General features: G+C 44.0%; 2 protein-coding genes across 2 annotated transcripts; one reads left to right on the top strand and one right to left on the bottom strand.

The window, feature by feature from the left end:
* Positions 1 to 16,904: 16,904 nt before the first annotated feature.
* LOC310786203 (deoxynucleotidyltransferase terminal-interacting protein 2-like) lies at positions 16,905 to 72,535 on the top strand (the record flags this gene model as incomplete). Its single annotated transcript, XM_083647374.1, has 6 exons — positions 16,905 to 17,031; positions 24,751 to 24,830; positions 64,653 to 64,748; positions 65,878 to 66,042; positions 69,709 to 69,818; positions 72,436 to 72,535. 6 exons carry the CDS (start codon positions 16,905 to 16,907, stop codon positions 72,533 to 72,535), a joined length of 678 nt encoding a protein of 225 aa, XP_083503500.1.
* Positions 72,536 to 122,237: 49,702 nt separating this feature from the next.
* On the bottom strand, positions 122,238 to 130,382 carry LOC310786526 (putative hydroxypyruvate isomerase). The gene is made up of 8 exons (XM_083647744.1): positions 130,094 to 130,382; positions 128,791 to 128,902; positions 127,919 to 128,033; positions 125,593 to 125,671; positions 125,021 to 125,070; positions 124,858 to 124,927; positions 123,664 to 123,798; positions 122,238 to 122,466 (listed from the first exon to the last, which is right to left on the bottom strand). The coding sequence occupies exons 1-8, from the start codon at positions 130,290 to 130,292 to the stop codon at positions 122,414 to 122,416; spliced, it is 813 nt and encodes a 270-aa protein (XP_083503870.1). The 5' UTR covers positions 130,293 to 130,382; the 3' UTR covers positions 122,238 to 122,413.
* Positions 130,383 to 137,719: the final 7,337 nt, after the last annotated feature.

Here is a 137,719-nt window from a genome sequence, read left to right as displayed (position 1 = left end):
CTGTGATGCCGCGTGACAGTACCTCTCCAAGCCGGGTCAGTCCAAAAGGTGGCGTGCCCACATGCCATTAAGCAGGCCACTTCAATTCTCTATACTGTCTTTCAAGTGCTAACCCTGTTTCAAAGCTGCACTTTGGATTATTTCCACTGTGCTCGTCTACTGTGGCAGCAAAAGAGAGAGAGAGCGAGAGACAGAGAGAGAAAGATCCACTCTTCCGTCCGCTTTCAGCTTTATTACAGATCGGCCAAATCTGATTCGGATCGGATCTCGGAGACGGCAAGAGACACAGAAACTGCAGAAGGATTAGCCAATGTTTATGGCCTAATAAATGGAATTAGACACTCTGGTGAAGATGGATACACTCTCCGTGGGGGGAGAAAAAGGGGAGAAAACGAGCGACTTCCCCAACAAGCAATTAGCAATAATCTTCCTTTCTACGGCGAGATCTGATTATAGCATCCATCACGTTAAAGCAAAGGGCTCTGACAAAGCAGAGCTTGTTAAAGCGAGAAGAGGCTTAACTCTGCTGGATTGTTATTCAGTAGGTGTAGATACAGCCACCTGCGCCTGAGCAATGGAGCAAATGCATCCCCATTATTCAATTAGGGGGAGCAAAGTTATGGTTTCTCTACCCCAATTTTTGTATATTTATTTATTTATTCATTTATTTATTTATTTATAAACTCATCATCATACAGTCCCCACAATCAGGTGACTATAAACAGCAGCCTCGATCATCGTGGATTATATTTATGCTGAATTGACAAATAGATCTGTGTTTCTAGAGTTATGTGTTTTTACGGACACGCAATGAATTGTTATATGGCATATTTCTTAAAGGGAGTTTGGCATAGTTTTTTCCCTGGAGCGCAATGCTTTAGTTTAATTCAAACTGCTAATATGTAGCCTATATTTTTTAACGTTTTTGTCACCACTACAGAAACACTAACTGCTAAAATCGAAGGTTGTCTGATGTTGACTGCTGTTAGATATAATAATGTGTGTTTGTATTGACTGGCTGATCAGGCTAATTATCAGCTAATTGTATTCAGTTTCTAACAGCAGTATGCAGTAAATGGCTGCCCTTTGTCTGCATGTTTTTTTTAACTACTTTCCTAATTAAACATGACTAGTGGACCCGTGGGAGTTAGACCCCCCTGGAAGTTAGACCCCCCTCGTCTGGAACACAGTGATCTCCAAAGCCTCCGGGACATATTCAGATTAATCATAAATCACTGATGATATCACTTATGTATAGAATAGAGAACCGCAGGAATGAGTCCGGAAGTGTACCTCCGGATTCGTCAGCAAAAAAGTGAATGGGGTTTTAATGGGGATTTCACTTAAATGCAATAAAATAAGGCGATACCAGTCACATAGCCTATGTGGAAATTCTGGTATGATTCCCTTTTATAGTTTTTGTTTTTGCTGTTATGTGTTTTCATGTGTCCTTTTTTTAATTGTGTACGTGTCATCTATGGACTATGCGTCTGTCAATAAAGCTTCATTGATTAGGTAATTAGGGCAATTAATCAGCCCTAATTACATAATAAAAAAATCTGGGTCAGTTAGGTCACCCGCAGAGCTGCTCTTTACACTTCCTGAAGGGTTCAGCCCGATCACACGTAAAACGGCATAGCTATGGCCGAACACAATTCTGCTTAGACACACTTTGCATTCGTATTATAAGATGTGCTTGTGGTTAGATGACTAGTACAGGTAGCTGTTTCTTGACTTGATCCAAGCGGTTAGCTGGTGTAGAAAATGCAGGAAATGTGTTTAAAATGTGTGTTCATGAAAGTGTCCCTGTGTGTTTCAAAGCCCCCAAAGTAGCACTGTGAGGCGCCGTGGTGAAGTAGGCCGGCTGCTGAACTGAACGCCTATCATCAGCTTTGACAAATAGGCTTAACTACAGACCTCATTTACCAACAACAGGGTGGTCAGCAAGACAAATATCAGTGGGGAAAGGGACAAAGAAATGAGGACAGGGGTGAAAAATGGTACGTCTCAACCTAGCTAATCTGTGGAGGCGCTGAACAAACTGCCTGTACAGTAGCTTTGCTTTGAGCCATAATAATAATAATAATAATAATAATAATTAGGGATGGGATATATAATATGTATCGTGGGGCAGAAAAACGAATGGTGACATTAGCTACATTTTATTCACAAGCTTGAAGCTTGAAGCTTACACAGAAGTAATCTTTTATTGTAATGCCTTGCTCTAGATAAAGGGTAGAATAATTGTGTGACTGTGATTATTTTCAATGTTTATTATAAAACAATATTATTCTGGTCTAATTTCCATTACTGTGGTATCGGCCGCCAAATGCAAACGCCTGCATGGGCATCTCGCATGACAGGCAATTACAACGCTGTACATTTAAACGTAGGCTACACTGCTCAGTGCTCAAGCACTCATAGCTCTCTCCTTTGCGCAACCTTCTCACTTGTTTAGCCTACGCGCTTTTCAGATCTGCTAGGATTTCAGATTTTTCTTTCAGATTTGGCTACTTTACGTTAGTTTGTTGTTCCTCTCTCTCGCTCGATCCTCTCTCTCCACGCGTCCTCCAGTCTGAGTCCATGCGGACTCCAAACTATAAACCGAACTAGCCTACTACTCATCCGTGGTGGTGTCCACAGCAGACGGTGTAACGTAACGTAACGTTACACCGCCACTTGTGGGTATTATACCTAGGAGGGGCACGCGCTTATTCAGCTCACGCACGTCACGGGATTGACCTATACGAGAATCGTCTCATCATTTTGCGCACAGAATGGCTCCAACGAGACTGGCCTTGGAAGATCAAGGTAACATCTAGCCCACACATCATTATGTAGACATTCAATTCCATCCCTATTATAATTGCAATCAGGTTTAAACGGATATTTTAAAATACACCATTTTTACGCATCATTGGCAGAGTAGCTGCACACTCATCAATATGCAGATTATACCTAAAGGAAAATGAAAATGCACACTCGCACACACTCTTGTCTGATTTGTTGACATTATTATGAGCCAATATCTGAGCAGCATAGCCTTGATGTCAACAGAAGATCAAACCAACTTCTGCTTTCTGAATTCCCATGGAATGATGGGAGTTATTGAAGTTATATCTGTTTCTGCTTTTGCAGTTAAGTTTGATTTGTTTTTGATTTCTAAGGTAAATTCTCACAATATTCCATCACTCATTGGGCATATTAGTCGGGATATGAAAATGCTATGAAAATGCACCTGCTGGTATTTCAAACTTTGCCTATGCCTACTATTCATTATTATACTGTCATTATTTCAAACAATTGCTATGCAAAGATGATGGACATTAATTAGAACATTTCTGTAGTTACTAGCTAGTATAATAGCTTCCTGTAGTTAATACCTAATACAGTTATAGAAGAACAGAAATGTGAATGTTTGTCTTTTGGCTCACTGAGTTGCACACTTTACCCAACAACCACAATTGTAACAAAACCGCTTCACACAGAAACACCGACCCACAGCTAAACAACCTTTCATATGTACGTCACTTTGGATGAAAGCGTCTGCCAAATGACAAATTGTAATTGTAATTTACGACTTCATATTGGACCTTATACGATCAAATGTCTTGGCTTGGCTTGCATCACTCTCTCATCACAGAGTCAATGAAATGAATTATTCTTCCTAAATCTGACCAGCAGAGCCTGTCAATTCAGAAATAGGTTCTGTTCCAAGGGCATGATTATTTAATGGTGAAATTAAGAGAAATTCTGCACTCCTGAAAAAGAGCAGAGTCCATTTGGCTTTATTAGACCCATTCAGATGGCTCACATATTCATCTTGCACACACACACACACACACACACACACACACACACACACACACACACACACACACACACACACACACACACACACACACACACACACGTACGCAGTACGTACGCACGGACACACACACACACACACACACACACACACACACACACACACACACACACACACAGGCACACACACACCCCTTAGCCAGAGCGCTGCTGGATTGACTCATATCTCACAGTTTGTTTATGTCGATACATCCATTACCCAGATAAAACTGTATTGACTGCATTGGTCCTTTGACATTAAGGAGTTGAGACCTGAATGTTTGAGGAATCAGATGTGAGAAGAATGCATGATGATTATTCCTTTTGTCAGCAGCACAGAGACAAGCAGCAGAGCCACAGGCCTTCCAGTGGTCCATCGCTCTCACAGGAGAGACCAATTCCCAGCTTCAAACCTTCAAAAGCCAGTTAGAAAGAGTGAAAAAATCAATTCTGCTCCTGCTGAACATTGAGAGAAGAAACCTCAAACCAGTGTCTGGCATCCCTACACCTGCAGACAAACAAAGCCAAACAGAGAACTTGCTCATCTAGCACTGTCTTTAGAACATGAGCAAAAGCTCCAACTGCGTACTTGTGTTTTCCATTGCTCACAGATAGTGGTCCAAGCACACAGTCAGAGCTGTTAGTCAAGAAGACCACCTTAGTCCATTTCAAGACCTGGCGATGATGACGAGTTTGAGTCCAGACATGGTCCAAGGCTGAGACCAAAGCACATTGAGTCCAGAATAGGCAATTAACTCTCTACTTGTCTTTCCAAATGTAAAAAGAATCCTTCAAGATATTTCTTAAGGATCGACAGCGATGATGAAGCGATGCAGGAGCTCTGAACTAAACTCTTCAACACCCAACTAATGCTCACAGCCTCATCGGGGCCGTCCCGATCATATCAAACATGTTTGATATTTAGGACTGGAAAAAATCTGCGCGAATACATCATCCTGCTGCACGAGACTCCCGTCATTATCGTTAATTGACGTGCTTCATTAGTCGCTTTAGATAACTAACGTTATATTTTTCCCCCACTTCCATTCACTGAGCCTCCCCTGAAACTGTCTGGTGCCCCTGTGGGGAGGCCCGCCTCCAACTTTGAAAACCTGTGGTTTAGACAATGTACTGACAAAGAAGCTCAAACCACGTTTGTGCCAATTACTACTGTATCCATGTAGCCATCAAGATGCCCTTCAGCATCATTTCTCTGTGGAGATATCATATTGAGCCATGGTGCTCTCTGGAGACCAGCCAGTGCAAAGAAACATCTCTTCACAACATCTAATACAGTGATTCTCAACTTGCGGCCCCAGATAGGGTGCAGAGTGGCCCCCCGGCCATTTTCTAATTCACAATGAAAACTAATGTTAAATAAAGTTTGACTGAGCTCCAGCTAAATTGTCAAATACTGCCGTCTGCTCGCCACGCAGCAACTTATGCACTAAATTAACTAACTATTCTGAGTGCACAAAATTGTCAGACTGAACTCCGGCTGACACCCCCAAAAACCTCACAATCCGCTACAGAAGAATGTATATTAATCTGTGTTTATTAACTGGCCCCTGACCTCCTGTCATTTTACAAAAATGGCCCCCGGGCAAAGCAAGTTGAGTATCGCTGATCTAATATGAGCTGGAGCCCCATGGTGCTCTCTGAAGACCAGCCAGTGCAAAGGAAGATCTCTTCACATCCCTCTTCTTTAAGATCTCTCTTCTTCCTCTCTTAACCATCTACTTGACTCCTCATTGGCCTGTGAAGGGTCATAGCAACCTCCTTTATTCAGTGTATATCCCCCCCATCACCATGATTACATATTGGATTTACTCGTTTGAAGGGAAAAGGCGTCGTTACAGGCGCTGAATTGGAATAAAAGGGTCGCTGAACTGCAGAATCTATAGATATTGGTGACATAGTCATTCATAAGCAATCCCATCAGCTTATTATGTCAAATTGAATAAAATGGGTTGATAGACTGCATTCATCCCCCTCCCTCCCCCCGTGATTATGTATTGTATTTCTCAGAAATCATTTCATTTGAACACTATTCATGTAGTCGTACAGCACCGACTACTAACTGCTACTACAACGTCTGCTACCTGTATTTAAAGGTGTCTTCCACTAACACCCTAATTACTTCTACTTGTGTTACTCATACTTTAAGATATTCATACTTTATTTGCAAAATATTTTGCCATGTAAATGAATGGCGGACGGGGAATAGTGATATCTGGTGGTCAAACGGTGACTAACGTAATAAATGCAACATATTAACCTTTCAAATAGTAGTACAGTAGTAGCAAGTTTCAGTAGTAGTAATGGTACATTATTATTACTACTATTATTATTATTATTGTATTATTATTATTATTATACCTCTGCCTTTGTGCCCTCTTTATGTCTAATAATCCTTCAGACAGTGCTGTTTATTGAACCTGAGTTGTCTGATTTTTTCTTTTGATGAAAATCCTTTTAATATCAGAATTCAATTTATCACAAAAGTGTGACAATATGACATGTTGTGGATTGTGGGACAGAAAACTGAACTGTGGAATTGGCTACAATTTATTCTGTTGTAGTAATCATAAATAATCACAATATTATTTGCACTTAATGACATTTCTAAATCGTTGTTTACAAGCCAATGCCATCGCGAGAAAGATTTGTGAAACAAAATTCTGCACATTGAAGCTGTATTTATTACATGGTATGGTGCTTGTATTGAATCGTGTACCTCATATTGCATATTAAATCGTATCATTAGATAAGCATCATCCTATTCCTAACCATTTAAAATCAGGTCTACTGTATATCATGTAAAGAGGTTGAGATACTCCATCTAGCCATCCAGCTTAAAAAGCCCACTGGCTGACAAAACAGTTATGAGACGTTTTAGAGTGGACCAGCTCCCAGCCATCTGCAGCTGGCTGACCGGCCGGATATAAAACTATAACAATAAAACTATACTGTCATCAGCCCAGGCTCCCAGGAGACCTGCGTTAAATCCCACATAAAACTAAAAAGGACAGAGAGAGAAAGAGAGAGAGAGAGAGAGAGACAGAGAGAGAGAGAGAGAGAGAGAGACAGAGAGAGAGAGAGAGAGAGAGAAAGAGAGAGAGAGAGAGAGAGAGAGAGAGAGAGAGAGAGACAGAGAGTGAGAAAGAGACAGACACAGAGAGGGACAGAGAGAGGGAGAGAGAGAGAGAGAGAGAGAGACAGACAGAGACAGACAGAGACAGAGAGTGGGAAAGCGACAGACACAGAGAGGGACAGAGGGAGAGAGAGAGAGACAGAGAGAGGGAGAGAGAGATGGTCATGCCAATAAAGCCTTTTTGAATTGAATTGAATTGAATTGCATTGACTTGAGAGAGACAGACAGACAGACACAGAGAGGGAGAGACACACACACAGGCAGGAGGTTGGAAGGTGAGGGTGAGAGACAGACAGACAGGCAGACAGACAGACAGACAGGCAGGCAGACAGACAAGACAGGCAGGCAGGCAGACAGACAGACAGACAGACAGACAGGCAGACAGGCAGACAGACAGACAGACAGACAGACAGACAGAGAGACAGACAGACAGGCAGACAGACAGACAGAGAGGCAGACAGACAGACAGACAGACAGACAGACAGACAGACAGACAGACAGACAGGCAGGCAGACAGACAGACAGACAGGTGGGAGGGTGGAAGGTAGGGCTGTCAACGGTTCCAAAAAATTCTAAATGTGTACACGGGACCTTCTGCCAGCATCTAACGGTTTAACCGTTGTTGGGTTTTTTACCGCATTTGCACTATATAACCACTAGAGGGCACTGTAGCCATTCAAATACCTCCCAAACACATAGATTCATAGTTGGTACCAGGTAGATCATGGATTCATGTAGTTTTAACGACTGCGCCGAACGCTAGTTTTTAACGGCGACTACACCTTTTCTCTGCCTGAGGAAACGTACCCTCGATGGTAAGGAAGCAGCATTAGGATACAGCAGCACTTGGATACAAGTGGCTAACGTTAGCGCCATCCGTTTACAACAGTGATTTTTGCTACAACGTTAGCAAGTAAATTACATTGCATAACAGCTACATGACCATCTTCAGCGAATCACAGCTGCTGGGTGATCTGACGCCATATATTGTCCTTCATTTCATTGTTGAGGTAGGCTAGTCCTCGCGGTGTTTGTCATACAAAATTGGATGTTGAGAAACCAAATTGATGAGCCGGGGGTTCCCCCATTTTAGCAGCAAGCTACGCAAGCTCATGGAGGTATGACACCTGTAAAGTTAACAAAGGATTTCATTGGTCAAACATATTTTTCCCGTGTGTGAACACTTTAGTGTAACGTTAAAGTTATCATCTGTAGCTTACAGGCAGCAGTATCATCTCTAACCCTTTTTGATGAGAAATGAATGATCGCGAGTCCAAAACACAGTAAAATCATTCTAAACACTTGATTTAAAATGAAAAAAAAAAAAAAGACGTGTAATCGGTTATTGATTTTTCTAAATGGATATGATTTAGTATCCGGTTATCCGTGTACACGGTGACACCCCTAGTGGAAGGTGAGGGCGAGGGAGAGACAGACAGACAGACAGACAGACAGACAGACAGACAGACAGAGAGAGAGACAGGTGGGAGGGTGGAAGGTGAGGGTGAGAGACTATCACAGAAGTCATTAGACTGCCAACAGGCCTAAAGGGCACAGAGGACAGTGACTGGCTGGTTATTTATGACTCCTTCTCTCAGTTTTAATAGGAAAACAATTAGCTAATTGCAACAGATTAGTCTTGCCAGAGGTTCACAGGGCTTCACATTCAACCATTAGCAGCTTTAACAGGGGCATCTCTCAGGCTGCGTTCACACTGCAGCTCAAAGTGTTCCCTCTCCCTCACATGTGACACAGCAGGATGTTATAATCGGTGTGAATGGCAAACAGTGGCGTGGGAACTGGAAGTCACATATTTTTCAATTCCCATCTGGACCACATGGAGATGTGCCTGCTACAAAGCCCCACTCGGAGGCATGAGACCTGCTTGTGACTAGTGTCGCAGTGCCTGCCAGACGTAGATGATATCTACGTCTGGAACACAACTCTGAAAAGCGGTTCAACGCCCGCCCTGAAAAGGATGCGTGATATCTGAATTGACCAACTGGGTACCTCGTGGTCGGTGCATTCGGAATGTGTGCATCAGCTAAATCGACCCCCGGGTGAACTGCAACAACTGCAACAAACGTCCAAAAGGACGTCCTTGAGCGCATCTACGCCGTGGACGTGGCACACTTTCTGTAACGCAGTCGTTCAATTATCTGGCCCCACTCATTCTTCCTGCAAGACAGCCTATTGGTCGCTCCTGGTACTGCAAGACTAGTCTCTCTTCACGGTGCTTCGCCTGCAGCCTCTGCTAGGAGCCGCCGGAAGTCTCTTGTGATTCAGAGACTTGTGATTCAGACCCTCCTTCGCTGGGAGCTAGCTGACGTCGACGGTGGGTCTGAGCACGTGAGACTAGCTTGTGACTTGGATTTGAACCCTCATATTTTAATTTGTCCCCGTTGCCATGAGAAAAAGTAAATAAAAATATCATGTCATTCACGTGAGTCAATTGTTTAATTTTGTTGTGGTTAGCTAACTTGGCTTAGTACTGTAGCATTAGGAACGGGACGAAATGCTTATCCCACAACACGTTTCGATATGTAGTTCACAATTCAATACAACTACAACAACATGATGTAAATAAAATTGTTGGAAGATGGTGGGCACTTTAAATGCGGTCACCCGGGGGACATCACACTGTTGTCGTTTTTTCTTATAGAAATAATTATGAGAGGGGTGCCCCGTTTTTCACTTGAGCACCTGCCCCCCGAAATGTCTGTGCACAGCACGCCACTGAAAAAGACCAGTGTGGGAGAATTTCACCCAAAAAGTCAACAGTATTCATTGTCAACATTGTAATAGAATGTTGAACCACAATGACAGCTAATGCAGGAAGTTTGGTTCGTTAAGATGTTTGTGTAGGCCTAACGACAGGTGTAAAACCCGCATTTTGTACTTTCTCTTTTGTATGTCAAAACCTGTTTTTATATCATGATTCATTGATTCATTGATCTTTAACACGACCAAATTATCGATTAAGGAAATTGATTCAAATTTGCATCCCTAGAACCGGGCCTATGATGCTCAGGCAAGACTGGTTAACAGACTTTGATATAATTTGGTTCCAACTTCATGGACGCAAATGAGGAACTGGGCTGCCCTGGAATCAAATTATCTCTAACTTGAGCAGGTCAGAGGCAGGTCAGGGTACTGCAGCCAGGTCAGAGGCAGGTCAGGGTACAGCCACGGTACAGTCTGTGCTTTAAGAATGAGCGCTCCACAAATCACATCAAGCCCTGTTCTCTGGGGTTGTTCACAGCTTTCACAGAGAAGCTGGAGCAACCCGAACCTGAACAGTATTGGAAAGTAGGGATGGGCGATCATCCTTATTTTCATATCGTCCAATCGTGGTTATTAGAGATTGGCGATAGATGATCAAATCACCATAATCTGGCCGTCATTTTAATTGTTATTATTATTATTTTTGATAAAGAGACCTATTCCTATTTAATTCCATTAATAATTTGGAGAGAAAACACAATCGATCATAATATATTATTGAATGCAGCCTGTAGAAGAACAAACGGGGAGATTATGCACTTATAAGAGAAAAGATTAAAGACCATGCATTCTGAAGCCGCCTCGTGCTGAAACTCTGCATGCCTTTTTTGCTACTGTCTCCTTTCCATGTTCCTTTTGGATGATTTAACACCGGCCGTAAGGTAACGTAACTGTTACACTGTTGCACTCTTCATAGAAAGTAACAACATGGAGGCTGGAGTAAAGTGTGAACGAGATCGCCATGAGATTTATTCTCAGCAGAGAGAACCAGAGGCAGTGTCAAGAACACGGCAAATAACACAACCATAAGACGGAAAATAACACAACCGTTAACCTTCAAAATTAAAGCACGCAGTGCAAAATCAACTTCAATCACTCATAGCCTTAACTATGAGGAACCTCCATGAAATAGCTTACACGTCAAAAAGAGTGAAACTAGTCTAAAGCTCAAAATGTACATTAAGGTTAACGTTGCATTTAATTTTGAAAGCCCGCTGCGGCGGAAGACATACTTTTACATTCTGGCTGACTTGACGGTGATCGTTGAAACTGGACACTAGTATAGAGCAGCAGAGAGGACCCAAGAGAGCAGAGGAGTGCTGTAACTTTAAAGTACAGCTTTTCCCCCCTCACTCGTGCTGCCTGAGCTCTGGGCGGACATGCTCCTCCAGAAACATCTCGAAGTGTACAGTAGGGCGCAGCTTATAGAGGTTATTTCTATAACATCTTATGCTAGTAAATGAGTTCAAATCGCCTTAAATATCACTGTGGAAAAGCCAATTGGCGACTTCAATTGGCTTTTGACTTCAATCGTCAATATCCGATTTTACATCAATATACGATTTTACATCAATATACGATTTTAAATTAATATACGATTTTACGTCAATATACGATTTTACGTCAATATACGATTTTACATCAATATACGATTTTACGTCAATATACGATTTTACGTCAATATACGATTTTACGTCAATATACGATTTTACGATTACGATTACGTATATCGATATTGTGATATACGATTTGATCGCAAATCGGCCCACCCCTATTGGAAAGCCAGCTCTTGGACGTGCACAGTCAGAGGCAATAGACAACAGAATGAGAGCCGGAAAGCAAAAATGTATCTGGCAACCTTCCAATCACAAGTTGGCTACTCTAGTCAGTCATTAAGCTATTTACCAGCCCCTATTCCCAAACACTGAGGGGGGGAGATGAGGCTGGGATGTTGGGAGCCGGCAGATAGAGAACGGCTGTGTGGAGCGATGTTATAAAATAATGTCATTAAGAATACAATACCCTCCCTATCTCATTAAAAATCGTTCTACAGTTGGCTTTCTTTGGCCCGATCTCACCAACTCTCCAACCTGGAAGAGGACCAAGACCTGCATTTTCAGCTCATTGCCACCCGAGTTTGAATGCCATTGTCCTCCTCACACTGCCTCTCAGCCTGGATGCCTGTAGTTCATGACAACATGTTGGTATTCTGATCAGCCGTATGAAACGGGCCTGCGATCCATTCTGGACACCAGGCCGACTATCCAATAATATGTGCAATTAAAACAAACAGCAGCAGGGATGAGAAGTTTGGATTCAAACTCTAATCCACTGCAGGTTACTAATGACCGGCTAAAATTGTATTAATTAATTATGCATGGATTATACCAACTCAGAAATATAATCCGACTGTTTTTCAATTACTAGTCGATTCCGAGGCTCCCCCGCTGTGCGGCCTTGCCCGCAGCTCGGCTGCTGTGTGGCCTCGCCTGCCCTATTGGCACGCGCACAATGTCTCCCTCTCTCTCCCCCTCTCTCTCTCTCCCCACTCTCTCTCCCTCTCCTCTTTCTCCCTCCCTCTCCTCCTCTCCGTCTCCTCTCCTCTCCTCTCCTCTCCTCTCACTCCCTCTCCTCCTCTCCTCTCCTCTCCTCTCCTCTCCTCTCCTCTCACTCCCTCTCCTCTCCTCTCACTCCCTCCCTCTCCTCTCCTCTCCTCTCCCTCTCCTCTCCTCTCACTCCCTCCCTCTCCTCTCCTCTCCTCTCCCTCTCCTCTCCTCTCCTCTCCTCTCACTCCCTCTCCTCCTCTCCTCTCCTCTCCTCTCCTCTCCTCTCCTCTCACTCCCTCCCTCTCCTCTCCTCTCCTCTCCTCTCCTCTCCTCCCCTCCCTCTCCTCCTCTCCCTCTCCTCTCTCTCCCTCCCGATTTTCATCCAACAGCTCTCACGTGCAGATATTATTATTTAGCATAGCGTTAGCGGAGTTGCCTGCTCTCTGAGCTCATCAATGAGAGCTGTGTATCTGTGACTGCTGCTACTTCATAACTTAGAAACAAATTAAACGTCTTGAATTCACTTGAACACTTGTAACGCTACTTGCACTTGTTTGAGAATTAGGAAAGAAGTGCAGGAAGTTTCATGTTTACAACACGGCGTCTATCAGGTCCGCAGACTGCAGCTCACCGTCTAATGTGTGCTGCCTGGCCGCTGGGTGCGTTTGTTTGTGCTCACGGCGCGTGCCAGTGTGAGTTCCCCATGCTAAAAACAGTGTTGTTTGGCCCGAAGGACCCCGTCCAGCCAGAAAACTAGAGACTGTCTCCCAAAGCTACACCTCACGCTAGTCGGCTGTGCACACGGAGAGGGGAGAGGAGGAAAGAATTCCATCGTCCATTGCCCCAACCCTAGTCGGCAAAGAAATTCTAATAATAATTAGATCAGAATTCCACATGATCCACGTGATTCTTAACTGATCAATTAGCAATTTTTCGATAATTGGGGGACTTGCCCTGCGTTATAAATTCCAAATCTGTGGGAATTCCCGAAAATATGCGCGATACCCGCCGAATTTTAGGCCCATGGTTCAGTCTATTTTCTGGCCTCATTCAAATGAATGAGAAGTAAAAATCCAAATGCTACAAAGTACAAACTCATCCAGCATCTGATCTTGGTGTAGTTTATATTTTGGTTTTCATGGCGGTCAAGTGCCAAATAACCCCCATGTTAATACTAAGTGGAATATTGCTTTAACACTGGCAATTTTGCTGTGTGTTGATCTTTTTTTTCTTGGTTCTCCTCCAATGCCATTACATGTAATGCATGACTCCCCAGCCCTGCCCAGCCCTGCCCTGCGCTGCAGTGTGGAGGGGAGGGGAGCAGCAGATTGCCGGGGCCCGGGGCTGTGCCAGGCTCAGCGGGTCACATCCCTTCAGAGCCCAGGCCGGCCTGACGTCCAGCCTGCAGCGCTGCCTCCTGCCACCGGGGACGTCACGCTCCCAGAGACACGCCGCCAGCACCCCGCGGCCCTCCAGGCCTGATTCAGCTCACAGCTGACTGGATGAGCACATCGTGTCCCGGGACATATGGCCATGATTCATGTCTGTAACAGGGCTCACTCCTGTGCTGGCCTCAGAGGAGAGAGGAGGAGAGAGGAGGAACCAGGCGACCAGAAGTGTGAGTTCCGGGGCCATATCTTACGCCCAGTGCAAAATCTTTGCAACTTTCTAGCACTCAAAATCTCACTTTTTGTTATTTTAATTACGACTGGGTCATTGAAACACGTCCTTTGATGTGCGGTACTGACCCAGCGGTAATTTAAAGACAGAAAGTGAGATTTTGAATGCTCCGTTATCTTTACAACCATCCAAAGTACCAAGCAGGCCTGCGCAATCCAGATCTTCGTCAAAACTTGTCATTTTCAGCGTGCAGATTGCTGGCTTGCTAGTTAGCATTGTTGTTATTGTTTCACAGTGGCGGCATTTGAGAGCGGTAACACGCAGGGAGCGGGTAGGAATTTCCCTTCCGCTCCGATTGAAATGGTCAGAGCCAATGACAGAGCTTACACCCGCAGCCTGCTTCAGTTGAGTCAGACTACTTTACGTCTATTGTGAAATGCAAATTCGACTAAACTTCACCACACCCATATTGATTTTCCCCTCTCTGGTAGAAACCATAAGAAAGATAGAAATTGTCTCTAAGCATTAAAGACCTTGAAGTTACATGGATATACCTCAATTTCCTGCTGCAGCTCCTTATATTAAAAGCTTTCTGCTGACAGCGCTTTTATTGTGAAGAACGTATAGGAAGTTAAATGTGTTTATCACTCTGAGTTAGCGTAGCTTGATTAGCGGTGCTATTCTTCAATGCTATAGTATTCGCAACAACATTTGGGATATTTTTTCCAGCGAATTCAGAATCAGAATCAGAATCACTTTTATTGCCACAGTATGCAAGTTACATACGAGGAATTTGTCTTCGTGTCTGTATGCAGCGTAGCGGTTACATCAATATACAGGGATAAGAAGTAGGAAGATAACTAACGGCAATCGCAAGGTTGCAAGTGCAATCAAATCGAATCAAATCGAGTCAATATATACAATATGTACATGAGTGGTGAAGTGTTCTGTGGATGATAAATATGAATTTACGTTGGATTTACATGAGATTTACAGACTGAGATAGTTATAAACACTGCAGAAAGGTTAGCAGAGTAGAGAGTACAAGCAGAAACAGTAGAATAAGGCTGATGTCTGAACATACAGGGAGGTAAGTAGCTATTATTATTAGTTTATTATTAGTGCCCTGTAATTACAACTTGTGGCAGCAGAGAGCGCTGTTGCTGCTGCACAGCAGCTTTCTACACATTGGGGCATTAAGCACAGACTCAGAATGCGATGGTGGTTACTGGTTACCAAAATTATTTGGATTCTATTCTACACTAATGACAAATCTGGCCAAGGATTTCTAGCACAGTGGCTTGAGTTTCTTGTCCCGGTAAAGATTTCAGTGAGGACCAGTCAAATCCAAGGGAGCAAAGTGAATGGTCTCCCCAGGTTAGAACAAGATGGTCTGAGGAGGTCAGAGCAGCAGCACCCACGCTGACATCACACATTCACAGAGGAGAGGATACAGATGATTCTATTGGCTTTTGGATTCTTATTTTTATCCTGCAGCATTGCATCACCCAGTGACAGGCAACAGGCAACAACATGGGCACTTCAATGATTGGTGGAATAGACTAGTGATGGAACAAAATAATACCCATCAAACAATATGATTGGCTACGTGATATGGGGTTCACAATTTCATACAACCACAATACGAGGAAACAGATAAATGAAGATGTCTGACTGCAGAATTACGTTGATTTCTGAGCCACAAATCGTTCTGGCGATGGCATTGGCTTGTTAGATTGTAAACAACAATTTGAAAATGTCATTTATGAAGCACAAATAATATAATTGGGAAGCCTGTGAAATTGCGTTGTTCAAGCGTCATTAAGCGTCATTTAAGTGATTAGTACAGCAGAATAAAATGGAGCTAATATCGTGATTCATTTTCCGGCTCCACCACAGTCACGTTTTTGTAGTGCGATATATTGAAATTCGGCATAATCGTCCCATCTTTAGTTAACACCGAAACCCGTAGGGGAACACATGTTAACTGGCTGCATATACTAGCAGCCAAACGGATGAGAACAATTCGAACATATGGCTGTGAATAAATTGTTCTCATTGACTTCATATATCTGAGACACTGAACTCCGTTAGGTGAAAGGCCTTCCATTTGAACTTCCCAAGACACACCTCCTGATCAAAGGTTTCTTTAGATTATCAACGCCAGACTCAAATGATGGCTGTGCATATCAATTTCTAATGACTCCTCTCAAACCGCTTTCTCCTGCCCGCTAAGATGTCATAGCTGGGGGGGATGGAAGTGCAGTGCATCATGGGGGAGGTTCAGGACACAGCAGCTAGAATGGCAATAATAAATGCATTGCCAAGCACACATTTCAGAGCCAAAAAATGTCTGCTTCCTGCTGTCTGCCCTCTTCCCTCAACAGAAACATAATTTGAACAGAGGCATTAGTAATCAATAAAAGCCACATAGAAAAAGAGCTTGACACACGTCTCGTATCCAGATTGTGGCAATCAAATGTATAATATAATATTAATATTGTAGTGTGTATATAGCCTATGTGATGTTGCCAATAGGCTACAACTTATAAATAGACTTACATGCATGTACTAGCAGCCAAACAGATGCAGCCCTTGTTGGTAGGGGTGGAACTCCATACAAGCCCTGTGGGCTTCGTTCCCTCCTTGCACTGTTTTAGTGTGTGCTAAATAAATAAAACTCAACTAAAACTAAAAGTAAAACATGGCTATTTTTGTTCCACCCCCGATGTTATGTTGAGTGTTTGGTGAGAAAAGGAAAAGAGCCGTTCAAGAGCGGCACACTGCAGCATCAGTCCCGCCAGCCCATCGCTGGACTCGCTTTGACGTCAAAGTAAAGCAGACATCCCTAGTCCAGTCCTTTTTTAAATCTAACCATGGTGCAACAAGTACTTCAGCCGAGGCCAGCAAGACAGTAGAAAAGCGTATATTCCTCCTCGAGGAGAAACAGCATGGCTTATGGCTCGCCATACGCCAGCAAGACAAAAGAGGCAGAATGGCAGGAGAAGTTCACATGGTTAAGATGTGAGAAGGTGGGCGGAAAAGACAACATGTTCTGCACCATCTGTGAGAAGGCAGGTAGGAGAAACGGCTTCACCGAAGGCTCTATCAATTTGAAAGCACCGAGTCCAACCACACATCAGCTGTTCATTTAAGAGCCTACATTTGTTGGATGATTAGATCATAGCGTTTGTGTGTGTGTGTGTGTGTGTGTGTGTGTGTGTGTGTGTGTGTGTGTGTGTGTGTGTGTGTGTGTGTGTGTGTGTGTGTGTGTGTGTGTGTGTGTGCGTGTGTGTGTGTGTGTTTGCTGTTTTAAATGGTGGCTATATTATACAGGGCTCCAGACTAACTTTTTGTTGCCTTCTTTGTCATGTTGTACACATATTTGGCAAATTATTAAATTATACGCTTAAAGTCGAACTGAACCTGTTCGTCACGTGCATAATGAGTCCGTTTCAGACTGAAAACATAGTTTGTCTAATATGACAGGTTGAGAGGCGGGTCATAGTATCATGTCGATGATTTTATTTGACAATTCTGGGGACTGGATTGGGCTTTGGCCAATCCTGGCGTGTTCCGCCTCCAAATCGAGCGCGATTCAGTGTGTTGTGGCGCTCCCCTCGGGAAGAGCCTTTTGACGAGAGGAGTGGAGCTCAGCGAGCCGTAGGCAGCCAGCTGCCTTCGTGTTGCCGAGCGGAGAGTGCAGCACGTCGGCCTGGAATCTCCGAAGTGCGCGCCATTATCGCTGCTATAACGATACGATATCGCTGGAATGCGCGTTTTAACGAGCCAGTTACATTTATTTGCATTCTTAGAGATTATAGTTTTTGTTTTTTATCCATGTTTCTAACAATTGGCCAAGTTAGTAGTTAGTTTATGGGATAGGAATTCTGCCAGATGACAGGCACTAAGCGCCATTTTCGACTTCATTTGGAAGAGAAAATGATCCAGAAATGAAGATTTGATTGACAGCTGCATGTCGTGATATGATTGGTTGAAATGGGGTAGAAATTTGATAGTACTGGCCGGGTGACGTCAGCAAACTGTAAATTACTGTTATCAATGAAATCTTGAAAAACGAACTTTTGATGTGAAAAAGTGTGAAAAACTAAAGAAATTACATTGTTGTGATTTGTTTTGCATACATTATTAAATAGGTGCACTGCATACACAGGTATTTGAACCAAAAGAAAAGAAAAGTCATTCTTGGGTTCAGCTCGACTTTAAAGATTTTCATGTCAATAAATATCTGTTAAAGTCACTATCACCAACTGAGTTAACAAAGTGAGGATTGAGCCTATGGCCCACTGATGCCTTTGCATTGTAAGTATTGCAGCATTTATGAACTGGGTGTCTGTGATGTGATTATCACCTTACATTATGCTCCTAAATTGAAAAAGTTAGGAGCACATTTAAGGACACAATGATTAATCTAGCGTTCTCATGATGCACTATGAATTTCTTACCAGAATGACTCAATGCAGCTCATTGGCTATTGTCATTGAATTATCACTAACCATTTATTTAGACATCAGTTGTAGTTTGCCTAACATTATGTAATGGTGGTCATGATTGTAAACGTTCACGTTACTGTGTGATTAGTGTAGTGACATATCCCACAGTGTGCTGTGAAATTACAGTCTCACTGTGCACTGGAGACAGTGAAAAACCGTAGCAGATAGCTGCTCTTAGATGGTCTAACATTAACAGACACTTAGTCATATTGTCAACAACACATTTTAGCGATCTTGAATTACATGTTGGGTAACGTTAGTAATTCCAGAATTTGCTTGATCGTTAGCTAGCATTCCGCTAGCGATGCTAACATTAGACGCTAACATAAGACGCTATGTCACGCTAAGATGTCATTGTCATGCCAGCCAACCTAACGTTAGTCAGAACTCGTCTGCTGAAGCCGCGTACAAAACCACCATTTGACACATTTTAATTCCATCTGTTTGTGACTCCGATTCCGGTACGAGTGAGTCTGGCCGGCCGGTCACACCAGTAATGGATGGCTGACTGCAGACCGCTGCAGACTGTCCTGTGTTGTACTAGCGATAAGGACGATACGACTTCCAGTCGGATTTTCAAAGTAAAACGATTGTGCCCAAGTCTAAAGCACTCAGAAGCAATTGTATTTTATTTTTGTATTTCCCCTGTCTTTCTATGTGAGAGATTTAGATTGCCAGCGCTGCACGCTGTCGTGGCACAAGAGCAGGGTGAGAGAGAGAGGGGGAGAGAGAGAGAGAGAGAGAGAGAAAGACTCTACAAGACGCTATAAATTCCAAGGTGCACGAGTGCGTGTTATGAAAACATTTATATGCACTGGCAGATTTTAAGGTGGGAAATGGAGCCCTGTTATAGTTCAAAACGGGCTTGTAAATTCAAACCCGAACGTAATTAATTAATTAAAGCAGGACTAAACCCTAAAAAACACTTTTTTTCAGCTTTTAACCAATATATATGGCTTTTGAGGTGGTATGTGAAGGATTCTGGTCAAAATCTCCACATTTGAGACCAATCTGTTACAACTTTACAAACTCCTATCATTTCAGCAGCATAAGGGTCTATCTATGGGTTCAAACCTGCTTTTTTTGTGCCCTTAAATGAATGGCCGATTTAGTACATCGTGACGTCACAGTGGTATTTGCAGTAACACTGTTTCCATACGGATCACCAGCGTTAGTTTGTTGTTTATAACGTCCGTGGCTATATTTATCACGTTCTCTATCTATCTATCTCTGATACACTGAAAATACTGGGAGGCGGGCCATAGCGTCTCTGTCGATGATTTGATTTGACAGTTCTGGGCACTGGCGTTGGCGTTGGCCAATCATGGCGTGTTCCACGCCAACAAAATTAATTTAAAATTAAGATTTTGTTTGCTAAAAATAAGTTATGTATTTAGGAAATGATTACATCCATCTTTTTTCAATACATTTTGACTGGCTGGTAAATATTCTATATGGCCAGAATTTTGGAATGTTACCGGCTGCATTGGCCATCCAGAAAATAGTCCAGCGGAATCCCTGCTCATGGCAATCTAGTTTCTCTTTCCGCTGCCAAAATGTGGATTGGCACATCATCTCCACTTCCTTCCTTTAAAAGTGACAGTAGATTCCTCGTCCTGCTTCCATAGTTTGGATTTCACACTGAAGCTGCACTTTGGAAATGGCCTGTAAATGGCCTGCATTTATATAGCGCTTTTATCCAAAGCGCTTTACAGTCAGTAGGTACATTCACCCACTTTGTCATTTCCTGTGTGGAGAAGGTAACCCACACACCAGTGACCGTACTTACTCCACACCAGTGACCGTACTTACTCCACACCAGTGACCGTACTTACTCCACACCAGTGACCGTACTTACTCCACACCAGTGACCGTACTTACTCCACACCAGTGACCGTACTTACTCCACACCAGTGACCGTACTTACTCCACACCAGTGACCGTACTTACTCCACACCAGTGACCGTACTTACTCTACACCAGTGACCGTACTTACTCCACACCAGTGACCGTACTTACTCCACACCAGTGACCGTACTTACTCTACACCAGTGACCGTACTTACTCCACACCAGTGACCGTACTTACTCTACACCAGTGACCGTACTTACTCCACACCAGTGACCGTACTTACTCTACACCAGTGACCGTACTTACTCCACACCAGTGACCGTACTTACTCTACACCAGTGACCGTACTTACTCTACACCAGTGACCGTACTTACTCTACACCAGTGACCGTACTTACTCCACACCAGTGACCGTACTTACTCTACACCAGTGACCGTACTTACTCTACACCAGTGACCGTACTTACTCCACACCAGTGACCGTACTTACTCTACACCAGTGACCGTACTTACTCCACACCAGTGACCGTACTTACTCTACACCAGTGACCGTACTTACTCTACACCAGTGACCGTACTTACTCTACACCAGTGACCGTACTTACTCTACACCAGTGACCGTACTTACTCCACACCAGTGACCGTACTTACTCCACACCAGTGACCGTACTTACTCCACACCAGTGACCGTACTTACTCCACACCAGTGACCGTACTTACTCCACACCAGTGACCGTACTTACTCCACACCAGTGACCGTACTTACTCCACACCAGTGACCGTACTTACTCCACACCAGTGACCGTACACACCACAATTTATTTCAAGTAGAGATGGGATATCGGGATCGGGATATCGGTATAGAGCTCAACAGTCACATGACGTTCTGTGACGTCTCCTGGTCCGGAAGAGAATTCCCCATGCATTTTCTCCATAGAGACATTTCAAAAAACCCTTATATAACGAGTTATAAGGCTGGATCCAAGCCAACCAGCCACAAAAAATAAAAAGCGTGAAGAAAATCTTTTTTTTTTTTTTTTTGAAGGAATGAGGTGCTCTCCTTTGTTGTAGCCAGACATAATTGAGGCTGATAAGACGGGGGTAGGTTTACACAAAAACCTTGAATCTGTGAGAGGAAGTGCTTCAGTGTGAGGGCACAAAGTGGCATCTAAAACCCTGTGGTTACACAGAGGCCACAGGGACACACACACAATGATTGGTGGCACGCAATCCATTCAATTGAGCTAAAGACGTGTCGACCAAAGATGTCCCCTGAGGGCGGCCTGGACTATTCACAACAACGTCATCGTCCAACCCTCCAGCCATCAGCCAGCCCTCAGAAATGTGATCGCTTCATTTGATTTGATAACAATTGTGGGGTGAATGGGGTTGGGGTATGCAGAAAAAAAAAGAAAAAAAAAAGAAAAAAAAATTGAACTCCAGTCTATCTGAACTACTTGCTTATGCGTTGAACTAACATAACACTAGTATATATATATATATATATATATATATATATATATATATATATATATATACAGCACATGCTAGGGGACAGGAAGTCATGCACACTGCCACCACAGCACATGCTAGGGGACAGGAAGTCATGCACACTGCCACCACAGCACATGCTAGGGGACAGGAAGTCATGTACACTGCCACAGCACATGCTAGGGGACAGGAAGTCATGCTCTTGAGAATATGAAATCACTAGTGTCCTCTAGAGAGAGAGTGGCGTCAGCGGAGGACCAAAATGCGAGACTCATTAGCCAATGAACAGCCAGGAATGGGTCTCGCGCTACTTTTGCATGCGAAAATAAAGCTGATAATGTACAATTTGATTCAAGGGGGGGGAAACCCTTTAAGAGTACAAGACAAACTGTCTATTTTGCTGCAACTCGACAGTGCTGCTTAATCCAGGACCTTACTTCCTGGAACTCTTGAGAGTAAAAAAACTGGTCCATTGGAGTGAATGGAGATGTCGGGACTCTTCATCTACATGGCTCTGGAAATGACTATCTCAAATCAAACCAAACAGTGGGGCTTTCGTTCATGATAAACTGTTTGCCTGCTCCGGTCCTCTGTAGGAATGCTAATGAAAAGAGTTGTCGACGTTTTCGCTGAACTTTGAAACGTTTTAACGCGGAGCGCCTAAAACCTACAGAGAGTTATTAGTGAGCTTCTGATTCACGCCAGCAGAGCTAAACGTTAATTAACAACAAATCTGTACAGAGAGGAACAGACTAATTAGCATTCAGCGCTTACAACATAAAGATCCGCCGAGCAAGCAGTCTGTGATAACCCGCTTGTGTGGAAATATTAGCCTTTGAAAAACTGCAGTGTTTTGACTGATATGAAAATATAACTGACAACATCTCAAAATGTGTTTGAAGGCTCGGATGGCTGCTAATGTACCAGCAATGTCATAACATTGACTAATGCCTGCTCCCTTCCTTCTTTGCTGTGTAGGTTATCTAGTAAAGTGGAATGCCTGCTCCCTTCCCTCTTTGCTGTGTAGGTTATCTAGTAAAGTGGTTCTCAATGTGGGGTCCCCAACCCCAACAGCTCCAGTGGAGCTGCTGCTCAGTGGCCAGCAGATCAGACTGTGGTTGTACTGGTCAGCTTCCAGGTGTGAATGTGTGTGTGTGAATGTGAACAGGGCGCTCCTGAAAAAGAGAGCATTGCTCTCAGTGAGACTCCACCTGTATAAATAAATAGAAAAATCCATTTCAAGTTTAAGTGCCACCAACAATGCTATAGCATAATGCTATAGTATAGGGCTAACAGAGAGGGAACAATGAAAGGAGTGAAAGTTGAGTCCATTGAATGTAAGGGCACGGCTGTGTACTGACGCTTGCTTAGTGTAATGAGCCCACTAATCTAGGTCTGCTTTAATGATGCCACCATGATTTAACCTACATTAAATATAGCCTTTTTTTTCCTCTCTCACACACAATGACACTCTGGTTTGCATGATGATGCATAAGGTGGAAACAAATGAATGGAAACATGTTGCATGATATTTCTACGGGACATAGTTCATGAGAAAGAATAAAATAATGTCCTTCAAAGAGCTTAGTTGCAAGTTGACTTAAAGCTACTATATAAATGTGAGGGCATTGAGAAAAGTGCAGAATGTCGAGAAGAGTCAGAAACCTCAAAAATATTGCCCAAAAGTTGGATTATTTTAGAATGAAGAAGTTAATTAAAAAGTATAATAATTTCAAAATGGGTCAAATCAGTCTGTCAGGCGAATTAAAATGCATCTCTAATTCTGTGATCAACATTGCTGGGCAAACATGTCACTTATAGAGCTACGAATGTTGAACAATTAAACATGAATCTGTTTTTCTCACTTTAGTCAGATAGATAGTGTTGCTGCCTCGAAATGACACATTGAATAATGACAACTGACTAAATATGTAATTTATATGAACTAATGAGCTAAGTGGAGAGGAACAGGGTCTGGTCTGGTCTGGAATGGACTAATGGGAATGAGGATGAGGATGCAAACAGACATGGATTGGATTTGATGATGGGCTATAACAATGTTGTCTGTTTGTCTTTCTTAGAAGAAAATGGGTGATAAAAGTTTATAGATAGTTCAGCATTTTCTGCACGTTGCTCCTGTTTATCACCAGGTCAGACTAATGTAGAGCCAGACATCGCCTTTGTAGAATCAATGATCACTGATTTCAGATAAGATAACTGTACTTCCATTCTTTGTGCTTTTAAAACGTTGTTTGTTTATTATTTAAAAAAAAGTTTGGGGGGGGGGGGGGGGGGGGGTCAATCGAAAAACAATCCAAAAATCTATTCCCCCCCTCCCAAATTGTACTTGGCCAATTCCCCCTGCTGTCCCGGTCTTTGCTCCACAACCTCTGCCAATCTGGGGAGAGTTGTAGACTAGCACATGCTTCCTCCAATACATGTGCTGTCGCCAGCAGCTTCTTTACACCTGACAGCGAGGAGTTTCACTGGCAGGACACACCACGTGGGAGGATCATGCTATTCCCCCCAGTTCTCCTCCCCCCACGAAAAGGTGCCCCGACCGACCATAGGCATAGGCACTAGTGCAGTGACCAAGACAAATACCCTTAATCTGGCTTCCCACCCGCAGACACGACCAATTGTGCCTGTATTGTCCGACCAAGCCGTAACACGTGGGCTCGAACCTGCGACCCTCGTGCTGCTAGGGCGGAGAATCTACCACTGCACTACCCGGACGCACCATAATGTAATTTTCTTACTTGGCATGAAATCAAGGGAAACACATTTTTAGGGGGAACACATTCCCAAGTAATGGGGGGGGGGGGTGATGGGTAGCAGCACGGACGTCGCCAAAACCGGGATCTGGTGGATTACCACATTGAGACTGAAAGGAGGGGGAGCTCCGAGCTACTTCTGTTCTTTTGTGCTGCGATGTATTCAGGGTCCCTCCGTCAGGGCGGGAGCTGTCAGTTTGCAGGGAGAAGGAGGACAAGTTTCAGCGCGGGGGTGTCGGAGCTCGATGTGAGCGTGGTATCAGCCACAGACAGGCTCACAGCAACTGTTGTCTTCCTTTAAGACCGTTCACAAAGGATTCTCCTCTGTTAACACACACGGTCCCGCCTGGCTCTGGCTCTTACCCTTCACTTTCTACCACCGACATCAGACATAAACAACTTGGTGTTTTCTGTTCTGCACTAGCTGCATTCCAAAGCCGAGGAGCCTTGAACACAGTGAGCCACTACAGTACATACTACATGCTAATCGCTTTAACTGTAACACAGTGTGTAGCCTTGTCCTGATCATTCACATTATTGTTGGCATGCAGAGAGAGTCTGGGAGCGAGTCAAGGTCACCGTCTCAACACTGGAACCTATTCATCTGTAACATCCAGCACAGGAACAGGAAGGTATCATTACGAGAGGAGATACAGGAAGAGAGGAGATACATGTAGAGAGGAGAGACAGGTAGAGAGGTGAGACAGGTAGAGAGGAGATACAGGTAGAGAGGAGAGACAGGTAGAGAGGAGATACAGGAAGAGAGGAGATACAGGTAGAGAGGTGAGACAGGTAGAGAGGAGATACAGCTAGAGAGGAGATACGTGTAGAGAGGTGAGACAGGTAGAGAGGAGATACATGTAGAGAGGTGAGACAGGTAGAGAGGTGAGACAGGTAGAGAGTAGATACAGGAAGAGAGGAGATACAGGTAGAGAGGAGATACATGTAGAGAGTAGATACAGGAAGAGAGGAGATACAGGTAGAGAGGAGATACATGTAGAGAGGAGATACAGGTAGAGAGGAGATACATGTAGAGAGGAGATACAGGTAGAGAGGAGATACAGGTAGAGAGGTGAGACAGGTAGAGAGGTGAGACAGGTAGAGAGGAGATACAGGTAGAGAGGAGATACATGTAGAGAGGTGAGACAGGTAGAGAGGAGATACAGCTAGAGAGGAGATACATGTAGAGAGGTGAGAGAGAGGTGAGACAGCTAGAGAGGAGATACAGGTAGAGAGGAGATACAGGTAGAGAGGAGATACATGTAGAGAGGTGAGACAGGTAGAGAGGAGATACAGCTAGAGAGGAGATACATGTAGAGAGGTGAGACAGGTAGAGAGGAGATACATGTAGAGAGGTGAGACAGGTAGAGAGGTGAGACAGCTAGAGAGGAGATACAGGTAGAGAGGAGATACATGTAGAGAGGAGATACATGTAGAGAGGAGATACAGGTAGAGAGGAGATACAGGTAGAGAGGTGAGACAGGTAGAGAGGAGATACAGGTAGAGAGGAGATACATGTAGAGAGGTGAGACAGGTAGAGAGTAGATACATGTAGAGAGGTGAGACAGCTAGAGAGGAGATACAGGTAGAGAGGAGATACATGTAGAGAGGAGATACATGTAGAGAGGAGATACAGGTAGAGAGGAGATACAGGTAGAGAGGTGAGACAGGTAGAGAGGAGATACAGGTAGAGAGGAGATACATGTAGAGAGGTGAGACAGGTAGAGAGGTGATACATGTAGAGAGGAGATACAGGTAGAGAGTAGATACATGTAGAGAGGTGAGACAGCTAGAGAGGAGATACAGGTAGAGAGGAGATACATGTAGAGAGGTGAGACAGCTAGAGAGGAGATACAGGTAGAGAGGAGATACAGGTAGAGAGGAGATACAGGAAGAGAGGAGATACAGGTAGAGAGGAGATACATGTAGAGAGGAGATACAGGTAGAGAGGAGATACAGGTAGAGAGGAGATACAGGTAGAGAGGAGATACAGGTAGAGAGGAGATACAGGTAGAGAGGTGAGACAGGTAGAGAGGAGATACAGGTAGAGAGGAGATACAGGTAGAGAGGAGATACATGTAGAGAGGTGAGACAGGTAGAGAGGAGATACAGGTAGAGAGGAGATACAGGTAGAGAGGAGATACAGGTAGAGAGGTGAGACATGTAGAGAGGAGATACAGGTAGAGAGGAGATACAGGTAGAGAGGTGAGACAGGTAGAGAGGAGATACAGGTAGAGAGGAGATACATGTAGAGAGGTGAGACAGGTAGAGAGGAGATACAGGTAGAGAGGAGATACAGGTAGAGAGGAGATACATGTAGAGAGGTGAGACAGGTAGAGAGGAGATACATGTAGAGAGGTGAGACAGGTAGAGAGGAGATACAGGTAGAGAGGAGATACAGGTAGAGAGGAGATACATGTAGAGAGGAGATACAGGTAGAGAGGAGATACAGGTAGAGAGGTGAGACAGGTAGAGAGGAGATACAGGTAGAGAGGAGATACATGTAGAGAGGTGAGACAGGTAGAGAGGAGATACATGTAGAGAGGTGAGACAGCTAGAGAGGAGATACAGGTAGAGAGGAGATACATGTAGAGAGGAGATACATGTAGAGAGGAGATACAGGTAGAGAGGAGATACAGGTAGAGAGGTGAGACAGGTAGAGAGGAGATACAGGTAGAGAGGAGATACATGTAGAGAGGTGAGACAGGTAGAGAGGTGATACATGTAGAGAGGAGATACAGGTAGAGAGTAGATACATGTAGAGAGGTGAGACAGCTAGAGAGGAGATACAGGTAGAGAGGAGATACATGTAGAGAGGTGAGACAGGTAGAGAGGAGATACATGTAGAGAGGTGAGACAGGTAGAGAGGTGATACATGTAGAGAGGAGATACAGGTAGAGAGTAGATACATGTAGAGAGGTGAGACAGCTAGAGAGGAGATACAGGTAGAGAGGAGATACATGTAGAGAGGTGAGACAGCTAGAGAGGAGATACATGTAGAGAGGAGATACAGGTAGAGAGGAGATACAGGAAGAGAGGAGATACAGGTAGAGAGGAGATACAGGTAGAGAGGAGATACAGGTAGAGAGGTGAGACAGGTAGAGAGGAGATACAGGTAGAGACTAGAGCAGTGTTTCCCAAATTATGGGTCGGGACCCAATTTGGGTCGCGGACCCGTGGGGGGTGGGTCGCCAACTGGTCGTCATGGCAACTCATTACTGTATGTACATCAAATGTGTCTTTTGGATCGCAAGATGAAAAAGTTTGGGAACCCCTGCTCTAGAGAGGTGCTGCTGTTTATAGAGAGCCAAAGTGAACGTCACTTCCTGCTTCAGCATGCGTACTAGGCTTGGGTCGTATTAAGGTATTAAGGTATACCGGGGTATTTAGAAATCACGATGGTATGATACCAATGCTGTCAATACCGTATACCGGGGTATGAAGTCAGGAAGGTATGAAGGAAGGTATGAAAAGATAGATACCGCCCAAGCCTAATGCGCACCAGAGATTTTCATCTGCCATTTATTTTCCCATAATGCTTATAAAAATAGTTGTACTTGTTCAAATCAAACGGTTCATATATATATACTGTATATATATATATATATATACAGTGTATATATATATATATATATATATATATATATATATATATATATATATATATATATGCTATAATTAGAAACAGGACCACAGAACATTTCACTCCTCTGGTCAGTCGGGGCGCCTGTTCGGAGGGAGCGTAACTGGGGGGAATAGCGTGATCCTCCTACGCGCTATGTGCTGCCGCCTGCTGGTGAAACTCCTCACTGACAGGTGAAAAGACGCGCCGCCGCTGCCGCCGGCTAGCGACTGCACATCGGAGGAAGCATGTTCTAGATCATCGGCAGAGGAGCAATGATCAGGACAGCAGAGGGAATTGGCAATGGTGTAGGTGGGGGAAATAATGAAGGCCTCATGTGTCAGTAAACACTTCGTTTCCCTGTCTAATGTGGAGTAAACGCTTCACTCCATCACTGACTCCACCCCCACCCCCCACCCCTCCCACCACCACCCCACCCCCCTGCTGGGAAGTGAAACAGAAATGTGATCTTGTCCGGCAGACTGTGCAGCGGCCAATCAATGCAGAGGGAATTGATTACAGTCTCTGGCTGGTCCCTAACGAGCAGTGAGGGAGGCTACGACGAGGAGAGACGGGGCTTGAATTCAGACTTCACCCTGCCGGCCCCAGCCTGCTGTCTGTGGCCACTTCCTGTCGCTCCTCCTCCAGACTGAGCTTCATCGATGTCATTGATCCACTGGTGCTGCTGTGAAAGGCTGGAAAGGGCCCTGATCACTTCTCTGACAGACGCACAAACGCCTCTGTGCTGCTGCCTCGTCACACAGACTCGTGTTGTGACGAGTCTCTGTGCTGCTGCCTCGTCACACAGACTCGTGTTGTGACGAGTCTCTGTGCTGCTGCCTCGTCACACAGACTCGTGTTGTGACGAGTCGGGCTGTGAAGCTTTGATTGAAACACAGGCAGAGAGTTGATGATGGATGTAACAAGGGCTAGACCTACAGTGGGGATGGGACGATGTATCCAAATGAAATGTATAGGTACATAGAGAGGCAAAGTGACCGCCTACTTCCTGCTTCAACACTGTACCAGAGATTTTCACCCGCCATTTATTTTCCCATAGACACTTCGTAAAATGCTTATAAAAAGAGTTTTACTGGTTCAAACCAAACGGTTCAGCTAACGCTATAATCGGGAGAGACCATAGAACATTTCACTCGGAACGAAAACTTCAAAAAACAACATCGAAAAAATATTTTCTTCAAACCCACATTTTTTTAACGTTTTGTTATGCAAAACGTTTAAAAAATGTTATGCGATCTCTCCTGTTTCTAAATATATCTGTACCATATATGAGAAGAACACCTTGCCTCTTTCTAGATGTACTTGTGTACTTGTGTCTTGTGTTTTAGCTCAGGGATATATACTGTATATATGTGGACGCCGGGCTGGACAAAAAGGAGAGATAAGGGTCCGGGAGCAGAACGGCCATTCATCCTTGTCAGCGGTGCATTAAAACACAGCTTCCTCCTGGCAGCTCACAAACAACATGGCGGTGTCATAAATTCACTGGCTCTTTTTGGTTTCTTTATCTTTCCGAATTTATTGCTGAAATAAACTTGAACTGTGGCCATGAAAATGCTTATATCCGTGCCGGTAACATGGCTAACTATTTGTTGCATCGTCGCTCGTAAATCAGGCGGCGAGAGCGAGCCTGTCTGGGGCCCCAGCCTTTTCAGATCCATTTACCACTGATAATGCCTGCTGTTCCAGGGGCCCCCGGGGGCCCGACGCCAGCTACCGTCGCTGATACACACAGAGCCTCCCAGCGCCGGATGTGGGCGAGAGTTCCGTGTGTTATCCAGAAGCCAGTGAGCTGTGAGACGCACAGGTGGAGCTGTCACGAGGCGCGCCGCAAAACAAGACGTCAACCGCAGCAGTGCCTTTTCTCAGCGAACACGCACTCCCATTCCACTGTGCTGCTGCCTCAGCCTAGTGTCCTCTAGAGCAGAGGTTCTCAAATGTTTTTTCAGCCAAGGACCCCTTATAAGATAGAAAATATACCGGGGACCCCCTCATTCTGATTTGTGATTTTGGGCTCAGCTTGTTTCCACGGTAACGTGCTTGACAGTTAAATTGATAGGTTTGTCAGATTAGAATGTAATCCATGAACCATTTTAGATTTAAAGCATAACATATTTTTGTTGAACTATGAAGCTTTTGCACACACATGAAGCTTTTTTTTTTCCCCTGAAAGCTTTTTCGCGGACCCCCCTGGCAAAGTGCCATGGACCCCTGGGGGTCCCCGGACCCCCATTTGAGAACCACTGCTCTGGAGAGAGAGTGGCGTCAGTGGAGGACCAAAATGCGTGACTCATTAGCCAATGAACAGCCAGGAAGGGGTCTCGCGCTACTTTTGAATGCTAAAATAAAGCTGATAATGTACAATATGATTCAAAAAAACTTTCAGAGTACAACACAAACTGTCCATTTTGCTGCAACTCGACAGTGCTGCTTAATCCAGGACCTTACTTCCTGGAACTCTTGAGAGTAAAAAACTGGTCCATTGGAGTGAATGGAGATGTCGCGACTCTTCTATATACACGGCTCTGCCTCAGCCTATCCTGTTCTACTGTATGACGGACCTTTACAAAATGCAGGAGAGCCATAAGACTGGGCCGAGGAGGAATTCATTTGAAAATGAGATTTCCACCATTCTTTGCTCAAGGCCACATAAATTTTGTGGGATTATGAGGCATCCTAAACCCACTATAAGGCATCATAAACACATTATGATGCATCATAAAGCCATTATATGATGCATCACAAGTGCATACAGTATCAGGCAAATATGAGCCCATATAAGGCATCACAAGCCATATAAGGCAACAGGGGCCATAATTCATCATAAGACTATTGTCAGCCATCGTAAACTCATTATCAGCATCAAACGACCATTTATAACCGCTTCCAAATTGTCCAATTACTCGGAATCATATGCCTCTGAGGTCAATTCTTTTTATTGATGGTGGCATGTTTTTTCTGATAGTTGCACATGCAACTGATCATAATGATACCGATAATAGAGTATTTCATTCGGGTTTTTTTCTACTTCGCTCATTCATTCATTCATTACTTCATTTTCTAATTCATTCATTAAACTCCGTACATTGTGCTCGTCGTAGCTGCAGCGGCAGTGGGCCAATCACGCGTCGCATTAAAAAAAGTCTGTCACCCTCACCCATACTCACATGCAAGTATCCCCCAGATCTCACAAGCAGGAAGCCATTGAATGCACAATTCCCACTGTGATAAACACAAGTATAAATAAAAAAGTAAAAAAAAACACATAAATATAAGAAACAAGATAAAACATTTAGATGTAGTGTAATCTTTTGCAATTACAGATCTTATCCAGGCGCCTACAAGTGTATCACCATAAAGGGAGAGGAAAAGAAGTAAAATATTCATGCCCTGCTGTATTTATCTTGATGAACTTTCCTCTGGTGTTTTCGGAGCTAATAGCTGCCGGCGGCCATGTTTGCTTGTCAGACGCATTTGTTTTGCAGCAGCTCCTCCTGAGCGTTAGGGAGGACACAGCTACAGCAGTGGGTCTGTTTTGGTGCTTGGACTTGCTCCCTGATTTGGAGCATGAGGTGGGGCCAGATGGCCAAGTGCAAATCACTGGCAAGTAAATATGCAAAGGACACTCAGGAAAACATTTTGGAACAGCGACAGCGCTTCCTGCTCGGGCTAAATCGTCTCAATGAGATCTAATGGGGAAACGGGATGCATTAAAGTGAAGGCCCCGTTCAGAAAGGCAAAAGCGAAACGGCACTGATGCACAACAGGCACAGGCAGTAAAGTGCTTCCATCACAGTTGACTTTGCACAGAGGCCGTCTGAGAAGAAAGGAGCTCGCTCCACGGCAGACAGACAGATGCATGGTGTTGTTGAGATCAAGCGCACGTCTGGAGTGTTGAAGCAAATCAGGTGAAGGAGCACCGTGGTGAAATGAAGCAGAAAATAGCACTTTGTAACAGCGTGGCAGAGTGAACTCCTGTCACTCCAGGCACAGTGCTGAGGAGGATTTAGCGTTCTTGTGGCTTGGAAACACAACTTTCAACGGCTCCCTGCGGTTACCAGAATGGAGGGGGGGGGGGGGGGGGGGATAAAAGATCAAAAATCTAAAGTACAGCTAGGCGAAATGCCAATCATTTCAAAATGAGAGGATGAAGAGTGATGTAGAGTTGGCCTGTTTTCTGTTGGACAGATACAGTAGATAGCTGCCGGTTAGCTTAGCTATCAGCTTTTCTACTGCAGTGAAGCTATGCTAACGGTAGCTGCCAGCTCACAACACACATTAGCTCTGACCAGGACTCCAGTTGTTAGGTAGCCTATTTAACACATCAGCAGAACACACATTAGCTTTGACCAGGACTCCAGTTGTTAGATAGCCTATTTAACACATCAGCAGAGCACACATTAGCTCTGGCCAGAACACCAGCTGTTAGATAGCCTATTTAACACATCAGCAGAACACACATTCCCTCTGACCAGAACTCCAGTTGTTAGATAGCCTATTTAACACATCAGCAGAACACACATTAGCTCTGGCCAGAACACCAGTTGTTAGATAGCCTATTTAACACATCAGCAGAACACACATTAGCTCTGACCAGAACTCCAGTTGTTAGATAGCCTATTTAACACATCAGCAGAACACACATTAGCTCTGGCCAGAACACCAGTTGTTAGATAGCCTATTTAACACATCAGCAGAACACACATTAGCTCTGGCCAGAACTCCAGTTGTTAGCCTATTTAACACATCAGCAAAACACACATTAGCTCTGACCAGAACCTGTTCTGTATCCTGACAATAACTACAAAATAAACGAACGGAAACGATACTGAAGTTCAGTATGTTGTCTTTACTGATTGTTCTTCCTCATTACATCAGTAATACACAGGCTTCATCTGCTTCTCATAACGTAATGGTTTCTTCTTCGCTGGTACAAGCATTCTTCTTCTACAGAAATAGTAGGCATTCTGGCGTTAACTTGAGCAATACTGCTGCCTAGTGGCCGCTTTTAGATACGTTTCCAAATCAGTGCATAAATCAACATGCATTTGTAAATATTGCATTTGCAAATATTGTAAACAAACATACACTATGTTTTAAGCTTAAACAAGCCTACATAAACAAATACAACAACCCCAGCATGCGAGCTTTCAAACTATGTCAGGTTAATTTCAATTCAAACTAGAAAAGGAAAGAAAGAAAAAATTAAATTGCAGCGAGTGGTACAAAGTGAAATACCTCTGCATTTTCCTGTGCAGGCAAATATTTCAGATGAAATGAAATATTGGCAATGTTGCTTTTGGGTATTTTGCCAAAATGTTTTGTATGTGGATGGATTATTAATTTGCCGTATGCCCAAGTTCACAATACACACACACACACACACACCCACACACACACACACACACACACACACACGGAAATACAATACATCATCTTAGTCGCGTGCGCTGATCAGAGTTGTGATTGAAGGGTTGGGTTGTCAGTTGGGTGTCTGATTTCAAAGTGGGCCCCGGCATTCTTAAAGTCGAGCTGAACCCAAAAATGACTTTTCTTTTCTTTTAGTTCAAACACCTGGGTATTCAGTGCACCTATGTATGCCAAAGAAATCACAAAAATCTAATTTCTTTAGTTTTTCACACTTTTTCACATCAAAAGTTAATTTTTCAAGATCAACAGTAATCTACAGTTTGGTGACGTCACCTAGTACTATCAAATTCCTACCCCATTTCAACCAATCATATCACGACATGGCAGCTGTCAATCAAATCTTCATTTCAGGATAATTTTCTATTCCAAATGAAGGGGAAAATGGCGCCTAGTGCCTGTCATCTGGCAGAATTTCTAGCCGATAAACTAACTACTAACTTGAGCAATTATGCAAACTAAATCAAACGGTAATGTCTAAGAATGCAAATAAATGTAACTGGCTCGTTAAAGCTTGCATTCCAGGAATATTATTTACTGCAATAGCGATAATGGCGCGCGCCTCAGAGAGCCAGGAGGTTGTCAGGGGTCGCACCTCGGAGATTCCAGGCCGACAGGCTACACTCTCCGCTCCGGCAGCTGGCTGCCTGCGGCTCGCTGAGCTCCACTCAGCCACTAACCTCGCGTCAGCAGGCTCTTTCCGAGGAGAGTGCCACAACACGCTGAATCCCACTCGATTTGGAGGCGGAACACGCCAGGATTGGCCAAAGCCCAATCCAGTCCCCAGAATTGTCAAATAAAATCATCGACAAGCTACTGTGACCCGCCTCTCAACCTGTCATCTCAGACAAGTTATGTTTTCAGTCTGAAACGGACTCTGACGCACGCGACGAACGGGTTCAGTTCGACTTTAAGTTTGGGAACCCCTGCAGTAAAAAAAAAAAGCTTGGTTTTGAGTTAGTATGCAGTCAGGGTTGTCCTGAACTCAAATATATCAATCAGCCATTGTCAGGATTTTTTTTTCTTCTTCTTAACTTGGGCCTTTGGGGGGGTGGCTAAAACCTCTTTGGGGGGGCGCCAAACATTTCTCTATGCAGGGGAAACCCTGGAGTTATGCTAATGAGATCATTAATTAACTTAATTAATGCATTCATTAGCGAATGGGAGAAAATATACTTGTCTTCACATAGCACATGGGTGGCATTATTAAACTCTGTGTCCTAAAGCGTTATGGGGTTGTAGTCGTTTCAAGAAAGTGTTTCTTCATTAATATGCAAATGTATGCATCAAGGCAATCAAAATCTAATCAGATACAGAGAGAACCTGTGGTGGAAGTAGGAAGTTGCTATCATGTATTGTTCTGACATCATGTCCCACATACCATGCATACCATGATGGAGAATATGGGTATTGCTTCCGGCCTTCAAAATGACAAATCCGTTGAAGCGTAACACAGTGTGTAGCCTTCGCTGATGATTAGGGAAGGTTTTTACATTTATTGTTGGCATGCAGAGAGAGTGTGGGGGCGAGTCAAGGTCACAGTTTGAACGCTGGCACCGATCCATCCGTAACATCCAACGGCGTGGACAGGAACAGGAAACGATAATTAAGAGAGGGGGATACAGGTAGAGACGAGGTGCTGCCGCTTATTCCCACGCGACACTGACAAGAGTACAAGGTGGAGGAAACAATTACAGCCTCATTCTGTCAGTAAACAATTAATTTCCCTGTCTAATGTAGGAGTAATAGCACAATATATTATCCATCAGCAACTTGCAGTCCAAAATGTAATTGTTATCGGTGCCGGCCGTCAGAAACTCATATAATATGGGTGGCCACACAAAGAACTGTAAATGACTGAAGTCACACTGGCATCAGCCACGTCCCAGGCAGCCATCAGCCTTTTGCACTGATGTCTCTTCTTAATGGATTCTCTGCAGGAACCAGCAGGCTTACAAGCCAGCGGTCCATCCATGAGACAAGGAGGACGACCAAAGACAACGATGAGACGTCTAAATATGTACATACATACTACACAGAGGGGGGGGATTCGACTGTATCAATGTAGCATGTCATCCTTTTAACAGACCTGGAGTCGCCTCGCAACTGGCGATTGGAATGACTTGAAACATTTTCATGCAAAAACCAGTGCTACTGTTCCAAGGCTGTTCCAACTGCCATATAATGTTACATAACACCACATTATTACATTAACCAGCATTATTTATTTTGTATGCATGTTTTACAATATAAATAACATTGACAAAAAATGATGTCATAATCCGGGTTATCACTTTTTTATCCTTATGATATATTAGTCAATATTGCTATTACATCATCACTTACAAATGTTATACCCCTTATAAACTAATAACCACTGTTCAATGTAATAATGTTATTTTACATTATTCATTATTACCTTAACAGGTTTAGAACATTTTCCAGCAATTTATGGACATTTTATTACATTTTGACAAATGATTACATTATAATGCATGATGCAGTTATGCAATTATTGCTGCCTGCTATAAATGTCTGTCACAAATTATAGGATTCTTATAAAAATCCCATTACCTTTACTTCCCGTTTCCCTTGCCTATAACACCATGGTCATGTCCCAGCGGGGCTGATTCATTTTGAAGAATCTGAATTTGTGACAGCTCCAGATTATACACGAATTTCATGCTGGATAGTTTCACTAACAACACTCAAGTTTGCTATGAGCTTCACTGCCTTTCTTTGTTCTGGTCCACTTTTCATTATATAGGCCTACACTACATCTCCAATACGTCAAAAAATATGGGAGTACAACCCAATAAAATGTCAGCATTCAGCATTGTACGTTTCTAGAATCCACGGAAATGTAAAATATGAACATTTCTGAATGAAAATATGTTGCATATCACATCTACAATCTCAACTGCTCATCACGCCGAGGGTCCTACAGCACAGACACCGGCTCTTCCTGGTTACTTGTAGCCCTGCTTAGTCAAGTAACCGCCTCCCTTGCCCCCGGCACAGTACTTCCTGCTTCGCCCCTGCCTCGGAGGAGCCACCGCTACAGTACTTCCTGCTTTGCCCCTGCCTCGGAGGAGCCACCACTACAGTACTTCCTGCTTTGTCCCTGCCTCGGAGGAGCCACCGCTACAGTACTTCCTGCTTTGCCCCTGCCTCGGAGGAGCCACCACTACAGTACTTCCTGCTTTGTCCCTGCCTCGGAGGAGCCACCACTACAGTACTTCCTGCTTTGTCCCTGCCTCGGAGGAGCCACCACTACAGTACTTCCTGCTTTGCCCCTGCCTCGGAGGAGCCACCTCTACAGTACTTCCTGCTTTGTCCCTGCCTCGGAGGAGCCACCTCTACAGTACTTCCTGCTTTGCCCCTGCCTTGGAGGAGCCACCTCTACAGTACTTCCTGCTTTGCCCCTGCCTCGGAGGAGCCACCGCTACAGTACTTCCTGCTTCACCCCCGTCTCGGAGGAGCCACCACTACAGTACTTCCTGCTTCACCCCTGCCTCGGAGGAGCCACCACTACAGTACTTCCTGCTTCATCCCTGCCTCGGAGGAGCCACCACTACAGTACTTCCTGCTTCACCCCCGCCTCGGAGGAGCCACCACTACAGTACTTCCTGCTTCACCCCTGCCTCGGAGGAGCCACCACTACAGTACTTCCTGCTTTGCCCCTGCCTCGGAGGAGCCACCACTACAGTACTTCCTGCTTCACCCCTGCCTCGGAGGAGCCACCACTACAGTACTTCCTGCTTTGCCCCTGCCTCGGAGGAGCCACCACTACAGTACTTCCTGCTTCACCCCCGCCTCGGAGGAGCCACCGCTACAGTACTTCCTGCTTCACCCCTGCCTCGGAGGAGCCACCCCTACAGTACTTCCTGCTTCACCCCTGCCTCGGAGGAGCCACCACTACAGTACTTCCTGCTTCACCCCTGCCTCGGAGGAGCCACCACTACAGTACTTCCTGCTTTGCCCCTGCCTCGGAGGAGCCACCACTACAGTACTTCCTGCTTTGCCCCTGCCTCGGAGGAGCCACCACTACAGTACTTCCTGCTTCGCCCCCGCCTCGGAGGAGCCACCACTACAGTACTTCCTGCTTCACCCCTGCCTCGGAGGAGCCACCACTACAGTACTTCCTCCTTCACCCCTGCCTCGGAGGAGCCACCACTACAGTACTTCCTGCTTCACCCCTGCCTCGGAGGAGCCACCGCTACAGTACTTCCTGCTTCACCCCCGCCTCGGAGGAGCCACCACTACAGTACTTCCTGCTTCACCCCTGCCTCGGAGGAGCCACCACTACAGTACTTCCTGCTTCACCCCCGCCTCGGAGGAGCCACCACTACAGTACTTCCTGCTTCACCCCTGCCTCGGAGGAGCCACCACTACAGTACTTCCTCCTTCACCCCCGCCTCGGAGGAGCCACCCCTACAGTACTTCCTGCTTCATCCCTGCCTCGGAGGAGCCACCCCTACAGTACTTCCTGCTTCACCCCTGCCTCGGAGGAGCCACCCCTACAGTACTTCCTGCTTCACCCCTGCCTCGGAGGAGCCACCACTACAGTACTTCCTGCTTCACCCCTGCCTCGGAGGAGCCACCACTACAGTACTTCCTGCTTCACCCCTGCCTCGGAGGAGCCACCGCTACAGTACTTCCTGCTTCATCCCTGCCTCGGAGGAGCCACCACTACAGTACTTCCTGCTTCACCCCCGCCTCGGAGGAGCCACCGCTACAGTACTTCCTGCTTTGCCCCTGCCTCGGAGGAGCCACCACTACAGTACTTCCTGCTTTGCCCCTGCCTCGGAGGAGCCACCACTACAGTACTTCCTGCTTCGCCCCTGCCTCGGAGGAGCCACCCCCCCCGACACACACACACACACACACACACACACACACACACACACACACACACACACACACACACACACACACACACACACACACACACACACACACACACGACCAAACACATGATCTCCTGGGCGAGATAATAATGAAAGTTTGAAAGGGTAAATCTAACCACCAGAAATGTTATCATGGTTTATCATTAAACGGCTAATTGTTTCACCTCTATTCTCAAGAGCATATCCATGATGCATCTGTGTTGGCCAAATATCCATTATTATAGAAGTTATTCACAAGGGGCACTTTTTCTACCAAACAACCATTGTTTTCCAGAAAAAGCCTCAGCTGACGGCACAGAGCAGGAGGAAGTGCCTTGCTCAACGGCACCTTGTCGTCAAGAGAGGAGCTGAGCACGTTACTTATTCATTCCCTCTAGACAGATTCACACAGCCACTCTGTGGATGTAAACCCACAACCTTCTAGTTAAAAGCCCTCTGCCCATATCCTCTTCCCATAGGTCCCATATGGTGTAAAACGGGAATACCCTGGCCTCTTTGATTATAAAGGAGTTGGATGCGCTATCTAAACATCGTTAAACGCTCAAATCCAACGAAATACACACTATCTGAATAAACGCTGAATGTGATGCGTGTGTTATATGTTGTATGTGGGTTATATGTACTGTATGTATTTATGTATTTATGTGAGGCCTGCAAAGCAAAGAAACACATTTCCCTTGCGGGACAATAAAGTACTGTATGATGTTGTTGTTGTATGATCCAATATAACTTTATGGCCTCACAAAGTTTCGCTCATTATATTTTTTGCAAGAAATAATAGACTAATAAAGTCTGGTTGAAAATAGGTATATATATACAGCATGCCAAAAGAAGCTTGTCAAAAAGATGGCAGCCCTTCCTACCCATACATTTTCATGCTTGTTCATCCCTGAAATTACACACAATTTATCAAGGTGGAAAGAACAGGTGAATATCTGTCAGAGAGGCAGAGGGAAGCAGCACACATGAGACAAGTATCCAGGGCCTGACATGGAAACAGCCTACATGAGACAAGTATCCAGGGCCTGACATGGAAACAGCCTACATGAGACAAGTATCCAGGGCCTGACATGGAAACAGCCCACATGAGACAAGTATCCAGGGCCTGACATGGAAACAGCCTACATGAGACAAGTAGCCAGGGCCTGACATGGAAACAGCCACATGAGACAAGTATCCAGGGCCTGACATGGAAGCAGCACACATGAGACAAGTATCCAGGGCCTGACATGGAAACAGCCTACATGAGACAAGTATCCAGGGCCTGACATGGAAACAGCCACATGAGACAAGTATCCAGGGCCTGACATGGAAACAGCCACATGAGACAAGTATCCAGGACCTGACATGGAAACAGCACACATGAGACAAGTATCCAGGGCCTGACATGGAAGCAGCACACATGAGACAAGTATCCAGGGCCTGACATGGAAACAGCCTACATGAGACAAGTATCCAGGGCCTGACATGGAAACAGCCCACATGAGACAAGTATCCAGGGCCTGACATGGAAACAGCCTACATGAGACAAGTAGCCAGGGCCTGACATGGAAACAGCCACATGAGACAAGTATCCAGGGCCTGACATGGAAGCAGCACACATGAGACAAGTATCCAGGGCCTGACATGGAAGCAGCCACATGAGACAAGTATCCAGGGCCTGACATGGAAACAGCCTACATGAGACAAGTATCCAGGGCCTGACATGGAAACAGTGATCTGGACAATAAGCAGAGGGCTGCAGTAGTTCCTCCACAGTCAGTCAGCTGCCTGCAGTCCTATAGCACACTCACTCATGGTTGTGCAACGAGACGGGGAAAGGGTGAGGATGTTTGAATTAGGGCTCAACCAGTGCTATTGGATTTTTGGGGTCTGATTAGGGGTGTCGAAATGTATCGTTTTTAAGATGGAATCATGGAATCGCATCGAATCGTTGACAGATCAATCGTTGATGTTTAAAATGTATGTTGATATTCAGATTTTAAAACACTTTCTAAATAAAAAAAAAGGGGAGTTGATATTTATATGACTGCTTGTATTAATTGAGGAAAAAGTAGCCATGTGCAGTAATAATATAGAAAATTGAGGATGTGATACTTGGAGCTGCGATACTTGGAGCTGTATCGAGATGCATCGTGATGCAACGTGGAATCGAATCCAATCGTTGACAGATGATCGTAATCAAATCGAATCATGAGGCCAGTGAAGATTCACAGGCCTAGAGGTCTAATAGGATGACTGACTGTCTTTGTTTATATATTTTTTAGGGCTGTCAAACGATAAATTTTCTTAATCGCGATTAATCTTTAATCACATCTTTGTATCGCATGTTTAAAATGCCATTATTTTGCATTTCAAAGCATTTTTTATTAGATATTAATAATTCTTACCAGTGTGTCATGATTGGGAATCAAATGAATGCAAATAAATGTACTTCGTGATCTTGAATTTTAGATTTATTTTCAATTCAATAGAAGTGCAATGTAGACAGGAGGTAACAATGTCTACAAAATATATCTGGAAATCACAAAAAGTGTGGACCAAAGTAGCTCAAAAGGCAATAGTATACACACAAATAGTGTGGACCAAAGCAGCTCAAAAGGCAATAGTATACAAATACAATAGTAATAGTATACAAAATATATCTTGAATAGAAAATAAATGCACAATTGTAAACAGTGCAGCACACGCTCCAGAACCGATACTTCCGGCGGCGGCGCTGTGGAGCAGTCGAAACCGAAAATGACACAGCCGAAGAAGGCTGTGTCTGAGCTAAAAACTTTGGCACTTCCATGTGAATAATGGCTCGGTATTGGAAACTGTGTATATTGATAACGTGTATATCGCGTGAAGCCATTGGAGCCGACCTCCCAGTGGTTAGAGGACCCGCGCATCCGAGACTCTGAAGGAAGAATGAGTGATGAGTCTCGCGCTAGCTAGCTGGCCGCTAGCTGCTCTGGTATGCTTCGCTTTTAGGTGATAGCTCAAACTCTATGTTCTTCGGTGATATTTTAATTCCGTTTTACACATGGTGCAAACTACTGTTGACTTGTCCACTGTGCCATTTGGGAGTTTTTTTAAGTAAAACGAGCCATTTAGAAGCGTATTGCTGTCTTTCTCTTCCATGGCTGCACAGACAGGAGACAGGAAACGGCTGCGACCAGCTTGACTACAAGTACGGGTGCGACGAAGGGACAAAATAGCGGCATGCGATTAACGCGATAAAAAAAATAGTTATGGTCGCATCACGATTAACGCGTTAACGCTGACAGCCCTAATTTTTAAATATAATTTGATACCTCCTTGGTACATCGACACCATGATATTTATCTGGTATATTGTATGCAGACATTTGGTAATTTTCCCTGTCAATTTCCCATATTTCATTTTTTACAATTAGACCATAGCTACAGAGAGAGCGGGAGAGCGGTGAGCCAGTGAGTGAGTGAGTGAGCGAGCGAGAGAGAGAGAGAGAGGGGGGGGGGAGAGAGAGAGAGAAACGGGTGAGTGAGCGATGCCTCCAGGCCTCGCGAACGGAGAGGAGAAATTCAACAGTTCAAAAGTAGCTCAATTCTGTGAGAAAACCACAGACCTGGCAACCCACCGAGCTGCACAGAGCTGCACAGAGTGGTGCGAGGTTTTCTTGTTTATTCAAAGTTTATTCATATTGAATATTGAACGTGTAGTGAGTCCAAATTGCAACAAATCTGAAACTGCACCTCCTCAGGTCCCCAGCAACACACCCACCAAGTGTAACTGTAAGTCAATTGGACGAATGGTTCTCGACGTTATTTGTGGAAGGGGGGGGGGGGGGTGTAAATGGACATCATGATGGTCCGATGTAGAAAAGGCTCAGAGGTCAAAGATGGTCGATGGTCCATCGTACCGACCATACGCACAACGGTACCGTGCACGGCAACATCCCACACCAAAGGCACGTGACAAAGCGGCACAGTGGCCAGTGGGAGCGAGAGCGTGTTGTAGTAACAGTGTGGATATAACAGATAGTGTAGATGCATGTAACAGTGGGTATGTCTGGCAGAGTCGCATTGAGTGCAGCAGTGTGCGTGTGTGTGTGTGTGTGTGTGTGTGTGCGTGCGCGTGTGCGTGTGTGATGAGTCTCAGCACGCAGCTTCATTAGGATGACCAGCACAGCAGCACACACTCCTTCCATCATACACTCACAGAGCTGGCATTCAGCTGATGCCCTTATCAAGACGCACCAACAAGCTCCCTCTACATCCTCTCTCTCTCTCTCTGACTATACCTCTATCTCTCTCTCTCTGTTTCTGACTACCTCTCTCTATCTCTCTCTGTTTGTGACTACCTCTCTCTATCCTTCTTCCCTCCCTCTCCTCTCTCCATCTGTAGTTTACTCTCTCTCTCTCTCTGTTTCTGACTACCTCTCTCTATCCTTCCCTCCCTCTCCTCTCTCCATCAGTAGTTTACTCTCTCCTCTCTCTCTCTCATTAACTAGAGTAGAGGTCTGTCAAATCCACAGGTGAACTGACAGCCAATTATCACTGTTTCAGAGAATTCCATGCACTCGTGCCATCTTTCTGTTTCAGAGAAATCCTTGCACTCGCCATCGTCGTCTTACTCTCTCTTATTCACTCCGAGGTATTTGGATTTGGACAGCCGGAGCAGGAACAGGACAGCTCTCCTGGCCGTTCTTGTTTTAGAAAAAGTACTAAAAAAAGAAAACACTGGAGAGTAAACCTACTGTAGTGAAAGGAAACGTCAAGCCATAACTGGCAAATGATCCCAAGCATGTTCCATAGAAACAGACTGCCAAAAGCATAAATCAGCAGAGAATTTGGGTGAATCTGGCTGAGCTCAAAGCCTATACTGAAATCGTTTGAAATAGTAGATAGATAGATAGATAGATAGATAGATAGATAGGTAGATAGATAGAAATATGCATGCATTATAACTCTATATTATCATTGTTATTGTTGAGTAATTGTTATGACTATTATTGTTGTTGTTATTAATATTATTATCATCATCATTATTATTAGGCTATTATTATTGTATTATTATTATTATTATTATTATTATTATTATTAGGCTATTATTATTATCATCATCATCATCATCATCACCACCACCACCAGCATCAGCATCATCATCGTATTGTCGTTTGTTGTTGTTACTAATGTGACATATCTTGCAAGAAAGTCTACCTTTTGACAGCTGTGGGAATGAAATCACAAAGGCAAGTCGCACAATTTTCTCAAAAGGTCAAACGCAAAAATGCATCAAACCAGTGATGATCAATCATCAAACCGCGGCCACGACATGACGGGACCAGTCCACAGCAGAGAGTAGCTTTGGACCATGATGATATCATCTGTCCCCACCTACACTGTCCGCGGAGAGTCAACAGGACAGACAGAGAGCTCTGTCGGTTCAAACCAAGCAAGGCAAACAAATAAATAAGATATACACAATAGACACAAATAATAAAATTAACGATGTATTTTTTCGCTCAAAAAATTGCACTTTGTTTCATCCTGAGATGACTTGACTGGTCATGTCTCGACATGCAGCGGCACAGTGTGGGTTAGCCGCGATACGTTCCCTTATCTCGTGTGGGCAAACACCTACGCCAAACTCCATTCAAACAATCGGGTCATTCACTATCGCCCCGGCTATCGGCAAAGCTAGGCTATATACCTTTAACATATGTGAACCAAGAAGTGTATTGAGTCACTCTGATCCACTCTTCAAATCGGCATGTATATATTCCACGACGCAGCACACATTTTAATAAAATTCCAACTTTTACAACTGAACCAGCTTGTTACTATAGAATATCTTCCTCCACCAAATACACGTCGGAGGGCGGTAACGAGCCGCGTGAACCAATTGTAAAAGTTGAAATGTCATTGAAACAAACGCTGCTTGATGGATTATAATGTATGCCGAATTGAACAATGGATCCCATCGATTCAGAAACGCTATTCTGCGAGGTATGTCAGTTTGCCGATAAACAAGGTTACATTGACGAAGACGGGACGCGAGGTTATAACGTTAGTATCAAGTCGAATATGGAGGAGAAAAAATGTACTTGTTGGAATATTGAACAATCCTCCAGTCATCAAGTAGTTTTCTGTCACACAGTGTAGGCTGATCCAGAGTCAGTGACACGAGAGGCTGCAGCCAGGACGGTCATCTTATGTGCACAAATGTCACTCATCATCATGCAGCATAAAACACCCTTAGCATCTCTGTCACTTTACACGGTGTGTGCCACTTCACCGTGCAGAAAACCAACAATAAAACGGCAAAACTCACCATTTTCTAGTGTTTGCTGAACGTTGGCATTTGGAGAAGATATTCACAAGAACAGCGCGAGGTCTCCAGGTTAGACTTCAGAAAAGAGTCACCCAATTCCTTCAGTCCTGCAACAACACTGGCTCAAATGGTTTGTAAAAAAAAAAAAAGGGTCCGTTAAAGAGTTTCAGTCGGCTGTAATCCTCTGGTCGCCTGCTCGCACTTGTCTCAGCGGCAGTAGGCTTAAATGTTCCCGGTAAGACGGCAGTAGGCTGCCCGCCACAGTCTCCCTCCTGTCCGTGTGGGCTCCGCTCTGAGAGCCCAGCATCTCTCCTACACACAGCCCACACTCTCGGGATGCAGTCGGGTGTGTTCGGCTGTGTCCGGAAAACACCTAGCCCGCGTTCGTCCTTTCTAACCCTCGTGTGTTTTTTGTTTGTTTGGTTGTTTTAAAGACCTACAGTTGGCCTATTATTGATAATAATAAACATTTGGCTGCCGTCCCGACTAAAGGTCGTCGGTTTGAATCCCCCCTACCTGGACTGGCTGGCTGGGAAAATGTGGGCGGGGAAAAGTTATCAAGCTCTTTCCTCACAAGCTCTTCCTTTCAGTTATAGGTGCATATTGCTCTAGTGCAGATTAGTAGGCAGTAGCACATTGAAAAACTGTGTTGTGGTCAGCTGTGTTAGAATGTGCGGAACTAGGCTACAGTTATACACTGAATGTGCACAATGTATGGGTAGCCTAGCTACTCTACCCATAAATTGTTTGTCTGGGGGGAGGCCCACAGTCTCACACTTTGAAAACCCCTGCTGCAGAGTAACAAGAAGACATTTATTTATTATACACTTATGAACACATCAAACCCACAAAGCATGTTGGGCTTATAGCAATCTTAATGTTGTCCTCATCAAATATGAATCATAGTGGAATTTAATCTGATGGGGAGAAATAATACAAAGGATTGTATTCACTGTGGGCGGCTCGCCTCTTACTGAACCTCAATCTCACCTGTGTGTGTACGTACGTGCGCACGCACGCGTGCATACATTGTGTGTGTGTGTGTCTGTGTGCGTGTGCGTGCGTGTGTATCTGCGTGTGTGTGTGTGTGTGTGTGTGTGTGTGTGTGCGCGTGTGCATGTCTTTTCCGAATTAGAAAAATGTTGCTTCCAAGACACATAACACGTCTCTGACCTAGTTAGACGAGGTCATGTTTGTGACACAGAGGAGTGCTAATAACCCTCATGTACTCTGGTCGGGTGGAATGATCTCAAGCTTGCATCTTTTTCTGTAGCAAAGCAGAGCTATTTTTAAAGCGGGGCTATTTTGGGTTCCGCTGGTTTTGAAGTATCAAAATGGCATTCTTTTTTTTATCCTTTATTCATTCAGCTCAGCTTCATATCTCTTTTGCAGAGGAGGCCTGGCCAGGGCATTATTACGGCATGTTCACACCCTACGCCGAAGCAACGCTCAACCTAAGCTCAACCTACGCCTTGCTCAAGGTGCGCTCAAACGATCGTTCAGGATTCAGTCCTATTTTCCAAGCGTGAAGCGTGAAGCTGCCAGGCATGAAGTCAATGGAAGTTGTGTTGTTCAAGGCGCACCGAGCGAGGCGCTGATGAAAAGAGAGTGCTTCTGGTGTGACCGGTTAAGCGTGAGCTCAACTTCAGCGTGAGCTCAACTTCAGTTCTACTCATAGACTGTACATACATTGTATGCTACTATGCTTGCAAGCGTAGGTGTTTATTTTCCGCAGTTTCACGTTGTCCGTCTCCAAGACAAAAGCAATCTAATCTTAGCAGTGCTTCTGTCAGTATCGTTACAAGACAAAACCAATCTAATCTGAGCAGCCAGTGCTTCAAAGTCCATCAAACATACAGTAGGCGGAAACAGCTTTTTAGTGTGGTGATCAAGGTTTAAGCATGGATCAAAGAAACCTCTTAGATTCAAAGAACTTCTGATTGTGAAAGAGACACTGGGTCTGTACCAAGGTCCTCCTAGTGTAACATCACTGATTCATTGCTGTGTTCTTTTCCCCCCAGTTTGATGCAGAGATGGTAATTGTCTCACACACACTGTTGAATGCACACATGCACACATGCACACCTTGTTCGTCACATGACGAACAAGGTCTGCGAGGTCCCCTTTAGAAAAACTTCTTTTAGCCAGAAGACCTTATCCTTTACGGGAAGCACCCTCTGGAATAGTCTGCCTCCCTCTATTAGAGAGTGCCCTAGTCTCGCCACTTTCAAAGGCCAGTTGAAATTATGGCTCAGATCAAAACAACAATGTGACCACACTTAACATCTGTCATGTTTCGCTGCATGCTCTGTGTGTTTTATTCATTTTAGGTTTTACTAACCTTTTGTACTATTCATTTTTTGGTTCTATTAATTGTGTGTGTTTTAATCATTTTTGGTTTGACTAATCTTCCGTATTATTAATCTTTTCTGTACTATTAATCTTTTTTCTCCTTCATGATTACATCAACCTGCCATGGGACTACAGGTGGAAACTAGCCCTTGGGCTATAACCTGACATGTTTACTGTACGGCTGTACTGTTCATTAACGTGTAATGTCCCACTCTTTAAATAAATGAATCTGAACATGACAGCCGTGATAGCTCTCATTCAGAGTGTAGGAAAGCTTCAATCATTTTAGCTGTGACCAGCAGCTCTGCAATCTGGGAACCCAGAGTCTATTGTTATGTGAGAAATAGACTCTGGGACAGCCCTACCGTTTTCCCCAGCTTCCTGTACAGCGTTACCTCTCCTGCCACCGTCACTTCCTTTTCCGTGTCCTTGCTCCACTGTTTACAGTCTAGTCAAGTCAAGTCAAGTTTATTTGTATAGCCCTAATTCACAAGCATGTCCCAGAGGGCTTCACAGAGAATATGTCTAGCTAATTGTAGCTGACACAACAGTAGCAAATTACAGAATAAAGATAACACATTGAACAATTGCTAGAGAAATATAGAAAATATAGAAATATAGGATAGAGCAGAAATAAATAATTGCACCGTGACTTTACAGTGATTTCCCACTGTTGTTGTAAGACGAGTTGACCTCTTCTATGCAGTGTGTTTATGCGTTAACGTTATTAGCGAATAGACGAAACGGACGCGGAAAAGGAAAGCGGAAGTGACGGAAAAGCCACCGTCACTTCCTTTCCCGCGTCCGTTCCGGCTATTTGCTAATAACGTTGACGAATAAAGACACTGCAGTTCACCACCGTTTGGCAGTCACAGTTTTTGCCCTATAGAGAGGCAAAGTGACCGCCTACTTCCTGCTTCAGCACTGTACCCGAGATTTTCATCCGCCATTTATTTTCCCATCCACATTTCGTAAAATGCGTATAAAAAAACGGCAAACTGTTGCACTAGAAGTTATAAATCAGAAAGACTACATACACTGTCGCCTAAGTGACGTCACTTTCTCTACCGGCAAAGCTGAAGACCGGCGACATGCCACGAGCTTCCACGAGCTATGTAGTTTTAATACGAAACTAACCCCTATACGTTTCAGTTTGATGACAAACTGTGACTTTCTTGACATGCAAAGTTATGTTTTAAATTGACAAAATTTGCGTTGGCACCCCGTGGCACAATTCAAACGGGATCAAAAAGTAACCATATTCTCCGTCCATCGAAATTCATATTTTTCGCAGCGCTGGTACAGGGAGAAAGCAGGAAGTGAAGTTTCACTTTGGCTCTCTATAGGAGGCTCTGTGTGTGTGTGTGTGTGTGTGTGTGTGTGTGTGTGTGTGTGTGTGTGTGTGTGTGGTGTGTGTGTGTGTCTGTGTGTGTGTGTGTGTGTGTGTGTGGGTGTGTGTGTGTGTGATATACACCATAAGAGTAAGAGCAACCAATCATTGGTTTAGTTTCTCTCTTAATTGCTCTTTTCAGTGTTTTCCTCCTATCAAGTTCTTTATTTTATCTCTTTCTCTCTCTCTCTCTCTCTCTCTCTCCCCAGTCTCTCTCTTTCTCGCTCCCCAGTCTCTCTCTCTCCCCCAGCCTCTCTCTCTCTCTCTCTCTCTTCTCTCTCTCTCTCTCTCTCTCTCTCTCTCTCTCTCTCTCTCTCTCTCTCTCTCTCTCTCTCTCTCTCTCTCTCTCTCTCTCTCTCTCTCTCTCTCTCTCTCTCTCTCTCTCTCTCATACAGTAACATAGTATCAAGCAGACTGCTGACATTCTGGCTCCTGCTGTGGGCTAATTGGCCCGCGGGAGACAGAGACGGTGTAGAAATGAGCTTCACAGGGAAATTGGAACATGGAATTAACGAGCACCGCTAACGTTAATGAGAGAGGGGAAAAAACTCCACGGCACATAGCCTATCTGGTGTTCCCGCCGCCTGTTGCAGTTATGAATTTCGATCAGTTTGAGCTCTGCTAATTAGCAGAAAGGTAGGCGTTAACAATGTATAAGCTTGCTCTTTTTTTTTGGCCATTAGAGAGAATTAGATATTATAGTTCCCTTTTTGTAATTATGCTAGAGTTAAACAGTAACTAAATTTACCAAGTACATTTGGCAAAGCCGATAACTTTTGCAATCAATTTTATTCACTGAATAACAACATTACTGGTGAGATTGTTGGATGTTGTTTTAGAGCTTTAGAGGAATAAACTGTAAAACAATTCCAACTTTATCCTATAAATTCTGTGTAAGTAAATAGAAGTTGTAACTTCAAGGCCATCACCCCCCCCCCCCCCCCCCAATTAAGATAATGAGGACAATCTTTGAGATCTATCCATGCATTGCTACTTTGTTGGAGTTATTAAAGTAATTATCGGCAACATTCTAATGTAAATAAATATAAATGTTGTTATTCTCTCTTGCCAATTGCCTTTCCCTTTAAGATAATGCAGGATCACAGATGGCCCTTCACAGTAAGTCCTTGAAATTCAAAGTTGTGAAATGAGAATATTGTTTTAGCCTTTTAGGATCCCCCCCCACTTTCTTCCGTAACAAGATTCATGATTATGAATCGAGGGAAGATAGCTGCAAAAGGATCTGCCAGATCAGTTCGATTTAGATTCATATTTTTTCATATTTGTGTAGTTGTGATACCGGTTTCATTCCTTTCAGTTTCTCATAAAACAATTCATGCACCATGGAAAAATACATTCACTACAGTCAACAACTATAGCCTCAGACGAGTCAGACCAAAACAACAACCAAGAGGAACTTAGGCTCTTCATATGAATGTATAGAAGCTGAAAGGGGCGTGTTCCTCCTCCTCACATGGGGTCGAGGAAACCAGAGAAGCAGCTGCGCTTGTCGCCATGCAGATCAGTGAATGACATCATCAATGCACACACGCACACACACACACACACACACACACACACACACACACACACACACACACACACACACACACACACAGAGAGAGCTCATGTTAGGAGGTCTTGCATGCCTGCAGTCAGGACAGCAGCTCCATTCCTGCACAGGTTGCAGGTTGACAGTATGATTCTGACTTTACCGAAGATTTGAAAGATGTCAAATTGTGAAAGCAATGTGGTCATAGACACTGTAGTGTTGTAGACCACATCGGCTTTTCTCAATGAAGTCTTCCATCATGATGGCATTGTTGTGATCAGCATTCAGGAATCCTACAACTCTATTAAAACTCTTATGCAACCTCATCCCTGCATCCAGACTGTGAAGTGAAGCACCCACAGAGGTGTCCCTCAGATGCCTGCTTCTCTATCTGCAACCTCTTCACTGCTCCCAGACTGTGAAGTCTCCCTCAGGCGCCTGCTTCCCTAAAGGGAGCTGTAGGAGCCAAACCGTTAATCTAACACCGCTGTGAATATTCCCTTTGACAACTAGTAATATATTTAACTTATTAAAAAATTCAGGTTGGCAGTTGATTAGGTGCTTACAAGAGACTAACTGTGGTTCTCAAAGTGAGGGCTAGGAACCCTCAGGGGTCCTAGAGGAGGTTTCCCCAGAAAATGTATGAATTGTGTTCAATTTAAACGAAGTTATCGGAGTAAGAGAATGTACAGATATGCAAGTAATTATTCTGATGACGAATAGCCAGGTTATTTCCCCACTTAGTTACAGTATTCTCCAGTAGTAAACACTGTTTACTCCAGATTGGGTTAACGGGGGTATCACAGATTGGGTTAACAAGGAAGGGGGGGGGGGGGGTATCACAGATTGGGTTAACGAGGAAGGGGGGGGGGGGTATCACAGATTGGGTTAACGAGGAAGGGGGGGGTATCACAGATTGGGTTAACAAGGAAGGGGGGGGGGTATCACAGATTGGGTTAACAAGGAAGGGGGGGGGTATCACAGATTGGGTTAACAAGGAAGGGGGGGGGGTATCACAGATTGGGTTAACAAGGAAGGGGGGGGGTATCACAGATTGGGTTAACAAGGAAGGGGGGGGGGTATCACAGATTGGGTTAACGAGGGGGGGTGTATCACAGATTGGGTTAACAAGGAAGGGGGGGCTTATCACAGATTGGGTTAACGAGGGGGGGGGTATCACAGATTGGGTTAACAAGGAAGGGGGGGGGTATCACAGATTGGGTTAACGAGGGGGGGGGTATCACAGATTGGGTTAACGAGGGGGGGGGTATCACAGATTGGGTTAACGAGGGGGGGTATCACAGATTGGGTTAACGAGGGGGGGGTGTATCACAGATTTGGTTAACGAGGGGGGGGGTGTATCACAGATTTGGTTAACGAGGGGGGGGGTATCACAGATTGGGTTAACGAGGGGGGGGGGTATCACAGATTGGGTTAACGAGGGGGGGGTATCACAGATTTGGTTAACGAGGGGGGGGTGTATCACAGATTTGGTTAACGAGGGGGGGGGGTGTATCACAGATTGGGTTAACGAGGGGGGGGGGGGTGTATCACAGATTGGGTTAACGAGGGGGGGGGGGTGTATCACAGATTGGGTTAACGAGGGGGGGGGGGTGTATCACAGATTGGGTTAACGAGGGGGGGTATCACAGATTTGGTTAACGAGGGGGGGGTGTATCACAGATTTGGTTAACGAGGGGGGGGGGGGGTGTATCACAGATTGGGTTAACGAGGGGGGGTATCACAGATTGGGTTAACGAGGGCTGCCACAAGGCCATATACCCCCTGCTACATACCCCCTGGTGGCACAGACCTGCACTATGTGAACAAAACTCAAGCAGAAGTTGCCTTTTCACATAAACCCGTCATATGTGACTCTTTCTTTTTTTTAATTGCGGTCATAACCAGTGCCGTTTGCATTCTGGCCTTCATCCGAGCTTCTAATTCACTTCTAACCGTTGGCAGCCATTATTATGCATATTTCACAGCACATTTGTGTGCCCTCTTCCTGTAACAAATTTGAAGCGGTGCTATAATCATAATTGGCTCTGTGCCCTCATTATTCCCTTCCTTTTCAGTCAGCGTTTTCTCTGGACTCTAACTTTCTAATGTCAGCTTCTTCCTCTCTGTATCAGTGCACAGAGGGGGCCTTCTCGTCCCCCCCCCCCCCCGCACAGAGGGGGCCTTCTCGTCCCCGTCCCCCCCGTCATGCTGGAGTAGACAGCACCAAATGAGAGAGACCGAGCTGGTTAATTTTTAATTACTTGAATGCAAAGCTATGTTCTGCTGGGCAGTGCCCTAATGGCTCACAGATAACATATCCCCTTGCAGACTCTGGAGGAGCGGTGAGGAGGTGGGCTGCTCTCCAGTGGGTACAGTATCACCAGACTCTATTTCACTGGAAATAGTCATTTGGAGGCCACTGTCCTCCGTATCGACCGCACGCCTCTTACTTCTAGCCTGGAAATGCTTACCGCAGGCAGCTTGGGAATCATACACATTATATCCACTCTCACCCATGGCCCCATGGCAGCTGTTTTTTTTTTGCCAATTTCTCTGCACATGAGAGGATTTTGAAAGGTGCTGCATGCAACATTTTAAAAATAAGTAAATCCGTACATATGATACATTTTAAGCTATTAGTCAAATTAACCGTAAACAAACAAGACCATCGTCAAGAAGCCTAGTGGTGTTAACATTGCATTAAAAGATAACTTTGGGGCTTTTCAACCAGCTCTGCATCTATCCGAAATCCGAAATCGGGATATAGTGTGGAAACCTTCTTACAATTCACCTGTTATTTTCAAACCAAGATGGCCGTGTGGTGATATAACAGAACCAATCAGCTGCTATTTTCAAACCAAGATGGCCGTGTGGTGATGTAACAGAACCAATCAGCTGTTATTTTCATACCAAGATGGCCGTGTGGTGATGTAACAGAACCAATCAGCTGTTATTTTCATACCAAGATGGCCATGTGGTAAGGTGACCAGATTTCTCAAATGAAAATCGGGGACATTTTGTGGTCTGCTAGGGGGGGGCAGAAAATTGTGTACATTTGACAGTAAAATGCATCAATCTGGTGCACTTTGAGAGCAAAAGTAAGAGGATAGATCTATGAAGAACTTTGTGATTTTTAAAACAATTGAAAAAGAAGACAACAATGGTTGCTAGTTATCTGGAACATTTTACCACAAATTAGACGGCCTAGGTAATTCATGGGAAATACTGGTGTGTATTGTGTAGAGTGGCAGGAACATAGAGAGGGACAACTTCTCTCTTTGACTTCACCAACTGTCTGGTGGATAATTTATTTACACAAAACAAAAACATTAGCCTACAGTAGTGATTTATTACCTCAGTAAACACTTTCCTTGAGTTTAGGGTGTCGCTCACCAGTTTCAAGTATTCAATGGCCACATGACCATATTAACTGCTAATTTAATATTAAATGCTGACAAATTTAAAAAAATAATGTTAATACTAAAAGGCAATTTTAATCATTAAAATTGTAATCTAGAGATAAATATGACCATAATTGTGTTAAATTAAACCAGGATATATCAAAGTTTTGATGGCTGAAGACCAATTTAGGGAACAGTAGGCTAATGACTAGATAATAATGATCCATCGCCAATCATGTTAAAAATTTACATTTTTTTCAATGGAGTTTGGTGTACATACAAACGTTACTGACTTCTCTGCAAAAACGTTTTGAGTTATTACTGCACTTAGCCTACTTACCAGGTAGTTGTACTTTTAATTATTCAAAACAACTGGGATGGATAACCCGCTGAATGGGGTCCGGTAAACAAGGACGGTAGCAAAAGCAGCAAGCAGACGCCACCTCTCGTTCGCCACCTCTGGGGCTTCAGTTGCGGGCGGCTGGGTCCTGGGAAAACCACGGCATGGGCAGAGGGAGAACATCTACTCTGTGATCTACTCTGTCACACACAGGCAGCACTTTGCACAATGTGCACAGGCTTTTGTGGTGCCGCAAATGCTCTGTTATCGAGTTTCTTGCCAGTATTATTATTTGACTTTGTGGGCAAAATCGGGGACATTTTCGGGGACAGCTCCAGCCGGGGACAGAGCACCGAAATTGGGGACTGTCCCCGAAAATCGGGGACGTCTGGTCACCCTACCGTGTGGTGATGTAGTGTGAAAAACGTCTTACAATCACCTGCTATTTTCAAACTAAGATGGCCATGTGGTGATGTATATAGTGTGGAAAACTTCTTACAATCACCTGTTATTTTCAAACCAAGATGGCTGTGTGGTGATGTAACAAAACCAATCACCTGCTATTTTCAAAACCAAGGTGGCGGTGTGGTGATGTACTGTATATAGTGTGAAAAACCTTTAACAATCACCTGTTATTTTCAAAACCAAGATGGCCGTGTGGTGATGTAACACAACCGGAGTGAGATAGAGGCTACCAATCGCCTCTACCAGGGGCTTATTTGTTTACAGTAATTATACCAACTGTATTACAATTAGCTCGACGATGATATCAGACTTCAAAACCTTCATTCTCGGTACACATGGAGTCAACTACGAGTCTCACAATTAATTCGAGGAGAAAACGAAGCAGCAATTAAAACTGACTGCTGCTTCCACAGGAAGGAACCTCTTGGCCCTGCACGATGCATTATTACAGTACAGGATATTCAAATGTTAGCTTGTATTTAAATAGACTGCCTGGCTGCATGCGCTCCGGGCACCACAGGGGGCTCTGGGACCACTTTATATCCCCCAAGTTGATGCATTAAATTACTTTCCTACATGCTAATTTAGCCCACTGGAAGATTCTCTGTAGAGGTAAAGGCAAAATGTATGGAAATCAATAAATTGATGAAAGAGGGCAAATCAAAACAAGTAAAGCAGTGCAATGGTTCTGAGAACTGGGTTTTGTAGAAGCAGAGTAAACCCTTTTAAATGGTCTATTAAAATACTAAGATATGTGACATCATGTGATATGTGATCTGACACAATTCACGTTCTCACATCAAATAAGCCAGTTAAATCAGAATGTGGGCATCTGCACACAACTAAAAGTAGTAGTCAGAAATGCATTTTAGTCATTTTTGTTCAGTTTAGTTGGTTTCAACCATAAGGATGTATTTACAGTACCATAGTATTGTCTTGGAAAGCTTTAAATTACATTGCTCACTGCCAAAGAGATATTATTTGACACATTGAAGTTCCACAGTGGTCAAGTGGGAGATCTGTAATTCATGCAGTCATGCTGATTTGACACTCAAGTCGTGAAACAATAACTAGCTGTACGACCTTTCATAGAACATCTCTCGTCATGATCTCGAGAGCGTCTAGGCTTGATTTGGTCACTACTTTACTGCAAATAACAATCTCTCCATGTACATTTGGCAGCATGATTTTGGGGGAACGTAAATACCCTCAAAGTAGAGCAGGCTATCTAAATTTGACCCACATAATAAATGTGTTATTTCACATCTAACGTAATAAGGACATACTGTAGAGACAAAACATTATGTAGTACAGTCACTAGTCGTGTTTCCATTACCCACAGAAATGCGCAAAATCTAAATATCGCAATAGAAAGTGGGTAATGGAAACACAACTACTGATTGCAACATTACTTTTTTGTGGGGAACGGGTTCAGACCAGAGGAAAAACCGGGGGAAAATTCACAAATTTGTGCGATGAGATTACAAAGTCAAGTTCAAATGTGTAAGAGAATCCTGGGTGGCGTGAATGAAGCGAAATGACGTGGCGCGAACGATACGAAATTTGCCCCATTTGCTCATTCGCTCGAGTTGAAATATTTCAACTTTGGAGAATAATTCCTGCTTGAGCTTACTTAAGCAGGAAGTTACTTGAGCAAGCTCAAACTTGAGCAAGTACTGTAACGTGTTTTTTGCCCCCGGTCTGAATGTACAGTTAGTGTGCAATTTTCGCCTTGGTGTGACTGTGAACCCTGAACGCACTATAAATGTGCGTTCACATCAAGGCGAAATGTGCAAATTCTCATTACGAGATTAGATAAGTCAATGCAAACACGTGAACAGATGCTGTTTCGCCCCGGACGGCGCAAATGATGCTCAATTTCACAGCGTGAATGATGCGATATTTGCCTCATTCGCCCAAGTTTAAAATTGTCAACTTTGGCTAATTATTTTTTGCGCTCAAACGTTTTTTTTTCTGCTTTGGTGTGAACGCATCGCTACAGTTAATCTACTGTTGCACACAAAACTGTCAACAGTTTGGAAACTCCCCATTTTTCTTCATTTTGACTATTTTCCCAATTTTAGACTAACAGTTAAAGACATCAAAACTATGAAATACCCAGATGGAATTATGCAGTAACCAACATTACATTTTAGATTCTTCAAAGTAGCCGCCGTTTGCCTTGATGGGAATGCAAAGGCTTCAGAAAGAAATTCATACATACACACAGGCTTTGACTTCACTATTTATATTTGTCTGAGAAACTAATTTCACGCATTTAAGCAGAAGCCTTCATCCAGACTCATAGTTAAAGCACTGGCAGAGCGTATTATTCTCACAAACTGGCAGCAGTGTCATGTCAAATGAAGTGTCACTGCTTGACTTGACTGCCAGACACCACTGACAAATATGATGCTGAAAGTGTTATGTCACTCGGCCATTAACGTGTGACAGGCAATAGAGTATCTGCTGGAAATGGAGTGTCCAATCAGCCCATGGTTAAGGCGTTTCCTCCGGTTCCTCTATAAAAGGACCCCTGGCTTCACAGAAACAGCTTCCTGGCGGGGGCGGTGCTAAGTTACAAGGCAGGAAGGGAGCTTCAGCAGCAACAGGTGCCTCCTCAGGTGTTTGCCATACTACAGTCCAGTATGGAAAGCCAACTGCTGCTAACCAACTACAAGAATTTAAAGCTCTACAAGTGGACACAAAAAGTAGGAAAATAAATCCCAGATTGAAAATAACTGGAATGATCCGTTCCACACGACAAACCACAAAAAAAGTGTCTGTAGGCTACAGTTTGTTTGATTGCTATTTGCTACAATAACCCTTTCATGTTGGAGGATAGTAATCTTCCTTTGATTTGTGTCCACAAATGAATGCATGCTCATTCACAACATCTTATGAGACTGTTATGTTGAGAATCAAAATAATGAAGCTGTGTGGGCGTCCGGATAGTGCACCGGTAGATTCCCTGGATACCAACGGGTCGCAGGTTCGAGCCCCCGTGTTACCTCTAGCTTGGTCGGGCGTCCATACAGGCACAATTGGCCGTGTCTGCGGGTTGGAAGTCGGATTTGTATGTGTCCTGTTCACTGCACTAGCGGCTCCTCTGGTCGGTCGGGGCACCTGTTCGGGGGGGGGGGCAGGGGGAACTGAGAGGAATAGCGTTATCCCCCCACGTGATACGTCCTGCCGGCGGGCAGGTCGTTCACAAACGAGAACCACTTTTATGACTTTTGAAGCGTAAATACGGGGAGGGTATTGTTTGTGTTTGCTAAAAAGCAAAACTTGTATTGTAATATATTGCATATCGTTGACATTGAAAAACATGGTAAAAATATTGTTTAAAAAAAAGTCATAAAGTGGTCCTCATGTGTGAAGATTATGTTGCTGAACACAAACTTTGCTGTTTCATAAACTGTTATTCACCACAGACCTGATCTCATGCATTTAACCTAAATCGCCATACAAAAATCCCATTGCCTTTTACACGTAAGAGCCGGAAGTGCTAGCGTCCAGGTCTTCCCCGATGGATGACTCGTCGACAGGGGAGGTGTGTCTATGGAGATTAGATGCAAATATGATGCCATTCCCATCCAATCAAGGCCATATGCTGGCACAAATTAACATCATGGTAGCAGGTGCACTAAATGTCACCTGTCGGTGTTAATTTGAGTTGTTGTTTTTACTTGTTATGTTGAGAGCACAGAGCTTTTCAATATTTAATTTTTAAAAATTTCAGAACATCAAAAACAAAAACAAACTCAGTCCTGGAAAAAGAAAAAACAATGCACATACTGTATATATCTGGGTGAGTTATCCGTCGCCCCTAACCTCGTCCAAGTGGGCCAGAAACGTTGAGTTGAAAATTTGTTTAGCGAGTTGGTCCTCAGGGACCTGAGTCTCTCCATGCGCACAACCGAAACCATGTCCATCAGCCACAGTTGAAAAGGAGGAGGGGAGGGAGACTTCCACTTCTTCAGAATAAGTATCTTGGCAACAGTTGTCCCCCGTGTCAGAGACTTGCACAGCCGTAGAGAGGAGCAGAGAGGATTCAGAGCAGCCGAAGATGGCAAGTTCCACCTCCGGTTGAATTGTTATTTTATAGGCCTTAGGGGACATTCACACCAAAAGCGTTTTTTTTTCAGTCAGAACGCTATGAAAATCATGTTGAGAGCGCTTCCATTGTGCACAAAACACAGCGCACGGAGCATTTTTTTTGTGCTCCGTTTGTTTTCCCCTGTAGTCGCGTGCAGTACAGATCAGAACACAACGACCACATGGACGGTAGCCAGCTAGTTTTGTCTGTTTGATGTTGTTCACTGTCAACACGAAAGCCAGATTATTGCCAATTCTGGCAGCAGCGAGGTTGAAAATCCCTCAGGAGGAGAGAAGGTAGGATGAGTGAAAAAGACGAGCAGAGCGCTTTTCCTCTAAAGTTAAACTTTTTTCAGCTTTAAAACGCCCACAGCGCTCCTCCAAAAACAACAGACGCCCCCAGCGCTGAAACGCCAGGTGCGTTCATTAAAAGAGGAGCACGTCTAGCGCGTCCTTACATAGAGAATGAATTGCAGAAAGATGCTGGCAGCTCCAAAAATGCTTTTGGCCTGAATGTCCCCTTAGAGTACCAATCAAATGTCTTGGCCCACAATCTGGATAGTGAAGGGCAAAACCAGAAAGCATGGGACAGTGTACCTATCACATAGCGGTGAGACAGAAGGGTAGATCTTGTGCAATCTACACTTGGAATAATGTAAACGGTGAGTGACTTTAAATTGGATCAGCTGGTGTCTGCTGTTAATTGAGCAAAGTTGGACCACAGACTGTTCCACCTGTATTCAACTTATGTAGCCCCGCCCACTTCACCCAGTTGTGTTACAACTTCCTGTTCAAAATGCCGTCTGTTTTACCTGGTCAAACCTAGTCTGACTCACTGGCTGCAATTTCACATTGAGGAGCAGATGATTCTAGAGAGGCTGATAACACAATGAACACAATCTAAGTACTGTACTGTCACAGGAAGTGTCAACACAATAGGAAGTATTGGCTGACCCCCGTGTTAGAACATAAGGTGAATAATACCCAGAAAAAGGAGGGTTCCAGACAGCTTCTTTGGTTCAGACATTGAATCTATATACAGCCATAACAACCCTTGATAAAATAATCAATATCTCTGCATGCATTGCTATAGGGTTCTCTTCAGCACCATATCAATGTCATCATTTTAACATGGTGCAATCGGGAACCTTTCTTAAAGGCTTCTTCACAGTGGAACCGAATTAATGTGAGTCCTCGCGAGTCCAGAGAGGTAGCGACTAGCGAGTAAGTTGGTTCAACTCACTCCTCAGTATAAAGGCCCCGTTAATCAGCTCCATCAAGGGAACTATAGCTCTCTTGGCGTAGCGGTTAGCGTGTGCGCTTTGGCGAATCCCGCTCCACCCCTGGGCAAGCCCTTAACATGGGTTACAACAGCACCATAAAGGGTTCTGCTATTATGGTACAAGCCTAAGGAGGCATTGTCTCATGCTGTAAAGATGCTGTAAAGATGCTTTTATTTTAAGAGTGCAGTATGGATATTAAAAAAAAATATCTTTGTTGTTTGAGAGTTACCAATACTATAGGGATATATACTCTTATGTTGTGGTCAAGTTGCCACCCCTCCTGTTGTACTGAATACCTAAAACAAGCCAACAGATGGTGTCCCCCAGGATGCAGCCTCTGAGGGGATGTACGCTGGGAAAAGCAGCTAATATTAGACATATTCTAGCATTTCTCAAGGTACCTCCACTGACAGATGGCATGAAGGCTTTGACTCCCTCACAGCACAACGCGACTGAGGTCTGACCACACAGCACATCTCATGCTGGAGATCTACCACTGAAATATCCTCTGCAGCTGCATCTGTTTCTATTTTGTACTGCAGGTAAAGGTCATCAAAACGGCTCATGGTGACTCACTGCTGAGCCCTATCAAAATGCCAGCAGTCAGGTTTTAAGAGTATCTTGTGCGGATTTTGACTGTTATACTTGGGGGGGGGGGGGTGCACCAGCCAGGTCTGCAGGGGGGTACAATAATTACAACAATTAGTCTCTGAATAATAAAATAATAATACCAATAATACTTGATTATTTATTTTTATTTCACCTTTATTTCACCAGGTAGTCACTTGAGATCAATGATCTCTTTTTTGAGCAAAAGACCTGGTCAAAATGGCAGCATTTAAAATAAACAGCAAGACACAAGCACAGACAAAGAACGTAAAAGGCAACGTGGCACGAGGGAATCCATTTGAGCTGGAGCAATTAAGACCAAGCGGGGTTTAGGATTTAGGATATTATTATTGTTGGTATTATTAATCAGAGAGTAATTATCATTCATTAAGTATAAGAATGGGAATATATGAAATATTAGAATATGAGTAGAATTACAGAACATTAATTCTCCGACTGACTGACTGACAAACACAAACAAACCCATCCTCTTCTCTTCTGAGTTTAATGAGAAAAGCCGGTTGTAGTTGTTTTTACTTGTTTTCTCCATGACTATAGGCACACTTTTAAAACCTCTGAATAACATTGAAAACATTTGGAAGCAACAAATATGTATTTAAAAGACAGTGTATTTGTGTTTTGCGTTGCATGGTAGTAAAGGCAGAGCTGAGAGTAAAGAGGATTCAGGCCTGGAGACAGGGGGAGACACGTATTCTCACGTTGAAATATTGTATTTTGTCATTATATACGGCAGAATGTCACAAGCAAGATCATTGCGTATACCAATAAATTGGAATGAGACATGAAGCATGACTGAACGTGCTTTTCCCAATATGTTTTGGAGTAATGACATTTTCATATTATGCTGAAAGGTCAGCCTGTTTTACTAGCTCGTTGCCGCCTGCCTCCAAAGGGTACGCTAGTGCTGAACAGGAAAAGAAGCTGTCAAAATCCATATTTAATTTATCTTGATCTCTTTTATTATTAACAGCAACTTGTTTGAGGCTTCTCTGGATTTAAGGGAGAGTCAATTTAAAAAATAATGTTATTCCCATGGTTTAGAACAGATACATCGATATTTGTTAAGCTGTCAGCTGTCTCAAAACCAGACAGCTGATGGGCGTCCAGGTAGTGCAGCAGTAGATTGCCTGCCTACCAACACGAAGGTCGCAGGTTCGAGTCCCCGTGTTACCTCTGGCATGGTCGGGCATCCATACAGGCACAATTGGCTGTGTCTGCGGGTGGGAAGCCGGATTAAGTGTCCTGATCTCTGCATGCACCAGTGCCTCCTCTGGTCGGTCAGCGCAGTTGCTCGGGAGAGGCGAACTGGGGGGGAATAGCGTGATCCTTCCACGTGCTACGTCCTACCCATAGACATAAATAATATGGACGTAGCTATCCCATTACATTTATTGCACTTGGCGGAGTTCAAACATTGGCCATCACCATCTTGATTTTTTGTCAGCAGAGTGGGAGGGAATGGGTTGAGACCTTCCGCACCTCACGTGAGATGGGAGTTTCCCAGAGCCGCAGCTCCGCCTGCTACTGGTCCATGATCAGCAAGCTGCGTGATCACTGGACAGGTGATCTGTCAATCACCCGCTTTTCTATCATCTATTTTACTCCAAACAGGTGAGTTATATAAAAATTCACCCCCCCCTACAGTTGTTATGAAAAGGTGAAATTTGCTATATAGACAAACACTGTGTTTTGCCCCTAACTAGATGTTTAATCCTGTTACAAAGTCGGGCATTTTAACATGGGGAGATCTGCCTATACTGCCCCCAAGCCCAAGTGGCCATTCGAGGGATTACAGCTTAAACAAAGACTTCCGCACCTCCCTGGGAAAGGGGGTGGGCTTGCCCACTGGTCCTACCGGTGAAACTCCTCGCTGTCAGGTGGCACATGTTTCGGAGGAAGCATGTGCTAGTCTACAACTCTCCCCAGTCCACAGATCGGTAGAGGGGGTGGAGCAACGCCCGGGACAGCAGAGTGAAGTACAATTGGGGAGAAAAACGTGTAGAAAAAATAAATAAATGAATAAATAAATGAATAATAACAACAACAATAATAATAATAATAATACCACCTGAGTTTAATCTCAACATGCCTGCCATTAATATCCATTGTGTGTTGAGGAAAAGTCAGACAGCAACTTGTATTGAAAGCTACCTAATTGTTTACTGTGGTCCTGTGAAGGCCACCCAGAGAGCGCAGCATCCATCTGTTCACGCCTGGTCACTGGAGCATGCTGAGTTAATCTCATTGGAAATGCAGCTGTTAGCAGCATGCTGTACATATCTCACCACTACAGTGTCACTGTCATCTCTATGGGGTCACCAGAAGCAGGGAAACTAGTTTAATTCCCCTTTGAATCGTGTCGTGTGTGGTGTCTTTTGTTTTGAATAATAATGGCTGTTTCTCCAAAGCCAAAGTGCAGTGTTGGAGTTAATGATACTGCGCACCTCGTGGGCCAGTGCTGCTGACCCCGGAGGTATTAGAATAAGAAAGGGAGGGGATAGAGGAAATAGGGAACTCGCTGCAGATATGCCACCAAATTGCTTCACAAAGCAACATGAGTGGACGAGGGGTTGTGCTTTGTTGACAATGCGACTTTTCAGATTTCACCACTGTGCAATAGCCTACAAAAAACAGCTGATGGATTCAAGATGATTTTGTCCAGAAGCCAGCATAAAGTAAACAGCTTCATGAGAGGTGGCTGCAAAATGTACCCCCCCCCCCCCCCCCCCTAAAGCGTTGGATGTCAAGGCCAGTTTATCAGTATACAGCTCTGCAAACAACAAATGTGTTATCATCAGAATCTGGAACTGTAGTGTAGCAAGGTGACCCTGCCTTCACGTAAGGCCAACTGCTGCCAAGACTTCCCAGGAAGTTATTTGTCATCTGTGCCCCACCAGCACAGAGTTACACGAGTCAGTTAATCAGTTCCCCAACATTTTGGCACAGAGTTACAGGAGTCAGTTAATCAGTTCCTCAACATTTTGGCATGGTACTCACAGAAACACAGATCGCTGTGGAACATGCATCTTGCTGTCAGCGCTCCAGACTTCCTGATGTTCCTCTACAGAGCTGTCATCCTCCTCTCCCTCTGTGGCCAACCCTGTGATATAGGAGGAGTCATCCTCTTCTCCCTCTGTGGTCAACATGGTGGTCAACCCTGTGATAGGAGGAGTCGGCGGTAATGCAACACTTGGGATGCCAAGCGCCATTAAACACAGAAGAAGAAGAAGAAGAAGAAGAAGAAGAAGAAGAAGAAGAAGAAGAAGAAGAAGAAGAAAGCTGTAATTGAATTTTTGAATGATACAAGATTATACAATAGGATCTAGCAAATAGCTATGTAGTGTTAATCAGTGTTGGGCAAGTTACTTTCAAAATGTAATATACTACATATTACTAGTTACTTTCATTTGAAAGTACCGGTAATGTTACTTTGGAACATTACTTTCTGTGTAGAGTAACTCATTACTTATTACCCTACTTTTGCATTACTTTTACCAAAACAACAGCAGCAGCAGAATGACATTGCTGCCCCGGAACCATCCCGAAAAATAATTTCAACGGCCTTGAAGTCAGTGTAAACAATCCAAAATTCTAAATGTTATTATTTTCCTTTGTTATTGTCATCTATAGTGGTTATTTGCATAAAAACATTTGATTAGGAAATGATTGTATCTTTTTTTAAATTATGTGCTTTGATTTAATCAAATGTAACTCAATTTGTAACTTGAGTTACTTGACAAAGTAATATATCACTTTTGTAATGAGTTACCCTCAACACTGGTGTTAATGTATAGGGATTTGTTTAGGAAGATTATTTCCAATTCTGTAAATCATTTCTGCCTACTCCGGTACAGTAGGTGGCGGTATGCACCTTCAAAGTCAACAATTGCAAATCCGCCATTAAACAAGAAGAAGAAGAAGAAGACGACGACCATGACGACGACCACGAAACATCTCAATGCCACGAAACACCAGCGTCAATGCAAAGCATGGATGCAAAGGCGCTGTTGAAGGTGATTTGTGAATGATGCAGAATGAGAATGAGTCGTGAATTTTAGAGTTTATGCAAGGATGGGTACATTCAGTAACGCTAGATGGTGTCATTCGTGCGTTTTCTTTTTTCTCAAATCCTTTTTCATTGCTCTTTATCTCGGGAAACGCTAGCTGTTAGTTGTGTGGTGTTGTGTGTGTGTGTGTGTGTGTGTGTGTGTGTGTGTGTGTGTGTGTGTGTGTGTGTGTGTGTGTGTGTGTTGATGCGTTTCTGCCTGCCCACAGGTGATGAAGAAGAGTGTGATCGGTCCAGACTTTGAAAAGAAGCAGGCAGCGCCTCCATACAGTGAATCCAAACAAGCCTTCAACCGGAAACACCAAGTAAGTTGGATGCTAGCGTCACCGACGCCAAACCCAACCACTTTTTTTTTTACAATATTCTATCAAAATTCTGTTTCAACTGCTGCTACAAATGATCACGTGCTGTTTCCACCCGGTTTAATGGCTGAAACCACAAGTCAAACTTATTATCTTTCTGGAAACATCTTGTTTGAATCATTCACTATAGCCGTTTCCTTACCAGAGTCTGGAAAATGACGTTATTGCTGTCAACGTCAATGCTGCTAGCATAGTTTTGCGGTAGCCTGGACTAGTTTAGCAGGGCCTTTCTTTCTTCTTCTGTGGTACCGTCGCCCAAGCTGCTTCTTCTTCTTCCGGTTTTTATGGCGGTTGGCATCCTGAAATGTTGCATTACCGCCACCTACTGGATTGCTAAATCTACATAGCGCAAATTACAACTACCGGTATGTCAACAAAAAGTATAAATGTCCACCCAAAATGCTCCCATTCACCATATTTTCCATACCATTGGACATTGTGGACAAATAGGACACACCTCTTTACTGTGCTTTAGAGTTACTGCATCACATTTTATGGAAGCTATTGAAATAAAACACAAATGTTCCATAAAAAATATTAATATAAAATACAAGAATACAAGAACACTAAAATCCAATACCACATATATTACGTTACGTCATCAGCTACTACAGAAGATAAATTGCTATTATGTTACATTACGTGTTATCCACAGAAGATTACTGTAACAATAGACCCTTCTCACGGGGGCCTTTTTTTTTTTCAAACTTCCATGATTGGAATTTGGAAACCCTCATTAGTGTTTTGCTTGCACCTGTGTTTATTCTTTTAGACACAAAATGGCCCCCGTGAAAAGGGTCTATTAATTTCATTGCACACAACAAAATCCCATTACTTTTCCAACACTTTCAAGGATTCTGTTAATTACATGACTTTTCCAGGCCTGCAAAATGAGATTTTGAAATGCTACTTGTTCAGATACTACCAAAAATATGACTGTTACTCATGAATGCACTCGCTGCAAAAATCTGCTACAGTTCATAGTCCTGTTGTTTAGTCCTATTCTGTGCTTGTGAGGCTCAGCGACATGCTTCTACAACGCTTTCTTATCAGTCATCCATGTCTTCCTCAGGCTGAGAAGAAGAAAACCACAGGAGACGGCTGGTTTAACATGAAGGCTCCTGAGCTGACTCCTGAGCTGAGAGGAGACCTCAAAGTCCTGAAAATGAGAGGCGCCATGGATTCCAAGAGGTTCTACAAGAAGAATGACAGAGGTGGATTTCCTAAGTACTTTCAGGTCAGTAACTATTAAAATATGCACTTTTTCCTTGCACATATTGTGAGGGTTTGCAATTGTGATAAATCATTGCATTTCAGTGGATAAAACTCATATCAGTTTGCAATAATCACAGGGATTTTGCTTTTAAACGATCAACACCATACTATATAAAAAAAAAAACTCTCGTAACGGGACAAGCCCCGTCTTTTATTGTCACACGAACACCACAACACATGCATGCGGCCACAACACACTCATGCTGACGGTGACCGGTGAAAAGTGTCCTCTGCATTTAACCCATCCAGGCATGTTCTTTCCTCCGGGGGGCAGGCAAGGAGCAGTGGTCGCTTTCTCGTACAGCGCCCGGGGACCAACTTCGGGTGTTGTCGTCACTGGTCGGATGACGATGACGATCTGATCTTCTGCATGTTTTTAGTGGGGGGGGTTATATACGGAGGAACCCCCTGGGGGAGCACGGGGAGAACATGCAAACTCCACACAGAGAGAAAGGCCCTTACGACGAGATACCCCACCTGGGCAGTAGGCACTGAAGATATGGGGGGGAACACAACCACAGCGCTCACAGTGTCCCAGGCGAGAATCGAACTCAGGACCTTCTGACTGTGAGGCGACAGCTCTACCACTGAGCCACCGTGCCCCGCGCTGGTCCGATTTCGGCAAATCGGACCACGCCTCCATCCTACTTGTACCCAGGTACAAACAAAAACTAAAAAGACAACCCCCAGCATTCCGAACCGCCCACTGCTGGTCAGACCAATCAGACGACATCCTGAGGGACTGCTTTGACCAAGTGGTGTGGGAGGAGTTCAAAGCTGCAGGAGACCTGGGCGAGTATGCAGATACGGTGTCATGCTTCATAAAGAAGTGCACCGACGACATAGTCCCCACAAAAAAAGTCAAAATAATGCCGAACCAAAAGCCTTGGGTCAACAGCGACGTCAGGGCTGCCCTTCACGCCAGGACCACCGCCTTCAGCTCTGGCACAACTGACCAATACAAGCAGGCACAATATGCCCTCCGGACCGCTATAAAAATAGCACGTAGAGATTATGGAAGGCAGCTGGAGTCAAAACTGGACACTAACAACCCCAGACACCTGTGGAGAGGGCTCCATGCTGCCACAGACTTCAAAGAGGTGAAACGACAGAACCCCAGCACGTCACCCACCCTACCGGACGAACTCAACGCGTTCTACGCTAGGTTCGACCCCTCTGCCAGAGCGCCTCCCCTCCTCCCCCCCCCCTCTCCCACCCCTCTCCCCCTCTCCTCCCCCCCATCACCCCCCCCTCCCTCCTCCCCCCCACCACCCCTCCCCTCCCCACCCCCCCTCCTCTCCTCCCCCCCCACCTCTCCCCCCCCATCACCCCTCTCCTCCCCTCCTCCCCCCCCTGCCACCTCTCCCCCCCCATCACCTCTCCCCCTCGCCGCCCCCCCACCACCCCTCCTCCTCTCCCCCCCCCAATCACCTCCCCTCCCCCCTTCCTCCCCCCCACCCCCCTTCCTCCCCCCCACCCCCCGATCACCTCCCCTCCCCCCTTCCTCCCCCCCACCCCTCAGCACCCGCACCCCCCCCCATTCCCACCTAACCACCAACCCCACCCACCCTCCACCCCCCACAGACCACCCCCTCACCATCACTGAGGATGAAGTGTGCCGGTCGTTCCTGCGTATCAACCCACGCAAGGCGGCCGGCCCGGACGGCATCCCTGGGCGGGTCCTCAAGGCCTGCGCCCACCAGCTGGCAGCCGTGTACACAGACATCTTCAACCAGTCCCTCTCCCTCCGACGAGTTCCCTCCTGCTTCAAGGCAGCAACAATCATCCCCATTCCCAAACAGAAAAAAGTGACCAGCCTCAATGACTGGCGCCCTATAGCCCTCACACCAATAGCCAGCAAGTGCCTTGAAAAGCTGGTCATATCAAAGATCCGTCCCACACTCCCCCCGGACCACGACCCGCTGCAGTTTGCATACCGCCCCAACAGGAGCACAGCGGATGCAGTGGCACACGTGCTCCACACCGCCCTGTCCCACCTGGAGGGGAAGGACACCTATGTGAGAATGCTGTTCGTGGACTACAGCTCAGCATTCAACACCATAGTACCCTCCAGGCTGGTAAGCAAACTCAGGGACCTGGGACTAAACACAGCGATGTGCGACTGGATCCTGGACTTCCTGACAGACCGCCGCCAGGTGGTGAGGGTGGGCAACCTCACCTCCTCCCCGCTGACCATCAGCATAGGAGCACCCCAGGGGTGCGTCTCCAGCCCCTTCTGGTACGACCTCTACACCCACGACTGCGTGGCGACTCAAACTTCAAACACCATCGTGAAGTTTGCAGACGACACAGCAGTCGTGGGGCTGATCTCGGGGGGCGACGAGACGGCCTACAGAGAGGAGGTGAGGGTCCTGGAACAATGGTGCCAGGACAACCACCTCTCTCTGAACGTCTCCAAGACCAAGGAGATCATTGTGGACTACAGGAGAGGGGGGGGCACACACCCCCCAATCACCATCAACGGCACAGTGGTGGAAAGGGTGGACAGCTTCAAGTACCTGGGAGTCAACATCCACCAGGACCTGACCTGGGCCGGCCACACCGCCACTGTTGTCAAAAAGGCCCAACAGCGAATACACGGACTCAGGCGCCTGAAGAAGTTTGGGCTAAGGAAAGAAATCCTCAGGGACTTCTACAGAGGCACCATTGAAAGCCTGCTGACTGGCTGCTTCACCGCCTGGTACGGGAACTGTACCACCATGGACCGCAGGGCGCTACGGAGGGTGAGGCGCGCGGCCCAGCACGTAACAGGAGACGAGTTGCCAGAACTGCACGAACTGTATAACCAGCGGTGCCTCAGGAGGTCCCTGAAGATCATCAAAGACACAAACCATCCCCACAACAGCCTGTTCTCCCGGCTACCCTCAGGGAGGAGATACAGGGTTCCAAAAACACGCACAAATCGCTTGAGGAACAGTTTCTTCCCGCAGGCCACGAGACTCCTAAATATGCACAAATAGTGCAGTAGTCGTACCGCAGTACCGTACTGCAGCTGCTACTATTACGGATGCCTAACGTTTAATTGTAAATTTAAGTGTATGTTTAATAAGGTGCCTAACGTTTAATTGTAAATTTAAGTGTATGTTTAATAAGGTACATGCTATTTGCACATGTATGTATAAAACGTCGAATTTGGAATGTCTGAACACGTCTAACGTATGCACATGACATGTGCACCTATGTGCAATGAATATGCCACTGTCGTATAAGCCACCGACTTGTCTTATTGCTTATAAGATGCCTATTTCTTATTGCCTTATTGCCGTCTTATTGCTTATTGATGCCTATTTCTTATTGCCTATTACTTATTGCTGTTGCCTATTTGTACTATGTCGTAAACGGAGTCCACTGCACAAGAATTTCACACGTGGTACTTGTACCATGGAGTGACAATAAAAATCTTGAATCTTGAATCTTGAATCTTGAATCTAACCATATATATATATATATATATAACCATATATATATATAACCATACATATTGCAGTTAATTTTGTTTTTGGTGTGTGTGTGTGTGTGTGTGTGTGTGTGTGTGTGCGACTGCGCGTGTGTGTGTGTGTGTGTGTGTGTGTGTGTGTGTGTGTGTGTGTGTGTGTGTGTGTTATAGGTTGGTACAGTGTTGGACAACCCAGCCGACTTCCATCATTCCCGTATTCCCAAGAAGGAGAGGAAGAGAACCATGGTTGAGGAGCTGCTGGCTGACGCCGATTTCAGGCAGTACGTTACCTGCCTCCTCTAGAGTTACATACACCAACACACTGCATGTTACCTGCCTCCTCTAGAGTTACATACACCAACACACTGCATGTTACCTGCCTCCTCTAGAGTAACATACACCAACACACTGCATGTTACCTGCCTCCTCTAGAGTTACATACACCAACACACTGCATGTTACCTGCCTCCTCTAGAGTTACATACACCAACACACTGCATGTTACCTGCCTCCTCTAGAGTTACATACACCAACACACTGCATGTTACCTGCCTCCTCTAGAGTTACATACACCAACACACTGCATGTTACCTGCCTCCTCTAGAGTTACATACACCAACACACTGCATGTTACCTGCCTCCTCTAGAGTTACATACACCAACACACTGCATGTTACCTGCCTCCTCTAGAGTTACATACACCAACACACTGCATGTTACCTGCCTCCTCTAGAGTTACATACACCAACACACTGCATGTTACCTGCCTCCTCTAGAGTTACATACACCAACACACTGCATGTTACCTGCCTCCTCTAGAGTAACATACACCAACACACTGCATGTTACCTGCCTCCTCTAGAGTTACATACACCAACACACTGCATGTTACCTGCCTCCTCTAGAGTTACATACACCAACACACTGCATGTTACCTGCCTCCTCTAGAGTTACATACACCAACACACTTTTTTTTATAGAGTATTCCCTAAAGAAAGAACTAGGCCAGCACACTAGAATGTGCTTTTACCGTTTAATGGTCATCTGGTACAGACAGCAGAACAACAAACGCATTTCAGCTTAAAGCCTTCCTCAGCGTTCTTGATGTTATTCCTTGGCCCTGCACCTAAGTTGGTCTTTAGTCTTGAGTCTGCTCGCTGCTCGCTATTGTTGACTTAGAGTATTCCCTCAACATGATTCATTACTAAAAGCACTCAGGGATTTTCCTTGCTCAAAATGAGGCGGAGGTGGTACTAAAAATCCCGATATGGGATTTTTGAGACCGATGCCGATTTTAGTGGGGAAAAATAAAGAATATATCTATTTATTTATGATTTTACCCCCCAGTTTCTCCCCAATTGTACTTGGCCTGCCCCCGGTCGCTGCTCCACCCCCTCTGCCGATCTGTGGAGAGCCGCAGACTAGCACCATGCTTCCTCCGACACATGCGCAGTTGCCAGCCGCTTCTTTTCACCTGACAGCAGGAAGCTTCACCGGCAGCACGTAGCACGTGGGAGGATCATGCTATTCCCACCAGTTCCCTTCCGCCCTGAACAGGCGCCCCGACCGACCAGAGGAAGCGCTAGTGCCGTGACCAGGACACATACCCTCAACCCGGCACACAGCCAATCGTGCCTGTATGGACGCCCGACCAAGCCGGAGGTAACACAGGGGCGCGAACCTGCGACCCTCGTCTTGGTAGGCAGGGAATCTACCGCTACACTACCCGGACGCCCATTAAAGAATATTCAACATTAAACTGTCGACACATCGGGGTAATGCCACAATTATAAATGACAGAAATCCACCGAGTGCGCTTGTTAGAAAATAGTTTTATGCACGAGAACACCTGTCAGAGTTTTGTCAAGAGCTGGGGGAGGTGGCCACCTCATAATCTGTATGCAGGAGAAACCCTGGCACTGTTGTAAAAGCTTCAAAATGCTGAGTAACAAAACAAACATGAAGTGTAAGGTATAATAAAGGGAAGTTGTATATTATACAGGTTCACTATATTAAAGGAGATTTGAAAAAAAAAGGCTTTTGCAAAACCTTAAAGCAGCGGTTCCCAACCTTTTCGACTCTTCTCGTCCCTGGCACCCCAATGGTGGAACGAGCTTCCACCTTCGGTCAGGACGGCTGAATCACTGCCGATCTTTCGGAAAAGACTAAAGACTCACCTTTTCAGGCTCCATCTGGGCCCTTCTTGATCTAACTTCGTTCTCTCTCTTTCTTTATAAAAAAAAAAAAACCTAACCTAAACTTGTACCACTGTTCCTTCAGAAGTTGTAGTTGTCATAGACTGTGCTCCATAGTTGATTGCTCTATTGCTGACAAAAAATGTGTTATTGTAAGTCGCTTTGGATAAAAGCGTCTGCCAAATGACGTAATGTAACGTAATGTTTCCAGCTCAGGGCCCACCTCCAACCCCATAAAAAATATGGAGGCCAAATAACGTGTTGTCAGAGCACAATTTATTTTCCACAGTCAGTAACACAGCATCTGAAACATGTTGCAGCATTTTCCATCAGAGAACCCTAACCCTCTATAACCTAGTCTGTGGTCAAAAGTCAAACTCGATAAATGCCCTTCAAACCACATCAGACACATCAGATACTGTTGCTCTGTGATCTCCATAGAGACGTTGGCCCTTGGGGGAAATCCGGGTATAAAATCCACTTTTTGGAGAATATACCCAGATTTCTCACGCACGCACGCGAGTGCACACACACACACACACACACACATAGAAAATGATTATTTTGGCGGCCCACTTGCAATACCTCCATGGGCCACCAGAGGGCCGCAGCCCACATGTTGTGAATCGCTGCCTTAAAGGAACCACACATTTCAATTGAATAACAAATACAGTTTGTTTCTTTCTATCCCTTCACTTACCAGCAACAACAAAAAGAGATACCAGCAGATGATGACAGACAGAGCAGCACAGGGAGCAGCTGGCAAGAGCAACAAGACAAAGAATCACTTCCATAAGAAGTAATGGTAAGACTGGGGCGTGATGGAAAACTGCTTTGGAGAACGTTTTCAGAGATACTTCAACAAAGGTTGAGCTCATCCAAGACCTTTCAAATGAGGAGATGGACTTTATGTTGAGACAATTTGATGATGGATGAAGAGAAGTTTACAATATAAAACAGATTAGAGGAAGTTGTTTCAATAAGCATGAAAAGTAATTGAAAATGTATGTTGCTTTGTACATTTATCATTAAATATGGTGTCCAAGGCTAGATTGACTTTTTTAATCAAATCGTATTTTGGTCAAATGTTTGTTGCAGCGTCACCAATCGAAAGATCTTTTTAGACGAGCACCATTTATTTGGTTCTGTTACCTCCGGCTTGGTCGGAGGTCCATACAGGCACAATGGGCCGTGTCTGCAGGAGGGCAAGCCGGTGCGGTACGAGTCCTGGTTGCTGCGCCAGTGACTCCTCTGGTTGGTCAGGGGGGGTCTGCTTTGGGTGGGAGGGGAACTGGGGGGGGAATAGCGTGACCCCCCCACGCACTATGTCCTGCCGTTGATCAGATTAAATCTGGGTGGAGAAAGTGGAAAAGCAGCGCTTGCTCCACCCTCATTATCTTGTAGAAAGAATCCGAATTTTTTAAAGATTATACGGAGGCGATCTCTGCTCTGGTCACCAGACATCCAATGAGCTGCTGAATTTAATATGTGAAAAAGGGGCAGAAACAGAAGTCTCTGTTACCTATGCGTACATGGTATGTGTTAAGTGTGTGTGTGTGTGTGTGTGTGTGTGTTCAAGTTCAAGTATATTTATTGTCATTGTTAAATTGCTCCAACAACGAGATATAGACAAGCATCTCCCTGAGACGTACAGTGAAACACCAAGGTAAAGTGCATCGGCCCAAATAATAAATTCATACAATAAATAAATACATGATATAAAGGCATCAGAGTTAGTGACTGTTGTTCAGTGGTGCATGTAAACAGTGAGTCCAGAATGTTGTACAGAGTTCGTGAGCAATGAGTGTGAGACAGTCAGAGTTGGTCAGAGTTCATTGTTCGGGGGTGGGGGGGGGGGGGTTGTGTTGTGTTTCGAGGGGTAGTGTTCAGCAGGCTGACAGCTTGTGGGAAAAAGCTGTTAAGCATCCTGGAGGTTTTAGAGCGGATGGACCTGTATCTCCTACCTGAGGGCAGGAGGACGAACAGGTGATGAGCCGGGTGAGATGAGTCCTTGATGATGCTGTGGGCGTGGTGCAGGCAGCGGGAGGAGTAGAGGGAGTGGATGTCCGGGAGCGAAGTCCCAATGATTTTGCCCGCCGTTTTGATGACACGCTGCAGAGCGTGCTGGTCTGCTTTGGTGCAGCTGGAGAACCACACTGACAGACAGTATGTCAGCACGCTCTCAACGGCACATAGATAGAAGTTCACTAGGAGCCTCTGTGGGAGATTTTCACGCTTAAGTTTCCTTAGGTAGAAGAGGCGTTGCTGTGCTTTGCCAATCATGGCCGCTGTGTTGGCGCTCCAAGACAGCTCCTTTGTGATGGTCAGACCAAGGAATTTGAAAGACGTGACGATCTCCACTGCCTCCCCGTTGATGAACAGGGGGGAGTGGTTGTGGTGGCTTGACTTGTGAAAGTCTATAATTACTTCCTTGGTCTTTTTGGTATTGTGGTTGTGTGTGTGTGTGTGTGTGTGTGTGTGTGTGTGTGTGTGTGTGTGTGTGTGTGTGTGTGTGTGTGTGTGTGTGTGTGTGTGTGTGTGTGTGTGTGCGTGTGCGTGCATGTGTGTAAGTGTGTAAGAGAGAGGGGCTGGAGGGAGGGGAGTCTGACAGGGCTGTGCTTCTGGTGATGTGGCTTTACCCAGTATCTCCCCTCCATCGGCTCCTCCAGGAATACTGGTTTTCATGGGCCAGAAAAATAAATCTGTCGAAGCTCCGATTTGAATTACGCACCCGTCCCCCCATCTCCTCCCCCCATCTGATGGCTCCTCTCCTCTGCACCACTCAGGAGAGTACAGGATACTCAACTGGCAAGAGAGAGCACTGATGACACACAATCTGATGCACACACGCGCGCACACACACACACACACACACACACACACACACACACACACACACACACACACACACACACTTTCTTACTCTTTTTCTCTCACTGTCTCCCTCACACACACATGCCAAAAACAAAACTAGCTACTGCGTTACCAGCAAACAGAGGTAGGAGGTAGGATATTCACCTTCTGCTGCCCCGCCCACTTGACCCATTTGTGTTACGACTTCTGTTCAAAACGCCGGTTGTTTTACTTTGGTCAAACCAGAGATCGTCTCTGGTCAAAGCTAGTGACTCACTGTGGGGATAAGGTCTGCCACAGGAAGTGTCAACACAATCGCTTCTGATTGTGTTGACACTTGACTTCCTGTCTCTCAAGTCAGACTGTCTCTTCTACATAAGGTGAAGAGCACATGATCATCAGGGTCATGCCATACTGTACGGACAGTTCACCCCACAATCAAAAATAGATCTTTTTCCTCTTCCCTGTAGTGCTATTTATCCATCTAGAATCTAGATTGTGTTGGTGTGAGTCACCGAGTGTTGGAGATATCAGCGGTAGAGATGTCTGCCTTCAATGTCTGTTACTCAAGAGAATCCACAGACCTTGTTGTGAGCACTTTCATAGGGACTATTTGCTTTCGACCGAACTATACAGCTTCGACAGGCTGCAACGCTCACTGGAAGCTAGAGCACGGGTCGTCAAGCAGTTTGACTGCCGTGCGCGTTGCAAAACGCTGTGAAAACTCCCGATAGGACGTCATAGTGTGATACGGTGTAGCGACAGGTGTATGAGTAGTCTCGCTGGACAGCCTCCCCTCCCTTCCGTGAGAGGAGTCTGGCTGCACGGAAACAGGCTGCTGGTATAAGCCCTCCCCTGCTCTACTCTGCTGTCCCATTGGAGCGACTGTTTCAGTCGCTGCCGGATGTCCGCTCCCGGCTTATTACAAGCTCTGTCATTGGCTTAATCAGAGCGGCTTCCGCTCCCTCCTCCCTGTGTGTCGCTAAATGCCCCCCGCCGCCGCAGTGAAAACAACAACGCTAACTGGTAGGGATGTCACGATACACTCAGTTCACGATACGATACGGTACGATATTTTAACAATATTTTTTTGCGATCGCTTTGTAAGTTGAGGGGGCATCCTCCACGATAATTTGAGTAATTTCACCATTTTCATCCTCCGTGTCTGTAACGGCCCTCGTCTGTTCAAACAAAGCAATGTAAAGGAGAGCGAGCATGCAATCAGATGCAGATCAGTGCCACCATGTTCAGCTTCTTTTTCTCACGATATGAGATTTCATCTCAACGATACATATTGTCACGTTTTGATATCGCGATATATTGTGGGACGATATATTGTGACATCCCTACTAACTGGCTAGCAAGCTAACGGCAGAAACCTACACGCTAGCTCGTTGCTCCACGCTGAAAACGGCAAGTTGGATTGTTGGAAACTACTCCAAGGGCACTGCCGCTGCACCGTGGAGAGAAAAGAAAAGTACTCTTAATCGGAACTATATTTAAGTGTAGCATAGTGTGGAGAATAAGCCCTCGTCTTACCACAAAGACAAGCCTCCATACACGAGTGGCGGCTAATAAAGCAGAGGTGTTTGTATGAGCGTCTAAAGCCCTGGATTGTGCTGTGGACTTGAAGAATTTGACCTTTTTATCCCTGTCATCCTGCCAGTGGAAAACAAAGAGAGAGATTTGACGTCTGGCTGCTTAAGGGCCCCTGAGGGCCCACAGCTACACATCAAAATGTGAGAGCTTTGCCCGCAATTTCTCCGGGTTTTTCCCAACAGCTCAGCTACCTAGATGTGATCCACACTGCAGACGCCTGTCCAACCTGAGAGGCAATAAATAACAAATATGCATTCTGGCTGTGTCTAGCTCGTTGTCTTCAGAAATCCAACCAAACACTGTGGAGTGAAGTCAGTGGGCTAGCTTGTTGCTTCCTTTTGTGAAGCCAATGCGGACGTAACTTAAACCTGCAATCTTTCCGATTGCCTGCAGGGGGTAAATCCACTGGCTGCAAAAGAAGTCCGATTACATGGGACTGGATTGGAAAAAAAACATTGATGAGAAACGGTCCTGTAACACTTGAATCATGATCATTGAACGTTTGTATGATTCAAATTTTTAATGTCTATCATCTCTGATAACATCAGTAGCTTGTGAGCTGATCTAAAGCTGTTGGCCATTTTGCTCACGTTAATCCCACGTGTGTGTGTGTGTGTGTGTTTGTGTTTGTTGAATGCATTTGCAATTGCTCAACTGTGATGTCACTCGATCAACTGTGATACACTGGAGAGGGGCTTTAAATGTCACTTGAGGGCATGTCACAGCAGTCTCAGTAATGTGCTTAATCCTTCAGCCTCAGTATGTGTGTATAGGACTCATTTTCTACTGCTGTGCTCATGGCTCAGACCCCATAAGCCCACCCAACCTGAATACACACACACACACACACACACAAAAACTGTGTGTGTGTGTGTGTGTGTGTGTGTGTGTGTGTGTGTGTGTGTGTGTGTGTGTGTGTGTGTGTGTGTGTGTGTGTGTGTGTGTGTGTGTGTGTGTGTGTGTGTGTGTGTGTGCGCGCGCGTGCGTGCGTGTGTCCAAGATACTGTTATATTCATCTCGCCTGTCTATATAACAGCAGGTCTATTTACAGGATACTGCATGTATAGCACAGGAGTGGGTCTTTTATGGCTCAGAATATTCCTGCATCATGAAACCTTTATGAATGAATACATTTTTGAACCCGCTTTACAATTCAAAACTGCCACGCAATGTGTTTGAGCACAATAATAGCAATCAATCAATCACTTTCATTATTATTTATCTAAATTCAGCTGTAATAAATCAAATGTAGACTATTAAATTTGAAGGGTTCTATATCAGACAATATTATCCTGAATTAATACATAGACCCCCCAACTTATTATGTGTAGCCTACGTATATATTTACTTTTTATTTACTCTATTGTTCAGAGCACTGCAATACATGGGCCTTTGGCACCGCTTTATTGATTGACAACACAACGATTTGCTGTTGTTCATACTAAACTAGCCAATGTCCACGAAGCTCCACACAACACAATGGTCTCTAAGCAACAGAGGCCTCGTGTTCTAAAGCAGCAGCATATCAATAATTGAAAGCTGTGGAATGTCAACATGATGTCAAAGGTAAAAAATGATGTAGCATGTTAACATCATTAAATCATTACCAGGCTAATTACCATAAACAAACAAGGCCATTGCTGAGAAGATTGGCAGCGTCTACCTCATCTGCATTGTATTCGACATTCTGGGCCAACTGGGCAGATTTGGGGGGAGACGAGTGGGAAATGAGACAGGCGTGTATTAGTGCAGCTGCACCTTGGCATCTTTTTGGTAACTTGATTGTCATCAGTTACAAAAACAAGGATCCAAGACCAATTGTGACCTTCAAGAGGAAAAATCAACCTTAGTTGTGATTTTAATCATAAAAACCATATATATCATCATATATATAATCCACGGAGATGTTACTGTAAGTGAATAAAATGTCAATTCTGGTTGTGAGTCGGCCTGAAATCCCGCTGTCTTCCTCCGTTAAAACTGCATGTTTTTGAATGGAGTTTGGTTACAGATTGGCAAAAGCGGTTTCCATTTTTATCACCCTACTTTTCCGCCACCGTCAAGCGTGAAAACCTTTTTGCAATATTTGGAGGTTTTATTGAATTTTCTGGTGTGTCCACTAAGGATTTGAATGTACAATTTTACATTTCGCATTAAAAACAGGTGGATGGGAACCCAGCTACAGCCAATACAATAGATGCCATACAATGCATTTCCGGCCCGTTTCTAAATGCATACAGCTGAATGGTCCATCAGTATTCATGAGTTGTGTGCTCATCATTTGAGAAACAACTCAAACAGAACTGCACTGGGCATTGGCAGGTTTGGAGGTTCCATTCCTTATGTAGATTACGAGGCAGGGCATGGCACACTGATACTGTCTGGATTGGCCAACAATACTCATGTTATGTATGCACTGACAGTACTATACTGTCTGGACTGGCCAAACATAGTCATGTATGCACTGACAGTACTCTGAAGACATTTTGGACCAAAACCTCAACTACAGTAAGCAACATATTCTGTGCTTTATTTACTGGCATTCTGGCAACCCTGCCCTCCATGTGGTCCATATGCTCTGTATATAACACAATCCAGCATGTCGCCTGACTCGTCATTACAGCCAGTTTCTCTCCAGATGTATTTCTCTGTAGAATGAGAGGAAGAGGCTGCCCCCTGAATGCTAATACACAGAGGAGAGGAGGAGAGGAGAGGGAGGCTGAGATGACGGAACGAGAGAGAGATGAGGAAAAAGGGGGGGAAATCTCAAATAGGAAATTATACGACAACACACTCTGTTATATAGATATATATATAATATATATATGTATATATATTTTATATATATATATATACAGTATATATTCTCCCCAATTGTACTTCTGTTGCTCCACCCCCTCTCTAGACTAGCACATGCTTCCTCAGATACATGTGCAGTAGGGGTGGGAATCACCAGATGCCCCACGATACAATATTATCATGATACTTAAGTCACGATACGATAGTATTGCGATATTGCAGTATGCTAGTATTGCGATATATTATTGAGTATTGCGATATTGCATTATATTGTGATTTATTACCTTTTTCCAACTGCAAATGAGGTCCCCAAAGGATTTTTTTTGTCAACATCTGTTTTATCTAATGAAATAAAGTTTCCAGTCTGTTCATCTCACTTCAATCATTTTTATTGCAGCAAAATATGATTGTCAAGCTGACAGACTGACCAACACTGTCATAAAAACCTGTCATAAATGTTGCGTGCACTTGACATTTTGTATAATAAAATATCATCATACTTGGCATTCGATATGATACGATATATTGCCCACAAAATATCACGATACTATGCTCTATCGATTCCCCCCACCCCCACCCCTAATGTGCAGTCGCTTACTTTCACCTAGTCTCACAGTTGCCAGCCGTGATAGATATCTACGTCTGGTGCACAACTCAGGACCACCCCCTAAGCCCCAAACAAAATGTGTGACAGACACAACGCAGACGCAACTGGTGGCTGGTATCTACATCTACTACATCATCTACAACGATGCACCAATGCAAGCAGAGAGCCGCACTCCCGCCGCATGGTAGTATTGGAGCCAGGGGATTTCCTCGCTGGCATAAGATGTTGGGTCTGACCATGTGAGACTACTTTTCCACCTGACAGCGAGGAGTTTCAGTGACAGGACGTAGCACGTGGGAGGATCACACTAAAGGGTTTCGTGAACCGGATATCAATTTAGGTTGAATCACCGCTTTATATATCAACTGATGATAGAGAGTAGAAAAACTCGAGATTTTCTTTACTCTAGAGAAGGACTGACACTACGGAGAAGTTGATGGACATTGCTTATTAAGACAAAAATATGCTACACTACAATTCATATTCCCTTTTGGTGATGAGCCTACGGATGCCCCCTGAGAAAAACGTCTCTGGTGGTGCACTGTTGCTCTGTTTCAAACCCTTGTCTAACAGCATCTACTGAACCACAGACAAATCTGGAGTGTTTAATTGGGTGCTGGCTGCCCTCCTGTCCCAATGGGCCAATCCTGGCAACCAATCCTCAATCCTGTCCTGGTCTCCAGTCAGCTTTAACAGCTGGCTGCTCAAATACATCTGAACATTCTGCTCTTTTTGCAATCAGTGAAAACACAGACCACAAATTCTCTCCCTACTTGCCCAACCAGCATGCAATCTAATTTCCCTTAAGGGCAACGCAGATCTTGTACTTTGCACTTAAGGGGGCATTATGTATTCTCTGGCTTCTTATAAACCTCTGTTGGTGACCAGTAGGAATTGCAACATCAACCACCAGTATCTGGCACAGCTTACGATGGCCTGTGATTGACACAACTAATGAAGTCACATTTAAAGTCGAGCTGAGACGCTATTTCATATGAGGTTATATCATGGCCAGGAAGCTACACACAACCCCACAACTTTGACCGTATCCCCCTAAAGTGACCGACACAGGCTGTCTGAACTGAGCTGGGACGTGCTGCTAAAACGGACTGGATTGCACCGTAACATTCTGTGCCACTGGACATGGACTGGACATGGACTGCACTTTAACATACATATCCTTTCAAAAAAATGAGAATATCATGGAAATACCATGGATGACCGTGGGCTTCAGCGGATTGTCAAGCAAAGACGATTCAAAAATTTTGGTGGAGATTCAGAGGGAGTGGACTGAGGCTGGAGTCGGTCATAACTGAGAAGTAACTGCTGATTTTCTTCACACTATTCTAATTTCTTGAAATACTGTTTTGGGGGTTTTCTGGAGCTGTAGGCCAAAATTATGAAAAATGAAATAAATAAAGGCTATACATATTTCACTTTAATAATCTATGAAAGTTTCACTTTTTGAAAGGAATTGTGGAAAAAACTAACTTTCCATGATATTCTAATTTTTTGGAAAGGATCTGTACTGTGCTGCTATGCTACCGTAGTTCAGATGGCTGCACACAGCATAGCGTTATGTGACATCACTGTAGTTCAGATGTGACATCACTGTAGTTCAGATGGCTGGACAGCATAGTGTTATGTGACATCATTATGTGACACAACACAAGTAGAAAATGTACACTTCGTCACTGGGGTGCATTACCCTCTTTCTCCAGTTCATTAGAGAGGCTCATCTCTGTCAAATCATCGCAGGTTGACCTCTCAGTTTTCTGCTCTTAATTTGAGTGGTATTGCCCTTTACGTATGTAGAAATGTCAGCATTTAATAAGGCACTGAATACCCAGTCTCTACCGTACGTCTTCTCTCCTTGAAGGCCTGGCCCTCATTAAGATTAGAAGCCAAACCAGCCTTGTGAGAAATGCGAGTCATTTTGGAGGTAGGCTACCAAAGTTTAAGATTTTATGATCATTATAATCAAATATGAGTTTCAAATATCTTTTCAAAGCTTTGAGCACGGCGGGTTGGATGGATGTTTGCCCAAAGTCAGTCTCAACAAGATCCAGCTGCTCTTCTCTGCTGGAAAGTTCTACTAGTCCTGTCAACCATCAAGACCTCAGTGGCTCCTGCTCAGATAGCCAACTGCTGCAACGACCAACTGTTTGCATGAAGCCACACTGCCGCTAAACGCGTGATTAAATTGCTTCATTGCAGCATCTTATAGTCATCTGGCTTCAGGCCTTATGTCCCAGATTGGCAGAGAGGCAAGGGGAGTGTCCAAGGAGGGATATGGGTGACACCATATTGGGGCATGAACTTGAGTTGTGCGTCATAATCACATTTAATTTCTAATAATAATAATAATGATATTATCATAATCACATTACGTTCGTTTACCAAGGCCCTTAACCCCAACCGCTCCAGTGGGAGCTGCAATAATTCCTTGTAAAGGCAATGTAGTTGGCAGATAAAGATAGTGTGATTTTGATTCAGGGTGTTTTTTTCTTTTTCTTTTCATATGGACCGTTGCTGAGTGCATTGTGTACTGTAGGCCGTACAGCAGCAAGACATGCTGCTTGGTTCCTGGGCCGGTGTCCAGTCTTCAGGGAGGACTCAAGTGTCCACATCACAAGCAGAGCCTGGTGACACTTTAAATGGGCCCGAGAGACAGCGAGGTGTCAGACTCCTCCGCCGTCTTCCAATCTGCCCTGTACTTAGTGTTGGAAAATGGAGCATGGCATTTATGTTCAGGCTGGACCCAATGCTCAAATATCACATTGCTGCAGTCCTAAAACGGATGATTCCACAGACTTTTTGACACTAAATGCCTCCTTTTTTTCATTTGAGCAACACATGAAGATCTCTCCACACATAGCATTACATTACATTAGTAGGAATTCTTCCGTAATATAAAGTGCTATTTGCTCCTCTGGGTCAGATTCAGATTTTCAGCCAGAGGGTCATAGGTCATCTCTTCCAAACAAAAGAACTGCCACTGAACGGCTGTTTTCCCTCGATCATTTCCTTTTTCACTCATTTTCATTTTGTGTGTTTAGCACATTTTGTGGCCCTCGTGCCACTTTCACATCATGTGTTGGATTTACCTCAAATTCAAGCTGCTGACTGGGAATTTTCTTTGATGTCAGCCTTTTAGGGGTAATTAAATCAATCAATCAACCATTCAATCAATCAATATCAATCAACTTTATTTCAGACACAAGTGGGTCCATAAAGAGACATACGGTACAGTAGACAATACAGGAAACATTTAGATGTGCATTAGAAACACACACGCTCTTGGCACAACAATGCGACGTTGAGGAGAAATATAAATTAAAAGATAATACAAACTTTGGCGCCGGTGTTTCCAGAAGCATGATGTATACCTCATATCACTCTTAGTTATGTCAGCAAGAGCCATTATAATCTGATTGCTAGACACTGTCAGTCTGCCCATAAATTTAAAGTCACACTACTATAATCAATCCTACTTCTGATTTGATTTTAAATTCATACATAAAAAAGATTTTTTGGATCTGGACGTCCCGACCAGTTAAACGCATGAACGCTTTTGATATGATATGGGTGATTTGACACCCATATATCACTCATATATCACCCATATATGAAGACCGGGGGAAAGCTATACAATGTAAGCATCAAGTTCTTTGAGTGAAAATTGCCAATGTGTTGGCGGTATATCATTAGTGCTAATGGTGTGGGAAGCCTCACTCCACACAGCCACCATGACAAAGCCATCAGTCACAAATGATGCTTATTACAGGAGCGGCATGGATCTGATCCCAGCTAAGACAGAGAAAATGGAATAATTGAGTGCAGTGGCCCAAAAAATTAGCAGGCTTTTAATGCATACGAAAGAAGCGGGGATGGACTGCACTTCCTGCCCATAAATGAAATGGGTTGAGCCATTAGCAGTCAGAAGTTTAGAAGGTTTGGGGAAATTAATTACGCTAAGATTGGACCTTACAAAATTAACTCCACCGTGATTCTGCAAAGAACAAAATAATGCAACATTCCTGCTTCTGCACTGATGAGTCGTAGTAACACTGTAACTACACTGAATGTACAAAATATAATAGAGACGCATACTTTTTGTGAAGTCTAGTGATGAGGTGAATCCAGGTTCAAGCCGTGATCCCCTATTGATTTTTAAGCGGTGGTGCAGCCGCTTCGATGACATGTGTCTGTTTGTATCATGAGATGTACGTTTGTAGCACGAAGGCGCGGGGCTATAGGGAAAATAATAATAATAATACATAAGTTTTATATAGCGCTTTTCTGGGCAACTCAAAGACGCTTTACAATACATAGAAAAGTAATACAGTAAACAGAACTAAATAACAAGAACGAAAACAAATACAAATCAATAGATTGCAGAGATGGAATGGTGGTTAGTGGTAGAAGTCAGATATTGTAGGCTGTTTTGAAGAGGTGGGATTTGAGTTGGGTTTTGAAGGAGGTGAGTGAGGAAAAGGGGCCATAGCTAGCGAAAGGAAGGTCGTAGAGAATCAGGACTCGAGGGATAGGTAGGGGGAGTGGCTAGGGTGAAGTGGGTGATGGCAGGGGGGGGGGGGGGGGGGGGGGTTAAGGAAGGGGGTGGGGCTAGGGGAAAGGGGCCGTCGCTATATGGATAGGAAAGTCGTAGAGAGTCAGGATTCTAGGGGTGGTATAGTGGGAGTGGCTAGGGGGATGTAGGTGGTGGGAGGGGGGCGTGGGGGATTCGAGGGGTAGGTAGGGGGACTGGCTAGAGAGGGGGGCAAGAAAGGGGGTGTAGCTAGGGAAAGGGGGCCTAGCTATAGGGGATAGGAAGGTCAAAGAGGTCACCATTTTTGTACAGGTAAACAACACATCAGAAAATATGATATTTGAGCTTTTCCACAAAGCTTCTAGTACTGTACATGTTCTCAGATGACTGCTGCTAAACCTGCACCGCTTACCTGGGTTGGATCTTTATGCCTCCGCGGGCGATAGCCAGGCCGGAGGCATTATGGTTTCGGGTTGTATGGACGTACGTCCGTCCGTCCGCCCGAAGTTCATTAACACGTTATCTCAGGAACACCTTGACGGAATTTCGTCACATTTGGCTCAAACGTCCACTTGGACTCAAGGATGAACTGATTAGATTTTGGTGGTCAAAGGTCAAGGTCACTGTGACCTCATGAACGCCATTTTCAAGCTCATGAAGGTGATATCTCAGGAACTGCTTTTGCTTAATGAAAAATCAAACTGCTGATTTTCCCTCCCTATGGCTGATGACTAGAGCAGGGGTAATCTGCAGTGTAAGTGCAACATTTTTTAATTAGTTTTATTGGGGCTAGAATAGATTATGGAGAAGTGTGCGTCTGTCCATCTGTCTCCATTTATTTTGGAAATGCATGACTGACAGTACTGTGTTGTGGTTTACAAATGTGTCACCCTCTAGTGGTCATACAATCACTTAGTGCGGCTTTAAACCTGGTGTGGATTGTTTTTGGGGGGTATAGAGATGAATGTCTCATGGCGTCCACTGAAACCTGGCAGACGGATACAGACATGGACTGGACTCTCTACATTGACTCTGAACGCTTCAGGGATCTCCGACTGGGACAGTGAAGTGATTGGAAAATCTGCCTGACTATGTTTAAGCACAGATGGCGCAGATTCGTCTTTGCAATGAACTCCTTTCTGTATGAGTAAGGGCCCTCCGTCTCCTAAGGGCGCTTCTGAAATGTGTTTGTCGCCGTTGTTTACGTTCACCCCAAAAGCTGAGGCCAAAACTGTTGCTGCCAACACAATGTCAATGTGATTCAGGAGCAGCAATCTGTCTCTCCCAATGCTCTGAACATTATAATGGATCATTTTAATCGCTGTACTTTTGAAAAAAGTACTTGAACAGCTTTTAGCAGTATGTCACTTGCCCTACGTCACCATAAATATAGACACAGGACTTTAGTTCCATTACTGGGAACTTGGAATCTCACAGAAGCAGGCTGGCAACTGCACATGTATCGGAGGAAGCATGTGTGTGTCTGGCTCTGCCCGGATCGGCAGAGGGTGGGGCAGCGACCGGGGCAGCAGGGGGAAATTGGCCGAGCACAATTGGGGAGAAAATGGGGGGCAAATCAGGAAAAAAAAAAAAAAAAAAAGTGTGTGTGTGTGTGCGTGAGAGAGAGAGAGAGAGAGAGAGACACACACATGGTGCTTCAGATGCAGGTCTGGATTTATGACAGTTCTCTGCCATTGCAGGGATACTTTGACTGCAGGTGTTGTGGTAAATGTAGAAAAACGGTAACTGTAAATCTCCCAGACCAGGAAATGTGGATAAAAAAGCGAGCCCTGCCCGATGACATGAGCCGACCGTGGTGCCGGCGAGTCGAACCGCAGGTCCCCACAGGGGACCAACGCTCTGACTGTATTGATGAACAGTCTGGTACAGTGTGTAGCTGTATGCATCCTTGGTGCTTCCTAGTAAAAATTATTATATAGTTTCAGATGATAATTTTTCTCATTTGATTTGGCACATTTCTCCAAACTAAGATTCATGCTCTCAAAACAATGAACGCAGCCAAACTATACAGACGTTCACTTTCAAAGTATTTTTATTCCAAGATATTATCCTTCTTACAAAAAAATAAATAAAAATACAAAATACAACTATGTCATATATAGTGATTAGATCATATATTAAGCTATATCCACATCGGGACACACAGATGGTAGAAGTATTGATTGTGGACAGAATAAATCATAATTTGTTGTCTATAATGAAATCTGATCCAACCAGATCATAAAAGGGCCTCCAAGTGCATTCTTTGCAGGATGATACAATGATATCAACTGAAACAGATTGTATAAAACCTGTCTTTATTTTTTAAATTGCATTCTAGCTCGGTAATTTCATCAGAGTGCTTTGGAGGATAGATCACACTTGATCAGCTGGAGCATCCTCTATGTGTCTGTCTCTGGTTTCACTGAGGTGAGGAGGAGGCGGCCTCTGGCCTGCATCAAGCCAACATTAAGCCTGTCATTTCATTACATGTTGCGGAGGTGGAAGAGAATTGATATTGACCAACTAATGGCTGGAATATGGACAAGACTAATGGCTGGAATATGGACAAGACTAATGGCTGGAATATGGACAAGCAGTTCACATCATTTGACTCCCTTTCTCTGTCCTGTATACTGTAAACTACGAGCACTGACTGTTCAGCTTGAGCTCTTTCTCTATTAAGTTCGATTCTGCCAATACAATGTTGTCTCTAGGCGTTACTACTGTGTGTGGATACATGATTAGAAAGCTGTACTGCTAATGTATCAAGTCAGCTCAATACAACCTCCAGTCAAGTTTCAATGGAGAACACAGTCCAGTATGAACAAGGGCAACTTTGGACCAGGACCACATGTGTCATCTAGCAACCAGGCGACCTCATGCAACTCAAGCCCATTCGAGGAAACTACATCTTTCAACAGCCCAAGTTTGGCACTGATGACATCATCGCTGATGACATCACTGATGACATCATCACCATTTCAACAGCCCAAGTTTGGCACTGATGACATCACAGATGACATCATCACTCATGACATCATCGCCGTTATCCATTCCTGACTGAATTAATGAATGCCTGACTCACCCCAAAATGCCTTCTCTTGACCACGTGCTGTGCAGGCTGTGCACGTGGTAAAACTATCTCACTCCTATAATAAGGCGGCCCGGTCCACATCACTGGTGACATCACAATTGCTCAAGTGACATCAATGGTGATACATTATGGGCCCTTCAATTGAGTATGAGTCCTATGACACTCGCTAACAGTGTGTTGGAATACAACTTCACAATGAGACAGTAGGTATTCTGTGTGTTATGGAACGCATCTGTACCAGCGCCCATAACGATGTCACAACAACTGAGGTTAACCTCAGTGTTGTGGATGCAGTGCATGGAGAGCTGTGTGTGCATGTTGGTGAACGCACTGTCTGCCTGCCTTGACTAGAATAGATGTCTGAACATTGCCTCTGTGTGAAGAAGGAATGGAAAGATTCTACTGCGCTCTCATAGGCTGCGACGTGACGTCATTATATAGCCTTTGTCTCAGCACCCCCAACTCTAAATGAGTTCCCGCCTCCCTGCCTATGGGGTCTCTGCAGCATTGCCCCCTGGAGGAGATTTTGTGGGAAAACGGCTTGTAAAAATACTCTTCTGTGGGGACATTTGAGATGTTCTGCTGCTTAACACACTGTGGGATTATTTAAATCAATTTCATGAATGTCAAATGTGTAACGTGTTAATGGTTTTGTAATTCAACGTAGCGTTCTGATTAACCACATTTATAGTTTCAAGTGCTTGACATTGGCAAGTAGTCTTTCCATTAACAATATAACAACAAAAAGGTCAGCTAATCAGTGAAAACCTCAACAGCAACCTGATTTTCCCCCTAACTGTTTTTTAAGCTCAAAAACCTATTATCGGCTTGTGAAAAGTGCTATCAAAATAAGCGCTAAATTGAATTGAAGAAAAACTAGGATAATTCTCTCTCTCTCTCTCTCAACAGAAAATACCCTGCGCTACACTCTGCAGTTCGTCTTGTATTCAGTCCCTCCCACACTGCCAACCTGCTGCAAATCTGTTGCATTTGACAGGAGGAAAGCATCAAGAAGAGGTAGGGGCCATTTTCCAATTTCAGTCCCCTTTTAGAATTAAACTCTTCTCGTTATTATGCATAATTGTGTTATCACTTTCTCACTCAAGTAGGAAAAAATATGGAACAAATGACAAAAGTCAGTTTTGATTCATTAAAGAACTCTTGCTCTTCTTCCTCATTGTGTGGCAATTGAGTTGAATTGTGTTTGAAATGTCTTCTGGTGCGTTCTTCACATGCAGGCGAGAAGCTCCAGCGCCTCAGACAGCATCGCATTCACAAGTTATTTGGTCGGAAAATCAAACATGGACATTCTGAAAGGATGATTTGGCTTCTCTTGCTTTAAAAGAGTTTGGACATTTCGTTCCAAGTAGAAAATTCATTTTTCTGATTCATCTGATAGTTCATGAATGCATTCCTCTCTGTCGAACTCAGGAATGCTTTCCACAGAAAATACATCGAAAATTGTCTTACAAACTCAGTTCAAACGTCGATGACTTGTAAACCCCGGGCACAATTTCAGTCGGATGGAGTCCAATGTAGACAGGATCAGTATCCCTGTTAGTGATGCTGAGGCAGGCACTAACTATGACATGCAGGGCAGGAAGGGCAGAGTAGTCGGGTGTTCAGATATACAGGAAGTCCATTTCGGCCCATTCAAATACAAGGGAGGAATTTCTTTAGTCTAGTGGCACAGAGGCTGTCAAGCTACCAAGAGAAAAGCCCAAACATATGGCTGCTTAGAGCACACAAGCATGATTTGGCACCCAATTCAATCAGCCAAGCAGCAGAAAAGATATCTCCTCCGTGTGTTACGTCCGGTCCTTGCTAATGCCTTTGGCTTATTGTGGGAGGCCTTCCGTTTTTCTGACAGTTATTAAAAATCTGCTCACGCTGTATTTCCAAGATGGAAGATTCAGATGTGCTTCACAACAGCAGAGTTTTACAGCATTGCAGTATCTGGAGATAGGCGTCATGTCAAGGTGCACAAGTTGCTCTGTAGCTTTCACTATGGCAATGGAGGTAATCATTATTAGCTTATCAGAATGGTGTAGTAGGTAGGTGGTGAAAGACTGCAGGGAGACCATTATGGTATGTGTCATTCCTCGAAATGTATGTCTTTTGGACACAGTGATGTCTATTCTAAGTATCTATTTTCTTTTCTTTTTAATTTATATATTTTTTATTTGTCTTTGCATTTTCATGCACAATCAAGACTCATGACAAAAAGCAACAACAGCGACAACTACCGGTACATGATGTGCAACAACAACACTCACTGCAAGAACAACACACACAACAACGACAACAACAATTACAGGATACACAACAATGACACCACACAAACAACTGTAACAATGACAACAACGATAACGTCGAGGAGGGGAGGGAGCAATGCTCCTTTTCAATTGGGGTGCAGACATGTCCCATGTCAGCACTGGTACAGATGATTCTCAAGATACATAGATACGTACACAGACAGACAGATGGCTAACCTGGGTAGATGTTGTAGGAAGAACTTAGGTTGGTAGGAAGCGTGTAGGGTGTGCGGGCATACTGTGAGCTCTGAGTACTCATTACTGTATACAGTACAGGGAAGAAGTATCTCTGTACTTGTAGGTCTAGGAAGGATCTTATAGTATCCCAGTCAGAGTATCTATTTTCTACCTTTTTAGCATTCCATCAGACATGTTTGACTTGCACAAACACACAAACATATTGGTGTGTCGCTCCTTTTCTCCATTGTTTTCTCCACTGCTCTGTGGCCACGAGCCTCGCCTTGATATTCAAAACAAGCTCACTGCTGGCCACGACCATATAGGATACACCCACAGCAAAAGTGGGACGCCCCAAAATGTGTCCCCCACATCATCGAAACAGCAATTTCAGGCAGACAGGGCTTTAGGCATGAACACACAGACTGATAATGTGTAATATATCCTACAGTATTTGTTTTGTATTATTCCGATGTGGGGGGAAGGTTGCATATAATGCAGCTTTAAATTGGATAGGAAATTGAAGTTGTATAGAGATTTTTCTTTCTCCATAAACCAGGTGAGATTGTCCTGAGATTAAATGTGAAGCAAGGCATTGCTGAAAGAGCAACTGTATAACCGTATAGATACAGTAAGAGTTTAGGTACTCTAGATTCTGGGTTTAAACTCATGACAATAGGGTTATGGTTCCAAATTCCAATCATGGAATTTGGAAACTCTCATTAGTGTTCTGGTTGCACCTGTGTTGGTCCTGCCTTTTGGACACAAAATGGCCACCGTGAAAGGGGTCTATAGTCAGATCAGCCAACCTTTTGTTCATTTTCCTGTACATTATCCAAGAAAAGAGAAATAACTTAAAATATTGTTTAAAACTATCTTGAATAGCTTACAGCAACTGTGCCAGTCAAAACAGCACCATCTGCTAAATTAGTGATTAGCCAAATGCATATCTCTTAGTCTTGTTGTCAGATTTGTATCTGGATTGCATCTAAAAGAAGACATATTAATTTTGTTCCATCTTCCCAAATCCACTCACTGCTGACGGAGCTCCTCTCTGTGCACCTTTCATTCTGCTCTTGGTTCTTATCATTTCATTGCAGCTGTTTTGAAACCTTGGCATTTGCTGTTCTGAACCCCTGCTGTCGACAGCTCGCTCCTCTGAAAAAGTGAAGGGAAGTTATGTTTCTGGTTTCTGGTTTTGATTTTGATCTTTGTGTCAAAATGAGTGTCTTAACCTATCCTCCGTATATAGCACGAGACAACAGAAACACATGTCGGTGACTTCACCTGCATCGTGTTACATGTTGAAACACAAAATAACTGCTCACAGACAGAGTTACGGGGGACAGAAAGAAAGTTGGCTGTTTAGCATCGCTGCCAAAGGTGAAAACCAAGCTACTGTATATCCTGCACAGGTACGGCAGACATGTTTGTGAAAAGGGCCGATTAGCCTAAATTATGCTAACAAAATTGGATGCTAGCGGTGGGGTGCAGCCATCGCAAATTCAGCAATTACTCAGCCCTAATGACCTAAAATCCGGCTCCGTTGGCTTTTTACACTTCCTGAAAGATTTGGCGCGATCGTACTCATTCACTCACTCACTCACTCACTCGCTCACAGACTTGGCATTCTTATTGTAGTTCTGCTACCCGTTGGAGCACACAATCACTGGCCATTCATATTAGAATATTATATTATACTACTGTATTAGATATTATATTATTATATAAATATATTATTTAGTCAGGCCTCGCTCACAGAGTTGGCATGGAGCCTCTCCTCTCTCTTCCCAGAGAGGGTTTTCATAGTCCACTTCCCTGGGTGATTAAAACTCTGCTCAGTTGTGCTTCTCCTCTCAGGTGTCTCCCATCAGTAGTCCATCAGTAGCTAACGAATGGAGCTCTCCATGGTGCTGAACCTGCAATGACTTTAGTCGGCCCTAATGACCTAATTCAAAAATCCGGCTCTGTGAGGTCACCCGCAGGCTTGCTCTTTACACTTCCTGAAAGATTCAGCTCGATCGCACATAAACTGGCATAGCTGTGGCCAACACACACACACACACACACACACACACACACACACGCACACACACACACACACACACACACACACACACACACAAACACACACAAATATATGCATTGTGTCATTGACCCTTCTGTAGAAGATTCTATCCAAGTCTATTTATGTAATTGAGGGGACCTCATTTAAAAAGGTGACCGTTCATAGTTCACCCTGTATGTTCGTGTATCAATCGACAGTCGTTCCCTCCACAGTTCCATATTAAGCCACTGGGGAACACAGAAAACAATAACAGCCACTTTAATCAACTAGACGTGTCTAATGGAGTGGGAACAGGGAACATGGCTTTGGTACAAAAATGAAGAAAAAGGATAGTCTGTAGGTTGGCTTTCAGAGGAGAATTGGAAGCAACCATGGGCATCACGGTTCATCTGGTCTGCTGGGATCGTTTCCTCCTACTCTACCCTGCTGTCACTGAAGGGCTTTTCAAAACTACAATCTGTGGACCAAGAAGAAGCAAGAGCAGGCCGGTAATGTCTTTTTGAAACTACGTTTGAAAGTCACCATTCATTCACTTCAGTTGTTTAGGAGAATGCTGTAACTCTGTTCCCCTGGAAAACTCCATGCATGTTTTGTTGACTAAAACACTTCAGAATCAGAATCAGAATCAGGATCACTTGTATTGCCACAGTATGCAAGTTACATACGAGGAATTTGTCTTAGTGTCTGTATGCAGCGTAGCGGTTACATCAATATACAGGGATAAGAAGTAGGAAGATAACTAAAGACAATCACAAAGTTGCAAGTGCAATCAAATCGAGTAAATATATACAATATGTACATGAGTGGTGAAGTGTTCTGTGGATGATAAATAATGAATTTACGTTGGATTTACATGAGATTTACAGACGGAGTTAAATAAGAGTTTACATTGAATGTACATGAAATTCACAGGCTAAGTTAAATAGGCATTAAATGTGCAGGGAATTTACATGAATTTACAGTCCCAGTTAGACAGGCATTAAATTAGATATGAGTTCCAGTTTTATAGGGGGGGAGTTCAGTTGAGTTTAGGAGGAGGTAGTGAGTTTGTGTGTGTGTGTGTGTGTGTGTGTGTGTGGGGGGGGGGGGCGGAAGGGGTTTCCGGGCCTTGTTGGTGAGGCTGATGGCGGTTGGGAAGAAGCTGGTCACCCAACCTTCCACCAGTATGGGGATCAGTAGATATTGATTTTTCATTCTTGGGTGAACTCATCCTTTAACAAGTGTAAGAGCAAATGAACATCTCAAGTTTATGTTGAACCATTTACCAAACTGGTGTTTTTACAGATTTAAAGTCATGCGGTGTTGAACGTTTATTTTGAGGATTCTAAACACGTTTAAAAGTAATGTGCAGCATTTGCAGTGTACAGGATGCTGCATCTCTGCCGTGGAGACATTTGGGCCGAGTTTCCTACTTGCAATTCCACTGCATTCTTCCGAGTAGGAAATTCCAACTTTCTGACATCGTCTTGAACGTAGCGTAACGCCAGCTTCTGCCTCCAGGGGCTGTGTCTCTCTCAGATCCATCACAGTGGTGGAGCTATTTAAGCAGCCATAGAGGAGGAATGAAAGAATGCCTTGAAGTTCAGAGTGCAGGAGGTAGCCGACACTACGAGCTCTGGATCACACCCAGAGGACCATCTGAGAATGTGCCGAGTGTGTCCAGATGAAATGCCTGGGCCTCTGTTGGAGCTGTGAGATCGGATGCCCATGTACAGCCCAGAAAAGGCTCTGCAAAACTGGCATGCTTAAGAGTCTTGGTGCCACCATATACCAGAGATGGGAGATGGGGACTTGGACTTGAGTCGGACTGAAGTTGCACACACACAGTGACTTGAGACTTGACTTGAGACTCGTCCTCAAAGACTTCAGACTTGACTTGGACTTGAGGTTTGGGACTTGTGAACAATCTTTATTTTTTATTTATTTTTTATGTTTGGTGCATTAACATTAATGAAATGTGTACTGAAGTCATCTAATCAAGGCTGATACTATATGCTAATAGCCTAGATAAATGAGTGAGGATAAGACAGTAGCTACCTGCTTTGAATTCCTGTTTTAGCTCTGCAGTGTTCTAAGCAGACCGGATGGCATGCAGCAAAATGATAGAAACTTTAGACTTGAATTGGACTTGTGGCAAAGACTTGAGACTTCACTTGGACTTGCCCCTCAAAGACTTGAGACTTGACTTGGACTTGCCCCTCAAAGACTTGAGACTTGAGACTTGACTTGGACTTGGCCCTCAAAGACTTGAGACTTGACTTGGACTTGCAAAAAATTGACTTGTGAGCATCTCTGCCATATACACACATCGCGAGACAGATTGAACAAGCACAAAGGCAAGGCAGTGAGACTGCGATTGTCCAAATGCGTTCAGTGTGCAGCCCCGGCCTGGAGCAAGATGCCAGTATTTCTCTGAGGACGACAGTGGCAAAGGAGGAACAGATGAAAATGTTCTACCTTGTTCCTCGTTTCAGAGAGAGCTAGTTAAATACTGTACAGCATGACTTCACAAAGTCTCCCAGTGCTCTCTACAACGTTGTGAACGTGAGAAATGATAAAGGACAGCGATATCAGGAGGATGTTGTTGTGAACTGAATGGTGTTACAGACAACCCAAACTTCCTATGGTCCAACCCAATATGGGTTGTTGATGCGTAAGATAAGATATGATACGATTGACTTTATTATCCCCAGGGGGCAATCTGTCACGAGGAAAAGAAAGGAGAAGAAGTGAGTTGTAGATAACGAGCTGAAGGTTATGAATTGTACAAAGATGATGCATGAATTCAAGGGAGAGAGTTCTATCTGTTATGATATGAAACCAACTTATACCTTCATTACAGTCCCAGAAAGAAGCTCGGGTGAAAGGTTGAATATCTTCACTCTGTGGTATTGCCTATAACAGCCCCCCCCCCACACACACACACACACCCGCCCAGTTTACTTGCTTAGTTTCGCTCAATTCCTGGATGCAGGGGCGGAGCGACCCTATCAGCCCAGGGGGGGCGAAGCTCTTTTTTATTTATTTTTTCAATTAAGGCCGGCGGCGGCCTGGCCTGGCCTGGCATGCCAAAAAAAAAAAAAAAAAAACTTTGGGTAAAACTTTTTGATGGGGGCCCACTGACGAGTGGGCCCGGGGCGGGCGCACCCTCTGCCCCGGTCCTATGGGATCGTGATGATGTTATTTGATCCCATAGACACTCAGTAATTGAGCCAAGATAGCCTGATATTGCCGTTTGACTTCAGACTCAATCAAATACATAAAAAGGTCTGCTGATGAAGGCATTTATTTGTTTCAGACTCTGAGAGTCACACACATTTAGGCTTTGATAACTAATGGAATATGTTTGTCACTTCCATTCACTGAGCCTCCCCTGAAACTGTTTGGAGCCCCCCATGGGGAGGCCCATCTCCCACTGGCCTACGAACGTATAATTAGAATGTGGACCAGCACTTTCAGAAAAAAAAATAATGAACTGTCTTTATGGTCGACTCGCAGCTCCCGGGCCCTGTTCCTTTCACAGGAATCACCAGTTAAGTTTAGTCAAGCAAAACGACTTGGTTGGGTTTTACGCAAGGAAAACAACGGTTGGGTTGAGGCAACAAAAGCATCTTGGTTGTTCTCCTGTTGTTGTTTTGTTGTTGAATGATTTTACTGGGTTGAATTGATCCTTGAGGCAGAGGCGTTGGCTGTTGCTGGGCCTTACTGCCGCAAAGAAATGATATCTCAGAGATGGAAGCCTCCTCCGCATACTAGAACAATGGGAATCTTCAGCTGTGGACCTGGCTGTCATGGAGATGTCGGTGGCCCATGGCTCTAAAGTAGAAAGTATTACGCCGTGGACTGCATTTATTGAAGCCGTGCGTGGGGACCATGGACGTCGCCATGATAGCTAGGTTGCATCTGTCTTTTTTGGCTGAAGAAGGGCATACTGTGAGCTAATACCTTTGTGGGTTTGTGGGTGGGAGGTCCTGCGGGGAGGGGGATTATGTTTTGAGTGAATCTGCTTGTGTATGTGTATGTATAGTTTTTTTTTGTAGATGGTTTTTTTGGTGTGTTTTTCTTTCTTTGTTATGTAAAAAAAATCAATACGAAAAATGGATCAAAAAAGCAACTTGGTTAGGGTTTGGCAAAGTAAAACAATGCAGTTGGATTTCGGCAACTTGGTTGCGTTTAGGGTTATGGTTTGAGTCAGGGTTCGAAACCAGCTCTCTCGTGACGAGAAAGTTAGTCGGGAACGCTACCGTTCTGCCACTCCCACCACCACCTCTCCCTTTGACTTACTTAAACCTCAGACTGTTATTATGTACAAGATGGTTTCCGACGCTCCTTCGCCGCCGAGAGGTGGTGATAAAGCGGAGGAGTTTGGCGCCCTGGGAGCGAGAAGGCGTTAGTGGATTGTATGTCCTCAAACCTTTCCTCATCTCACTGTCACCGCAATTGCACCATTTATCACATCCCGCAAGACCCGCTGATGTTTTAAGAAACGTGTCATCTCTGTGCTCATGTCTGTAAATGGAAAAAGACTGTGGAAAAACATGATATATGGCAGATCATGGAACAAGGAAACTACTGCGGGAAAGACATGATCGAGAGTGATGACGAGTTTCTCTGTTGAAAACGGTTCATTTTTATTAAGCCGGTCTCAAATCTAACAAGCCCACTATTCTGTCAAGATAACGGGCCTGTTGGTAATAACAAAACCACTTGTGTCAGATTTTATTGCGCTCTTTTACTGTCTAACTGCACTGTAATTATGGAAACGCTGGAGCTTAAAAATGGCTAGAAAAATGATATTGCAAGTGTTGTTGGAAAACTCCCCCCCTCGTCGGATGCTTTACTCTCTAGACTGTCAGATATAATTTTGCGATGCTCAGTGCATTCCGGGAGTTATGTGATGAAATGCCATTGACTTTTTGCAGCAGCCACTTTCCCTCGAGTTGCCTCACCTCCTCCTACTTCCACTATCTCTACTCTTCAGCTCATTAATTCCTACATTTCCCAAAATGCCTCATTAAGTGAAAACAAGTGGGGCGGCTGAAGCTCTATTATCGCCTTTCAACATCTCCACATCTAAAGCGTCACGCGTTGGAGGTAGATGAAGCCACGCCCCAAACTCATTCGATTGGTCGCCGCGACTGCTTCTTCCTGAAAACGTGCGGCAAGTAAAAAAAAAGATGTGGTCATTTATCATTTATTTGGAGAGGGACATAACATTGACCCAAAAACGTCTGATGTCATGTATCACAACATTTGTAGCCTAAGCTAATTTGCAATGCCCGTCCCTAGATGTTATTAAAGGCACCTGTTAAAAGCAAAGTACAGTGAAATACAGTAAAATATACAATAAACTTAAACAAGCACATCATAAAATCGGTCAATCAAACAATCGTCAATCATAAGACAACATAAACAATCATAGCCTACTGTATAGCTCTCACAAGGTGGGGTGAGTCACTGTATCTAGAGGAGCTGTGATCCTCCTTTAAAGAATAGCCTATATTAATGGTGCTTTCCTTTATCGCAAAATAACTGGGATGTGGAGGCTAAATGACATCACATCCGTTTTGTTAGCGTTCCATTTGCAGAAAACTTGAGCTGGGAAGTTCACTGTTCATTGGTCAGATCCAGTTGCTAGCCAGGCTAGCCATTGTTAGCAAATAACAATTGACAACATGGCATTTCGCGGCATTTTGCGCATACAAACACTGTAGCCTCATGTCCACACAGATAGAAGTTAGGCAGTGCTGTGTGTACAGCTGATTTAATGAGATACAAACAAAACAGAAGTGCTAAACAATATTACTATGATTACTACTACTGTTGTTGCGCGGCGCAGCCATCTTGGATTTTTGAAGTCGGGGCTGCTGAAGCTCCTACGAGTTTGGAATGGGAAATACCAGCTCTGATGACGTCACCGTCCCAGCTCATGACCTTTGAAGTCCTAAGATTACCAGTCCCCAGTTATAAAGGAATGCAGGATTAATATTGGTTTCAAAGGAACGTTCCAGTGCTACAAAGTGCATTCGCACAAGCCTTTTCACCATTCTGGGGGGAAAACAACCTGTGGGAAACTGCAGCACATTTTCAGACCTTCCTTCATTCACCTTCTTGAAAATTAAGAGAACCAGCAGCTTTGGCAGTTTTCAATAATAAATCAGTGACGTCGCCCACTCTCCTTACTCAAATATAAATGTCAGTGTCGCAAGTCAGGATAAACAACTTCACCCTCATTTGGGATTATGTGCATGACAGTTTGTTATAGTATCACAAAGTGTCACTTTCATCAAGGTCGTACCATGTTTTGTTGTAGGTGTCACAGTTGGAACCAATTAGCTTGGTGTGCATGAGGGAATGCTGCCAGTTACTGCTGCTGCTTGGATGACGTGACAAACGCTTTTCTTTTTGTTTGAGTTTGACTGCATCAGCTGTAATGCTGAGGTGTGGGCGATCCTGAATTAATGACAAGTTGGAACTGGGAAGTTCACAAGTTCAACTTCAAGCTCAAATAGCTATACTGTAGGAGCCACCCCAAGTGGGAGTTCTGACTCCCTACCTAAAGTATTCGTCTAACTTGACATTTGGGGCCCGGTGGCCCGGGGTGGTAGCGCTGTCGCCTCACAGTAAGAAGGTCCTGGGTTCGATTCCCGCCTGGGACGCTGTTGGCGCTGAGGGTGTGTCCCCATCCCCATGTCCTCAGTGCCTACGGCGCAGGTGGGGTCGTCAAAAAAGGCCTTTCTGTGTGGGGTTTGCATCTTCTCCCCGTGCTTCCTCCCTTCCTTCCCTGGGTTTCCTCCAAGAAATGAACCCCCTCCTAAAAACACGAAGAAAAAAACCCATTTGTTGACATCAGCTGCTTGCACTGTCGTAGTAAGGTTAAAAAAGAGTGGACTACAGTGGTACAAAATCACAATCACTGCAATCGGACATCACTACTCCCTCGGTTATTTTAGCGCTAGGCTAGCTCCTGTCTTGCCACTATTGGAACTAGCCACTAGTAGCCAGCCACCAGTCAGTCACGGCCCACACCACTAAGTGCAATGTAAAGGGAATCCTGCACTTATGGACATTGAATTATCTGACTGGCTGCAAGGTATGTCCTGATGACCAGCGCCAAGCGGTGCTTTAACCGCACGTTGGTGAGACGAGGCAGTCAAAAATAAAGATGGCCTCTGTTGTGCCTCTGGGCACTTCCTGACAGGCACAAAACCACTGGGCTTCCATCTGAAATGTAGCTTGAGGAAGTGGATCTAATTTGCCATAATTGTAGTCTCGCTTGCCAGACTGTCTCTGTTTCACGCAGGAGAGAGTCTGGCTCCTCTCACTCTCACTCTGGTATAGTGGGGGGGGGGGAAGGCTCCGTTATCTTTACAACCATTCACCAAGCAGGCCTAGCTGCTTTATTGCACAATCCAAATCTTAGTCAAAACTTGCGTAGGCTTGCTTTAAGAGGGAAGAAAAAAAGAGAAAGCTCGCACACTGCAAGGCTCCAAGTTGAGTGTATTTATTTTACACCGGTAAAATAGGTAACGTTTCGGGCAGCACCCTGCCCTTGCTCAGACAAACTTGACATGAACGACGCCATCTTTAAATACCCACATAATGCAGTCACATGACGCAGTCAAGTCTCGGTCAAGTGACCGGAAAAGCTTGGAATTAAACAAAAGTTGTATACAAAGACAATTACACATAGTGAAACAAAAATAATCCAAAATGAAGGCACAACAGTTAGTGGTAAGTTAGCCATACTTCCAACTTTCATGTGGACAGAACCAAGTCTGTAACCACAGAAAAACACATCTCCCACATAAAGTGGGCCTGGGCATAGGCAAACACTGAAGCTACCCAGAATGACAGTAGTACAGCAATATAAATATGCAGAATAATACATACATAGTAGAGAAAAAGAGACCACTCACAAATGCATGGTGCTGCTAATTTAAGTGAGTTCCAAAGTGGTACTGGTTCCTGAGGAAGAAATCTGCATATGTAAAGGAAATATATATACATGTATATATATATGTATATATATATATATGTATTACTACAGGCAGGAAGACCCGCCCCGTGTTCCGGTGGTCTTTCCGCTGTGTGTGCCAGTGTTTTCGTTCCCCCGTTTTACCGTTTTGACCGGTGTGTCGGGCGGCGATGCCATTATTTCATTTTAGTTGTTTGTTTATTTGTTTTTTTTTAGCTTTTTGGGTAGCTAGATACTCACGTCGTCATGTTTCCTGAACAGAACACAAGGATTCTGCACTTTGGTTCCCGACGGATGTCGTGGTGTTCCGCGGCCGCCCATAGCCGGATGACACGGAACGAGGTTGATCTGCCCAGACTAACCCCGTTGCTCGGGACATCCATTTTCAAGCTCTCCGTGTTACAAAGTGATTCTCTGTATCTCCAGTTTGTTTCTCTGTGGAGGATAATGGGGGAGAGAGCATCATTTCCGCTAAGTTGACTAGGTTTGTTAGTGGCCGTTCTCACCGCCGTTCGAGCCCCCAGACGGCCATTATGTCTCAATGAAATCTCCACATGGCACGTATTCCTTTCAGGGTGTGAGACGGCTTATTGCAGATGTAAGTGCTACAGTAAGTGGTCATTGCTGCGGTGCACTGCACTTCCCAGATCACTTGTCAACAGGGTTGGCACCTCAGAGTGTATACTACAACTCCATTAAATGTCATCCGCTCCTCTCCAACCACATGCATGCATACATGTAGCATCGCAGTATAAACTGCGATTCTGCTCCTGGTGGGATGTTTTATTGTGGCCATACAGTATTATTTGTTAGCTTGCAAAATGTGTGAACATAGCAGATTTCTTATGCTTACGTAAAGGGGCAATAATTAAAGATGTTTACTGTTGCGTAGCACAAAATTACTATAATATATTATGCAAGGTTTATAGGGTTGTTGGTCCAACTCAACATAACAAGTTTTTTGCCGGGTACTGAGATTTCTGTTCAAAACTCTGTTGTAACAAAAAAAGACTCCCCATAGAGTTGAGGGAGAGAGAGAGAGATAGAGATGAGTTTTGTAGAAGATAAGTTCTATCAATATTGCTAATTGATTTGGTCCAATTAAGTCAAATGTTTTATGGTCCCTCATGATTCATCTCACCGCTGAATCAATCGCTTGGTTTTGTCCGAGTAGAATTCTTTCTACTGTATAAGGGTTTTAGGAAATGTCAATGGAAAAATGAATGGGGAATTTCACTCCCATGGGGAACCCCGGAAGAGGGTGTGACTTAGGCCCTCTATAACAGCATCACTCACGCCATTTGGTGGACGCTTTCATCCAAAGTGCTTTCTATTTTTAGAAAGAGTGGCCTCTGTGGGATTCGAACCCCAACACTGCAAGTGAATGTGAACAACACATTATGATAATAAATTATTCATTATTATTTTATTTATTTATTTTTTCTGATTTCCCCCTTCTGGGGAGAGCCGTAGACTAGCACCATGCTTCCTCCAACACATGCGCAGTTGCCAGCCGCTTCTTTTCACCTGACAGCGAGCGGGGAGCTTCACCAGCAGGACGTAGCACGTGGGAGCATCATGCTATTCCCACCAGTTCCCTTCCGCCCAGAACAGGCGCACCGGCCGACCAGAGGAGGCGCTAGTGCAGCGACCAGGACACATACGCCCAATCCGGCTTCCCACCCGCAGACACAGCCAATCGTGCCTGTACGGACGCCCGACCAAGCCAGAGGTAACACGGGGGCGTGAACCCGCGACCCTTGTTTTGGTAAGCGGGGAATCTACCGCTACACTACCCGGAGGCCATAAATTATTCATTATTGATCAACTTAAAGAGATAGATCACATTATTTTAAATCTAGCCCTATTTGTTACTTACCAATGATGATGTTGAGCGGTAGAGTTCTTTCTCAGCACAATACATCCTGTTCTTCATAGTAGTTCTGGAAAGTTGGGCAAAAACAAATGCAAGGTCAACGGGTTCACGATCCTGTATGTACAAGCTGACTGAAGCTCACTGAAACGTACTTTGTGTGCACTGTGTGTGTGTGTGCACTGTGTGTGTGTGTGTGTGTGTGTGTGTGTGTGTGTGTGTGTGTGTGCGCTCACTGTGGATGACATTTCAGTGAGCTTCAGGCAACTTGTACATAGAGGATCGTGACCCCGTTGACCTCGCATTCATTTTTGCCCAACTTTCCACAGCTACTATGAGGAACAGCATGGATTGTGCTGAGACATAACCCTACCAATCATTGCATCATCGCTAAGTAGCAAACAGGACTAGATGTAAAAAAAAAAGTGAACTATCCCTTTAAGAATGATTTCCTCAAGTAACTCCAGCGTTCGTGAACTTGAGTGCACTTGTGAAGAGAAAGTTCTGTGAGTCTTCCCTTACAAGTGGAGAAGGATGGAGCTGTTGTTGGTCTCTATAGACCAACTAAAAGCAGCCAAAGCAGATGGCTAGAGAGCAACCTCGAGAGAAAAGCCTCCCACTTACTCCAATTTGCAATTCATACTTAATAGCCCAAACATTGCTGCCCGTACATTTCTCCAGGATAAACTTGAAGACGGATCCCTTTGCAGATTTTAGAGCATCTAGGATGGTGTTGCAAAATGAAACGAAACCCCTTGGGAATGTGGATTGTGTAGGGAAACGTTAATAATGTTTTATAACCAAAACAACTACCTGTGCACCTACTGACATTAGGATTATTCGTGGGGGGGAAAACAGAGCCCGCAAGGAAAGCAGAAAGAACTTTTGTTGTGATTAAATATAAAGTACATCAAGCTGGCATAGGTCAACATAAAGTTGTGAACAATAACACAGACACATATCTTATAACAGGTTCTCATTCCCGGGGTGTCGAATTACGCCAATTTGTCACGCCCCCCTCGGCGGCATATTAGCCTTTGGCGTCATATTATTTGGATGCGCATGTTCCTCCAGCACAGACACACCGGCACATCCTGACTCATAATGAGAAATACTCCTGCACTTTCCCCATTGTGCCCCCTAGTGAATTGGAGATACTATACATTTTGCGGTCACAGTCGGAGTGCTCACAGTGATTTCACAGGAAATTTGTACATTTTCTGTTTCACAACTGTGACTGACTGACAAAGCTCATGTGAATTTAATACAAACTTTCCTTGAGTCTTTGAGTTTCACAGTCCCATGGAGCAGTTCTGAGTTTTCTCTATACGAGCAAAGACCTACATTATTTTTCCGGGAGAAGCCAGATTTCAGATGGCTACAGGCACATTGGTCTCACAAATTGACCATCGGCTGGGAAATACGATGGCATGATGGTTATACTTTCTGCACATTCATGACACATTGAAATGATGAACTTGGACACATTGCTGCACGTGGCCTTGGGCTTGAAGTCACAACAGAAGCACAGCAGATGCTGCCTGTAGCCACTCGTGGTCTGGAGAGGTTCTGCTTACAACATGAAACTCAGGGCAGAACAGCTGACGATTGTTCCCCAGAGAGGACATCACATTAGCCAAAGGATGTCATCTTGTGTTCTGTCAATTCTGATTGTACCAAGAAAAGTGCCACTATATGCAAAGATGGGAAGTAACTAAGTACAAATACTTTTTTGCTGTACTCAAGTAGGATTTTCAGGTATTTACTTTACCGAGAATTTATTTTTCTGACAACTTTTTACTTTTACTCCTTGCATTTTAACAGAAATATCTGTACTTTCTACTCCTTACATTTTCAAAACAGGCTAGTTACTTTAGTTTAATGCACGACAGACAAAAACGATGTAACCTAGTTTGTATGTCTCTCTCTATCCAAAACAAGACACTAGAGAGCCGCAGGAATGAGTCCAGAAGTATACTTCCAGGTTCTTCACTGGAAAAGTCTATGGGATTTAACATGGGGGTTTAGCTTAAATGCATAAAATAAGGTCTGTGGTTAACAAAAGTTTATGGGAACGTGAATCTGGGTTCTGCATGATAATCTTCACAAACGTGAATAACTTTTATGACGTTTGGAACATAAATGCATTTTTTTTATTATGCGATTTTTATAACGCTTCAAAAGGCATCAAAGTTATTCACGTTTGTGAAGAGTATCATGCTGAACCCATAGACTTTTGTTAACCACAGACCTTATTTTATGCATTTCAGTGAGAAAAAACAAGGAAACAATGCGTGTAGTTTTCCCTTCTCTGACTCAGCCATTTTGTGTCTAAAATACAGGAAGTAACACAATATAAAAAAATACGGCATGCACTGATATAAATTGTATGTTTCCCTGAAGCAGAGGAACAGCAAACTGGATCTTCTTTGTTTTACTTCCTGCCTTTTAGACACAAAATGGCTGATTTGGGTGGAATGTGAAATAGGCCAATTGTCCTGGTGAGGTGACAATTTCACTTGTTTCAATAACAATTCAATTCTGTTTCAAATTGAAATATCTCAGCTTTCAAAATGTTTTTTTTTGTACAAACCAGTGTTTAAGGTTTTCAAACTCACGCAAGGAAATATAAGTTATCATATTTTCCCTAACCATATTTACCACTTCCAACTGACAGCTTGTTGCCTTAAATTTATTTGGCCTTTCTAGTGATGTGCACTATTCCAGCACAGTTAATTTAAGTTCAAATACAGTAAAATACTAAGAAAATGTCAATGTTCAGACATTCCAATGAATAGAATACCTTCACATGCTCATAGACAACAGTGTGCAGTAGTGGTCGTAATTTTCAGCATTTCTTTTATACCAGCAAAAACTAAACAGACCAAAATGATATGCTTGACTACAGCGGATTTGTTGTGTTTAGGCTTTTTAAGATGAATATTTTGACAATTTACTGTATTCCATATAATTCTAGTCATCAGTACCCTATGACCATGCTAACATAAACACTGTTTCACCATGAGTTTGTGCACAAGTTAATATACACTTTCTGGCTAAATGACAATTTGTCTGGAATATAAAAATGAATGAAGTGGAGCTCTTGAGTTATTTGAAGAAAGCATGTGTTGTTTGATTGGAAATAAAGTGACAGCCTGGAGCCATTAGCATGTTGTTATAGAATGGAATTTCACCATTCCTCATCCGCATTATAATGATTCAAACAGCTCATATAAACCGAGAGGAATGTATGAATAGCTTGGAGTGTGCGTCAGCGCAGTCCAACTGGGAGACTGTTATCAGCAAGCATTCCTGTCTCATGGTCATTGTCATGCTGAGTTTCTGAAGGCCAGAGCAAAGGGAAGAAATCTCCTCCTATGTGTCTGCCTGTCCAAATATGCATTTGTGAGATGTCTTATGGCTAATAACTCATAGCATTAATTATTTGTATGCAATTATAGCTTATTGATTAGGAAATGCCAATGGAACTTCAATTTTCTACAACACATGTTGTGGATTATTTTTCAGGAAGAGACTTTCAGCATGGATGGAAATAGCTCCAATATCAAGTGAGTAGGCTACTGTCATTATAGAGCTCAACAGTCACGTGACCTTCCATGACGTTTCCAGCCCCGGAAAAGAGTCCCCCATTCATTTTCTCCATAGACATTTAGAAAAATCCTTATAGAACGAGTTTTAAGGCTGAAACCAAGCCAACCTGTGACCTACTGAATCATGAGTGATCATAAAACATTTCAGTTGGAGCAAAATACAAAAAAATAACAACGGCAGGGGGGAAAATCAATTTTCTCCCCACGTTATTTTTATTTATTTATTTCATTATTTGTGTTCTTGGCAGGAGTCACTATTGTCTTGTCAGTGGTGATGGAGAGGTCTTGATTTTGCCAGGGAAATCTATGCGGGGGGGAGAGCAATCATAGTTGTTGTTGGATAATTATCTGTCTTACTGGGAACTTCTTGCCCCTTGTGGGGAACCCACACAGATCATGAGCATAAATGGTTGTTTCATCAAGATTACCACTTTGGACTCAGCACCTACAAGAAGAGATGTGCGTGTGTTTTCTCTAATTTTTCATAAATGGTTGTTCCCACTGGCTTTTAATCACACACCCCAAAGGAGGACATTGGTGGTTTCCTCTGCTGTTGTTGCCAGTACCGTCACATTGCAACAGCTGTCTGACTCTATGCTAACACTAAAATAGCATTTCAGCTACAGACTCCAACAAGAATAGAAGCCATAATTCCATCTGCTGAGTATGCTCTGCACTTTATCTTGCCAGACATTGAGCAGTGAGTACAAATTAATTAATTTTGCTCTTGGCATTTATGTTTCCACAATTAGGTGGGCAGAACAAAGAGAAACAGTGGAGTTAATTGAGTGTGTAGCATGAAGAGACACCAGGGCTTTGTTAGAACCATAGGGACAATGGAATACTGGCCTGCATTGTGAGTTGGAAGAAGATACAAGATACCTGCCAGTGACAAGAACGTGAAGGAATTCAGTGTAAAAACATGGCTCTTTCCAAATACGGGCTTAGATCTTCTCTGCTGCACCAGTATGTTGCCCTTTTGAACCTAATTGGTGGGTGACATTGCGAAGCTTCTTAACCCATTGATACCTGATGCAGCATTTGTGTGTATCCCTTTAAGATGCGGTTTGCGGGCTTAAAGGGATACACGCAAATGCTGCATCAGGTATCAATGGGTTAAATGTGAAGCAACGGCTCTGTGCCAGACCAGACCCCCACTGCTTCTTCTATCTTTGTCTTGTTTTACAACTCAACCCGAAATGTTCTATGGCCTCTCCCGATTCTAAATCTAGCGGAACCGTTTGGTTTTGACGAAGTAAAACTATCTTTATAAGCATTTTACCAAATGTCTATGGGAAAATAAATGCCGGATGAAAATCTCTGGTACAGTGCTGAAGCAGGAAGTGACGTTCACTTTGGCTCTCTATTGTACTGGCCCGGGGAAACAGGAAGTGATTCGGATTGATTTTCACCAGGGTAAAATGAGGTCTGTATGTTTCCAAGGGGGCTATACAGTATCTATGGGGAGAACAATGAGGCAGTGACTGTCTCGTTGACGTTTTGAAAGCTTCTGTATTGCATCCAAGGGAATGGGTCTAATGGTACTGCTGTTCTGCGTCATCTGAGTGAAGAGGAGAGAGAGAGAGAGAGAGAGAGAGACAGAGAGAGAAGAGTAAGGAGAGTCTGGAGTTAGTCTTTAAGGTCGCAGCAGGAGCTTTGTCACGGGGGAACAGAAGACAGAAGAAATGGGACAATAAGCTGTCAGCACTACACTGAAGGAAACCATGACTTTTCTACTCTAAAGATAGCAGCTCAAATCTGTATCCTCAAATCTCCTTTGGCAGTGATGTCCTTTAAAGTAAAGAATTGATTATTAAACCACCAGCCTGGTTAAAGAATTGCTAGATGAACATAAAGTAAAAATAATGAGTCTAAACTAAATGAAAACAAATTTGAACATTATGTGAATAAGAATGTCTAAGAGGATACAGGAATATACGGCAGAGTCAGGGGAAGGAGAGATAGAGGAACAGGAAATAGAGAAGAGATTTGTTTTTTTTTAATTAGGTTTTCCTTTCTTGTCGTAGCTGCACAGCTTCAAAAGGGCTCTTATAGTATAGGAACAAAGTGTTCCCTCACTCCTGGGTTTCTGATGCTACTGAAGCAAAGCAAAGCAAAGGAGGTAGCTGAAAGAGGAGGCAGGCAGACGGCCAAACAGACAGAAATATCAATATTTAGTATCAGCCTTATGTTTACATGCACAGAGAATTCCCTCGCTCAAGGAGCCTAACCTGCTTTTGATGCAAAAAATGTAAAACATTAAAACATGTCAAATATGAAAACACGTCAAACATTCACCTGGGAACCTGACGAATCTGCCAGCTCATGTTTTATTTGCTCTGGCATTTGTGAGTGGACCCTTTTCACAGATGCCATTTTGTGTCTAAAAGGCAGGGTAAACACAGGTGCAACCAACTCGCTAATTAGGGAGCCAGCACTGGAAGTTGGAAACCCTAATTAATGTTTTGGTACACCTGTGTTTATCTTGCCTTTGAGACACAAAATGGCTGTCGTGAAAAGGGTCTATTGGTCTGGCGATGTCCGGCTAGTAAAACATCATAACTGGGTTATAACCAGGTAAGCTCAAACTGATGATGAGAAACCTGGTTCAAGATGGCTGGCTTATTCCCATATTTATTAGACATTATATGGGTATATTTTGATGTCAACAAAATACATAGTGACATAGAAGCAAGCTACTAACTGCTCAGTCAAAGAGGATGGGGCGATATTCTGTTAAGGGGTGTATTCAGAGAAACAGGCAAACTCAATCTTACGGTATTAAATGTTCATGTTCAACACTTAAACCCAACTAAGACCTGTGTTTGGCAAATAGCTGGGGGCGGCTCCATGTAAATGTAGCTGTCCAGCTGTGCTGTGAGGAGGGGGTGGGAGCTGCCTATAGGGTGGCCATCACAGGTGAACCATGATGACACCATGCCTGGCGGCACCTTGCTCTTGTCTGAGGAGGACTAAATGGCACATGTTGTTAACAGCCGTGCACGTCATGGCAGAACAACTGTGGCCACATTTCAATATTTGCTCCGTTGACCACGGAGGCCTCCCCCTACTGGCCCCAGGCAGCGCTGCAGAGAGAGAGGCAACAGCCTGTCTGCCATCAGCTGGATGCTCCAACTCATTTCACATGCAAAGGAGTCGACCGTGAGTCAGAAGAGAACAAGCTCTACGGGGGGGGGGGGGGGGGGGGGGCGCACAGTCTGTTTAAGTGAATTTCCCCCGCTTGGGAGTAATCAGTTGCATCTTTAATGAGCATTCTCTAACATGGCCTTCTAGGGATTTGGAAAAATGCAAAGTAAAATGTTCACGCAGACGATGGAGTTGCAGGTTCCATGCGGTTATTTACTTCCTTCTCCTTGAAGGCGATGTGGCAGAGTGCCAATAGATGACATGCTTGATACAGTTCACTGGCTTGAGATTGTTCTGTCAACATGGCCTTCAAGCAGCCTTAAGGGTCATAACTGTGCACACTGAAATGTCACTTCTGTCACACACGGCTGTATTAACTTCACTCCCCTCACACACACACACACGGCTGTATTAACTTCATATATATATATATATATATATATATGGTGAAGAGAGGATTCCCATGTGTACAGCCAGTAGAAAGATCAGGTGCTGGTTGGTTGCAGGAAAAACATAAATTGAAAAATTAAAGGAACCACCGCAACACTGAAAATTACTTACTGATATTTATTTATTGTGAACAACGCGTTTCGCGTGTAGCTTCATCAGGTTCACAGAAAAGTGGTTCCTTTAATTTTTCAATATATATATATATATATATATATATATATATATTGAAATGCTTATCATTGTAAATCTCCATGTAACTGGCTGAATATGATCATAAGATTTATATCCATTTTGACAAGCATCACAGGCATCTCTTTGCTAAAGCTGTGACGGGGGGTGGGGGCTCGGACAGGGCCTTGCTGCAGCCGCCCCCTCCCTCTGGCTCTGGAATGCTCTCCCCAGTCACATCTGCTCGAGGAGGGTTTCGATGTTGGTGGGCATAGAAAATGCAGTGCTCTGACTGCCTTGTGCTTTTCCTTCTCCTGATTCTATAAGTTGTATTTTTTTTTTGTCCACATCTCCTATTTCCCCAAACTTCACAATCTTCCATTTATTTGTGGAGGGGCCCCCCGCCTCCATTTTCCTATAGTGCAGGGGTATCCAGCATGCACAGCACAGCAGAGGTGGTTGGAGTGTCTTTGTAACTTGTGTTGAAGCTGTCACGCTGTGATTGCACACCAAGCTGTGTCTGCTTGAACATGCTGATGGATGTCTCCATTGGACTCACAGTCGAGAGAAATCACTCCCTGACAAGATGACACTTTACAGCAGCATCTGCCAACATCGCATTGAGAGCGGAGAAACACGTTTTGCACAAGATGTGACTTCAGCAGCACAAATCAAATCGCACAGGTATGCATCTACTGTAGGTGTCCCAGCGAGAAACTTTAGATGCAGTTGCAAACATTGTAAAAGATGCCCCAAGTTGCAAGCAACCAATAGTGAAGAATGCAAGCATCAGACCCATCTATCTATCTATCTATCTATCTATCTATCTATCTATCTATCTATCTATCTATCTATCTATCTATCTATCTATCTATCTATCTATCTATCTATCTATATGTGTGTCTATATCTTTTCCAGCACCTTACGTCTGTAGAGTTAGGTCTTACTATACTTCTTTTCTATACTTTTTATGTTTTTGTGTTTTATGTTTCGGGGACAACGGATGGAAACTAGCCTTGTGCTAAATCCGGCGATTTTTACACTTTTATTATGTTCCAGATGTTTTTATCTGTTCCATGGTTATTGTGTTCATTAATTTTGCATTGTCCCGTCTAAATAAATAAATCAAATCAAAAACTTCAAACTCAAAGGTTCATTATTTATTTGCAACAGACATCAGAACAACGCGTTTCGCAGGTGCGCAAAATTAGTGTTACGTTGTGATGTCACAAAGTTACAGAAGTCAAAATTACTCTCACTAGGCATTTTCTCCTAAGATGGCTGGTGTGGAGTTATCAGGGGACCATGTGTTTCCATGATGTTTAGCACACCCAAGTCCTACCATGTGTTTCCATCATGTTTATATAGCACACCCAAGTCCTACCATGTGTTTCCATCATGTTTATATAGCACACCCAAGTCCTACCATGTGTTTCCATCATGTTTATATAGCACACCCAAGTCCTACCATGTGTTTCCATCATGTTTATATAGCACACCCAAGTCCTACCATGTGTTTCCATCATGTTTATATTAGCACACCCAAGTCCTACCATGTGTTTCCATGATGTTTATATAGCACACCCAAGTCCTACCATGTGTTTCCATCATGTTTATATAGCACACCCAAGTCCTACCATGTGTTTCCATCATGTTTATATAGCACACCCAAGTCCTACCATGTGTTTCCATCATGTTTATATAGCACACCCAAGTCCTACCATGTGTTTCCATGATGTTTATATAGCACACCCAAGTCCTACCATGTGTTTCCATCATGTTTATATAGCACACCCAAGTCCTACCATGTGTTTCCATCATGTTTATATAGCACACCCAAGTCCTACCATGTGTTTCCATCATGTTTATATAGCACACCCAAGTCCTACCATGTGTTTCCATCATGTTTATATAGCACACCCAAGTCCTACCATGTGTTTCCATCATGTTTATATAGCACACCCAAGTCCTACCATGTGTTTCCATCATGTTTATATAGCACACCCAAGTCCTACCATGTGTTTCCATCATGTTTATATAGCACACCCAAGTCCTACCATGTGTTTCCATCATGTTTATATAGCACACCCAAGTCCTACCATGTGTTTCCATCATGTTTATATAGCACACCCAAGTCCTACCATGTGTTTCCATCATGTTTATATAGCACACCCAAGTCCTACCATGTGTTTCCATCATGTTTATATAGCACACCCAAGTCCTACCATGTGTTTCCATCATGTTTATATAGCACACCCAAGTCCTACCATGTGTTTCCATCATGTTTATATAGCACACCCAAGTCCTACCATGTGTTTCCATCATGTTTATATAGCACACCCAAGTCCTACCATGTGTTTCCATCATGTTTATATAGCACACCCAAGTCCTACCATGTGTTTCCATCATGTTTATATAGCACACCCAAGTCCTACCATGTGTTTCCATCATGTTTATATAGCACACCCAAGTCCTACCATGTGTTTCCATCATGTTTATATAGCACACCCAAGTCATACCATTTGTTTCCATCATGTTTATATAGCACACCCAAGTCCTACCATGTGTTTCCATCATGTTTATATAGCACACCCAAGTCCTACCATGTGTTTCCATCATGTTTATATAGCACACCCAAGTCCTACCATGTGTTTCCATCATGTTTATATAGCACACCCAAGTCCTACCATGTGTTTCCATCATGTTTATATAGCACACCCAAGTCCTACCATGTGTTTCCATCATGTTTATATAGCACACCCAAGTCCTACCATGTGTTTCCATCATGTTTATATAGCACACCCAAGTCCTACCATGTGTTTCCATCATGTTTATATAGCACACCCAAGTCCTACCATGTGTTTCCATCATGTTTATATAGCACACCCAAGTCCTACCATGTGTTTCCATCATGTTTATATAGCACACCCAAGTCATACCATTTGTTTCCATCATGTTTATATAGCACACCCAAGTCCTACCATGTGTTTCCATCATGTTTATATAGCACACCCAAGTCCTACCATGTGTTTCCATCATGTTTATATAGCACACCCAAGTCATACCATTTGTTTCCATCATGTTTATATAGCACACCCAAGTCCTACCATGTGTTTCCATCATGTTTATATAGCACACCCAAGTCATACCATTTGTTTCCATCATGTTTATATAGCACACCCAAGTCCTACCATGTGTTTCCATCATGTTTATATAGCACACCCAAGTCCTACCATGTGTTTCCATCATGTTTATATAGCACACCCAAGTCCTACCATGTGTTTCCATGATGTTTATATAGCACACCCAAGTCCTACCATGTGTTTCCATCATGTTTATATAGCACACCCAAGTCCTACCATGTGTTTCCATCATGTTTATATAGCACACCCAAGTCATACCATTTGTTTCCATCATGTTTATATAGCACACCCAAGTCCTACCATGTGTTTCCATCATGTTTATATAGCACACCCAAGTCCTACCATGTGTTTCCATCATGTTTATATAGCACACCCAAGTCATACCATTTGTTTCCATCATGTTTATATAGCACACCCAAGTCCTACCATGTGTTTCCATCATGTTTATATAGCACACCCAAGTCCTTTAGAGGCAAGAGAAGTCATGTTTTACACAAGATGGGACCTTTCAGGATTAGACAGCTGCTTAGTATGATCGACACAAAGCTTGGCAATATGCTGCAGAAGGTTTGAGTGCACATGCTGTTCTTCTCTTGTTATCTCTTTGTTTGTATTTTTGTACTTTTGATAGGATAGATATCTTTTTGTTGAAAATGTGTTTTCACAGTCAGTACATGATTCAAGAACATAGATGCTCACATCATATATACATCATACATAATAACGTATAGCATACCACTATTACCCCACAACAGTAGTGCGAAGTGTGCATTGAGTCAGTGTCCTGTATCTGCGGCCTTTTGGCTTAATATGGCATCAACCTTATGGTTGATGGTTTTAGCTGGCCTTAGCTGGTATTAGGCTGGTTTAGTTGATATACCAGGCTGGACAAGCTGGGCTTCCTGGTAACCAGCTTTGCTGGTCAACTTGCTGGTGACCACCAGCTTTGTAGGTTTGGACACTTTTTGCTGGTCCTGTTGGTGACCAGCTTCACTAGTCAACTTGTTGGCTTATGCTGGTCACCAGCAAAGACCAGCAAGTTGACCAGCAAAGCTGGTTTTGCTGGTGAAAGCTGGTCACCAGCAAAACCAGCTTGGCTGGTCTATGCTGTTTTTTTTCAGCAGGGCATTGCATTGAAATGACGAGACAAGTAATAAAAAGAACTGTAGAGGACGATAACCATTGCACGAACAGTAAGACGGGCTCATCAGAGGGCAACTATGTTTGGAGACCAGCAGAACCACTTTGGCTTCCACGATGATTTATTCGATGTTACTGTAGCTGTTAGACATAATAAATGATTGTCGTGGGCCATTTGCCCTCTCTGGTTATAGAAGAGTGATTTTATTAAATTGCAGGTAGCTTACATTAGTTGACTATCAATAATGAATGACATTTACTGTGTATTAAGTGCTGAAATCCTTTCATATATTAGGATTGTCGAGACTGATTGATGCCATCGATTGCAGCCATATTCCCTCAGCGCAGCCACGGGGAAGACGAGCTGGACTGTTTAGAGCCTCCATGTGGAGACATAATACTGTATCAGTGAGTATTGTGTGCCTGTCTGAATGATGGGGCAGTGATAAGCCTGTTTACCTATGCCTTTACAGTATGCAATTTTCATCCTCTCTACCCTTGGCAGCAGAAACTATTACTTTTCACTATAATGCTTTTGTATTGCTCATATTTATCTATTTATTACAATGATATATTCACAAATGTTAGTTCTGTATTTCTTCCGCATACTTAACATGTTGTTGTATGATTGCTGCAACAACCTAATTTCCCCTCGGCGATCACTTACCATTCATCATGTCTTATTAGAGAAGAGAAGGACAACTCCTCAGTTCTGGAATCAGTAGGAATTCACTTCCGTTCTGTCTGGAATGAGGTCAAAAGCTAGTATAAGGCTGGACCCAGAGTCATTGAGATAGTAGCCTAAGAGGGGGTCAGGTCAATGTTCCCAGGCAACATATCCTCCAACTCATACGACCGATGACGTCGTATCGCTGCAATAGGACCATATGCCACGTCTGCTAGACTAGCGCCCCTCAGTGGCAGAGAAAAAGAAGATTGAAACACGTAACGTTTATTTTGGATTTGTCAAACTGCTCATCAACCAGGCAGACACAGTAACCCGGAGGTTTTTTACAAAGAAAAGCAGAGCAGTGGGATGACAAGCAATAGGTCGATTATTAAATCCATCCTTGTAAATAAACCAGGTTATTCAATTCAATTCAATTCAATTCGTTTATTTGTTCGATAGGGGACAGGTGTACATTAATGAACATTTAAAAAAAATGTAAATGCACGACAATTGCAGTCACAGGACTGATTTCCATTGCTTGTCCCCCTGCCAGATGATATAGGCTTAGAGACATTGTGTCAGTTTGAACCATGTCAACTTGGTAGACTATCCTTCCTTCATTAGAGACTTTGTAGAGTATCCTTCCTTTATTATCATTGATATCCTCTTTGATCTTGTCTAGATTGAAATGTGTTTCTGTGGTGTTGCAGGGATCCGCAGACTCTGAGCAGATGCCAGAGCCTCAGGCCTTCATTGAAAGCATCGGTTCCTGCTTGAATACTCTGTCATTGTCAGTCAGGAGGATGTCGCTTTATGACAAACACATTTAATGTCATCAAAAATGGCACTCGCCTGATGCTGCCAGATGGTTTGTTTTCACATAACCACCTGGGAACGAGTCGCTCAGGAAAGCCGTTTCAAAGGGCAGGAACTTTCACAAAATACCTGGCAGGTGATTGGATGAACCATCGTTTATCATGGGCTCACTTTCGCTGGCGTCACACTGATTGGAGCGAACCGCTGGTGGTTCAGATTCAAACCAATACATTTAGTCCTCGTGACAACATGGATTTGTCGCGCGATCGCGATCTCATGACCATCACGTGAATCCAGCTGCCTCGCAAGAGTAGAACACTTGATTTAAAAGTTGGTGCCTGTGCTTGAGGAGGACACAGAATGATGTCCATTTAGATATATAAAAAGCAAGCAAATATGGCTCCACAAATCTGTCTCATTCGTTTCTGATGGAGGCTAAAACCCATGGCCTCTAGCGTCTGTTGCTAGAGCATCTCCTGAGGCGTCGGGGAGTAACGTTTAGTAAAGAGTAAAAGGCTACCATGACACAAACATCATTTTATTGGATATTGTCACATGATCCCAGACCCAGCGATCATGTGACACTATCCTCGCATTCTATTGGCTCCAAGAGATCCAAGAGCAGAAGTTTCAAGAGCGCACAGAAGCAGTTTGAAGGGGGAGGGGAGCGGAGGACATTTGCATGCAGGCACCGAGTTTGAGTGCGAACAGAGGAAATGTAAGTGTGAGCAGAGGATTTTTGAGTGCGAGTGCAGGAAATCTGTCCAAGCAGAACACTTTTGAGTGTGAGCGTACCGTTTGAGGACAAGCAGAGCAAATGTAAGCACAGGCGGGGGGCTTTTTGAGTCCAAGGGTGCAAAATCTGAACGTTAAATTGATAAATCATGCTCTCAAATTGCTTCAACGACCTCTTGCATTTAGATAGGCAAATAATTCCATAAGCAACCAGCTTACACTATAACACAGATGTGTCCGACTGTCACAGCAACCAGCTTACAACACAGATGTGTCAGACTGTCACAGCAACCAGCTTACAACACAGATGTGTCAGACTGTCACAGCAACAAGCTTACAACACATGTGTCAGACTGTCACAGCAACCAGCTTACAACACAGATGTGTCAGACTGTCACAGCAACAAGCTTACAACACAGATGTGTCAGACTGTCACAGCAACCAGCTTACAACACAGATGTGTCAGACTGTCACAGCAACCAGCTTACAACACAGATGTGTCAGACTGTCACAGCAACAAGCTTGCAACACAGATGTGCCAGACTGTCACAGCAACCAGCTTACACTACAACACAGATGTGTCAGACTGTCACAGCAACCAGCTTACAACACAGATGTGTCAGACTGTCACAGCAAACAGCACAGAGAAGTCTCTCCACTTTGTTTTATATTGCCCATCTGGGCAATTAAATACAGTATTATGGAAATCTAGTATTATAATAAAGTATTTATGATTGGATAGCTGCAATGCTTTATTCTCCCATTTAGAAAAAAATAATTAAAAAGAGAGAACTTCATGTCTGTTTATTAGGTTATAAATCGACTCTATAAAAGGTATTTATACAACACGCACACGCACGAACGCGCGCACACACACACACACGTTTTCTCCCCAATTGTACTTAGCCAATTCTCCGTGCCAAGCTGTCCCGGTCGTTGCTCCACCCCCTCTGCCGATCTGGGGAGAGTTGTAGACTAGCACATGCTCCCTCTGATACATGTGCCGTCGACAGCTGCTTCTTTTGCCTTACAGCGAGGACATAGCACGTGGGAGGATCACGCTATTCCCCCCAGTTCCCCTCCCCCCAACCGACCACAGGAGGCACTAGTCAGTGACCATTACACATACACTTAATCCAGCTTCCCACCCGCAGACACGGCCAATTGTGCCTGTAGGGCCGTCCGACCAAGTCAGAGGTTTTTGATTGATTGATTGAATACTTTATTGAAACAATGGCACGAGAAATACAGCGTAAGACCAGATTCATTGAAACAAAAGGAATAAAACACAACAAAGCCCGAGGGCTTATTTCCATTGTGGTCCTAGACGTGAAGCAAATGGAGTGAGTGTATGTGTGCATGTATGAGCGCGTGTGTGCGCGAGGGACATTTAACAAACTAAACATTACATGCGTTACACATATAAATAAATACAGGAAAAACCATCTATATGTATATAAATACATATAAATACATAATATACAAAAACACGCGTACACACTTCCACCCCTGTACACATACCTAAATACACACATAAATATACATGTAAAAAACAATACAACCTTTACACTTCTGCAATAATCATTTCGAATCAATTCTTGCAGAAAGGGCCAACCTTAGGGGCCGCTCTGTAGCCACTGTTTTAAGGTGGACTTATACGTGAGTTTGGACCCTAGATCTTTTATATTTTCGGGGAGACTGTTCCACAGAATCGCTGCTGAGTATAAGAAAGTAAATTTACCTATTAAGGTTTTAAATTTAAAAGGAACAACGTTGTTTGAGCTTCCCCTGGTGGAGTGACTGTGCACCTCGCTAACCCTCAGGAAATAGCCAGAGAGGTACACAGGGGCTTTCAGGTTAATGATCCTGTGGACCATACACAGCTTGATATGAGAGACCCTCTCCTCCACTCTCAACCACCCGAGACTGAGGAAGTGAGAGCGGAGGAGAGAGGCTCTGGGGTGTAGGCCCTGGACAACCCTCACCAGTTTATTTTGGGCCGTCTGAAGTCTGGTTTTAAGTTTGGCTGCAGTGGCTGTGAACCACGAGGAGCAGGCGTAGTCGAAATGGCATTGAATTAGAGCATTTGCCAGTATCAACAGCGTAGCACTGTCTATGACTGGGGAGATGCGAGCTAAAAATTTGGTCTTTTGATTGACCTTAGAGATAACTTTTAAGGCCATCTTTTCGCCTGAGAGCTTGTTGTCCAGGATACATCCCAAGTAGGTGATCTCCTCCTTTGAGGGTACGGACACGTCACCCACCATAATTGAAAATCCCGGGGATTTTTTAAGCTTAAATTTGGACGCAAATAAAATTGACTCTGTTTTTCCTAAGTGGAGAGACAATCTGTTGTCCGAGAGCCAAACACCAACATTTGAAAGTTCCATGCTGAGCTTTTTTTCTACCTCCCCTTTGTCCGCGTCGGAGAACAGGAGGGCGGAGTCATCAGCGAACAGAAACAGAGGGCAGTCACAGGCAGATTTCATGTCATTTATGTACACCAAAAATAATAATGGACCTAAAATGCTCCCCTGGGGGACCCCGCAGCTAATGGGGAGGGGGCGGGACAGTGTCCCATTTATGTCTACCACCTGCCGTCTATTGTCCAGGTAAGACCGAACCCAGTCGAGGGACGTGCTGTTGAAGCCCAGAGCCCTAAGTTTACCGAGTAAGATGCTATGGTTAACTGTGTCGAATGCTTTTTGCAAGTCCAGCATGACCATGCCACAATACTTACCGGTATCCACTTCCTTTCGGATGTGATCTGTTAGGTAGAGCAAACAGGTGTCGGTTGAGTATGATTTTCTAAAACCAGACTGGAAATCAAACAGGAGCCTATGAGACGTGAGATAACTGTTAATTTGTTCAAAGATGACTCTTTCCATTATTTTGGATATGGAAGAGAGAACTGAAATGGGGCGGTAGTTACCATGTTCTAATTTGCTACCTTTTTTGTGCAGAGGGATAACTCTGGCGTGTTTGAACTCCTGAGGAAACTGACCAGATTTGATAGACAGATTTATAATGTGTGTGATAACGGGTGAAATGATATCTGCAGCGTCTCGTATGAACCTGCTTGGGATGTTGTCGACACCTGTAGCTTTGGAAGGTTTAAGGGCCCTGAGCCTCAACAGCACGTCCTCATCGGACACAGCCCTAAGCTGAAAGCCATCCGCCTGGACTCCCAGATCCCTGTAAAAACTGTCCACATGGTCCTGGCCATACCGCCCAGAGAGGGAGGGGAGCTTGTTTACAAGTGTGTCTGCAATAGTAGTAAAATATTCATTAAATATACCCGCAACCTTGGATTTGTCCGAGGTGAGGGTGCCATCCTGCATAAGGTTCAAGTTGAGAGTTTTTGTTTTTAGCTTGTTGTTGTAACCCAATTGCTTAAGAGATTTCCAGAGCTTTTGAGGATCATCTTTGTTCTCTATAATAACTTCATTGTAGTGCTCTGATTTGGCCTTTTTGATCAATCTAAAGACTTTATTCCTCAGTTGTTTAAAGATGCCAAAGGATAATTCATCCTTTTTATTCCTATGTACATGCAGACTATTATTTCTAGCCTTAATGGCTTCGATAATGTCTGCATTGAACCAGGGCTCTGTTCTGGTTTTGAATCTAACCGATTTGACAGGGGCCAACTTATTTAACACTCTCAAAAACATGAATTTAAAAAGGCACCAAGCTTCATCAACAGACTTCAAACTGAGGACACGGGACAGGTCCAGCTTTCCCAGCTCGTGTAATAAGGACTCAGCTGTATATTTCCTCAGAGGTCTAATTTTGACCGTGTGATGGCAATTTGTTACCGGTCTTTGAGTTTTACGAGTGCAATAAATGATTGCATGATCACTTAAGGCACAATCGATTACACCACTGCTGGAAATGTTGTGCCTGTCCGATACTACAATAAGATCTATAAGAGTCTGTGAAGAAGTGGATACTCTAGTACATGTTGAAATTAACTGATGGAGACTGAAGGTTTTACAAAAATCAATAAAAGCTTTATAAATTAAGGAGTCCTTTTTCAAAACATTTGTGTTCCAGTCTCCGATCAGGATGACTTCACGTTTCCCGTGGTCAACAGCGCTGGTGCATGACTCCTCCAAGTGGTCATAAAAACCCGATTGTGTCGGGGGCCTATACAAAATCCCAACTAAGATGGGTTTTGTTTTGGGCAGTAAAATGTCCAACCAAATTGCCTCGGAATGCACACTGTCAAGGTCATTTCTAATGTTAAAACAAATGTCAGAGCGAACGTATCCGCAGACCCCCCCCCCTTTACGATTTCTGTCCTTTCTTACTACTATATAGTTTTGAATTTCAATCTCTGAGTCATTAATGGAATTGTCCAGCCAAGTCTCAGAGAAAGAGATAACATGGGCCTTGTTTTTGTTGACCATAAACCTAATTTCATCTATCTTACTTAAGAGACTCCTCACATTGAGATGTACAATGTGAAGACCTCGAGATGCAAGAATCCTGTCCAGGTGGGAGGGACTGACGGGCGGGTCGATGCTTCTAGAATTATAGCCACTAGGACTAGTCGGAGAATTAGGGCCAGGGTTGAGTTCAACATTACCAGATAAGAAAAGTAATAAGACAAAAAAACATTTTTTCCTGACTGAGAGCTTGGGAGCAGGCTGACTACCCCCAGGCATAATCATTGGTCTGCAGTGGCTCAGCGGACCAGAGAAAAATGACAGCAACCAGTCAAATGGGCTATAGAATGAGACAAGGTAGGACAGAGCCTCTTCAACGTTAGCCTGGACTATCCAGGGGGGGCACAAATGGAAACAGGTAATACATGAGCCCGTAACCCCAGGTAACACTGGGATTGAACCTGCGACCCTCGTGTTGGTATAGGCAAGGAATAAAATGTATGATTTACACACATACAGTATGTGCTGGGGTACTTGTTCCATGCTCACATTAAACCAGGGGTTCCCAACCTTTTTTTTAGCTTGTGACCCCACTTTGATGTCACAAAAATCTAGGGACTCCAGACATTCAAATTCCGGTACAACATACGTAATACAGTATAATCAGTGACATCATCAGTGATATCACATGTAACATAGGGTAAATTTTGTCGGCTAATTTTTTATTTAGTCTTAGGGCCATTACACACATAAAAGCCAACTGTTATCCATCATGTACACTGTACATGATTGTATCCAAGTACCCCCTTTACCCAACTACATTTTGTTATAGAAAACGGCAAGAGAAAACTATTATGTGATAAATGAATAACCCACCTTTTGAAGAATATAACATTACAAAACAAGAAATGTAGTGAGAGTTGCGATGAGTGCCTCCTGAGCAGATTTATTTTAATATTTAATTTATTTTCATGATTTATTGTTACATTTTCCCCTTTCTCTTGAGTACCCCCTGTAGTACCTCCATGTACCCCTAGGGGTACGCCTACCCCAGTCTGTGAACCACTGATGTACAGTCTGTGCTCTGTCCCGTGTTTGATTCAGTAGCGACGTTGTGCACCATGTCTGTCCCAGCTGCTGTTATGATCTGAGGCTGCCATCCTGCGAGTTGCTGTCCAGCCTATCCGTCCATCTTCCTCCCTGGAAAGAGGTTGACTTGCGGCGAGGTAAATATTGTATAAGTCTATGTAGGGTAATGCCAAGTTGAAAACAGTCCAACCAATTGCTGCACGGCTGCAAAACAATAAAGAAGGCAGCAGCAGCACATTATTGCACACCGCCAGTCTGCGTTCAGCTTTATGGTGATTGGGAATAAAATGCTATTGACTGCACTTTCTAGCGAGTGTTCCACATAATTGTAATAATACCTGCACAAAACTGTAGCTTATGGGCTGGCCGGTACTTGCATTATTGATTCAAGTTGTATAGGTGGCTTACTTAACTCATTTGGTCAGTCACCAAAATGTAATTATTCTGAGCAGTCTTAAACTAATGGATTATTGGCAACAATGGGAAACTAGCACATATTATGAAATACTCAATATTACGTGCCTCAGGAGTTTGAACAGAGGAGAAACCTTCAGTTCCTCACAGTATACCAGGAAAACATTTAGAGATTGAACTATTACGACAATGACCAAGATGTGTGTCAATATAGAGCCAAAAATGACGTGATGAAAATGAGGTGATGTCTGTAGTCGTCCATACAGTAGCTGCTACCTACATTTTTTTGGGAGGGGGGCAGTGGTGGCCCAAAGACTAGAGAAGCGAGCTTGTGACCGAAAGGTTGTCGCAGCGCTTGGCCCTCCCCATCACCACCACTGAGGTGCCCTTGAGCAAGGCCCTCAATCCCAACCGCTCCAGTGGAGCTGCTCAGTGGCCAACAGATCAGACTGTGGTTGTACTGGTCAGCCTCCAGGTGTGAGTGTGTACAGGGCGCACTCCTGAATAAATAAACGTTAAAAGACAAAAAAAAAAAACATAACCCAAATATCTTCCCAATATCACTTCAAACAGGTTTCAGAGCCATACAGCTCTGATCAAGCTGCATGGCCAGAAGATATCAATAGATATGTTTCATATCAATAGATATGTTCTGGATTGATTGGGTTGTTTATCAATACCAGTGACTCGATGATTGATGATCACTTGGCCAGCTGCTAATTTATGGCTTTCAAAACTCACTTTCTGGCCCATACTCTGTTTTAGAAGGGAAAAAAACTCTCCAGACTCCACAGACAGGGTTTTATTTGTGATCCCATGTGCGTTTATTCCCAAACGTACCGTTTTATTACAATTAAATATGTAAATGTATGCTTTTCCCTAAAAGTGGTGCTGACTGAGAATGAAATAGGCATAAACAAACAGAATGGGCAGTGTGAGACTTTTAAAACATGTTTAAGGCACAAGGCTTGGAGGTCCATTGCCTCCTCAGGTCGTCACTTGCGTGTCCAATAATCTTTCACCCAACCAAGACCTTCACTTGTAGATCCTAAAGTGTACAATAAATTGGGGAAAAAATCAGTCAACATTTTTATTGAAAATGTAATTTAATGTGTTATATAGACAGCCAAAGTGAAGCGTCACTTCCTGCTTTCTCTCTGTACCAGCGCTGCGAAAAATATGAATGGCGGTGGACGGAGAATAAGGTTACTTTTTGATCCCGTTTGAATTGTGCCACGGGGTGCCAACGCAAATTTTGTCAATTTAAAACGTAACTTTGCATGTCAAGAAAGTCACAGTTTGTCGTCAAACTGTTGCACTATAAGTTATAAATCAGAAAGACTACATACACTGTCGCCTAAGTGACGTCACTTTCTCTACCGGCAAAGCCGACATGCCACGAGCTTCCACAAGCTATGTAGTTTTTATACGAAACTAACCCCTATGTTTCAGTTTGAAAAAAGTTTTAAAAAGTAACCTTATTCTCCGTCCACCGCCATTCATATTTTTCGCAGCGCTGGTACAGGGAGAAAGCAGGAAGTGACGTTTCACTTTGGCTCTCCATAGAGAGCCGCAGGGATGACGTATTTTTGTAGTCGGAACGCGGAAGTCCCGGACTTCCGGGTTCTTCACTGTTTCTGCCTATGGGATTTTTGAATGGGTTTTTGGCGCGGTGCTTCAAATAAGGTCTGTGGGCAACGCAAGCTTAATCAAACGCGAACCAGTGTTCAGCGGGATAATCTTCACACATGAGGACCACTTTCATGAGTTTTGAAGCGTAAATACGAGCCCTAGAAGTAAAAAGCTTGTGCTAAGCTAATCCAGAACTACACAGTGTCGCATAGGCTTCCCCGTCACGTCACCACTCAACCTGGAGTGTTATGATGTGTGCGCTGCTGTGCACTGATTACCCCGGGCTGAACCAGGTGAGGGAAAGAGAATTTCCGTGTTCATCCTTTGAAGTGATGACGTTATTGACGTATAATATCCCTGTCGACTCAACAGTGTAGTCTCATTTAGCTGTTTGCTAGCTAGCCGCCATTTTAACGGCACGTAAAAGCTTAAAAACTCAATCATAAAAGGGGGAATCATAAAAAATAAAAAAAATAAAAGATTTGTGATGTAAGCAACCGATGGTGTCACAGCTGGTGGGATGAGGGAAGATATTCTCTACTTGATTTCACTATAGTCAATGTTCTCGAATATTGGCCCAAGCCTACTGTGATACTCATTATTTGACCCTCACCTAATGGCTTGTATTCACAGCCGATGTACCCCTGGTAGTCCTGTTTCTCCAGTGTACTGAACAGGTAGCGGTAGTCCAGCTCTCCGGCGCTGTCTGGTTCATTACGGCCTGGAACCTGAGCAACCTGGATGTGACCTGAAGAACAAGAAGGCTTCAACGGATGTTGGTGCTTACTGTGCACTTCTCTAGTCTTTGATGATTATATTGTAAATATAATACCCAACAACGGGTATTCAAATAATAAGAATAGAAAAACAAGGGCAAATTCGGCCCCGTGGTCCTGGGCCGCAAAACAAAACACACAGAAATACAAGTCAACATAGAGTGTATAAATTACATATCAATCATATGACATCACTGATGACATCATCCCTGATGACATGACTGATGATATCCTATCCGTTATTTTGTTCCTGACTCACTCCAAAAAGCCTTCTCTTGACCACGTGTTTGTGCACGCTGCGCATGTAGTACAAATGGGCTCTCAGTACCCACCATTATACAACGCTATGTAATTCCTACTGCTATGCAAAAATTAAGCCAAAATATCCAGTTTCAGCGAGCTGCCATCTTGCTTGTGTGACATAATTTGCAACCGGATTCTGTTCAGTAGTCATGCTGAGCCCCCTCAGCTGTGCCGCCAGCCGTCTGACGGAGGTTTGAGGGTGGCTGTCACAGCGGTCAATCAGCCCTTTTCATATCGTCAAATAACGATTTCAAATCAAACTTATCATAAAAATTTGCACTTGAACCTACACATCAATGCATGATAAGAACTACCTAAAATGACAGAAACCATCTTTGAGGAAAATGTTTGTGACGTGTACTTCGATTTTTTTTTTTTTTTTTGGTTGGTTTGGCTCATCGCCAAGGGGGTGATCGAGATGTTTTGGCTTTCTATGCCTCCGCCGGCGATAGCCAGGCTGGAGGCATTATGGATCCGGGTTGTCCGTCCGTCCGTCCGTCCGTTAACGCGATATCTGAGGAACGCCTTGACGGAATTTCATCAAATTTGCCTCAAACATCGACTTAGACTCAAGGATGATCTGATTAGATTTTGGTGGTCAAAGGCCAAGGTCACTGTGACCTCTCGAACGCCATTTTCAAGCTTGTTAACGCGATATCTCAGCGGTCGTTCTAGTTTACTTTGTGAAAGATTCAGCCCGGTCACACGTCAAAATTGGACCCACTCACCGATAAGGGGAAAATACTTCTTCATGTTCTGCGTCAGGTTTCCATCCATGATTTGCCAGTGAAAGACATCCTAGGACAGACAGCAGTTCACAGAGCAGTTAGTAAAAGGCTACAGGTGGTTTTCCATTTTCCAGATGAGCGAAACATGTTGTGAAGTTCTCACCATCTGCAGCTTGATATTTGGCTTTCCAACTCTCTCCAGTATTGCAGCGGCTACAGTGAAACAAAGAAGAGCAAGAAAGGCCTTATCAAAGATAGATCCGTTTCAGGCCTTTTCCCTCATCCTCTGTTGTGGGTTTTCATTGAGTGAGGCTGTTACAGGCAAGACTTAGTCAGTCTTATCATTCTAAAAATGTAGACGTTTTATCAGTCTAAATCACAAAGTAAGACTAAGAGAGAAGAGTGGCCCAAGAGTTCATTGTGACAATAAACAAATATTGAATTCATAGAGTTTGAACTATTGCAGACACACAGCCAAGCTTTGTATGAGTTGAAAACATCAGTCTACTATTTACTGTCAGCAAAGCAGTCCTGGTTAGTATCTTTTGCTTGTGTCATTTAATGTGTATATTGTGTTACTGTGTTATTGTGTTGTCTATATCTCATGCAGTGTGTGCCTCAACTACACCAAGAAAATGTCCTTGTACCGTATGTGCAAACATACTATGGCCGAATAAAATCATTCTGATTGTGATCATGGGGACTCTGCTAGAATGTGAGACATGTCTTACTTACCCTGATGAGGAGAGTCCAGGAAGTACCTGGGATCTGTAATCCTTGTGTTGATTGGTTCAATCAAACCAGTGATTCCGTCCTGTGTAAAGTAACAGCAACACTTGAGTACATTGTTTTTCTTTTATTATCGATTATTAATAGGGATAGAAGTTTTCCAAAATACTACAGAAAAGGGGCCAGGATAAGAGGGTGGTAGAGAACCGGGATTCGAGGGGTGGGTAGGGTTAGTGACTAGGGGGATATGGGTGGTGTTTTGTTTTTTTCTCACACACACACATTCACACCTGGAAGCTGACCAGTACAACCACAGTCTGATCTGAGCAGCTCCACTGGAGCGGTTGGGGTTAAGCGCCTTGCTCAAGGGCACCTCAGTGGTGGTAATGAGGGAGGGGCAAGCGCTGTATGAACCATTTCATTTGAAGCTGTGTGAACTGAACTTTGAGCTAGCTCTAATGCGGAGAACATGCTACAGCGTCAAAGCCTGCGCGGCGTGCAGCTCCCCGAATGTGTGACTCGACGCAGCTCAGTATAATACAATGTAGATGGGGAGATAACAGGAGAGAGTGAAAAGCTATTACAAAGTATAATGCATTACACATTCTCTCCTTGGACTAACTTCTAGTCATTGAAATCCTAGTGAAATCACACAATTGACTCATTTTGCTGGGGACTCCCCTCGTCAAGCTGGTGTTAGAGTATATAGGTCTAGCTCAGTGGTGCCCAACCAGTCGATCGCGGTCTACTGGTCGACTGCCGACTGACCCCAGGTCGATCGCGTCAAAAATCGATTATTATTATTATTATTATTATTATTTTTTAATAATCTAATAAAATATAATGGAAGTACATGCAGTTGTTTATTTTAATTATGGATCATAATACAATGCAATTCCAAATGTACTTTTATTTTAAAAGTAGCCACACAGTGAGAAAAAAGAAAGTGAGAAAAAATAAATCATGTATTGGGGAAAAAAAGTGATGCATCGATTTAAGATGCATCGATAATCGTAATCGAATTGAATCGTAGCCCTCTGAATCGTAATCGAATCGAATCGTAAGGCCAGTGAAGATTCACAGCCCTAATGTCAAGTGGTTGTGGGACAGCGAGAAAGTGTGACTGAGGTTAGTTACTGCAGGCTGGAAACGATGTGTGTGCGTTTGCGATGTTGAAACTGGACTGGTAGATCTCGGGAGGCTGGCTACTTGAAAAGTAGATCTTCGGTCAAAAAGTCAATTGGAGCATGTTCCCAGCTTTATGTGAGCTTGCACAACAGTGGACAGCAGTCTGGGTCTCTGGCTTAACTAGGCTTGCCTGGTCATGTTTTGAAGCAACTACTCAGTTACGTAAAGGAAAATTCCATTTATTTTCAGTCTGGGCTTTATTCTCCCAGTTTTTGCCATCCTGACATTTTGTTCAAAATGTCATCACTTTCATCACACAATTTAATCAGTGGAAGCACAGCTCTCCAATACGCACACACACACACGCGGATCACACGCACACGTACGCAAACAAAGCAAGTTCCAACAGTGGAACTCAAAAACTGCCTGGAACTTGTGTAAATAACCGGAATAAAATCACAAGGAGACTTCAAATGCTTCTTGAAAACTAGGTAGAGTATTATTGGCTTACTTATAGACATGTATGAAGGGGAAAATGCATTTGATTGTGCAGCCATGAATGCAGACGTTATTTACACCACCACTTTAACACAGTGACACCTCATGAAGGATGACCTCATACCACCCCACCTCATGAAGGATGACATACCACCCCACCTCATGAACGATGACTTCATACCACCCCACCTCATGAAGGATGACATCATACCACCCCACCTCATGAAGGATGACATCATACCACCCCACCTCATGAAGGATGACATCATACCACCCCCACCTCATGAAGGATGACATCATACCACCCCCACCTCATGAAGGATGACATCATACCACCCCACCTCATGAAGGATGACTTCATACCACCCCCACCTCATGAAGGATGACATCATACCACCCCCACCTCATGAAGGATGACTTCATACCACCCCACCTCATGAAGGATGACTTCATACCACCCCACCTCATGAAGGATGACTTCATACCACCCCCACCTCATGAAGGATGACTTCATACCACCCCCACCTCATGAAGGATGACTTCATACCACCCCACCTCATGAAGGATGACTTCATACCACCCCACCTCATGAAGGATGACATCATACCACCCCACCTCATGAAGGATGACTTCATACCACCCCCACCTCATGAAGGATGACTTCATACCACCCCACCGCATGAAGGATGACTTCATGGTTACCTACCTTTAAGAGGATATCAGCAGCATACTTTAGGTTCTGTACAAAGATGGACTCCATCTCCTTGGCAATAGCAGTTCTGTCCGACCCCACAGGGACTCTTCCTGCCATCAGGTGGATCCTGATAACATCACATGTAAAAGCTGTCACACTGTGAACACTACAGTAGTAGCACAGCAGCCCAGGACACCCATACAGCATTATAACCCTGCTGGACAGTATGTGCAGCACAGCAGCCCAGGACACCCATACAGCATTATAACCCTGCTGGACAGTATGTGCAGCACAGCAGCCCAGGACACCCATACAGCATTATAACCCTGCTGGACAGTATGTGTGCCCAGGACACTGGTGTAACTGTTCAGGGTAAAAGCTATGCAGTTAGGCCTAATGCAATTTTCCTTATCACCAAAATAAATGGAAAATGGTATTTTATTGTAAGCTAGCTCAAATTGTAATTTGGTTCATTAGGTCAGTGATCTCATTTTAACTGATTATGTGTACAAGTATGCTGATTTGATTGTGAAATGTTCCAGTTACTGCAACAACAAAAAAAAGGATTGGATAAATACTCTTGAAATGAAATGGTAATTACCAGTTGGATTACTCAGAAACATACAGAAAAGAGGCATTTATATTCGTATTTATATATTCTGTGTACTGAAATTACATTCTGAAACTGATGTTTCAGTTGACACAGGCTCCCTACTACACCTCAACTCTTGGTTGACAATAAAGATTGGGTGTGAAAAGGTTTATGCACAAACACATTTGTGATCGGACACCATTTTCAGGGCTGCAATTTTTGGGGTGAGAAGAACTATACAAAAGTGATCTACTGCACATTTCAGAATCAGATCTCTTTGTTGTGGCGTCACCTTTTGCAGTCCAAAGCTCTGGCATACTGCACAGCCAGATCCAAGCCCTGTCTGAACTCTGCCTCTCTGCCAGGCACCGCTCCCAAGCCAAGATCCCCTGCCTTCACATCTCCTGCAAGACAGTCACCTTCATCATTACCACCACCATCATCATCATCATCCATTGTTATCACTCACATGCTGTTTACTCTGAGGATCAAACCAGAACAATCAACAAACAAACATAAAACCATTACAGAGGCCGTGTAGCGTTACCAGAGGTTTGTGCTCTACTGAGTGGATTCTAGTTTTTGCTTGTGGACGTCTTTGACTACTGGTGACATAAGTACAGTATGTGACAATAATGTGTTTCATTCCAAGAACATCCAAGTCGGTGGGTTTCAATCCTGCTGGTTTTCATGCTAGCCATCTGATCAGGGACTGATTAACATCTGAGACACCAGATGAATGTCATTAACTGCAGTGATGCAGCTGGTAGGATAGAAAACCAGCAGGACTAAAATCACAGTAGAAAAGAAGTGTAACTGATGTGATGTGATTTAATGGTGGATGTAACTAATGTGATGTAATGGTATCATGGAATCTAATCGAATCATTGACAGTTGAATCGAATTGTGAGGCCAGTGAAGATTCACAGGCCTATAAATAGAGATGTGTATGTGATCTACTCATTAGATAAAGGTAAAGTGTAGTTTTGATCTCAGAATTTAATTTCTAATCAATCTGAAAAGAAAGCAGTACTTCAGCTTTGACTGCTTGAGACCCTTAGTTTGGAGAATTATATCAAATGAAATCTACTGAAACTGTAAATTAGACACATTTAATTGTATACCATACATACGATTGTTACAGCGTCACCCCCCAACCAGAGGACCAGGGTTCAGTCCCCTGTTGAGTATTTGTATTGCAGATAGAGAGATAACAGTGAAACTATGTTCAAAAGATCAATTATTCTACATTGTGTAATTGTAAATGAAATAATAATAACTCCGAAATTTGCTGGGTACCCTCTGGGACCTCCCCAATGACCCATGGTGGTCCCGGAGCCCACGTTGAGAACCACTGGACTCAGTAATGTGTCATGGAGGCAAGTCAGGACCAAACTCTACACCAGCTGGTCTACTGACAACACACCTGACAGTAGTTCAAGTGCGTCTGTGCGTCTGTGTGTGTGTGTGTGTGTGTGTGTGTGTGTGTGTGTGTGTGTGTGTGTGTGTGTGTGTGTGTGTGTGTGTGTGTGTGTGTGTGTGTGTGTGTGTGTGTGTGTGTGTCAGTGTCAGTTACACTATAGTCCAGTCTTTACCAGGCGGGGTGTTGATGAGCACCACCTCCACTCCTGCAGCCTCCTTAGCCCGCTGCAGAGTCTGCAAGTCGGCGTCGTAGAGCCAGGCCGCCTCCACAGCCTCGAACCCGCAAGAGGCGGCGGAGCAGATCCGCTGACTGAAGTCTGGAAACTCCGTGAACAACCAGGAGATATTCGCACAGAACTTCAACCCAGGCATCTTCACTTACTGCAGGGTGCATACCTGTGTGAACGACCCGGCGTTCACCACCAGCTGTGTCTGTGTTGGACTTTACTCCGTTTACCTGCGTGTGTGACAGCTGCGTTAAGTTAGCTACAGTTAGCGAGTTTAACACCGGAGGATGACAGGCGGGTTAGCCTTCAAAATAAAACAAAACGATGCGGTTTTTAGTCTGATAGAACGCTACCACCACATAATCTACTTTGCTATGAACACGTGCTGTGAGGCGGACCTTTTGGAAACAAACACTTTTATTTAAACTGACTTTCTCCTTTAATGGATAGGCCTACTTTTACAATTGGCTTATTTTGAAAGTTACAAAAGGAAGTGCTATGTTGTCTTGTCACATGACTGGTAGCATGCTTCCTGGTTCCGTCTACTGCGCAGGCGCATACGCCTGAAAGATCTTGAAAGAGGAACATAAATGCTATTTGATTTAATGATTTCACCAACTCCAGTCAAAGAGAATTAAGGGAAACCTTGCCCACTTGTGTGTGTGATGACTGTGATCTTTTTTCGGGGTCAAATGACACCCCTTAAAGGAACACTCTGCCCATTTTCAACCAGCTTTGTATCATTAGAACATCAGTAGTATATCAGAAAACTGTAAACGGTTTTGAAGTCTGTCATTTAATTTGACAGTTATTGAGTGTTAAAGTGTGGACCAGTGACATCACTGGTCCACACTAACTCAAATTAATAACTCATTAACTCAAATCAACTCTCAATAACTGTCAAACTATTCATCATGCATCTAGTTTGACAGTTACTGAGAGTTAATTTGAGTTAATGAGTTATTAATTTGAGTTAGTGTGGACCAGTGATGTCACTGGTCCACACTTTAACACTCAATAACTGTCAAATTAAATGACAGACTTCAAAATTGTTTGCAGTTTTCTGATATACTACTGATGTTCTAATGATACAAAGCTGGTTGAAAATGGGTGGAGTGTTCCTTTAAGACCCCCTCCTTCCCTTCTACTCTTGCTTTATTATGGATCGTATGGATCACACTGCACCTGGGGGCAGCACACGCCCTGGAGCAAGTCAATTTTGACAGCTCACAGCGATTTCATTAACCAACTGAATTAATGTTAATAGCTGACATTGTAATAAATTATGGTTACGTACGTGAACGCTTACATGGCTTCATTGGATCAATATCGCTTTTGTAGGAACAACCATCCATAGACCAAAGCCATTACCAAAACCCATGTGTTTACATACATTGACCTGCAGAGGGAGCAATAAAAGCATACGGCGTTGGCTAAATTATTTCGTAGACTACCTCAAGAAGAAACGCAGTGGACCATGTGGAAAGTCGTAATGGCGGATGCTGACATGAGACGTGCTGAAGCTGTGTTGGACCAAAGTAGGCTAGCTACTGTAGCTAGTCAGTAAATAATTTAGTTGGAAAAGTTGCTGTCACTGTGTGAAAATGTTCACACGTTCGAAACAACGTAAACAAAAGCTGCTGGATGCTTTGAATCCTGAAGTGCGCCTACACAGAGCAGGTTGGTGACATGTCATTGTTATTTCACATCGCACACAGTTTGTGACAGTGGTGTAGTCTACCTTTTTTCAGAGGGTATACTAACTCTGACTGATATTTCCCACGGATATTGTCGCGTTTTTCTTTCATGGCTTGACAGAAAAAGTATGCTTTCACGCGCCTAGTTGGCTTGAAAATAGAACTCACGTAAAAATCGGCGCAGCTCAGGCGAGGCGTGGGTACACGGAAGGTTCACGTTGAGGCCGCGGCGCCCTGTGTACACAGCCTCATTGACTAAAAAGGACGCCTATTTAAAAGCGTGGGTAAAGGCAAGGCTTGGGTGCTGTGTGTGAACGTAGGGTAACACACAGAGCGCACAGGGTGAATTTTATAAATGGAAATTGAAAACGATACATCATACATAGCACATTTCCCAGTGCGCACATGCAAATCTGAGTCATTTCGCAGTGTGTATACGGCGTATACCTGCGTATCACATAGACGACACCACTGGTGTGACATTCATGTTGTGAGCAAATCAGACAGAATCCGTATCATTCGTTCTTTTGATATTTCAATTGATAATCCAAAATTGAAAAATGCTCTACATGTAATATTCATATAGCTGTTGTATTATTTGCCTATACCCACCATGTATTAGTCATATCCACATTACTGATTATTTATTTTAAAAAAAATGTCCATTTGTCCATATCGCCCAGCCCTACTAAATCCGGCCCACAGGATGACTTTGCAAAGTGTGAAAATTGCACTGAGAAGTCCTTCAATCCAATTTGATGCAATTGTGATTTGGTAATCTTTTTCATTTTTATCTGACGTCTTTCATTATAATTATGACAATCCACCATACACTAAAGGGCAGTTTATAGTAGGCTACAGCGATTTATGATCACCTGATGGACATCGCTACCAAGTCACCAGCATTCCATCATCGTTCCAATTTGATTTTGGACGCCGTCGCCCATAAAAAGTATAAACATGAGGGTGATTATAGTTCTCCTAGAGCATTTGACCCATGACCACCCAACCTTTTCTGTGGCAACTATGGACCAAACTCTTTAAAAATTGTTAAAAAGGTTTTTCACCTCTACTGTCATTTTGAAGATATGTTTTTTTAAATTGAGAGAGAGCATGGCCTGTCAGCTAAATTGTCTTAACTTCATGACCGCTTCCGCTCCTCCAATCATCTCGAAACTATGTGAACATGTTCAGATATCATCAATGAGCATGTGTGCAAAGCTGTTTTAAGATCGTATGGTGCACCAGAAACGCCAAAAAATGATATATTTGGACCATAGCTCCTGCATCAAGCTTGTCTGGGAAGCTAAGCAGGTTTGGCTTAGCCTGGTAAACCAGCCGGTCACATGAACTCACATTTCATTTCGTTCTACCACAAAATGAAATGTGAGTTCACGTGACCGTCTGGTTTACCAGGCTAGGTTTGGCTGCGGTTAGTCTTTGAACCCCCTTTCATGGCCGCTTGCGGCTATCTTTTCGTAATGGACAGGATTGATAGATCTTGTCATTCTGATTTAGGGGCAGCAATCAGCAGCAAGCTACAGCTGACAGTCTTTGGTACCCCTCAATAATTTTCCCATTAACATTATGAAGTAATGGCAACATGTTTAGGTAGGGTCCCTTAATGTAAAAAAAAAAGTATTTCATTTGTACCTCCAGACTTCACTACTGTCCCTGTGAAGAGTGAAGATGATGAAGAGAAACCTCAGTCCTCACAGCTTCATCAAAGCCAAACTGAGGAGAACAGAGAGGCAGCGCTTCTAGACCCAGACCCCCCACACATTAAAGAGGACCTGCGGACCAGTCAGGAGGGAGAGCAGCTTCAGGATGACTCAAAGCCGCCACACATTAAAGAGGAAGAGGAGGGACTCCGGACCAGTCAGGAGGGAGAGCAGCTTCAGGAGGACTCAAAGCCCCCACACATTAAAGAGGAAGAGGAGGGACTCCGGACCAGTCAGGAGGGAGAGCAGCTTCAGGAGAACTCAAAGCCGCCACACATTAAAGAGGAAGAGGAGGAACTCCGGACCAGTCAGGAGGGAGAGCAGCTTCAGGAGGACTCAAAGCCGCCACACATTAAAGAGGAAGAGGAGGAACTCCGGACCAGTCAGGAGGGAGAGCAGCTTCAGGAGGACTCAAAGCCGCCACACATTAAAGAGGAAGAGGAGTTCAGTCATGAGGGAGAGCAGCATATTTACTATGCCCTGAGGGGTACCCTCCTCCTCCTCCTCCCTCTTGTCCCTCCTGACCATACCAGTCAGGAGGGAGAGCAGCTTCAGGAGGACTCAAAACCCCCACATATTAAAGAGGAACAGGAGGGACTCCGGACCAGTCAGGAGGGGGAACAGCTTCAGGAAGACCCAGAGCCCCCACACATTAAACAGGAACAGGGGGAACTCTGCACCAGTCAGGAGGGAGATCAGCTTCAGGACGACTCAAAGCCCCCACACATTAAACAGGAACAGGGGGAACTCTGCACCAGTCAGGAGGGAGATCAGCTTCAGGACGACTCAAAGCCCCCACACATTAAACAGGAACAGGAGGGACTCCGAACCAGTCAGGAGGGCGAGCAGCGTCCAGGGCTGGAGGAGGTTGATATCACCAAGTTCCAATTCACCCATGTTCCTGTGAAGAGTGAAGATGAGGAGGAGAAACCTGAGTCCTCACTGTTTCATCAAAGCCAAACTGAGGAGAACAGAGTGGCAGAGCCTCTAGCCAGCTGCTCAACTGAACAGATGAAAACAGAAGCTGATGGAGAGGACTGTGCAGTATCAGAACCAGCCATTAACTTCGCTCCAGCTAATGATTTACAACCAACTAGTCATGGCAAGACTTCAGACTCTCCTGAACCTGAAACTGAAGACAGTGATGATGATTGGAAGGAGACTAGTGAACCTCAGTCAGGTGGTAAAAGGTTTGACCGCAGGGGAACTCTGTTGAGACACATGAGAGTCCACACAGGTGAGAAACCATCTAATCACACCCTCCACATCACGTTGTAGCTGATTCTGTTAAATGGGCATATATCGTGTCATATCAATCACAGACCCCTGAATTGAATCAAAATAATATTGTGGCAGACTTTGGATATCAGCAAATATCATATCTTTGTCCAAAGAATATATGGCCCAATCGGATCCCAATTCTTATTTTACCCCTACCCCTTGTTTTTTGAGTGCCCCTCGCATTTCTCCCTTGCCCTTCAAAACGGAGCCACAAGGGGTAGGGGTTGAAAACAGTCGCCTAGGAAATGGGACACCACTCATTACCTCATCACATTGCCAAACTGTGATCATAAAGCTATTTCTGGTTCAAACATTGATTGAAGTCTACAGATTCTCATAGATGCACTATTTTGTCATCATATTGCATATTACCAGAAATTAATCAATTCAATTATTGATAACTTATTAATATTTAAATTATACAATTTTATTACTTGACTGGTTTGCTCAGAAGTCACTGGAAAATGTGATTATAACATTATAGTAGGCTAGAGCCTACTATAGGATAGTATAGCCTATTCAAATTTACGTTGATATTGTACATAATATTCTGTTTTTTTACATTTTATTCTGGTGATTGGGTTGCTTCATAATCGGGAGAACTATCCCATGTGGTTTTCGCTGGGTCGGGTGTCGAACAATAATGTATTTTATAGCTCCATAGTCACGTTTCAGTGTTGAATGCTTTTTACACGGACCTGCTTGCAGAATTCAGATGCTGGCTGGCTGGTGCTTCTGCGACTGTTCCCAGCTTGGAAGCGGGCGCCCATACCGTCTCTGTTAAAATAGTCGCAAAATAGCTAACCAAAACTTACAAACCTGGAAAAGTTAATGGAATTAGTGAAAAATCTATGAAAGCTTTGTAAAAGTTAAGGAATTTAATTGTGTTGTCTGTAATGAAATTAAATCAGCTATGTTATAGTAATATATCTTCCATGGATGATGTTCCACGTGACGTTCTGGTGTTGGCATAGCAACATGCCATGCGTCGATGTGTGACTATGTCCTCCTGCCCTGCACCTGCAGTAGCCTTACACATACTGTAGGGCTGTGTGTTGTTTGTTGTGTTCAAAACCTTAACCGGGTGAGTTGTTGCTTTTGAGTTTTTGCAAGCGACAATGTTTTGTTGTTGTTGTTGTCTTTGTAGATAATATGGCTACCGCTCCATCACGACGACTGGACAGCAAGACCTGGGATACAGATACAGGCAGAAAGCCACAAAGAGAGGAGGAGGCTTCTACTTCTCTAAATGGAGTGAAAAAAGCAGTGGTCGTCTTGCGCAGACTATCTGAGGCCAACAACAGCACAATTACAGCGCAAGGAGACGGGAATGTTGAAAAGAAAAGGGCCGCAAAACAGACAACTGCCACAGTGCAAAAGCCAAACAAAGGTAACCTTCCAGCTCTTTCAGTTTCTTGAGTGGTACATTCCATTACTGTTTGTATGAAAATAACTGACAATTAGAGAATGAAAAAGTTTGCCGTTAAATGTTTTTACAATAATCAACTACCGTATTTCCCCAAATAGTAGCCCGGGCGTTTAATACGCAAAATCGATTTGGACCCCAGGCGTTTAAAAGAACCAGGCGCGTATTTGCTGCAGGCGTTTATTTATTTTTGCACTGACCTGCACCAGGCCATTATTCGGTGACAGTTCCTGTCCAGCATGTTTTTAGTGCAAAGGTAGTGTATAAGGCATAAGGTAAACATATCCTTACTTACAAACATAGTGCACAGCAACAAGATTTATGGTTCCAAGTACTGTCTAAAACAACAAACCACACCACCATCAAAACAACACAGCAACAATAATATAGTACTCTCAACGCCACTCATCATCATCATCATCATCCTCCTCCACCTCCTCTTCCTCTTCCTCCCCCTCATCATCATCGTCCTCAATCACAAGTTCGTTGAGGAACTGCTGTTCCTCGTCCCTCTCATCCTCTTCCTCAGCCATCACAGCCTGCTCTCTGGCCCTCACGAGCTGCTCTCTCCCTGCCTGGCATGGCTGTCCCTCCTTGAAGCAATGAATGAGCTGGTCCTCACTCCCATCAACTGCCACCGTCAGCCCACACACCTTGGAGGATAACAAAAATCAGCAATCAGCCGTGGCTACCGTGTACACACACACACACACACACACACACACACACACACACCTACCTTTAGCTTTGTCCCATCCGCTTTGGCTGCGAGAGCCACCGTGATGCGAGCCTTCTCGTGACCGGTGGTCTTGAGCGTGACGGTGCGAGCCCCTCTCGCGTTGATTGTACTTGCACCCACCATGTCAAACCAGACAGCTGTTTCGTCCATGGCAATGATATTCTTCGTCCGGATCTTCTTGCTCTCTATCTGGCGAGTGGAGAAGACGATGAAGTTGACTAGCTTCTCAATGGGAGCGTCCTTCTGAGCTACAGTTGTTCTCCTCCTGAGGGAAAAAATGTTACGTCGGAGGAATCGGTTAAGCCATCCGCGAGTTGCTCCAAACACCTCCCGTCCACGAGTGTGGTGTATCCACTGGGACAAGTTATTCTCCAGCTCTTCGCTCACTTTCTTTCTCCCTCCACCTGACAAGCGAGCCCGCTTGCCACCTGTAGCCACCTGCAGGGTAAGTTCACCTTTCTTTTTTTTCCATTCACCGACGCGCTTTGGGTCCACGTTGAACTCTCTGGCAGCTGCTTCTCCAGAGTTCTGCTCAGCGTATTTCACAGCTGCTAGCTTGAACTTCGAGTCAAACTTTCTCTTTTTCTTCCCTCTTACATTATCGTTTTTGTCCCTCTCCTGTCTATTCTCCTCATTCTCCTCCATGTTGTCTTCTAAATTCTGTCTTCTAACTTCTCTCGCGTCCGCCATGTTCTGTCCTACGTTCGT

This window comes from Poromitra crassiceps, assembly GCF_964638095.1.
Source record: "Poromitra crassiceps genome assembly, chromosome: 12".
In the NCBI taxonomy this organism is placed as follows: domain Eukaryota; kingdom Metazoa; phylum Chordata; class Actinopteri; order Beryciformes; family Melamphaidae; genus Poromitra; species Poromitra crassiceps.
This window is presented reverse-complemented; position numbering and strand designations above follow the sequence as displayed.

Bases quoted from the DNA above. Each gene is read 5' to 3' on its own strand.
- LOC310786526 (XM_083647744.1), bottom strand. From the start codon at position 130,292: ATGCCTGGGTTGAAGTTCTGTGCGAATATCTCCTGGTTGTTCACGGAG. The intron at 128,034-128,790 runs GTGACGCCACAA...TGATGTTATCAG, and splicing joins AGAGCTTTGGACTGCAAAAG to GATCCACCTGATGGCAGGAA. The intron at 125,071-125,592 runs GTAAGTAAGACA...GTTTCACTGTAG, and splicing joins CCTGGACTCTCCTCATCAGG to CCGCTGCAATACTGGAGAGA.